Raw genomic sequence first — 139,213 nt, 5'->3', positions numbered from 1 at the left:
GTGAACCTGCCACGAGGAGCGGGAAACTCAACCAGCAACGGGAGGCGTTGGCTGAGCTCCGGGCTGCCCCCGTGTGGCCAAAGCTTAGAACTGAGCAGCGGAGTTTAAAGCTGGTGCTGGGAGGGAGCTGAACACGCGGGGCACGAAGGCTCCTGTGTGTAACGCTTGTTGGGTGGGCAGCTGAGTGTAGCTGATTGCCGGAGTTCAGGGCTGCACCCTGGGGTGCTGAGCAGGTGTCTGTGCTCAGGTTGGCCTCGCTATGATGGTTTCTGGGAAGTTTGGGGTCACCAGTCTCCCTAGAGAGAGAGGAGCCAGCCCAGAAAAGGAGGTTTTCAAAACTCTGGTACCAATTGGCAGTGGGACTGCCCCTGTGAAGAGCCGCTGCAGCCCCGCCAGGAGGCAGTCTCTCTTTATGCAGCCCCATTCCTCAGGACGGGGTTGTGCTCAAAGATCTGTGCCCGTGTTTTCACCTCCATGTGAAGCGCACAGTGCAAATAACCCTCAGCGCATCAGCTCAGTGCCAGGCTCAACTTCCACCCACTCAGGCAAGATGGTGCAGAGGAGGCCCCTGGGTGGCTGTGGGCCTGGGGAGGATGGCTTTTGATTTTCGGCCTGACCGCTCGTGCAGCAAGGCCAAAAGTCAGATGGCCGGCTCTCCCGTCCACCACGCTCATCAGGAGCCCTTAGTCGACAGGCTCGGAGAATGCGGGCATCGCCCCACTACCTCTCGCATGCAGCGGCGCTCTGCGCAGGCTAATTCCCCACAGCTGGCCTGACTCTCAGGCACCGGGCAAAAAAAGGCAAGGGCTCTGTGGCCTTAAGCAGAACACAGCCTGAAATGGGGAGGGGGGGCGAGGCGCTACCCAGAGCTGGGGAAGGGGGTCCGAGTCCCAGCCACGCTCCTCGGCACAAACACCAATGCTCCCTCCCTGGAGTGTGTCTGGGGTGAGAGTTAGCCCCAGAAACAAGCACCAAACTTCAGAAGACAACACAGGGATAGATCACTTGACGATTGCCTGCTCTGGCCATTGCCTCTGAAGCGCCTGGCATCGGTTACTGTCAGAAGACGTGATAGTGGCCTAGATGGACCATCGGTCTCACCCAGGAGGGCCGTTCCTATCTTCACCACTTTCCTCTAACCCAAGCAAAGCCAGGAGCAGGCCCAGCTCAGCAACTCTAGCAGACTCCCTGGCCCCTGGCCCAGCATACAGCAAAACGACCCTGCCTCCGCCAGGCTAGACAGCCACCGACTCCCTCTTCCAGACCAACGCAGCCCTTCCCCGCTTTGGCTGTCTCCAAGCTGTCTGCGTGCTCTGCTCTGCTCTGCTCCACGGCTGCCATGCTGCCTGAGATCAGGAGGCTGCGAGGTCTCACGGTCTCAGCTGAGCTGGTATCGCGTGCCACCCCGCCCATCTCCTCATTCCCTTCATGGACCCCTGGGATGTGAGTAATTCTGTATTTGAGTGGCTCTCCCTCCCGGCCAATGAGCTTGGCGTAGACTAGCAGGGAGGGAGGAGGAAAGGGATTGTGCTCCAGTGAGAGCTCAGAAAGAAAGGTGCAGGTCCCCCACTAGAGCCCAGCCCAGCAGAGCACAGCAGGCTGGAGAATGTGTGTCTGGGTCTGACTACTTCTCCCATGCTCTTCCATTTGAGCTAACTTCCCCCAGCTGTCTCCAGCCTCCCAGTCAGCGCAAGGGGGAGAAGGGCCGGGGAGGAAGAGCTTTGTGCTCCGCAAGGGCTGGCTTTTTGGGAGGCCAAGCGGGGAGAGGGATGGAGGCCACTGGAGGAGCTGAGCCGGCTGACTGACCATGGCTTTTAAAAGAAGGGCAAGAGAAGGTCCTGCGGCTGCCTTGCCGCTGGAGAATGCGGGCATTGATCCCGCTGCCTCTCGCATGCGAAGCGAGCGCTCTACCACTTGAGCTAATTCCCCTACCTTGGCCGATGGCGTCTTTTCCATCCATTCGATAACGGAGGCCACATCGTTCCCCACGCCAGCCGGTGACTCCTTCGAAAAGGATCAGGCAAGGGAGGGCTTCCCGTAGGCCGGCTAGCTCAGCTGGTTAGAGCATGGTGCTAATAACACCAAGGTCATGGGTTCAAGCCCCATGCTGGCCACTGCGGGAGGGAGAGGGTGGCTTCTGCTCTTTTGGCTGACTGCTAGGGGTGGCAGAGGCCAAAACCAGGTGGGCCGGGAGCGGGCAAGAGCCCTGCTGGGCACCGGGCAGGGCAGGCTCGGACACCTCCTTGGTCTCCCCTCCTGGGCTCCTCGCTCCACCTGCTGCCTGAAAGGAACTTGGGCCCGGGAGGAGGCAGGTGAGCCCGGCCAGCTGCCTTCCAGGCTCATAGGAGGCCAGGCTTGAGGCTGCCCAGCGGCAAAATCACAGGCCTGCCGGCTCGCCCCCATTGTCCACAGAGGTTGACCTGATGGCCGAATTCTTGCCGGCCGCCAGCTCCACCCAAATGGACCCGACGCCGGATCACGCTCCCCAGCCCAAGCCACAGAGGAAGGCTTAACACTCGGCACCCCAACCTAGGGGAGAGGCTTCACACTCCGCCGGCGCAGGGTGACCTTTGGGACTTCCCTGGACACCATCCTCCCACTGCCCACAGCCAGACCCCCCAAGCCCACACTGGAGCCCACCCCTCCGACAGGAAGGAGCAGGAGGACCACTCCGCCCAGGGGCACCACCACTCAAAGTCAGCTTCACTTGCTTTCTCTTCTACCCCTTTCCTCCCAAGTTATGCGTGCCTCACGGGAGCCGGCCCTGGGAAGACGCAGGCACGGCACTCTGACTGGCGCAAGCCAAACGCCCACACCGAGAGTTTAGCACGGGCTCTTGAGGTACTGGAGGAACCCCATGCAGACGCACTGATGGAGCTAAGCTTTATGGCCAAGGGCCCTACCTGTGCAGAAAGCCAACTTGCTTGTGAAAAAGACGCCTCTTTCGGCTCCCCTTCCAAACTTCCAAATGGGAAAACACACACACTGAAACACCCAAACGGTCCTAACGCTGGGGCCAGGCGAAAAAGAAAAGCAAGGAAAAGATTTCTAAATGGCCACCCTGCCAGAGTCGTACAGCTCCACAAGTGAAACCCGTGCGAGGGACATTACACAGAAAAGGGGAATGGAAAGCTGCCCAAATTGAGATGCTGTGGAAAGCTACAGCCCCATCGCTACTCCTACTCTGGACACTTCTTGCAACAGCTGATGAACGGCCAGGTGCTTTTCGCATCCAAGCCCACACCAGGGGAAGACCTTGAGAAGCTTCCCGTGGCTTGCCTGGTTCAGCTGGTCAGAGTGCGGCACTCGTGGAGGCCAGGGGCACCAACTTATATGGGCTCCTGGGGCTAAAGCCCCAGGAATATTCAGTCAGGGGCTCTGCTCCCCCAATATTTGGAGCTAGGTGTCTCCCCTGCTTGGAGCGCCCCCCCCGCCTCTCATTTCCCCCCCCTGCCACCGCCGCCGCCAGGGCTGGAGCTTCCCCCCACTCCCCGCCCTGGAGCTTCCCTGCCTGAACGTAAAGAGTGCGCAGCGCGCATCTCTCTCCCTTGCTGCTGCTGCTGCCGCCGCCTAAGGGCTACAGCATAACAGCAGTGCAAGCTGCTGGTGCTGTAGCACCTCAGGAGCGGGAGGGGAGTGGAGGGGGCCGTGCCGTGCTTGGCAGCCCTCCCCTCCCCTGCCCCTACCTGGAGGAGACGCGAGGGGACTTCCGGCCAGGAGACAGACATCACTCACCTTAGCAGCTGCTGGGGCTTCCGTGAGTGTTTGACCCTATGATTCCCCCCCTGCCCCCACCCCAGCCCCAGCCCCCACTCCTGCCCAGCGCTGGGGAAGGTGGGGCAGCCCCATCCCCTCCCACCGTCCCCCAGTGAGGCTGTGGTGAAGGGCAGCAGGCTGCAGCAGGGGTCAGGGAGGCAGGAAGCCACATGTGAAGGCAGTGCCCCTCCCCACCACAGGGGAGATGGGGGAGGGGGTTCATAGACCTACCTGAGCAGCTGGGGCTTGGGTGTATTTTGTGACAACTTGCTCTCCCTGTCCCCCCCCAGCCACCACCCTGCAGCCCCCCCCACTCCTGCCCCACGCTGGGGACGGGGAAGCCCCATCCCCTACCCACAGTGAGGCGCAGCAGGCTGCACAGGGGAGGCAGGAAGCCACATGGGAAGGCAATGCCCCCTCCCCCAGCACCCACCAACCCACCCGCCACAGGGGGGATGGGAGAGGGAGGCTTCCTAGACCTGAGCAGCTGGGGCTTGGGTGAATTTTATGACACCCTGCTCCCCCCGCCATAGCCACCACCCTGCAGACCCCACTTCTGCCCCATGCTGGGCAAGGGCAGCCCCATCCCCATCCACAGTGAAGTTATGGTGAGGGCAGCAACATGGAAGGCCACCTGTGATGGCAACCCCCACCCCCTAGTACCCATCAGAGAGGAGGTGAGTGAGCTTTCTGGACCTGAGAGGGGCCCGAGGAGCATGTGCAGTGACTGTGGTGCAGAGTGAGTGTGCTGTGGGGGCAGGGGAGAGGAGGGTCCCTCCTGGAGCTTGCTGCTGCCAGTGGTGGTGATGGGAGTCCTCTCTGGCCTAGCCCTGGGGCAGCCTGTCTGCACCCCAAGTTCCTCATCCTCAGCCCTGCCCCACCCCAAAGCCTGCACCCCCAGCACCGAGCATGCTCCTGCACTGTGAACCCCTCATCCCCAGCCCCACCCCAGAACCCTCACCTGAGGGGAAAAACGTGCAACTTAAATTTGGTCAGTTTGGAGTATCATTTTATTTAGCACAATATTTGATTATTTTACACCCTTCAAAGTATGTAACTGGTCGTATACAGGTGTTACGAAGTGGGAATGTGCTTAATGTTTTCTCTGAATACTGTGTGGGTGCCTCAGTTTCCCCTATGCATTTCTCAAGGCTCTAGATGGTGGGATAAGGGGGTGTGATTGTTGTAGAGCCCGAGAGGGACAGTGTGATGCCGTCTGCACAGAGAATGGCCGACACCCTGTCTCCAGGCAACAGATGGCCTGGGCCCTGCCCTGCAAAGGTGCCAGCTGAAGGTGTTGGTGAGCTCCCTCCAGCTCTGACGGTGCCCCTCACTCCCGACCCGCAGCCCCTGCCATCCCAGTCCTGACCTCCAGACTCACAGCTCTGCTGGTGCCCCTCACTCCTGACCTGCAGCCCCTCCTATCCCAGTCCTGACCTCCAGACTCACAGTTCTGCTGGTGCCTCTCACTCCCGACCCGCAGCCCCCTGTGCTCCCTCCAGCTCTGACGGTGCCCCTCACTCCCGACCCGCAGCCCCCTGTGCTCCCTCCAGCTCTGACGGTGCCCCTCACTCCTGACCCGCAGCCCCTGCCATTCCAGTCCTGACCTCCAGACTCACAGCTCTGCTGGTGCCCCTCACTCCTGACCTGCAGCCCCTGCTATCCCAGTCCTGACCTCCAGTGACGTTATGAGTGTAATATAATATTTCATTGAAAGGTGACAGGGCCAGAAAGAGTTAATTAACTCACTTCACCCACTGACCTGACCCATGGGTGAACCTTAAGGACTGATTAGGAAGATCTGTAAATGAATAGAGCTTTGAAATGCAAGTCTGCATTGTTAGAGGTAGAAGGGGAGATGTTTGCTCAGGGCTTGTGATGTCAGCAAACAAGTCTTGTCTATTGCTGTAGTTTTAATTCAAAGATCAAAAAAGGAATATTAACATTTATGATGATACTTGAGTGATATAGTATTATTGTCTCTGTGTCTCTTTGAAGGTTGTGCTAACCTGGATCCGAACTGTTTAATGGGTAAATTACCCTGTGCTAATTGCCAGGATGTTTGGGAGAAGAAGTTAAGCCTGTTGTTTTCTCAGGCTGAAAGGCTGCTGGAAATATATAAGAACCCTGGGACATGATCCTGCTTCATCTCAGATCTGCTTTGGGATTTAAGAGGGGGAAACCTTAAGCCATAAGGATTGAGATCCCGAGTCAATGACTGGAGTCACCCTGAATATGGACATTGGACTATCACCTCTGGACTATTTCTAAAAGGACTTTTGGCAACTACACGCTCATCTGTGCTATGCATCTGAACCTCAAGAATTGAATTCAAGTCTGTCTGTATATTGATCTTTTAACCAACACTCTCTCTCTCTCTTTTCTTTTTTAATAAATTTTAGCTCAGTTAATAAGAATTGGCTGTAGCGTGTATTTTGGGTAAGATCTAAGTTATAATTGAACCTGGGTATGTGGCTGATCCTTTGGGATTGGAAGAACCTTTTCTTTGATGTGATGAGATCAGATTTTCAGGAATCATCATCATATCTGACGTGTATGTCTGGACGGAGGCCTGAGGCTGGGCACTTCAAGGGAACTGCGTGGTTTGGATTCTGAGTAACCAGTGAGGTGCTACAGAAGCTGTTTTGTGCTGGTTGGTAAATCTAAGTATTAGAATAACCACCAGCGTTTGGGGTTTGTCTGCCCCGTTTTGTTTGGAGTTCACCCTGATTGAGTGACCTCAGCTGGCTCCCACGGGCAGCACCGTCACACTGCTCCTTTCTAGTCACACTTTCTACACATCTAACATTAGTGTATAATGTCATACAGATCTATCCCAACACCTGCCGGAGGTCCTCTGGTAACGCGGATTCGGCCGCATGCCTGTGGCAGGTCCGCCGGTCCTGTGCCTTCAGCGTACCACCACCGAATTGCGGCTGCAGCTGGGGCACTGGCAGAGCTCCCGCAGGCATGCCACCTAATCCGCATCACCAGGGGACCTCCTGCCACCCTCACAGCGACCGGCAGGCCGCCCCCCGCAGCTTGCTGCACTGGTGCCTGGAGCCGCCCCATCCCTGGCCCAGGGCAGAGGATAGTGAAGCTGAACATCCAGAGCTTCCAAGATGAAGGAGCAGGGGGGCGAGGCCTGGCGGTGTTGGCAGAACGGGAAAGCATCAGAGGGTTCTATGGCAACCAGGGGGATTGGTGGGAGTCGGTGAGGGAGGAGTTGGCGGCTTTGTTCTGGCAGTCGTGCAAACACCACAACATTAAAGAAACCAACAGTGCCAAGTCCTGCAGTGTCGCCTGTGGGATTTCCACAAGAGCATCCAGGCAGGGGAGCCAGTCAGCGTGTGACTGTACGATCGGATCAAGCGACAGCTGCCTGAGTTCCAGGAGATGAGGCTGCAGCTGGCTGATATGAGCGGGAGCATCGAGTGAAGGGAGGAGCAGCCTCCCCTGACATTTTTGCAGCCTGCAGGGAATGGAGACAAAGCAGGAGGATGCAGGGACTCAGGGCAGGACCCGCGGATCCAGCCGTGCAGGCCCACAGTCACTGGAGGAGGAGAGAGAGTCCCGCGAGAGGAAGCCGCTGGTGGGAAGCAATAAGTGCAGAGTGCAAACCAGCCAGCTGAGAGTCACAGGGGTCTAGAAAGCAAAACAGCAGCAGGTCCCATGGTGTAATGGGCAGCACTCAGGACTCTGAATCCTGGAATCTGAGTTCAAATCTCAGTGGGACCTCTGGCAGATACAGTGGTTTGCTGCAAAGCTTTGGAGCGCCATGTGCTTTGTTACTCTCTCCCTGGCTGAACTAGAGTGGATGCTTTTTCCTCCTCCTCCTGGGTCACTGGTGCCCATTGGAGATAGGGTCATTGGCGATGGGTCTCTGGTCCAGCTGGGCCGCTAGAGGGTGGGGTCCTAGAACTTAACCGTCTGGCTAGAGATTCCTGCGGGTTGACCTGATGTTGGGTTTCTTGCTGCTTCACCTGATGTCCACAACTTTGGTCCCTGTAGCTGCAGCTCTTCCTCTTGCCCACATGGCATTTAAAGGAAGCAGGGCCAGGGCCAGGCTTCCCAGGCTGGAGCCCAGCACCTCTCCTCCTCTGGGCACCTAGAGCAGAGGCGGCTGGTGCTGACAGCTCCAAGGGAAGGCTTAAAAGCCACAGAGCAACTGAGGTCAGGGCTAGAGGAGGGCAGGACCATGCCTATGTGTGACCTTCAGACAGGCACAAAGACACCCAGCCAGGCTGCTCCCTGCCATGCCAAACCCCCACTGAAGGTCACCAGCATGCAGGGCGGCTGCTGATGCTCTGTGGCCAACATCACAAGACGGTAGGAAAGCAGGGCCAGCCCCCATGGTGGGGCCTCTGACCGTTCGTACTCCAGGTGCTCACTTTGGCAGTGGGGCAGGAGATTTTACCCCAAGAGGCTTTTCCCCAGCTGGCGAGAAGCAGAGAAACACCCAGGCTCCATGTAGCAACCCCCCTCCAGCACAGGGACAGAGGGAAACTGCTCCACACGCTAGCCCAGGCAGCTGCCCATTTTCTCTGGCAAGTCAGGAAGGGCAAAGGCGAGACTGGAAGCACCTGGGGCTCATGCCCCAGCCTTTGTGACACCCAACCCCCAACTCCTTCCTGGGGCTCTAGCTGAAGCCGGAGCATTGGCCGGAGCGGCCAAGAAGAGGTTCCAGCCCTGAAGGGAGCAGGACGTTCAGCCCAAAGGTAAAACTGCACAAGCACAACCACGAAGGGACTCGAACCCTCAATCGCCTGATCCGAAGTCAGACGCCTTATCCATTAGGCCACATGGTCACACAGAAAAAGGCCCTCCAGGCACTTCTTTGGGAAAGGCCGACACTGACGCATCCGACGAAGTGGGGATTCACCCACGAAAGCTCATGCTGCAATACGTCTGTTAGTCTATAAGGTGCCACACGACTCTTTGCTGCTTTTGCAGACACTGTGTTTCTCAGGTCAGCTACTGAGGGGGGCCGAGACTCTCTGGGCACAAGAAGTCGAGTTCCCAGCGACACGTGAGACTTAATTCTCTGGAGCCAGGTGCAGGGCTTTGGCAGGGAGGCTCAGGCATGGGGGATTGGGGTGCAGCGGACGGACCGGCTGTCTAGGTGCGGAGATTTAGTCGCACTGAGGAGGAGGAGGCGGAGGAATCCTGCTGACAGGCAGTGTCCAGGGCTGGTGCAACCACTAGGCAAACTAGTCGGCCGCCCAGGGTGCCAAGTGGTTGGGGCACCATAAAGCGCACTCAGGGGAGGCGGGGGAGTGGAGGTGAGCTGGGGCAGGGCCTGGGGGTGGTGCGGGGGGAGGGCTGCCCGCAGCAAGTAATGGGGCGGGAGTGTGTGTGCAGGGGAACCGCTCCCTGTCCCAGCTCACCTCTGCCCCATCTTCTCCCCTGAGCACGCCGCCCCCGCTCTAATTCTCCTCCCCTCCCAGGCTTGCGGCACTAAACAGCTGATTGGCACCGCAAGCCTGGGAGGCGGGAGAAGTGGCGCGGCGCCGGCGTGCTCAGGGGAGAAGGCGGAATGGAGGTGAGCTGGGGTGGGGAGCTGCTGCAGGGGGGGCTGCCCGGCTCTTCCCCATGGCCCCCGCCCCTGCTCTGCCCCAGCCCCACCCCCCCTGCCCCTGCACTCACTGCATGGTAAGTGGAGTGACCCAGCCCCAGCCTGGTCCACTCCCCTGGCTCCCAGCCACGCCGCCGGCGAGTGCTGTGGGGCGGTTCCCCCCCTCCCCCAAGCTTGGGAACCAGGGGAGCAGAGCAGGCTGGGGCTCCAGGCCTCCGTGGGGGGAAGCAGAGGGGGGCTGGCCCCAGGCCATCATGGGACCAGGGGGGCTGGCTACTTCCTGCGGGAAGGGGAGTGACCCAGCCCCAGCCTGCTCTGCTCCCCTGGCTCCCAGGCTTGTGTTGGTGTGGGCTGGATTTGTGCGGGTGTTTGTGTATATTAGCAATTGTGTGTGTGTGGCTGGATTCATGCATGTGTTTGTGTATGTTTGCAATTGTGTGTGTGTGTGCATGCTCTGCTGCCCTCTGCCGGCGCGACAACCATTTCTTCGTATGTCACAGCCCCCATACCGTCGACCCCGGTGGTGATTTCCCCATGTTACAAGGGCTGGCTGGCCTGACCCTTCTCCCCTCGGCGGAGTGTGGCAGGGGCTGCAGCTCACCCCCTGTGGGGCAGGAGTGCCAAGGTGCAGGCACTGGGCTCCGATGCACCTGGAGAGCAGCTCAGGTGAGGCGGGGCAGGGCATGTGGTGTCCGTTCTGCGTTGCCTGGTGTTGGGCCATTGCACAATCCCCAGCCACGCCGCACAGCGCGCCCCGAGAGGGGGCAGGGGGCCAAGCAGATGATCCAGCATGAGGGGATCATTCTCATGGGTAGCTGTCCAGTGGCAGTGAGTTCCACAGGCCTTGGCACATGCTGTGTGGGGCAGGAGGTCCTTGTATTTGGAGCAGTGGGAGTGAACTGTGTGCTGTTGTGTCTCTGAGCACGATTGTGAATATTATGGTGTGTGTGTGGGGGGGTAATTGTGAGTGTGGCTTGAGGGGTGATTGTTGCTGTCTTTGGGGGTTGGGATAGCATGTCCCTCTGGGTGTGTTGTGTGTGAGTGTTCTTGGGATTGTGTGAGTCCCTTTGTGCATGTGTGTGTGTGTGTGTGTGTGTGTGTGTCACTTGCGGCAGAATATAAAATCCTGCAAAGCCATTTCCTACTAGTTAGCCCAGCAACACACTGATACAAACAGTGTCACAGACACACACACACACAGAGTAGGGCTCAGCCCCACCAGCAGGGGGCAGCAGGGACACACACGTCTCTCCTGGGCCAGTTTGGACAATTTCCCATCACGACCCGGCACAGTGCTGGTGCCCCCACACGGGGGTGGGCAGCGACCGGGCAGGGGGGGGCAGATGTGCTGGATTCAGAAGGAAGCACTTTGGGAAAATCAGTCACGGCCCTTAGCAGAGCTGAGACACAGACCCAGTGACCCCTGCACCACCCTGGGAGGGGAGTGGGGTCGAGTGGTCAGAGCAGGAGGGGGCTGGGCACCAGGACCCCTGGGTTCTATCCCTGGCCCAGGGAGTGCAGGGGGTCTAGAGCAGGGGGACTGGGAGCCAGGACTCCTGGGTTCCATAGGGGAGACTGTTTTTTCCTGGGCTCCCCTCCCTAGTGATCCCAGCCCAGCCCCCTAGAGGAGACTGAGCACAAGTGGGGGGAGTTGTTCTCCCACTTTGGACTTATGATTCAAACCCCTCCCCCAGGGGCTGTGACATCATGAAATCTGCTCCCCTCCCCCCAACACAGAGAAAACTGGTGGGATTCTGTCCACACACAGAGAATTCTCTCCGCCGGGCTCCTTCGGTTCCTCTCGCTGCTCCCCGTCCTGCCGCCAGACACTGCTCATCTGCATAGCCCCGCCCATGGACATGTGACACCTTCTGCCCTGCTGGTTTCAAGTGAGTGAGTTGCCCTCGGGGAGTGAGCAGGTCACAGCACGTCACAGCCCCAGCCATGGCCGGCTCCAGGCACCAGCTCAGCAAGCAGGTGCATGGGGTGGCCCAGGGGAAGGGGCGGCACGTCAGGCTCTTTGGCAGCGGGTCTCTTGGTCCCTCTCGGAGGGAAGGACCTGCCACCAAATTGCTGCCGAAGAAGAAAGTGGCGCGGTGGAGCTGCCGCCGATTGAGATCATGGATTTATTTTTCCCTGCCGCTTGGAGCAGCAAAAGCCCTGGAGCCGGCCATGGCCCCAGCACACGTCACAGCCCCAGCACACGTCATAGCACGTCACAGCCTGGTGCAGGGAGATATTGGGGAAGGGTTTGGGGGGAGAAGGGGGGAGGGAGAGACCCAGCCCCATAGACCCCTAGAGGCAGCAGGATATGGGGGGGCAGGAGAGGGGATGGCAGAGAAAAGGCCCATCTCCATAGACCCCCAGAGGCAGGAAATCAGGGGAGAAGGGGGGAGGGAGGGATCCAGCCCTATAGACCTGTAGGGGCAGGGAGATATTGGGGGCCGGCGGGGAGACGGGGGGTTGGCAGAGACCCAGCCCGGGGTGCAGGGGAAATGGGGTGGTTTGGAGGGAACTGGGGAGGAGAAGAGACACAGAGCAGGACACATGTTGGGACAGGGAAACTGACTCACTCCGAATACATGCAGAGCAGGGCAGGGCGGAGGCAGATCATGCTGGTCCCAGGGTAATTTCGGGGGGTTCTGATTCCCCACTCAGCCGGGGGGCTCCCCTCTGGGCTGAGGAGCCCTGGGGTGGGCTGGGTGCAGGGGCTGGGTGTGTGTGTCAGGCTGGGGGAGCTGCCTGGGCAGAGGGGCTGGAACTGGGGGGGCTGCAGCAGCCCCTGGCTTGACGTGGTTTCCATCACACCCAGGGGTTACAGTTGGTTGGGTGGCTCAGCCCCTCCCCCCCCCCCCACTATACAGATTGTTCTGGCACCACTGGCCTAGGGTCACCGTCTAGTGCTCAGGGCCTGCCTGGCTCTCCTAGAGCAGGGCGAGCGCCCAGCTCTCCTGGGGCAGGGCTGGCGAGAGCTCTGGACAGATACTAACAGCGCCGGGGAGCCTGGATGAATATTAGTTGGACAGAGAAGCCTGGAGCAGTTTTATCAGAGAGCAGAAATGAATCCCGCACACAGCACTGGAGCTGCACTGCTCAGCGCGTGGGCCTGGGTCTCCTGCACAGTCTCCCTGCACCCCCTCGTGGCATAACAAGTTCCCTGCAGAGAAGCAGAGGTGCGGGACCAAGGGCTGCGGCGGGGGCTGCAACACCCCCATGTCTCACTGTGAAAAGCTCCAGATGCTGTGGGAACAAAGCCAGCATTATTGTGCGATTCCAGAGAACCCCGGAGCTGTGCTGCCCCTGTGCAGTGTGAGCGGGAATTGCACGTTTTCACACTGCTTGAGAACACACCTGGGTACAGTTCACAGGTTTTCAGCACCCCTGACAGGCTGATTACAACACCTGCAGCCAATCAAGGCAGAGCTAATCAGGATAAAAAGGAGCTCATTCCAGTTTGTGGTGTGCGTGTGAGGAGCTGGGAGCAAGAGGTGCAAGGAGCTGACAGTGACAGTGACAGTGAGAGGGTGTAGCTGCTGGAGGACTAAGGAGTACAAGTATTATCAGACACCAGGAGGAAGGTCCTGTGGTGAGGATAAAGAAGGTGTTGGGAGGAGGCCATGGGGAAGTAGCCCAGGGAGGTGTAGCTGTCATGCACTGTTACAGGAGGCATTATAGACAGCTGCAATCCACAGGGCCCTGGGCTGGAACCCGGAGTAGAGGGTGGGCCCGGGTTCCCCCCAAACCTCCCAACTCCTGATCAGACACAGGAGTTGACCCAGACTGTGGGTTCCACCAGAGGGGAAGATCACTGAGGTGAGAAAATCTGCCAATAAGCGCAAGACCCACCAAGGTAGAGGAGGAACTTTGTCGCAGCCTCTAATTGCAGCATTTTAAAATGATCTGCATGTTGCTTGCAGGCTCCTAACACTTGCCACAGCAGCTCCTTTTAACTTCCATTCAACCACCTGTACTTATGCCGATAGGTTGACTTTAGGTCTTTAACTTTGATTGGTAGCTGAGAAGATGGTAAATTGGAGAGAAATCCGTTCTTCATTTGCTTGTTATTTCCTGACTTCTTTATTCATCGCCTTTTCCTTATTTCCCTACAGATTGACTAGATCTGGGTGCTAGCAGGGGGCCCTGACGGGCTCCTTATTTTCAGTTTTCTTTCGGAAGCATTGAACTTGCCAGGGCACAGTCAGAACCTGGATGCTCATGTAAATGTAACACTTCGTGCTCAGCTTTAGTTCTGTTTCTCAGCTCTTTTGGAAAATCGATCTTTAGTCTGACATGTAGCATCCTTGCATTAGGAGATGGCTAATTAATAAGACCATAAACCTTGGCAATCAAATGGAACCTGAAGTCCACAGAAGAGCCCGAAAGGCCCTTGGGGAGTGGAGTGCAAGTTGAGGAAGACTTCCCTGCACAGCTTCTCTCTCAATACTCGTTTTCCTGGATTGAGCGCAAAAGTCGGGAATCAGCTCAGAGTAGGGTTATACCATGTGTGTGCAGTGGTTAGACAAGGAACTGGACTGGTATGGAGCAAAACTATCTTATGTGTGCCTGATGACTGTACATTTGAGAAGGAGCAGAAAAGAGCAGTGGGGCTGTGGGATAGCGCTTGCATAGGCTTTCTTTGGCCTGTTTTGCTGTAAGAGTTAACAGTGAGAGATTGTTAGTCACATGTCAGTGGGTGGGTTTATGCAAATTAGGCATGTACAGGGACACCAGCAAGAGGAAGGAGGGTGAAAGACTTCTCTGTCTTTGAACAGAATTGTGTGTTAAGGGCTCTTGCTTTGAATTCTTCCAGTGGAGTCATTTCGGGGAAGTGATCATCACTTTGAATTACCTAGTTATCAAGTGTCGTGAATGGTGTTAGGTGCGTGTCTGGGAGCTCTTCGTGCTGAAGTAGAAAGCAGTGGGGGAAGAGTGGCTGCCTAGCATTCGAGACTTTCAGCATCGCTTCTCCGCTCCTTAGAGCTAAGATCAAAAGCGCAGTGTCTGTTCTTATCAGTTTAATATCTGATAGGTCCTTTATTTGAGGACTGTATGTTAAATTGATTTTTGAAACAAGGGGATGGAATAGGTGCTTGCTCTGTTCACCCCATGTATTGACCTGGTATTGCAGTGTCTCCAGGACCAGTGTTTCTCCTTCTGGGGAGAATTGTCTGGTTAGAAAAGCAGAAAAACTTTTACTCTAAAGATGCTAATTTGAGAAGATTTTTTTTAAAGGAGTTGAAAAATCAGGCCTCTTTAGCATTTTGGTTTCTTCATAACAACATATTGTTAAAATTTCTTATGAGTGTTTGCTGAGTCTACAGATGTGAGTTTTTTTGTTTTGCTGGAGGATTGTTTTGAAAGCTGGGATTCTTCTGTTTGCTATGAGTCTTTTCAACAACATGAGGGACGAATGCTTTCCGGACTGAGGGTCTGTTTGGGAGATGGTTGGTTGGGGGTGTGTGTGCGGTGGGGTGGGGACACAGATTGGCAATATTTGAGGTCACATGTATATCAATATCTGGATGAGTTACACAGACTTCTCTCCACCCAGCCTACGTTCCATGTATCTTGACTGAGCCTGCCGCCCACCATCCCAGAGCAGAAGCCTGAAGCCTGAGCCCCACCGCACGTGGGGAGGAGGGGAACTCCCGCTGGTTGTCGGCTCCTACAGTGTTTATGACTCCGGAAGGGGGTAGGGACCAGCCCCTGCAGGCAGCCCGGGGGAAGAGCCGCTGCTTTGCTGTCCCCGACTCCCCCTCAATTACAGCCCAGGAGGCTGTGGCCACAATAAAAGCCCCTGGTGGCCACACTTGAGAAATGCTGGAGCCTCACAGTAAACAAATCCCAGCAGGTTTGTCACACCCTGTCCCCCACCCTGGGGATTTCCTGCCCTCTCCCACCCAGACCAACCTCCCTGGAAGTTCCCACCCCCTGTGTATTTACTGCCCTTTCTCACCGCCAAGGGAACCCGCCAGCAACTCCCTGATAATCCCTCCCTCAACTGGCTCCACTGCAGCCATTTCCCTTCCCCGGCCCCTGGGAGGATGGAATGAGCTGGAGCAAAACATGGATGTTGCGCTGCAGCCTGTTAGGGCAAAAAGGGCAATTGGGGACATGTCAGAACAGGAAATAATTTCACAGCACAATTCCCCCCAGGCTCTTTCCCTGCAAACAGATATTCCAGCTTGTCCTGCATGTGACAGAAACATTCAAATCTAGGGCTGTCAATTAATCACAATTAATTTACGCAATTAGCTTTAATCATGATTTTTTAAATCTCAGTTTTAATCACACCGTTAAACAATAGAAAACCAATTTAAATTTATTATATTCTTGATGTTTTTCTACATTTTCAAATATATTGATTTCAATTACAACAGAATACAAAGTGTACAGTGCTCACTATATATAGTTTTATTACAAATATTTACACTGTAAAATATAAAGTACTGCAGTGCAATCTCTTTATCATTAAAGTGCAACTTGCATATGTAGATTTTGTTGTTGTTGTTGCAGAAGTGCACTCAAAGAAAACAATGTAAAACTTCAAGTCCAGTCAGTCCTACTTCTTGTTCAGCCAATCGCTAAGACAAACAGGTTTGTTTACATTTACTGGAGATAATGCTGCCCGTGTCTTGTATACGTCACCTAAAAGTGAGAACAGGCTCGCTCATGGCACTTTTGAAGCCAGCATTGCAAGGTATTAACATGCCAGATATGCTAACATCCCTATGCCTTCATACTTCAACCACCATTCCAGAGGACATGCTCCATGCTGATAACGCTCATTAAAAAATAATGCGTTAATTTGTCACTGAAGACCTTGATGAAGAACTGTATGTCCCCTGCTCCATGGTTTTAGCCACATTCTGCCATATATTTCATTTTATGGCAGTCTTGGGTGATGACCCAGCACATGTTCACTTTAAGAACACTTTCACTGCAAATTTGACAAAACACAAAGAAGGTATAACGTGAGATTTCTAGAGATAGATACAGCGCTCGAGCCAAGGTTTAAGAATCTGAAGCGCCTTCCAAAATCCAAGAGGGAGGAGGTGTGAAACATGTTGTCAGAAGTCCTCAAAGAGCAACACTCTGATGCAGACACTACAGAACCTGAACCACTAGACAGGAAAATCAATCTTCAGTTGGTGGCATCTGACTCAGATGAGGAATATGAATGTACTTTGGCTCGTTATTGAGCAGTACCTGTCATAAGAATGTCCCTGGCCTCTGATTGCTAGAAGCTGGGAGGGAAGAACAGGGGCTGGAGCTCTCCATGGCCGCCTGGTCTGGTCACTCCCTCTGAAGCCCATAGCCAGGGCCAGCCTTAGGGGTGGGTGCCACCAGGGAATTGCCCAGGGGTAGCGTCACCCCCGGACAGACCTGAATGAGTCCTTCCCCCAGCCCCCCCCCGCTGTGCCCACCCCCAAAGCCCTGCCCAGTCACTGCCCACCCCCGTGTGGGGGCACCAGCACTGTGCCGGGTCGTGATGGGAAATTGTCCAAGATGGACCAGGAGAGACGTGTGTGTCCCTGCTGCCCCTTGCTGGTGGGGCTGAGCCCCGCTCTGTGTGTGTGTGTGGGGAGGGGGGGTGAGACACTGTTTGTATCCAGTAGGAAATGGCTTTGCAGCAAGTGACACTGACATACACACACACAGACTCACAAAGGGACTCACACAATCCCAAGAACACTCACACACAACACACCCAGAGGGACATGCTAGCCCAACCCCAAAGAGAGAAACAATCACACCCCCAGCCGCACTCACAATCACCCCCCCACACCACAATATTCACAATCGTGCTCAGAGACACAACTGCACGCAGTTCACTCCCACTGCTCCCAACACAAGGACCTCCTGCCCCACACAGCCTGTGCCGAGGCCTGTGGAACTCACTGCCACTGGACAGCTACCCATGAGAATGATCCCCTCGTGTTGGATCATCTGCTTGGCCCCCCACTCCCTTTCAGGGCGCGCTGTGCGGCATGGCTGGGGATTGTGCAATGGCCCAGCACCAGGCAATGCAGAACGGACACCACATGCCCTGCCCTGCCCCACCTGAGCTGCTCTCCAGGTGCATTGGAGCCCAGCACCCCACACCTTGGCATTCCTGCCCTACAGGGGATGAGCTGCAGCCCCTGCCACACTTCACAGAGGGGAGAAGAGTCAGGCCAGCCAGCCATTGTAAGATGGGGAAATCACCACCGGGGTCGACGGTATGGGGGTTGTGACATACAGAGAAACGGTTGTCGCGCCGGCAGAAGGCAGCAGCGCATGCGTATGCACACACAATTGCAAACATACATGAACACACACCTTCACTGCACCTCACCCACAGCTGCTGGCCTGGGTCAATGAAAACCCAGAGTTCACTTCTCACCTCCCGGAGGAAAGCCCCTCTCTCCCTCCGCTGTCTGGCCACATTGCTGGCCCCTTGCCGTTCCCCCCTGTCATTGCTCTGCTGGCCACCCTCTCTGCTCTGGGACGTCTTGTGGTCCCACCAGGAGCGGAACAGGCTCCCTAAAAGCAGGGCCGCCCAGAGGATTCGGGGGCCTGCGGCAAAGCGGGGGAGCGGACATAAAAAAAGGCGCCTCCCGCTGCGGCGCTTGTACTCACTGGGCGGTGGCTGAGTCTTCAGTGGCGGCGGGTCCTTCACTCGCTCAGCGTCTTCGGCAGCACTGAAGGACCCACCACTGAAGTGTCGCCGAAGACCCGGATCACCGCCCGGTGAGTAAAAATTAAAAAGGTGCCTCTAGCCAGGGAAGGGATTCTTGGCCAGGGCTTGCGGGGCAAATTGCCCCACTTGCCCCCCACACTTGCCCTGCCTAAAAGTAGCGGCCACCAGAGCCCAAACAGTAGCCCCACCCCTTCCACTTGAGGCCACGCCCCTGCCCCACCCCTTATTCCCAAGGACCCAGTCTTACGCTGCTTCTTCGCCCGAGACCCCTTCCTCCCGCTCACTGCTCTCCACCCCTCCCCCCTCACTCCCCCTCACAGTCATTACAAAGTGGCAAGGCAGAGCCCTCCCATTTTTAAAAGTCCTGGGGTGTTGTTTCCCCCTGTCCAGGCACCCCTGGGGCCCTGCACTTCACACAGCTCTCCCTGATTTCAGCTGTTAGTGAGGGAGCCTCACTGATAGTGCAGACTGGGCAGTTTCTTGCATGAGAGACACTGTCCCAAAGCAGGACTAATGCTTAGAGCTGGTTATCAGTGATTTCAGCTCTGTTGGTCTGCAGCAAGGCTCTCCATTGAGTCTTAACCAGCTCTGTTATTACACAGGGAAGAACAAAAGGGTCAAATGGGGCCTGGAACCCTTAAGAAAAATCCACCCCACCGAGTACAACACTTGTTGCTACCTGCTCTCAACCCCACTGAGAATGTTTTGGGTCACCCGTCGCCTGTATCAACCTAGGGGTCTCAGAGAAGCTTAATTAACAGGTGCTCCAGTGGTGCAATTGGTTAGCGCACAGTACTTCTAGGGCAGTGCTGAGAGGAGCTATGCTGAGGTTGTGAGTTCAAGCCTCACCTGGAGCTCTGGTTTTCATTAGCCAAGTGGCATCACCCCCTCATTTGGCCTGTGGAATGTGGAATTCCAGCCCTGGGACATTGAGGAGGGGAGGAGGCAGAAATGCCCCCTTCACTTATTACCTCCTCTCCAGAGCACAGGTCAGAATCTACAATCCTTTCTCCCCCACAGCCCCTGTGCCAGGATCCCTCAAGCAGAGCCTGGAGTCCTGCCCATGGCGTCTGCACTATTGACACAGACTAAGTGACAGGGACAAAACACTCAAATCCCGCCTGGTGCGGGGAGCCAGGTTTGCTCGTCAAATTCTGTCGTTGGTACATTTCCAGGTCTGGGAATGTCCCACAACAGCATTTAATGGGAAGCTGCCTGCAGAACAGTTACACTGCACAGAGCTCCTGTGGAGGAGGGGTGGGAATTAGTAACATTTTGAGGATCGTTTGGGAAATGAGCCTTTGCTGACAAGGTTTGTCTCTGTTCATATTTCACCTTCAGGTGTTATGTTGAGGGATCTTTAGTGTATTTTTGGGAGGTTAATAACTGTTAGCTGCACCCACTGTCCTTGCCAGGGGCTCCTGCTGAACCCTGGGCAGCTGCACTGCAGTGCTGGGGTGACTGCAGGTGGAGAAGCTGCTGTGGAGCAATGTAGAGCAGGTGCAGGAAGGAGACGGGGTCACTATTCACATTCTGAACTGCACAATTTTCCAAATTTGGGAATAGATTAATAGAGTCATAGACTTAAGGTCAGAAGGGATCATTATGATCATCTAATCTGACCTCCTGCGCAACGCAGGCCACAGAATCTCACCCACCCACTCCTGTAACAAACCCCTAACCTATGTCTGAGTTATTGAAGTCCTCAAATCATGGCTTAAAGACCTCAAGGGGCAGGGAATCCTCCAGCAAGTGACCCGAGCCCCATGCTGCAGAGGAAGGCGAATGTCCGAGAACAATTCTAGGGGAAGGTGAATGCAGAGCAATGACACTGGAGATGCCCAGACCTCCAATGGGGGCAGCGTGGAAATTACTAATGGAAAGATCACTTGCAAAATTAGTCATCACTGACAAGCTTTGTCTCTGTTCCTATTTCACGCTGTGGTGTTAGTTAGAGGAATCAGGACAGATTTTTACTATATTAATTAAACACTTAATTTTATTTAACCAAGACAAAAACTTAGTGTCACTTATTTTTTCTCTGTCCTAGCAAGAATGAATTGAATTTCGTGACTTTCTGGAAAGTGCAGCGAGATTAAATGTGGGGAATTCAGTCTCTGTGTTTGTGAGCTGATGTTTTCCTCTCACAGGTCAGTGCCTGCATTGAAATACCAAAAGGGATCTAAGGGCTGGTGTACGTTGGGCACTTCACTGGCAGAGCGACGTCTCTCAGGGTATGAAACCCCCCGTCCACCCATATAGTTACAGTGACCTAAGCCCTGGTTAGATAGTGCTAAAGAAAAGGAAGAATTGTTCTGTCAATGCAGCTATTACAGGGATGAGAAAACCTCTCCACTGACTGTCTACTCCAGAGTGCTATAGCAGGTGCCACAGCAGCATTTTTAGTGTAGATAGAGTGAAACTAGATTTAGCTCCAGTTTGCACTGTGAATGCTCAGGCACTAAAACTAGAGTAATCATAATAACAGTGCAGTGCTTGCGTAGTTGGCAGGATTTGAACCTGCGCGGGGCAACCCCAATGGATTTCTAGTCCATCGCCTTAACCACTCGGCCACAACTACTTGATGTATAATTGTTTTACTACACGATAATTCAGTTCTCACTGAAATGTCTCTTCAAATTGTTTGCTCAGACCAGCTTCCCCAGCACATTCATGGCTGTGCATCAGTGTAAGTGTGTCCTTGGGTGAACAGCGAGAATTCCTGCCCATTTCCCTTCCGGCTGGAGCAGGATGAGAGTGTGTTTGTGTTAATGACATTGCTGTAGATTGTTGTTCATTCCCCACTCTGACAATTCAGACAGTCCCTTTCCTAGTCAAATCTCCAGCACATCGTTCCAATAGCAGGGGGCAGGATTTCTCTGGGGCACTGAAAGTTTTCAGGGGGCTGGTGCATGAACTGAGCCTTGCATTCCACCCTTGATGTTTCATGGACTAACAACAGCAGCAGAAAGAAAGAGCCGAGCCAATATCTCCCTGGCAGGGATGCAGGTGCCACGTCCCCTCTGTCTGACCATCGCATTGCAGGAGAGAAGATTTCACTGGAATCGAACGCCCTGGCTCAGACCAGAGACACAGGGAGGTTTTGCTGTTCATGGATCTGTGCAAAGGAAATTGTGTCTCTGTGTGAAATGGAGGCAGGAAATGAAACACCCAATGCCCTAAGGAATGTGGGTGAAGGACTCGGGCTGAGCAATGATTTAACAGGGATTTGTTTCAATTTATTGGCCTGATTATAACTATGGCTAAAAGCCCCCTGTACCAGGGGCTGCGGGACAGGACAGGCAGTTCTGCGCGGAGTGTTCAGAGCTGCCCCGTATCTGCCCTTTCTCTGCACCGCCCCTGCTCCCAGAATGCACCAGGCCCTGGACTGATCTCTTCCCCTGCCGGCCAAGCTGGTTTCGTTTGCTGTGATCCTGTTGGCTTGGCAGGGGGGAAGTGACAGTCCCACCCCAGAGCCAACACCCCCCTGTCACCCAGCCCCCTGACCCCCAGCAGTGCAGGTCAGCCAGGAGCTGGGCCCTGCCAGGCACTCAGGGCGTCTCCTGCAGCTGGGGCTCTCCCAGCGTGGTCTGTGGGAGCTCGCGCACTAACGGGGCAGCGGCAGCAGCCGCGTGGTGGGTTGGGCTGGTGACCCGGGTTCATCTCCTGGGGTCGGCTGGGTTCATGCTCAGGCGACTGGCCCCAGCCACCGGCCAAGCCCCACGACCACGCTGCTGCTGTTACCGCACTAGCCCCTCACGCCCCCATTCCCTCACTGAAGCCAGGAGAAGGTTTGCAGGACGAGGTGGGAAGGGTTTGACCCCAATATCCCAGAGCTGATTCCCCTCACAAAGGGGTGTGTGCACGTGGTGGGTGCCGTGTGCAATGCCCTGTGCCCATGAGGAGGGGACCGGGGCTCTGCCGGCAGGAAGATTTATCCTGCAGGAGCCCTGCCTCCCTCCCCCAGGGGTTCCCCTGGAGCAGAGAAGCTTTGAATCCTCACTGGAGACTAGAGACGCCCGAGCAGCACAAGCTGCCTGGCAGAGGTTCTGGATCAGGGCCTCACGGGCACATTGGGTTCATTCCCTCAGGGCTGCCCTGCCCAGTGCCAGGGCTGCTCTCACTCCTCCAGCATAGAGGGGGCTGCAGGCTCTTTGCCAAGCTGGGTCCCAGCTCAAGGCAGATTTAACACTAGCAGGGGGCTCAGGTATGTGCTGGTGCCACTCAGGGAGGGAATCTGGGCCAAAGCCTGATTAGAAATTGGGTAACACTGAAGTGGGACTAGAAAGACCCTTGATGGGACGTGGCGGGTAGGTAGCCCCCATTGTGTACCGTGCCCTCGCCGAGAAGTCTCTGGGAGTGTGGGTTCTTCCTGATGCGCCACCAACACGTCTCGTTGGTCCTGATGTCGGCTGCTCCTTTCTTGATACTGACAAGCTAGTTGTGGGCATTTCCCACTCACCCCATAGCTCTGGAATGCACAGACAGCAACACTGGTGTGGAAGAAACAAACTCCACTCTCAGGTTTCAAGATACTTAAGATCACTGACTTGCCAATGTAATTGTCAGGGGGTATAGCTCAGTGGTAGAGTGTTTGACTGCAGATCAAACGGGCCTTGGTTCAAATCCAAGTACCCCCTTAAAAGCCTGGTCCTTCAACAAAAAGTAATTGCATATCCATTTCCATTATGTTCAGGAGCTCCACTGACTAGGGATGAATGGAAACACTCAACATTTTCCTGTGCAAATGCATAAAAATCTAGCAAATATGTCCCCCAGCTGAAATCAGTTCCAATCCTCTAAGAGTCTAGTTTATGTTTTCATCAATGAAACAAAGGCACATGAAGACACATTTGCAGGTCCTTGGCCTCCACGGGCTACAATGTGCAGAAGGACAAGAACCACATCCACTTGGGAAGCATGGACTAGTCTGTATTACATTTGGTAAGTAAGTTGCCATTGGGACTGAAAATTCTACTGGAGGTGGACAGGAGCCTGTTGAAAAAATAAAATAACCAAGATTTACCAAACTCCCTGTTACACATTCAATCCTCTCTTTTTTCTATTTTATTAACCTGGGAGCAAGTTACCAGTGACCCAGGGCTGGGGTGGAAGAAGGTGCAAGTGCGGGGAGGAACCCAGGGCTGGGGCAGCAGGGTGTGTGTGGGTGGGGGAGCACTGGTAGGGGGGAAGGGGAGAGTCGAGAGCTGGGGCAGCACAGGGTGTGTGTGGGGGAGAGCCCAGGGCTGGGTTGGCAGGGGAGTGAAAGTGGTGGGAGGCCCAGAGCTGGGGAGGCAGTGGGTGCAGGTGTAGGGAGGGGAGAACCCAGAGCTTGGTCAGCAGGGGGATGGGAGGGCAGACAAATTTTTTTTTTTGCTTGGGGAGGCAAAAAACCTAGAGCCAGCCCTGCCTCCACATACCGTAAGGTAGGTAGGAGCGGATCATTATTATCCCTACTTGGAAGAGCGAGAAGCTCAGGCTGAGACAGGAGAATTGACTTGTCTTAGGTCACACGGCCAGCCAGTGGCAGAGCTGGGAATAGGACCCAAGACCCCTGATTTTCAAACTAACCATCGGATCTTGAATTGTAATGTAATAATGGGAGATATACCAATCTCCTAGAACTGGAAGGGACCTTGAAAGGTCATCTAGTCCAGCCCCCTGCCTTCACTAGCAGGACCAAGTACTGATTTTTGCCCCAGATCCCTAAATGGCCCCCTCAAGAATTGAACTCACAACCCTGGGTTTAGCAGGCCAGTGCTCAAACCACTGAGCTATCCCTCCCCCATTCAATTTCATCCATTGAATGACCTGAATAAAGTGCTCTCAGATGAGCTCCAGACCAACAGTGCACAGTAATTATTCAGCAAGTATTTGAGGAGAACTGCAATGTTAGAGAGAATCATGACCTGCTCAGAGACCATTAATGCAGAGAAGCAGCAAAATTCAAACATATGACTGGTTCTGACTTATTTCCTTGGTCTTAAAAGAGAACAACAAGGACCTGAGTCTCCTCCCTGTCAATAACCCCCTGCTGAGCCAATCAGGGTAGAGACTGAGGACGGGAAGCTGACGGTTCTCAGCAGGGAGCCTAAAGGATGGTTCAGGTCACTGGTGGGGATCACTGCCCAAGCACTATTTCAGCCCCACATTTTTGGGTGGAGCTCCCACAGTGGGAGCTGCCAAACACTCCCCCGCAACACATACACACACCCCGCTCTTGGTGTTGGGAGGGAAACAGGTGAAAGGACAAAAGAAGCAAGAGAAGAGAAAGGAGGAAGGGATGGAGGAAAGGTGAAACACAAAGGATAAACCCTAATGTCTCCAGTAATTCTAGGGGACAAAATCCCTGGTGCGGAATAAAATTCTGCCTCCTTAAGCTCGTGTTTTCCAGGCTTAGATTTCATCACCAGATGGATCAGACTGAACAGGTTTCAAACCTCAAGGAGGCTCTTAGCTTCTAAACAGGGACGGCTGGTCTCTAGTAAACTCCCTAAAAGGGAAGGAGAAAACTCGAAAGAGGTTCCTCCTGGCGCTCACGTCCGTGAACCCGAATACTCTCTCAGTCCTCAAAGAGAGACCTGGAGAAGGAGACTTGCTGAAGCAAAGCCACAGGGGTCTCTGAGGTTTCCCTGGCCCCTCGCTCCTGTCCTGCCTGGCTGATGTCAGCATCTCTCTGTGAGGTCACCACCTCCCCACCACCTTTGACCAATAGTCTGAGGTCCTGCAAAAGGCCTTTGTGATGTCACTGCCACACCCCTCCCTTGCTGTGCCAATGTCCTGCCCCTGGCCAGGCACTTTGGAGGTTTGAGCTACTCCCTGTGGATCACCCCACTCAAGGAGCGTTCGTTCTAGGCAGCAAGCCGGCTAGACAGTAAAACATCAGACGCTGCTCCCACTGCTACACTCAGTTTTTCAGAAATTAGTCGACTTTATGACCAGAAGAGACCATTAGAGCATCTAATCTGACCCCCTGCATATCACAGGCCTCCTGTATGACACAAGAGCTACTTTTGGGGCAAACACATTCCAGAAAGGCAGCTAGTCTCCATTAGATGACATCAGGAGATGGAGAATCCACCACTTTCCTTGGTAGCTTGTTCCTGTGGTGAATCATCCTCGCTGTTGAATATTTGTGCCTTAGTTGTAATATGAATTTGTCTCTTTTCACCTTCCAGCCATTGGGGCTTGTTAGGCCTTTCTCTGCTTTAATACCCAATCTTTTCTCTCCATTAAGGCCCTTCTACACCCCCCAGAGCCCAGAGCCCAGAGCCCACAGCCGGGCCCCAGACACCCCCACAGCCCCAGCCAGGGTCCTGCCAGATCTTCCCTGGCCCCCAGTCCCCAGAGCCCCTGGCCAGGGCCCCAGACACCCCCAGAGCCCCCCCAGCCCCTGGGAGAGCTGGCCACTGGCGTAGGGTAGTGAATTTGGGGCCCTTTGGGGGGGGGGCAGGGAACTACTCTGTGGTTGGGGGAGGGGGGGTCACCCTGGGGGCTGCTTGTGGCTCTCTAGGGAGAAAGGGGCGGGGTCCCCACGGGGGGGGCAGCGGTAAATCCGAGGGGGTCTCAGCCCCCCCCCCTTTCTCTCCCCGCTCCCGGGGGGGTCACCGGCTCCCCCCCGGCCTTGTCCGGGCTGCACCGACACTTCCCCCGCCCCTTTCCCAGCCCCCGGGACCCCCACCGCCTCGACACTGGGGCGGAGTCACCGCCGGCCCCGCCCCGGGCTCGCGCCGGGACCTGGAGGCTGCAGCTCCGCAGCGGGGCCGGGCCGGGCCGGGGGGGGGTTAATGAAGGTCTCTCCCGCCGCGATCTGCGCATGCCCAGAGCCCCAGCGGCACAAACCCTTCTCCGGCCCGGGAGAGGCTCCAACGGCCCCGCACGAGCCCGGCAGAACCGCAGCGATCCGCGCGCGTTCACCCTCTGGCTCCGCCTCCCTCGCTGACGTCACTTCCGCTCCAGGGAGAGTCTGGAACTACATCTCCCAGCCTGCCCCGGGGGCGCGTCCGCCCTCTCCAGCCCAGGTAAGGGAGGGGTCAGCAGCTGAAACTGCGCATGCTCCGTGCGAGCCCTGCTGCGGGCGGGAGAACAAAGCTGCTGCTGCTGCTGCCGCTTCCGTGTGAGCCGGTGTCCCTGTTTGCGCCTCTCGCCCCCCCCCCCCCGGCACAGAGTCTCTCCGGTTCTGCCCCGTTTCTCTCTCGGGGTCTCGCTCGGGCTGTAACATCCGGGGAGATTCGCCCCCCCCCCCATGATCCGCTCTCTCGGCTCCCCATGGCAAACGGTCTCTGAGGGGTCGATTCCCGCAGTGCGAAGCTGTGGCCACTATTAGCTAGTGACAGGCCATGGACCTTTCTTGCCCTTCCCATCTCCTGTTAAAGCAGCACCGCCCAGGGATCCCTCTGCCCGTGTGACTGGCCAGCAGGGGGCAGTGATAACTTTCTATCCACTTAGCAGACCCAGTGAGGTAACGGTTACTGGGGTAGGGGGTGGGGTGTCGGGGTGGGGGGAGTGCAGCTGGAGCTGAAGGGACATTGTGGGAGGGGGAGGCCTCTGGGTGACTGGGCAGGGGGTTCTGGAGGTTTGGGGGGGTGGGTTCTGATGTGCCCAGCCCTGAGGCTGTGGGTCCTGGAGGTGGGTATCGCTGGGGGTCTGTTGGCTGCAGAACAGCCGGGGTGGGCGTCTCTTGGGGAGGCGGGACAGGGGGTTAGAGGGAGCCTGATGCTGTGCCAGGGGCTCTGTGGGGGCTTCCCCTGCTGGCTCCTGGGATCGTTGCCATGCTCCGGGGACCGCGCGGGGGGGGGGGGGGATCCCTGGCACTAGATCAGGAGATGCCAGGCAAGCAGAGTGAGGGGTCCCACTGTAAAGCATCAGGGGGCCCCAGACAAATGGCATGGCAGATCCTGCTGGGCGGGGAGGGGTTGCTCCTAGGCAGACAGTGAGGACTGAGTTCCCAGTGGAGGGTTCCCTTGGGGCGGGGTGTCCCTGGCTGCTGGGGGCTCTTGGTGGGGGAAACTCTTTGGGATTCCCAGCCTGGCAGCCATGGTCTGGTGGGGATTCCCTGCCCGGTGGGGCTTTGAGGGGTATCTGGGGCCCCTGGCAAGGGACTCAGGGGGGCTGCATCCCAGATGGGACCCTGTTTGGGGTCTGGCTGGAGCCCCTGGCTGGGGGCTCTGGGAACTGCTGCTAACCATGATCCTTCTCTCTGATCAACTTGTGCCAGAGTCCTGGCTCCAGACACTGCCGGGCATTCCCTAGTCACATGCCCCATCACTGTGATAACTTTCTGTCCACTTATCAGACACTGTTAGTGTGAAATCACAGATCTTGCTTTTCTCCTCTTTTGAAAACTGCAGGAACTTCAGTTCCATTTGGAAAATTGGTGCCCCCAGTCCTTGTCCTAGATCTGGGGGGTGAGGGAGTTGGGAAGGGGGCTAGAAATGCCACACAATGGTCTCTTCCACAGCATTCTGGACTCATTCTTTCTGAATTCTGGTTTCATTGAGGGCAGGCCATTGTTAATCCAGCGTCACTGCATGGAAAGACAAGGAGTGACTCCGGATGGACAGTGGGGCAAATGAGATCAGCAATTCTCCCTGTGAGGAGGGGCTCTCATTAGCTGCCCTCCCCAGAGAGTTAAAGGAGGGAAGCTGCTCAAACGCTCTGTCCCTCTCTACTCAGGATATTGGGGATCAGCTTCCTGGGTCGGATGCTGCAGCCTCCATTGTGATCTGGGAGACCAGGCTTAGCAGCTGCTGCTCCCCCAGTGGGGGTTCTGTGCTGGGAAGTGACCTTAATTAAAGCTTCTCTGCCTGGCTCAGGGGATGACTTTCTGCAGCTGGTCCTAGCCCCCTAGAGTAGCCCTGTTAGTACTAAGTTCTAAGCCAAACATTCCAAGTAACTGAAGGAAACAAAGGGAAAATGCTGGGGTCTGGCCTTAAAATGAGACCACACAAATAGCGCCCCCCCCCCGGTCATTTCTCCTCCCATTAGCAATTGCAGGAGCAAATCCAGCCATGGGGGAGCAAACTACCCAGGAATGGGACTTTCCTACCAGACGGGCAGGGAGAGGGGACAGGGAAAAGGAGAGAGAAGGGGAAAGAGAGAGAAAGTGGCCATGGGAGCGAAGGAGTTGTGAGAGAGATTTCCAGATCTGTTATCTGCCCAGGCAGGTGTATTACTGCACCCTGGATACAGTCACTTTCCTGTGGAAAAGATGAGGATCAGACAGAGGAAAATCCAGTTCCTGACTCCATATCCCTCCTGCTGGTGTGTGGCTGCCATGGGGTCAGTGTCCGAGGGAATCCCCCACAGTGACTCCTTGGGTTCTGCTCTTTTCTAGCCTTGTGTTCAGAGACTTTGTTATGGGATGGGGGGAGGGAGAAGGGAGGTTAAAAATCTCTCTCTGGGCTTAGCCTGACAGGAGGGGCCAGGTCTACACTGTAATAAAGAGATTGAGCATTTCCCAGGATGGCAGAATCTAGGATGTCTGTCTGCCGGGAAAGGGCCTGGGGGAATCATGGTGTGAAATTAACTAAAGCCTGTTCTGTAACCCCACAACTGCCCTTCTCACCCTCCCAGGCTGCAGAATGACGTCCATGTTTCACTCCAGCTCATCCCATACTCCCATGGGACAGGGGAGAGAAATGGCTGCAGAGGAGCCTGTTCAGGTAGGGATTATCGGGGGGCGGCTGGTGGGTTCCTGGAGGAGGGAGAGGGACAGCAAATACACTGGAGATGGGAAGGTTTGCACAGTCTGGTTTGGAGGTTGGAGCGGGGCAGGAAATGCACAGGGTGGGAAAGGGAGGAGGACAGAGTGTGGCAAACCTGCTGGGAGTTGTTTAATAAGGAGCCTAGATTCTGGGAACAGACCCATAAGGTTCGGAGGTGGAAATGCCCTAATTGGTTAAACAGAAAATAACCCACCTACACGGAGCTAGGAAAACTGACCAGACTCCCAGTGCTGGAGCCTGACCCGACTAACCAGCGGCTGCTGTGAGATATGAAGGGGGCACCCACCAGTCAGGCTTAGGGGAGATTCCCCTCCCGTCATATTCAGCTCCTCACAATGGGGAGGGTGTTGGGCTTCCTACCAGGGAACTCTTCTTGGACCCGGCTAGGGGCTCCATCTCCTGTATCGGTCTGTGGCTAGTAGGTGTGTGATGGATCTGCTGGGAGAGATAAGGGGCTCTTTCTTCATCCCCCTCACCCTGGTGTTTCCTGGATGCTCTGAGCAGGGTGGGGGTTGGACTCTGTTGACTGCAGTCCACCCAGAGCTTCCCTTTGATGGGCTCCTCTGCCCCACAAATAGTGGGGCTGTGAGTGGGGCAGCAGGTACTGAGTGTTGGACTCTTGCTCTTTCAGAGGCCAGTGACTTATGAGGAGGTGGCTGTTATTTCACCAGGGAAGAGTGGGCTCTGCTGGACCCTGCTCAGAGAGCCCTCTGCAGAGACGTCATGCAGGAGACGTGACCTTGCTGGGTAAGGATTCCAATCTCCTTCCTCCTTGGTAGGGAAATTAAGAGATAAGGTTCATGCCAGCCCGCAATGCTACCTCTGCTCCGGCCTGTTTCAGCATCACCCCAATATGCCACAGAGGACCCTCCCTTCCCCCCCACTGCAGAACACTTTGGGAACAGAGCACAGGAGCAGTATTGCACAGTGTCAAATAGCCTGTGTTTGCTCAAGTGAAACTGGGGGTTAGGTCCGGCATAATGAACAGAAGGTTCCTACCCCTGCCCTTCTCTACAAACACTGAGCCTACTCCCCCCAAACCAGAATGTGCTTGGGGTGTGAGAGGCAGGCTGCTGGAGTCAGGGCTGCTGGTCCAGGGTTACTTCTCACACAGACACTCAGGGTATGGCTACACTTGCAGCTGTACAGCGCTGGGAGTTAAACCTGCCTTCGTACAGCTGAGTAGGGAAAGCGCTGCAGTCTGTCCACACGGACAGCTGACAGCACACTGGTGTGGCCACATTTGCAGCGGCATTGGGAGCGGTGCATTATGGGCAGCTATCCCAGCATTCAAGTGGCTGCAATGTGCTTTTCAAAAGGGGGGTGGGTGGAGTGTGAGAGGGAGCGTGGTGGGAGAGAGAGTGGGGTTTTGGACTGCTGAGAGTGTCAGCACCCTGCCTTGCAAGTTCCGACCCCCTCCCTCCTCCACCCCTCTCTCACTGAAAGCAAACAGCAGCTGTTTGTTTTTTTCTCACAGACCAGATAAGCAGCTTCCCTCCAACCCCCTTCCCTCCTCCCCCGCGCTGCCTCTCTCTTCAAGCAAACATTAGCTGTGGGCGTTCCAAAGAGCCCCTGCCTCCCTCGACTCATTCACAGCAAACAGGAGCTGTTTGGTTTTTTGACAAGCAGCTCCCGGAGCCCGGAGTTCACAACAAAACAAAGAGAGGCATCACAACAAAACAAGGAGAGGAACCTTCACTTAAAAGGATTATGGGGAGTTTCTGGAGGTCAATCACTGCGTAATAAGGTTACTCCCTGTTTACACTGGAGCGGCAGCGTCTCAGCCACTCCGCAGCAGCTGTTATTCCTCTCGGGGAGGCGGAGTACCTGCAGCGCTGTAGCCATGGAGATGCAGCGCTGCATGTGCCTTGCCAGTGTGGACGGGGAGTGAGTTACAGCGCTGTGGGCGGCTTTATTGCACTATAACTCGCAAGTGTAGCCAAGGCCTGAGTGCCCGTTCTCAAGAAACTGACCAAACGCTTCACTGAGGCTACTTAGGATGAAACACATTGAGATACAAGTGCATGGCCAATATTCATAACTTCAAATACAAAAATGATACACACATACAGGCAGCATAATCATAACCAGCAAACTACAACCTTTCCGTAGACACCCCACTGGGCCTCCCCTGTACAAGACCTGGTGCAGCCATAGGCCCCTGGTTGCAGCGGTGATCTATACGGTCACAGTTCATGTCAGTAACGTCACAGTGGGCACGTCCGAGGGGGCTGGTCTGGAAGCGGGAGGGGGCAGGAAAGCCACAAGGTGGAGGAAGGGAGGGGGACAGGGTGTGATAAATCTGCCGAGATTTGTTTACTGTGGTGCCTAGATCCCAGCACCAGCCCCCTATGGTTTGTGGGTGGGAATTCCCTAACTAGTCAAGCAGGAAACACCCCCCCCCCCCGTATGGGGCTAGGGAAACTTACCAGACTTCAGTACTGGAGCCTGAACCTACTAGCCAGAGGCAGCTGTGAGATCTAAAGGGGCACCCACCAGTGAGGCCAGGGGAGACACCCCATCCCCTCCCATCCGGCTGCTGGCAATGAGGAGGGTGTTGCCATTCACACCAGGGAGCTGTCCCTGGACCCTGCTGCGGGCTCCATCTCCTGTCCCAGCCTCTGGCTAGTAGGTGAGTGAGGAATGGGAAGACTCCTGCCCCCTCTCTCTGCTGGGAGGAGTGGGGGTGCTCTTTGTCTTCCCTCCCCTTGATGCTTCCTGGCTGCTGTCCTGTGATGGGGTATGGGTGGAACTATGCTGCCTGCCTGCCTCCCACAGCTTCCAAGTGATTGGCCCCTCCCCTATGAGCAGTGGGGTTGTCAGTAGGCAGCAGGTACTGAGTGAGGGGCTCTTGCTCTTTCAGGGGCCAATGGCCTTCGAGGAGGTGGCTGTGTATTTCACCGAAGAAGAGTTGGCTCTGCTGGACCCCGCTCAGAGAGCTGTCCACAGAGATGTCATGAAGGAGAACTATGAGAACATGACCTCGCTGGGTAAGGATTCCTGTCCCCTCGGTTATTAGAAGGAGAAGGAAGAGTTGAGGTTCACAAGACCCCACAATGCGACCTCTACTCTGCCCTGTTTCATTAACACTCCAACAGGCAAATGTGACATACTAGCACTTTGCCGCCGCCGCCCCCCCCCCCCCCCCGCCACACAACACTCAGGAACAGGATAACACAAAGCCCAACACCTTCTCTTTGCTAAGGCAAAACTTGGTTAGGTCCAGTGCAGGGAACAGAAGCTACCTGCGCTTGGCCTGCACTCAAACACTGAGTCTGCTGCTCACTATCCATCTCAGACTTTCCTAATGTCACCACCCCTTTACCCTCGCACTCAGGATTCCTTCACTTACCTCATTGAGTATTGGAGGCCATTAGCACATATGCCACCAGAATGCTGACAACCCTCGTGACAAGAACACACCCTTGTGCACCTTCATTGACACAACCTACAACACTAAGCACTGACATGAGGAATACCTGTTCCTTCGAGATTCACACGCACCTCTCTTCTTATCACAGTCCCAGCTCTGCCAAGTTGCTCCAACTGTTCCCTCCACTGTTCATGTAAAACTACAGCTGACGCAACACAAATAATGGCATGTTCTTAGTCTTCCTTCTATTGATCATTGATCAGTACATTTTAAGGCCAGGAGATACTATTAGGTCATCTAGTCTGACCTTCCATATAATACAAGCCATACACTTTCATCCAGTTACCATTGTAGTGAGCTGAATAGCTTGTGTTTTGATGAAAATATCTTCCAGAAAGGCATCCAGTGTTGAGTTGCAGACTTCAAGAGATGGAAGTGCCAAATTTCCCCGGTTAGTTGGTAAACCGTTGCTCCACCCTTACTGACCTATTCCCAGTGACATTTGCTAGCCCCAAGGTTAGGGAATAGGGGCAGAGCTAAGCTTCCTTTTGCAGGTGTGGTGGGTAGTTCTTCATTTACTGGTTCTCAGATGTTTAACTTTCACCACTCTCCACATACTGGAAGGGCAGAGGCAGCACTAGGCAACCTTAACTGTGCTTTAATGTAGTTTATAGAATCATAGGACTGGAAGGGACCTAGAGAGGTCACCTAGTCCAGTCCCCTACACTCATGGCAGGACTAAGTATTATCTAGACCAGAGGTGGCCAACCTGTGGCTCCGGAGCCACATGCGGCTCTTCAGAAGTTAACATGCGGCTCCTTGTACAGGCACCGACTCTGGGGCTGGAGCTACAGGTGCCAACTTTCCAATGTGCTGGGGGTGCTCACTGCTCAACCCCTGGCTCTGCTACAGGCCCTGCACCCACTCCACTCCTTCCTGCCCCCTCCCCTGAGCCTGCCATGCCCTTTCTCCTCCTCCTGCCCCCCAGAGCCTCCTGCATGCCACAAAACAGCTGATTGGGAGGTGTGGGGAGGGAGGGGGGGCACTGATCCGTTGGTGGGAGGTGCTGGGAGCTTGGGGGAGGAAGCTTATGGGGGTGCTGCTGATGTATTGCTGTGGCTCTTTGGCAATGTACATTGGTAAATTCTGGCTCTTTCTCAGGCTGGTTTAACTGCAATGAATTGACAGCCCTACTTCCTATCCATTCTGACTAACTCCTGGCAGTAGCTCCCTCCCTGCACTTCATTCTGCCTGAGTATTTGGGTGGCAACTGGCTGAAGAATTCATCTCTTCCTCTCTCCCCTTTGGGAAGAGTTTGGGAACTTCAGTCCCTGATTTTTTCATCTCCAGCTGTTCTTCCAGTTTGTTCTCCCCTTTTCCATTCCTGTTTGTGATGGTTTTTCTTTCTGTGTCCCAGCAGGTGCTGGGCTGGTGAGTGAGACCATGGAGCAGAATTCTCAGCAGGAAGATGATGAGGAAGTGGAACCACATGGCACACTATTGCAAAGATGCAAAGGGAGTGTGTCCAGGAGTTGTGATCAGGGAAAAGCCTGTGAGAGTCAGCACATTCCAGAGAGGTGGCAGGGAAACCAGGCAATGCAGAAGGTTGGTTATTCTGTTTATTATCGGAGAACTCAGACTTCTCAAGGAAACCACGGCCCAGCAGAGAATCCCCAGGGGAGAGAGAAATAACACGTGTGTTGAGTGTGGGGCCTGGTCTACCCTACGAGTTTATATCGAATTTAGCAGCGTTAAATCGCATTAACCCTGCACCCGTCCACACAACGAAGCCCTTTGTATCGATATAAAGGGCTCTTAATATCGATATCTGTACTCCTCCCCGACGAGGGGAGTAGCGCTGAAATCGGTATTGCCATTTCGAATTAGGGTTAGTGTGGCTGCAATTCGACAGTATTGGCCTCCGGGCGCTATCCTACAGTGCACCATTGTGACCGCTCTGGACAGCAATCTGAACTCGGATGCACTGGCCAGGTAGACAGGAAAAGCCCCACGAACTTTTGAATTTCATTTCCTGTTGCCCAGCATGGAGCGCCGATCAGCACAGGTGACCATGCAGTCCTGGAATCAAACAAGAGCTCCAGCATGGACCGTACGGGAGATACTGAAGCTGATCTCTGTATGGGGAGATGAATCTATTCTATCAGAACTCCGTTCCAAAAGACAAAATGCCAAAGCATTTGAAAAAATCTCCAAAGCTATGATAGACAGAGGCCACAATAGAGACTGAACACAGTGCTGCGTGAAACTTAAGGAACTGAGACGAGCGTAACGGAAAGACAAAGAATCAAATGGCCGCCCATGGAGGGAGGGGGGGGGACTGAGGATTCGAGCTATCCCACAGTTCCCGCACTCTCCAAAAACTATTTGCATTCTTGGCTGAGCTCCCGAAGCCTGAAGGGTCAAAAACTTTGTCATGCGTGGTTCAGGGTATATGTCGTCAGCCTCTCCCCTTCCGTGAAAGAAAAGAGAGGCAAATCGTTTCTCACCTTTTTTCAATGTCACCGGATGCTGCTGGCAGACGCGGTGCTGCAGCGCTACACAGCAGCATCCCCTTCCCTTCCCCGATGGCAGACAGTGCAATATGACTGTTATCCATCATCATCATCCTGTGAGTGCTCCTGGCTGGCCTCGCTGAGGTTGGCCGGGGGCGCCTGGGCAAAAATGGGAATGACTTCCGGTCATTCTGTTCTTTAAGCTTTGTCTAATGGAGATTCAGTCCTGCCTGGAATATCATAGCAGCTGGAGGCTGCCTTTTCCCCCCACACTTTTATCTCTGCTTTTATATCAGGATAGTGAACTCAAGCTAGCTAACTCCATGGCAAATCCTGGTGCATTCAAGATCCAGGTACATTTCACCTTCATGTACCTAGTTAAAGTCACTCCTGGTTCACCCTCCCTGGAGCTGATGGACATTCCTATTGGAGGACACCCACCTCCATGACATAGCACAAAGGAGGTGATGAAAAAGAGTGTGGGACTCATCCCAAGGAAAGGTGAGCTGCAAAAGTGAAAAGCAAACAACTCAGGTGAGGGAGTTGAGACATCACAGTGACAAATGGTGCCTCAAAGTTCAGTATGTGGGAATTAGCAAAAGGAAAACAAAATCTAGACAAGGTTTTTATGGTCTTTAACTCCCTTGCAGCTTCTCGGATGACAAATAAGGGCTGAGCTCTGACAGAACTGTTTCCCACACCCGGAGCATCCATAGGGTTTCTCCCTTGTGTGAATCCTCTGATGATTACTAAGGATTGAGAGCCGAGCAAAGGTTTTTCCGCATTCACAGCATTCATCGGGTCGCTCCCTGTGTTGATTCTCTGATGTCTAATAAGGTTTGAGAGCCTACTGAACTACAGCTAGGGGTGACCATGGGGTCTGAGCTGGGGCAGCAGCAGCAAGGGGGCAATGAGGGGAACTTGTCACTTGGGAAAAATGAAACTGCAAAATCTCTCTGTGCTGCAGCAAAAGCCTCTCGTTTATCCCTTAAACCCCCTGCATGTAACTCTCCACCCCTACCCTGGCGCTCAGAAACCCGCTCACTCCTGTGCACATTTTTAATTTTTCTTGGCTTTCTACAAACATTTTCCCCATCAAAATGAACAAAGACATTTAAAATGAGAAAACAAAACCAAAGAAACCCCCACCAGTCTCCCCACCGCACATGGCTTGGGTCTGAATTTTTTTTCTGAAATTTTAAGGCAATAAAACTGACTTCTATTGGCCAGATAACAAATGTCATTCTCCCATGCTGCACCTAAGCCTTGTCTACAGAGGTGCAAATCCGCTTCGGTGATGGAACTCCTCAGTTTCAGCGACATGATAAAACCACTTTGATGGGAGTCGTAAGGGTTTTTATGCAAAAGTTTTGTCACCAAAGTGCTAGTGTAGACACTGTGCTTTATTTTAGTGCTCTGGTTGGCCTCTGGGAGGCGTCTCTCAATGCCTGTCCTGACCCCTGTAGTCAGCAGTTTCAACTCCGCTGCCCTGCAGCCGGGTAAACACCTTCCGCCCCTCCCCCTTTAAAGGTCCAGGAATTTTTGAAATTCCCCTTCCTGTTTGCTCAGCATGGAGTAGTCTCATCCCATCTTCCCAGCTGACCATTGGGGCTCCACACAGCAAATGCTGTCCTGCTTGGAGCACTGCAGAACTGCTTGATCTGATCAGTATCAGTTGCTCTGACTCCCCCCTGCACCCAGCCACTGGCTCGCAGAACCACCCCAAATCCTCCAGCAGCCACCCTGGCAAGGCCTGGCCTAGCAGGCTGGGCAGTGGGTGTCCAGCTCCCCAGCTTCCTCCACCAGGGACCCACAGCCTCTGAGGTTGCAGGAGGCACCCTGGCCCTGGGGCGGACACGCCTGGAATTGCTAGGACCCTCTATGCCCAGCTGCTGGCCCATAGAGCCACCCCAAATCCTCTAACAGTCCCCCAGGTGAGGCCTGGCCTGGCCGGCCTGGATAGCAGGTGTGCAGCCTCCTCCATGGGGGGCCCACAACCCCCAAAACTGCAGGACTGGGGTTGACCTGGTGGCTGAATGGGGACTTAGAAAAATTTCTTGCGCGACAATCAGGGACTGGCCCCTCATGCCTAGCCGAGCCTGACAGGTGCCGTGTCCAGTGTGAGTGGTCATGAATTATTATAATCCTTACAAGATTCCCATGGAAGGTGGGGGGTATATAGTTTGAATAACAGATCGGTCAAGAGAAAGGAAAGTCTGCACATGAGGGACAGAACTTCATGCAACAGTGGTTTTATTTATTCTCTCCCATGCTAACAAAGGTATTAATAATATCTAGGGAATACAATAGAGCCCTTTGACTAAAAAGCCTGGCAGTTCTTCCTTGTTGGTTTTCTGGCATGCCCAGGCTGAAAGGACTTTCGCATTGATCTTCAGCCATTTCCCTCTTGCTCCTAGAGGAAACCATAGTATTTGACTTCATTGGCCCCAGTCAGTTCTTTAATCTGATTTGTCATTGTTTTAAAATGCCTCACATTCTCAGCAGTGTGTAAGTGAGGTTCTTCATAAATCACCCATTTCAATTCACGGGCTTCCCGCTTCAGTGTATCACAGTTTATGTCTTCGTATGCAGGTACCCTGGACTGCAGGACATTGTCCTAAAATGTGAGCTAACGATTCGTAAGAGGCAGAGCAGTGCCTGCAATTCACAGTTTGATTATGCTTGCCACGTCCTAGGTATTCTATGGTGGGATGCATCTTTGATCTGAGTTTGAGGGCTGTCAGAAATTGATGTTCTGAGAACCCACAATGAAATTTCAACCAAGCATTGCTGATTGAATCATCATAAAAGTGTTCAACTCCACTGCCTTAGCATGGTAGATTTTTCCACTGGGATAATTCTGCATCTCTCCTGTGTGTGTGTGTGTGTATAAAAAATGTATTATTAGGAGCCAGTTTCTCCCACTCGTTGAGAAGTTCCAAGACATGATGTGGTAGTCTGTAGTCAAAGACTGGGTGTGTTATCACAGTTATCTCTTCCTCATTCCTCACTGGCAGCCACCCAGAGATTTTGAAATTCTTCTTCTATATTGCTTGCCAATGCAATACACTGAATTATTTTATCTTCCAAATATGCAATTCTGTGTAACCACCTTGCCTGAATAGAAGGGACGAAACAAGCGAGTTTCATCACTCCCAGTCCACCATCTCTGGATCTGGCATAAATGAAGCTATTACAGGTGTCTGTTGGTAGATGGAGCTACTGATTCACAGCATTCCTAATGTTGTCATCCAGGGAAGATAGTAAGGTCTTTTTACAATTGGTGTACTCAGCTAGATAAATGATCCTCGGTACTGTAAATGTGTTTAGCATAATCCATTTTTGTGAAGGTCTTAGTGGGACTTTATTAATTATTCTTTCAAGCCAAGTGTCAAGCTTTTCTGATGATGCCGGTTTGGAAAACCCAATCCATGGGTGAACCTTAAGTACCAGGTATTTCTCAGACTCACCCGGTATGATCATATTCAGCCCATCCTTGTTGATTTTCCAGGCTTCACAGTTATTGACAGTAAATGAGTCATCAGTTGGGCTCAGGAAGAATCCGTAGCATTTCTTAGCTTTGTCAAAGTTAGAATCAAGACTCACAATTTGTCAGACCACTCTGTTTTTATTAGCGCAGCGCTCCGCCAATAACACTTAGATAATGTGAGTGGCCATGCAAGACCCAAACAGTCTTATTTATACAGATGATAAAAGAGCGGGAATCAAACAAAGGGACAAAGAAAGAAAAACAGCAAAATTCACCTGGGGCATAGCATGCATATCCTACTTCCTTACTAACTCCTACCGATCTAAGGCTAATGCTTCACCAATTGCCCTTAAACAGTGCAATTGTTCTATGTTAATGTCTGTATTCCTGACACCTGGACTCCAGCATTCCAGCGATTTTCCTTAAAGGTACAGACAGCATTTCTTTAATCCTATCTATTTTTGTAATATAATTAATTCTACTTTCACAGCTTGCACTTTGAGACCAGACCAGACAGCCTGCAGAAGGCTTCTAGTATTTCGATGTTTGCATTCATACCTTCTCAAGTGTCACTTAGCATGACTAGATCCTCTGCAAAGACAAGTGTTGTAATCTTTTGTGTCCCATATGGGAATCCCAGACCAGCCTTCTCTAATGCTGAGATTAGAGGATCTAGTGCGAAATTGAATAGCAGTGGTGACATAGGGTCTCCTTGTTGTATGCCAGTTTTTATTTCAATGGCTGGGCTGAACTCCTTCCCTACTTCCATGCGGGTATGGATGTTCTTATAGGAGTCACAAATTATGTCAACAATGTGCTGATCCAGGCCCCTTTCCGTAGTACTCACATAATATGGTCGTGGGATACTGAGACACGTTTTGTCTATGAACACAACTCCTAGTGGCTTTTTGTTCTTTTGGCTTGCTTTGTTATGGTATGGAGAATGTTGAGGTTCTCCGAGCAGCCTGGTGCAGCGATAAATCCTCTTTGATGTGCATTTAATGGGCATGCTTTTGTCAATCTGTTCATTAGTATTCTTGGGAAAAGCCGTAGCACTGTAGACCCATCCGATGGTAAGAGGCTTCCAATTTCCCAGATCTTTCAGCACCTCGGAGTCTTCTGTTTTCAGGATCAATAGGGAACGGCATTATTTTATACCATCAGGTATTAAACCTGTAATCAACTATGTGTTGAATAGTCCAACCAGCATGTGGCCTTCAAGGTCTAAGTCCCTCAAACTGACCTTGTCAGGTCCTGGAGCTGAGTTCCTGTTCATCTCTCATGTTCTTAATGATTTCTTTACACAAAATTAAGATGTTGAAAGCAGAGTTGTCGGCAGTAGCATGAGATCTGAACTGGCCTAGTCCTTCAAAGGGTGTTTGGGTCTCCCATTTGTCCTTGTATACCTGGAGGACTTCTGCAAGCAGGATCAAGGATGATAGAGGCGAGCTTGCATCTGTCATTTTCAAATAGATATGGGTATCTTTTGTAGGTTCCTTTTTGTGCTGCTCCCCTTCTTTTTCATCCAAGCCTTTTTCTTTCCTCTCTTTTTGTTTGTGGCCAGTTTGTTCCATCTATTCTTCGGCTCAGGTGCTTTTTGTTAGGAAGGAAGAGAGGATGTCAATGGAGGTGGATTCAACAAGGGATCTGAAATTGGAGTTTCCAGTCCCCCATGCGTTTATAACTTCCATATCAAACTTTATCTGACCTTGGAGTTTCTGGTCTGTGCCTTGGTTTATTAGGCTTTCATTTATTTTACGCATGTAGGTGTCCTTGAGCCCAGTGATAATATTGGGTTTGTCGGCCATAAAGCATGTTTTTGCTCCAGGTCTTGGGTCAGCTGTCCTCAGTTTGGTTTTTTTATGGAGGCCCAGGAATTGCCATTTTTCACTTATTTATTTATTTAGCAGTTTTGGTTTTAATGTGCTCTGCGATCACAATACTTATGCATCTTTTGCCCTAAAATGTTGTAAAAGTCAATGAGGAGTTGCTCTTCGTCAGCTGTCCAACAACTCTTGTGTTTTCTGCACTGTGAGTTCTGTTTAGGTTGACTGGCTTTGATACGCTCTTCATTTCGTATTGCCGGAGGAGTTACTTTCTTATGTTGAGAGACACCAATTTTGGTGTCAAATCGCTTGGCACATACTTCACAAGCCCAGTCACCTGCTGCTCTTCTGCTGTTCTCCCTTTACATTTAGCAATGTGAGACTGTGGACCTTTGGGTCACTTTTTTTACACAAGGAGCATTGGAATTCCACATCTTTCCCACCATGATTACGCTTAAGGTGGATGCTTGGAGCATTTGATTTGCCAACATGATCTCCACAGAAAGGACATGCTGGATTATCATTAGGCAGCTGTATTAGAATCTTTCCCTGTACTCCATTTACACCTGTTCCTTCTGTCACCTCAACAGTGGAAGTGTTGTGGTTGATATGATCATTGAGGTTATCTTTAATTCCGTTTGTCCCTGCTTTGGAGCCTTCAGCACCAACTTCCTCTTCATAAGCGGTGTTCGTAGAGAGGCCAAGATCTGACAGTCTGTTAGGTTTTAAAGTCTCCTTGGATGCTGTGTTTGACTTCTGTAGTGAGAATTGGGCGGATCCTCTGTGTCTTTCCTATTTTCCATGCCACAGTTTGGCACTTAGTAGCATTGTCCTTGGTATTATCTTGCCAGGTACCTGATGTGGGATCTACCTCCATTTATGGCCTTGATTCTGTGTGTGGCATATCACTGGGGTATCCACTTCCCCGGGCACACACTTGGGGTAGTGGCAAGCTATATTGTGGAATTGAGAGGATTTACCACCCTTTTTACAGACCACTCGAATGGCCTTACTTTTGTGTACCACGTTAATATGCTTAGCCTACTTTCCAAACGTAGCTAAAATCTGTGGAAAATGGGAAAACTAAAACAATCAATGGGATATTCTAAATAAAAAACTCTTTCCATGAACTACTATTTGGTAATGCATTTAAATCCTTAAAACCAGGCTGAAAATTGTCCACATCTAAAGTATTAAAAGCATCATTGGTAAAAACTATAGGTAAAAATGCTAAATCACTTTCAGCCTGGTCCTCACCTAGCGATTCAATTTCATCGACTCCCATTACGTCTTCGACAGGGAGGTCACCTCTCTCAAGCTTGTGATAAATCCACTCACTAAAAATATTTTGTCCATAGGTCCAGCGACCTGAATCACTCCCCTACTATATTTTACACTGCCAGCCGGGGCATCAAAGCCGGCAGTGGGGGGGTTTACCTGGTCAGCGCCAATCCGGTATGTAAATTACTTTTTTATCCATAACTAAAAGATATAACCCTTCAGAGGGGATGCTATCCCTTACTGGGGAGAATAACCCTTACCAGGGGATTCAACCTGTATCTGGAGGAGGCTACCCTTGCCAGGGGAAAATACCCTTACGAGGGAGCAGATTTTCTTGGGGCTGGGGATTTGTGCTCTGCAATCCGCCTGGCTAGCCAAGATGGTTAACGACTCTCACCACGAGGAGGTGGCAGTAGGACTTACCATCCAGAGGCTTTCCTCACTGAGGGGTCCCAGCCAGCATAATGCTAGCGCTAACGGGAGTGCGGAAGGGGCTCGGATCTTGGCAGAGATTGCCCCATCGGCCCCTTATCCACTTCTCCAGATTCTCAATCCACCACAACCCTCAGGTATTCATAAGTCTCCGGGCTCGACATCTGGGAGGGTCCAGAGACGCATGGATAGTCACGGAGAGAGTCATAGTCATAGTTACTCCCACCATTTACCTTCACTGATGAAGCCTTTGGCTATTTCTGTACAGGCGCGACTACCTGCCCTTTCCTGTTTACTATAAGCGGCCAGTCTGCATTCGCATCCACATCCAGTAGTTTAAAAAATCAACTAATAATTTAAAATAGAATTTAATCCATTTATTAAATATTTATTCTATGCATTTAAAACCATTCTATAAAAGGACCGATAGTAAATAGCAATGGAGATAAAGGTACTAAAACCTATAATCCAAAGTTTAAAACGTGGAAACAGAATAGCGAAAATTTAGTTTTAGTAAGATACACAGAATGGGAACTCCGGGATCTTTACCGGTCACTGAACAGAGCCATCATGTCGACTGTGGAATATAAAACAAGTCTAAGGATGACTCTCTTTGCAAACGGACGCCATCAGACTGAGCCACGAGGCGTGCTGCAGGATAGCCCCTCCCCACCAAAAAGCAATGCCGTGACCCGGATTCGAACCGAGGTTGCTGCGGCCACGGCGCAGAGTACTAACCACTATACGATCACGGCCAGGTGCTGGAGGTGCAGGCTAGCAGCCCAGCGGAAAATGCTCAGCTCTGCGCTCTCGGGGCGGCCACCTACCTCGCCGGCGGCCACAGGTCTTTCTCAAGTCTCCCCATTACAGTCACAGGTCAAATGCTGAGCAAAGGAAAAAAGAGAGGAAGCCAATCCCATGCCTCTCCCTTTTTCTGTCTTCCTCCACCCCTGGACCAAGTCCCTCCCCGTTTGTCTGGGCCATTGTCCTCATGGCCCTGGCCAGCCTATTTCCCTTTGCCGCTCTGAAACGTGCCCCCACGTGCAGGCCCCGGGGGAGGCTTTGGCTAGGGCGAGCGTGTCCTTGCGAGGTAACTGTCTCTCTGGAGGTGAAAGTCATCAGTGCGGGGTGCGAAGGGAAGTGGCCGTCGAAAGAGAATGCAAGGCATGTGACGGGCAGGCCAGGGATTTCTTTGTCCCCCCTTCAAAAGGGTTCACCCTCCCCATCGGGGAATCGAACCACGGTCTCCCGCGTGACAGGCGGGGATACTCACCACTATACTAACGAGGAAAGGGGCATAATGAGCGGCCCCAGCTCCCACAAACCAGCTATGGTCAGCGTACACCTACACCGTCGCATGGGCCCCAGCAGGCAACAACATCCCTGGCCCTCTTGTGCTTCCCAAAGGCTTTGGCCACAGCAACAGCCCTGGCCCTCCTCATCTGCTCTTGCCCAGCAGGATGCCTTTTCGGGCCTACACAGCTCCTCACACAACACCCGCCTGGGACCTTGCCCTCCCCTACCAGCTCAGCAGCACCTTTTTTCCTCTCAAAACCTCCTCTTGCCACCCTCCCCCTTCCACACTTCACACTCACCTCATCACAAACTCACCCACGGCCCCTTTGGCTTCTCAAGCGCCTCTGAAGGGACGCAGCTTCCCTGGCACGCAGATCCTTCCCTTCAACGCTCACTGGATGGACGATCGAAACACAGCCCTTTCCAGGAGGGAATGCGCTGCTTTTGGACCCTGGCGCCCAGCAAGAAGTCCTGGGACTCTTTTTCTGACCGATGGACCCCACTGACTTGCCTTTACCAAGCAGAAACTGAGGACCGGCTGATGGCTCTCTTTGCAAACGGACGCCATCAGACTGAGCCACAAGGCGTGCTGCAGGATAGCCCCTCCCCACCAAAAAGCAATGCGGTTACCCAGATTCGAACCGAGGTTGCTGCGGCCACGGCGCACAGTACTAACCACTATAAGATCACGGCCAGGCACTGGAGGTGCAGGCTAGCAACCCAGCGGAAAATACTCAGCTCTGCGCTCTTGGGGCGGCCACCTACCTCGCCGGCCACAGGTCTTTCTCAAGTCTCCCCATTACAGTCACAGGTCAAATGCTGAGCAAAGGAAAAAAGAGAGGAAGCCAATCCCATGCCTGTCCCTTTTTCTGTCTTCCTCCACCCCTGGACCAAGTGCCTCCCCGTTTGTCTGGGCCATTGTCCTCATGGCCCTGGCCAGCCTATTTCCCTTTGCCGCTCTGAAACGTGCCCCCACGTGCAGGTCCCGGGGGAGGCTTTGGCTAGGGCGAGCGTGTCCTTGCGAGGTAACTATCTCTCTGGAGGTGAAAGTCATCAGTGCGGGTGCGAAGGAAGTGGCCGTCGAAAGAGAATGCAAGGCATGTGGCGGGCAGGCCAGGGATTTCTTGGTCCCCCTTCAAAGGGGTCACCCTCCCGTCGGGAATCGACCCCGGTCTCCCGCATGACAGGCAGGGATACTCACCACTATACTAACGAGGAAAGGGGCATGATGAGCTGCCCCAGCTCCCACAGACCAGCTATGGTCAGCGTACACCTACACCGTCACATGGGCCCCAGCAGGCAACAACACCCCTGGCCCTCTTGTGCTTCCCAAAGGCTTTGGCCGCAGCAACAGCCCTGGCCCTCCTCACCTGCCCTTGCCCAGCAGGATGCCTTTTCGGGCCTACACAGCTCCTCACACAACACCCGCCTGGGACCTTGCCCTCCCCTACCAGCTCAGCAGCACCTTTTTTCCTCTCAAAACCTCCTCTTGCCACCCTCCCCCTTCCACACTTCACACTCACCTCATCACAAACTCACCCACGGCCCCTTTGGCTTCTCAAGCGCCTCTGGAGGGACGCAGCTTCCCAGGCACGCAGAGCCTTCCCTTCAACGCTCACTGGACGGACATTCGAAACACAGCCCTTTCCAGGAGGGAATGCGCTGCTTTTGGACCCTGGCGCCCAGCAAGAAGTCCTGGGACTCTTTTTCTGACCGATGGACCCCACTAACTTGCCTTTACCAAGCAGAAACTGAGGACCGGCTGATGGCTCTCTTTGCAAACGGACGCCATCAGACTGAGCCACGAGGCGTGCTGCAGGATAGCCCCTCCCCACCAAAAAGCAATGCCGTGACCCGGATTCGAACTGAGGTTGCTGCGGCCACGGCGCAGAGTACTAACCACTATACGATCACGGCCAGGTGCTGGGGGTGCAGGCTAGCAGCCCAACGGAAAATGCTCAGCTCTGCGCTCTCGGGGCGGCCACCTACCTCGCCGGCGGCCACAGGTCTTTCTCAAGTCTCCCCATTACAGTCACAGGTCAAATGCTGAGCAAAGGAAAAAAGAGAGGAAGCCAATCCCATGCCTGTCCCATTTTCTGTCTTCCTCCACCCCTGGACCAAGTCCCTCCCCGTTTGTCTTTGCCATTGTCCTCATGGCCCTGGCCAGCCTATTTCCCTTTGCCGCTCTGAAACGTGCCCCCACGTGCAGGCCCCGGGGGAGGCTTTGGCTAGGGCGAGCGTGTCCTTTCGAGGTAACTGTCTCTCTGGAGGTGAAAGTCATCAGTGCGGGGTGCGAAGGGAAGTGGCCGTCGAAAGAGAATGCAAGGCATGTGGCGCGCAGGCCAGGGATTTCTTTGTCCCCCCTTCAAAAGGGGTCACCCTCCCCGTCGTGGAATCAAACCCCGGTCTCCCGCATGACAGGCAGGGATACTCACCACTATACTAACGAGGAAAGGGGCATGATGAGTGACCCCAGCTCCCACAGACCAGCTATGGTCAGCGTACACCTACTCCGTCGCATGGGCCCCAGCAGGCAACAACACCCCTGGCCTTCTTGTGCTTCCCAAAGGCTTTGGCCGCAGGAACAGCCTGGCCCTCCTCACCTGCCCTTGCCCAGCAGGACGCCTTTTCGGGCCTACACAGCTCCTCACACAACACCCGCCTGGGACCTTGCCCTCCCCTACCAGCTCAGCAGCGCCTTTCTTCCTCTCAAAACCTCCTCTTGCCACCCTCCCCCTTCCACACTTCACACTCACCTCATCACAAACTCACCCACGGCCCCTTTGGCTTCTCAAGCGCCTCTGAAGGGACGCAGCTTCCCTGGCACGCCGATCCTTCCCTTCAACGCTCACTGGACGGACATTCGAAACACAGCCCTTTCCAGGAGGGAATGCGCGGCTTTTGGACCCTGGTGCCCAGCAAGAAGTCCTGGGACTCTTTTTCTGACCGATGGACCCCACTGACTTGCCTTTACCAAGCAGAAACTGAGGACCGGCTGATGGCTCTCTTTGCAAACGGACGCCATCAGACTGAGCCACGAGGCGTGCTGCAGGATAGCCCCTCCCCACCAAAAAGCAATGCCGTGACCCGGATTCGAACCGAGGTTGCTGCGGCCACGGCACAGAGTACTAACCACTATACGATCACGGCCAGGTGCTGGAGGTGCAGGCTAGCAGCCCAGCGGAAAATGCTCAGCTCTGCGCTCTCGGGGCGGCCACCTACCTCGCCGGCGGCCACAGGTCTTTCTCAAGTCTCCCCATTACAGTCACAGGTCAAATGCTGAGCAAAGGAAAAAAGAGAGGAAGCCAATCCCATGCCTGTCCCATTTTCTGTCTTCCTCCACCACTGGACCAAGTCCCTCCCCGTTTGTCTGGGCCATTGTCCTCATGGCCCTGGCCAGCCTATTTCCCTTTGCCGCTCTGAAACGTGCCCCCACGTGCAGGCCCCGGGGGAGGCTTTGGCTAGGGCGAGCGTGTCCTTGCGAGGTAACTGTCTCTCTGGAGGTGAAAGTCATCAGTGCGGGGTGCGAAGGGAAGTGGCCGTCGAAAGAGAATGCAAGGCATGTGGTGGGCAGGCCAGGGATTTCTTTGTCCCGCCTTCAAAAGGGGTCACCCTCCCCGTCGGGGAATCGAACCCTGGTCTCCCGCGTGACAGGCGGGGATATTCACCACTATACTAACGAGGAAAGGGGCACGATGAGCGGCCCCAGCTCCCACAGACCAGCTATGGTCAGCGTACACCTACTCCGTCGCATGGGCCCCAGCAGGCAACAACACCCCTGGCCTTCTTGTGCTTCCCAAAGGCTTTGGCCGCAGCAACAGCCCTGGCCCTCCTCACCTGCCCTTGCCCAGCAGGATGCCTTTTCAGGCCTACACAGCTCCTCACACAACACCCACCTGGGACCTTGCCCTCCCCTACCAGCTCAGCAGCGCCTTTCTTCCTCTCAAAACCTCCTCTTGCCACCCTCCCCCTTCCACACTTCACACTCACCTCATCACAAACTCACCCACGGCCCCTTTGGCTTCTCAAGCGCCTCTGAAGGGACGCAGCTTCCCTGGCACGCCGATCCTTCCCTTCAACGCTCACTGGACGGACATTCGAAACACAGCCCTTTCCAGGAGGGAATGCGCGGCTTTTGGACCCTGGTGCCCAGCAAGAAGTCCTGCGACTCTTTTTCTGACCGATGGACCCCACTGACTTGCCTTTACCAAGCAGAAACTGAGGACCGGCTGATGGCTCTCTTTGCAAACGGACGCCATCAGACTGAGCCACGAGGCGTGCTGCAGGATAGCCCCTCCCCACCAAAAAGCAATGCCGTGACCCGGATTCGAACCGAGGTTGCTGCGGCCACGGCGCAGAGTACTAACCACTATACGATCACGGCCAGGTGCTGGAGGTGCAGGCTAGCAGCCCAGCGGAAAATGCTCAGCTCTGCGCTCTCGGGGCGGCCACCTACCTCGCCGGCGGCCACAGGTCTTTCTCAAGTCTCCCCATTACAGTCACAGGTCAAATGCTGAGCAAAGGAAAAAAGAGAGGAAGCCAATCCCATGCCTGTCCCTTTTTCTGTCTTCCTCCACCCCTGGACCAAGTGCCTCCCCGTTTGTCTGGGCCATTGTCCTCATGGCCCTGGCCAGCCTATTTCCCTTTGCCGCTCTGAAACGTGCCCCCACGTGCAGGCCCCGGGGGAGGCTTTGGCTAGGGCGAGCGTGTCCTTGCGAGGTAACTGTCTCTCTGGAGGTGAAAGTCATCAGTGCGGGGTGCGAAGGGAAGTGGCCGTCGAAAGAGAATGCAAGGCATGTGGCGGGCAGGCCAGGGATTTCTTTGTCCCCCCTTCAAAGGTCATCCTCCCCGTCGGGGAATCGAACCCTGGTCTCCCGCGTGACAGGCGGGGATATTCACCACTATACTAACGAGGAAAGGGGCACGATGAGCGGCCCCAGCTCCCACAGACCAGCTATGGTCAGCGTACACCTACTCCGTCGCATGGGCCCCAGCAGGCAACAACACCCCTGGCCTTCTTGTGCTTCCCAAAGGCTTTGGCCGCAGCAACAGCCCTGGCCCTCCTCACCTGCCCTTGCCCAGCAGGACGCCTTTTCAGGCCTACACAGCTCCTCACACAACACCCGCCTGGGACCTTGCCCTCCCCTACCGCTCAGCAGCACTTTTTTTCCTCTCAAAACCTCCTCTTGCCACCCTCCCTCTTCCACACTTCACACTCACCTCATCACAAACTCACCCACGGCCCCTTTGGCTTCTCAAGCGCCTCTGAAGGGACGCAGCTTCCCAGGCACGCAGATCCTTCCCTTCAACGCTCACTGGACGGACATTCGAAACACAGCCCTTTCCAGGAGGGAATGCGCTGCCTTTGGACCCTGGCGCCCAGCAAGAAGTCCTGGTAATCTTTTTCTGACCGATGGACCCCACTGACTTGCCTTTACCAAGCAGAAACTGAGGACCGGCTGATGGCTCTCTTTGCAAACGGACGCCATCAGACTGAGCCACGAGGCGTGCTGCAGGATAGCCCCTCCCCACCAAAATGCAATGCCGTGACCCGGCTTCGAACCGAGGTTGCTGCGGCCACGGCGCAGAGTACTAACCACTATACGATCACGGCCAGGCGCTAGAGGTGCAGGCTAACAGCCCAGTGGAAAATGCTCAGCTCTGCGCTCTCGGGGCGGCCACCTACCTCGCCGGCGGCCACAGGTCTTTCTCAAGTCTCCCCATTACAGTCACAGGTCAAATGCTGAGCAAAGGAAAAAAGAGAGGAAGCCAATCCCATGCCTGTCCCTTTTTCTGTCTTCCTCCACCCCTGGACCAAGTGCCTCCCCGTTTGTCTGGGCCATTGTCCTCATGGCCCTGGCCAGCCTATTTCCCTTTGCCGCTCTGAAACGTGCCCCCACGTGCAGGCCCCGGGGGAGGCTTTGGCTAGGGCGAGCGTGTCCTTGCGAGGTAACTGTCTCTCTGGAGGTGAAAGTCATCAGTGCGGGGTGAGAAGGGAAGTGGCCGTCGAAAGAGAATTCAAGGCATGTGGCGGGCAGGCCAGGGATTTCTTTGTCCCGCCTTCAAAAGGGGTCATCCTCCCCGTCGGGGACTCGAACCCCGGTCTCCCGCACGACAGGCAGGGATACTCACCACTATACTAACGAGGAAAGGGGCGTGATGAGCGGCCCCAGCTCCCACAGACCAGCTATGGTCAGCGTACACCTACACCGTCGCATGGGCCCCAGCAGGCAACAACACCCCTGGCCCTCTTGTGCTTCCCAAAGGCTTTGGCCGCAGCAACAGCCCTGGCCCTCCTCACCTGCCCTTGCCCAGCAGGACGCGTTTTCGGGCCTACACAGCTCCTCACACAACACCCGCCTGGGACCTTGCCCTCCCCTACCAGCTCAGCAGCACCTTTTTTCCTCTCAAAACCTCCTCTTGCCACCCTCCCCCTTCCACACTTCACACTCACCTCATCACAAACTCACCCACGGCCCCTTTGGCTTCTCAAGCGCCTCTGGAGGGACGCAGCTTCCCAGGCACGCAGATCCTTCCCTTCAACGCTCACTGGACGGACATTCGAAACACAGCCCTTTCCAGGAGGGAATGCGCTGCTTTTGGACCCTGGCGCCCAGCAAGAAGTCCTGGGACTCTTTTTCTGACCGATGGACCCCACTGACTTGCCTTTACCAAGCAGAAACTGAGGACCGGCTGATGGCTCTCTTTGCAAACGGACGCCATCAGACTGAGCCACGAGGCGTGCTGCAGGATAGCCCCTCCCCACCAAAAAGCAATGCCGTGACCAGGATTCGAACCGAGGTTGCTGCGGCCACGGCGCAGAGTACTAACCACTATACGATCACAGCCAGGTGCTGGAGGTGCAGGCTAGCAGCCCAGCGGAAAATGCTCAGCTCTGCGCTCTCGGGGCGGCCACCTACCTCGCCGGCGGCCACAGGTCTTTCTCAAGTCTCCCCATTACAGTCACAGGTCAAATGCTGAGCAAAGGAAAAAAGAGAGGAAGCCAATCCCATGCCTGTCCCTTTTTCTGTCTTCCTCCACCCCTGGACCAAGTGCCTCCCCGTTTGTCTGGGCCATTGTCCTCATGGCCCTGGCCAGCCTATTTCCCTTTGCCGCTCTGAAACGTGCCCCCACGTGCAGGCCCCGGGGGAGGCTTTGGCTAGGGCGAGCGTGTCCTTGCGAGGTAACTGTCTCTCTGGAGGTGAAAGTCATCAGTGCGGGGTGCGAAGGGAAGTGGCCGTCGAAAGAGAATACAAGGCATGTGGCGGGCAGGCCAGGGATTTCTTTGTCCCCCCTTCAAAAGGGGTCACCCTCCCCGTCGGGGAATCGAACCCTGGTCTCCCGTGTGACAGGCGGGGATATTCACCACTATACTAACGAGGAAAGGGGCACGATGAGCGGCCCCAGCTCCCACACACCAGCTATGGTCAGCGTACACCTACTCCGTCGCATGGGCCCCAGCAGGCAACAACACCCCTGGCCTTCTTGTGCTTCCCAAAGGCTTTGGCCGCAGCAACAGCCCTGGCCCTCCTCACCTGCCCTTGCCCAGCAGGACGCCTTTTCAGGCCTACACAGCTCCTCACACAACACCCGCCTGGGACCTTGCCCTCCCCTACCAGCTCAGCAGCACTTTTTTTCCTCTCAAAACCTCCTCTTGCCACCCTCCCTCTTCCACACTTCACACTCACCTCATCACAAACTCACCCACGGCCCCTTTGGCTTCTCAAGCGCCTCTGAAGGGACGCAGCTTCCCAGGCACGCAGATCCTTCCCTTCAACGCTCACTGGACGGACATTCGAAACACAGCCCTTTCCAGGAGGGAATGCGCTGCTTTTGGACCCTGGCGCCCAGCAAGAAGTCCTGGTAATCTTTTTCTGACCGATGGACCCCACTGACTTGCCTTTACCAAGCAGAAACTGAGGACCGGCTGATGGCTCTCTTTGCAAACGGACGCCATCAGACTGAGCCACGAGGCGTGCTGCAGGATAGCCCCTCCCCACCAAAAAGCAATGCCGTGACCCGGATTCGAACCGAGGTTGCTGCGGCCACGGCGCAGAGTACTAACCACTATACGATCACGGCCAGGCGCTAGAGGTGCAAGCTAGCAGCCCAACGGAAAATGCTCAGCTCTGCGCTCTCGGGGCGGCCACCTACCTCGCCGGCGGCCACAGGTCTTTCTCAAGTCTCCCCATTACAGTCACAGGTCAAATGCTGAGCAAAGGAAAAAAGAGAGGAAGCCAATCCCATGCCTGTCCCTTTTTCTGTCTTCCTCCACCCCTGGACCAAGTGCCTCCCCGTTTGTCTGGGCCATTGTCCTCATGGCCCTGGCCAGCCTATTTCCCTTTGCCGCTCTGAAACGTGCCCCCACGTGCAGGCCCCGGGGGAGGCTTTGGCTAGGGCGAGCGTGTCCTTGCGAGGTAACTGTCTCTCTGGAGGTGAAAGTCATCAGTGCGGGGTGCGAAGGGAAGTGGCCGTCGAAAGAGAATGCAAGGCATGTGGCGGGCAGGCCAGGGGTTTCTTTGTCCCCCCTTCAAAAGGGGTCACCCTCCCCTTCGCGGAATCAAACCCCGGTCTCCCGCGTGACAGGCGGGGATACTCACCACTATACTAACGAGGAAAGGGGCATGATGAGCGGCCCCAGCTCCCACAGACCAGCTATGGTCAGCGTACACCTACACCGTCGCATGGGCCCCAGCAGGCAACACCACCCCTGGCCCTCTTGTGCTTCCCAAAGGCTTTGGCCGCAGCAACAGCCTGGCCCTCCTCACCTGCCCTTGCCCAGCAGGACGCCTTTTCGGGCCTACACAGCTCCTCACACAACACCCGCCTGGGACCTTGCCCTCCCCTACCAGCTCAGCAGCACCTTTTTTCCTCTCAAAACCTCCTCTTGCCACCCTCCCCCTTCCACACTTCACACTCACCTCATCACAAACTCACCCACGGCCCCTTTGGCTTCTCAAGCGCCTCTGGAGGGACGCAGCTTCCCAGGCACGCAGATCCTTCCCTTCAATGCTCACTGGACGGACATTTGAAACACAGCCCTTTCCAGGAGGGAATGCGCTGCTTTTGGACCCTGGCGCCCAGCAAGAAGTCCTGGGACTCTTTTTCTGACCGATGGACCCCACTGACTTGCCTTTACCAAGCAGAAACTGAGGACCGGCTGATGGCTCTCTTTGCAAACGGACGCCATCAGACTGAGCCACGAGGCGTGCTGCAGGATAGCCCCTCCCCACCAAAAAGCAATGCCGTGACCCGGATTCGAACCGAGGTTGCTGCGGCCACTGCGCAGAGTACTAACCACTATACGATCACGGCCAGGTGCTGGAGGTGCAGGCTAGCAGTCCAGCGGAAAATGCTCAGCTCTGCGCTCTCGGGGCGGCCACCTACCTCGCCGGCGGCCACAGGTCTTTCTCAAGTCTCCCCATTACAGTCACAGGTCAAATGCTGAGCAAAGGAAAAAAGAGAGGAAGCCAATCCCATGCCTGTCCCTTTTTCTGTCTTCCTCCACCCCTGGACCAAGTCCCTCCCCGTTTGTCTGGGCCATTGTCCTCATGGCCCTGGCCAGCCTATTTCCCTTTGCCGCTCTGAAACGTGCCCCCACGTGCAGGCCCCGGGGGAGGCTTTGGCTAGGGCGAGCGTGTCCTTGCGAGGTAACTGTCTCTCTGGAGGTGAAAGTCATCAGTGCGGGGTGCGAAGGGAAGTGGCCGTCGAAAGAGAATGCAAGGCATGTGGCGGGCAGGCCAGGGATTTCTTTGTCCCCCCTTCAAAAGGGTTCCCCCTCCCCGTCGGGGAATCGAACCCCGGTCTCCCGCGTGACAGGCAGGGATACTCACCACTATCCTAATGAGGAAAGGGGCATGATAAGCGGCCCCAGCTCCAACAGACCAGCTATGGTCAGCGTACACCTACACCGTCGCATGGGCCACAGCAGGCAACAACACCCCTGGCCCTCTTGTGCTTCCCAAAGGCTTTGGCCGCAGCAACAGCCTGGCCCTCCTCACCTGCCCTTGCCCAGCAGGACGCCTTTTTGGGCCTACACAGCTCCTCACACAACACCCGCCTGGGACCTTGCCCTCCCCTACCAGCTCAGCAGCACCTTTCTTCCTCTCAAAACCTCCTCTTGCCACCCTCCCCCTTCCACACTTCACACTCACCTCATCACAAACTAACCCACGGCCCCTTTGGCTTCTCAAGCGCCTCTGAAGGGACGCAGCTTCCCTGGCACGCAGATCCCTCCCTTCAACGCTCACTGGACGGACATTCGAAACACAGCCCTTTCCAGGAGGGAATGCGCTGCTTTTGGACCCTGGCGCCCAGCAAGAAGTCCTGGTACTCTTTTTCTGACCGATGGACCCCACTGACTTGCCTTTACCAAGCAGAAACTGAGGACCAGCTGATGGCTCTCTTTGCAAACGGACGCCATCAGACTGAGCCACGAGGCGTGCTGCAGGATAGCCCCTCCCCACCAAAAAGCAATGCCGTGACCCGGATTCGAACCGAGGTTGCTGCGGCCACGGCGCAGAGTAGTAACCACTATACGATCACGGCCAGGTGCTGGAGGTGCAGGCTAGCAGCCCAGCGGAAAATGCTCAGCTCTGCGCTCTCGGGGCGGCCACCTACCTCGCCGGCGGCCACAGGTCTTTCTCAAGTCTCCCCTTTACAGTCACAGGTCAAATGCTGATCAAAGGAAAAAAGACAGGAAGCCAATCCCATGCCTGTCCCTTTTTCTGTCTTCCTCCACCCCTGGACCAATTCCCTCCCCGTTTGTCTGGGCCATTGTCCTCATGGCCCTGGCCAGCCTATTTCCCTTTGCCGCTCTGAAACGTGCCCCCACGTGCAGGCCCCGGGGGAGGCTTTGGCTAGGGCGAGCGTGTCCTTGCGAGGTAACTGTCTCTCTGGAGGTGAAAGTCATCAGTGCGGGGTGCGAAGGGAAGTGGCCGTCGAAAGAGAATGCAAGGCATGTGGCGGGCAGGCCAGGGATTTCTTTGTCCGCCCTTCAAAAGGGGTCACCATCCCCGTCGGGGAATCGAATCCCGGTCTCCCGCGTGATAGGCGGGGATACTCACCACTATACTAACGAGGAAAGGGGCATGATGAGCGGCCCCAGCTCCCACAGACCAGCTATGGTCAGCGTACACCTACACCGTCGCATGGGCCCCAGCAGGCAACAACACCCCTGGCCCTCTTTTGCTTCCCAAAGGCTTTGGCCGCAGCAACAGCCTGGCCCTCCTCACCTGCCCTTGCCCAGCAGGACGCCTTTTCGGGCCTACACAGCTCCTCACACAACACCCGCCTGGGACCTTGCCCTCCCCTACCAGCTCAGCAGCACCTTTTTTCCTCTCAAAACCTCCTCTTGCCACCCTCCCCCTTCCACACTTCACACTCACCTCATCACAAACTCACCCACGGCCCCTTTGGCTTCTCAAGCGCCTCTGAAGGGACGCAGCTTCCCTGGCACGCAGATCCTTCCCTTCAACGCGCACTGGACGGACATTCGAAACACAGCCCTTTCCAGGAGGGAATGCGCTGCTTTTGGACCCTGGCGCCCAGCAAGAAGTCCTGGTACTCTTTTTCTGACCGATGGACCCCACTGACTTGCCTTTACCAAGCAGAAACTGAGGACCGGCTGATGGCTCTCTTTGCAAACGGACGCCATCAGACTGAGCCACGAGGCGTGCTGCAGGATAGCCCCTCCCCACCAAAAAGCAATGCCGTGACCCGGATTCGAACTGAGGTTGCTGCGGCCACGGCGCAGAGTACTAACCCCTATACGATCACGGCCAGGTGCTGGAGGTGCAGGCTAGCAGCCCAGCGGAAAATGCTCAGCTCTGCGCTCTCGGGGCGGCCACCTACCTCGCCGGCGGCCACAGGTCTTTCTCAAGTCTCCCCATTACAGTCACAGGTCAAATGCTGAGCAAAGGAAAAAGGAGAGGAAGCCAATCCCATGCCTGTCCCTTTTTCTGTCTTCCTCCACCCCTGGACCAAGTCCCTTCCCGTTTGTCTGGGCCATTGTCCTCATGGCCCTGGCCAGCCTATTTCCCTTTGCCGCTCTGAAACGTGCCCCCACGTGCAGGCCCCGGGGGAGGCTTTGGCTAGGGCGAGCGTGTCCTTGCGAGGTAACTGTCTCTCTGGAGGTGAAAGTCATCAGTGCGGGGTGCGAAGGGAAGTGGCCGTCGAAAGAGAATGCAAGGCATGTGGCGGGCAGGCCAGGGATTTCTTTGTCCCCCCTTCAAAAGGGGTCACCCTCCCCGTCGGGGAATCGAACCCCGGTCTCCCGCGTGACAGGCGGGGATACTCACCACTATACTAACGAGGAAAGGGGCATAATGAGCAGCCCCAGCTCCCACAAACCAGCTATGGTCAGCGTACACCTACTCCGTCGCATGGGCCCCAGCAGGCAACAACATCCCTGGCCCTCTTCTGCTTCCCAAAGGCTTTGTCCGCAGCAACAGCCCTGGCCCTCCTCACCTGCTCTTGCCCAGCAGGACGCCTTTCCAGGCCTACACAGCTCCTCACACAACACCCGCCTGGGACCTTGCCCTCCCCTACCAGCTCAGCAGCACCTCAGCAGCGGAGCTGCCAGGGCCTTGTGCGCTCAGAGCTCAGCGCCGCCCGCGAGAAGCGGCGCGAGGCCGCGCGGGGTGGGTCCCGCTGCCGGGCGGAGGGACCGAGACCGCAGCAGCGGCGCCGCCTCCCGCCTGGCGAGAAGCCGCAGCACCGGGGGGGGTCACAGGGCCCAAGGCGCTTCCGCGCGCGGCTGTTTCCTGCCGGTCGCGGGGTGACGGGTCCTGCCCGGGGCGGCCGCGGGGTCCCGATGGCAGCGGGGGGCTCTGGCGTCCGCCCGCCCGCGGCGGCTGGGAGCTGCGGGGCCACCTGCACAGGCCGGGGGCTGCGGCTTCTCCTCACCCCCCCCCCCCGGTGACTGGGAGCTCCGGGCTCTGCCTCCGGTGTCTGAGCGCCGGGGGCTCCTCTCCTGCCTGGGGCGGCCGGGAGCTCCCGAGGCTGCGGCGCTGCAGGGTCTGTGAGCAATGACGTGGGCTGCGGGGTCCTCCCGCCATCAGTACCTGTTGAGAAATCCTGGGTCCATCCGCAGCGGCTGGGAGCTCTGGGGTCCACTCGTAGGAGCTGCAGGGTCCATACGCAGTGGGGTGGGGCTGTGGGGGCTCCCCGGCCCCCCATGGCTGCTGGGAGCTCCTGGGTCTGCCTGTGAGAGCTGGGGGGAGATGAGGGGTTTGGGGTGGAGGAGGGGGCTCCAGGCTGCAGGGTGGGGCCGAGGGATTCAGAGTGCAGGCGGGGGCTGTGGGTTGCGGCGGGGGGTGGGGGCCCAGGACGGGGTGATGGCTCTGGGGTGGGGGCAGGGATGATGGGTTCCAGGTGTGGGAGGAAGCTCTGGGCTGGGGCAGGAGGTTGAAGTGCAGAGGGGTGAGGGCTCTGGGTGCAAGAGGGGCTCTGGGTTTGGGGGGGTTCAGGGCTGGGGCAGGGGGTTGGGGTGCAGACTTACCTCGGGCGGCTCCTGGTCAGCGGTGCAGCAGGGGGGACCTACTGCCCACTTCCAGGGCACAGCGCGGTGCCCTAGGACACGTAGAGACCAGCCTGCCTGAGCCCCGCAGCACCGCTGACCGGACTGTATAACCTGGTCACTCCACTGGGAGCTCCAGGGTCCCCCTGTCCCATGCGGTGGCTGGGAGCTCTGGGATCCACTCACAGCAGCTGGGAGCTCTGGGGGCATCCCGCTGCTCACAGTAGCTGGGAGCTGTGGGGTCCATCCGTGGTGGCATGGGCCTGTGGGAGCCCCTTCCGCCACTGGTGGCTGATAGCTGTGAGGCCCCCACTGGTCGACAGCTCCAGTCTTCCTGCCCCAGGGCTGAGGCGGAAAATGTCACTGAGATCTCTGAAAGTCACAAATTCTGGGACCCCCTTTATATAATCTTAGCCTTAATCGTTGTTGACTGTCTCTCTCAATCTAGTGATCTGCTCTAGTGCGGATGGGACAGGGAAGACAGACGCTCACCCCCCAGCACAGGTTTGGGCAGCAATGGCTCTTGGGCTATTTCCTGTGCATGCAGAGGATTTGTCCAGGCCGGTGGAGCAGCTCAGCCAGATGAGGAGCTGGAAGAAGGAGACCTGAGCAGCCTGAACATCCCACTTTTTCTCCACAGCCACTGCCTGTCAGCAGGATTCCTCCTCCTCCTCAGTGAGACCAAATCTAAGCACCTAGATAGCTGGTCTGTCCGCTGCACCCCAGTCCCTCATGCCTGAGCCTCCCTGCCAAAGTCCTGCACCTGGCTCAAGAGAATTGTCTCACATCTCGCTGGGAGCTCGACTTCTTGTGCCCAGAGAGTCTCGGCCCCATTCAGTAGAGGACCTGAGAAACACAGTGTCTGCCTTTTCCAAATAAGTGCTTGGAAAGGTTTTGTTCCTGTGACCACGTGGCCTAATGGATAAGGCATCTGACTTCGGATCAGGAGATCAAGGGTTCGAGTCCCTTCGTGGTTGTGCAATTTTACCTTTGTACTGAAAGTCCTGCTCCCTTCAGGGCTGGAACCTGGGTTTGGGGGGGTTCAGGGCTGGCGCACAGCAGCAAAAGCAGAACAGGCCTACGCTGCTGTGTGGGAGGAAACCAAGGCACATTGGTGGCTAAATGACAAGACACCTACACGTTAACAGATATTGCTGTCTGCACTCTGTTAGCAATACTACACCCCGACCTGTTTTCAGGCAGCTGGGGACCAGGCACCCCATACCTTGCTAGAACACCCATGTAGGACATCATACATTTAAAGGTACTGAAAGGGGGTGTGACCAGAGACAAGCAGGGATTTTAGGCGTCCCACCTCCACCATGGACAGTGTCCAAGCCTCTGGCAGTAAATTCAGGAGGAGGGTGTAACGTTGCACCCCCTCCCCCTCAGGCCCGCCCTTCGGCATTCCTGGGGAAAGACCAACGTGGCCAACTTGACTTTGGGCCAGTAGGTCAACCAAGAGGGCTGTCTCCTAGGCCTGGCTGCAGCTCAGCTGCAGGACTCCGAGTAAACCCAGCTCCTATCCCTCCCTGTAGGGCTTCAGGCAAGGCCAGCCTGCTGGATCCAGCATCCCCTCTGGTGCGCAAGTCACAACAGCCAGCAGGCAAAAGACCGGCTCTCGCATCATTTGAAAGAGCAAGACAAAGCCTTGAAACTCCAACTTTGAAGCAACAGGTCCCAGAGTCCCCCTGAGATCTGAGCTCAGCTCGCACTAGTCAGTGTTCTGACAGCTGAACTTTACGCCATGGGACCAGACGGTGTCACAGTCTCTAGACACCTGTGACTCTCAGCTGGCAGGTTTGCACTCTGCACTCACAGCTTCTCTGCAGCTGCTCCCGCTCTCATCTCCCCTCCTGCCCAGCCCTGACTATGAAGCCTGGCCCTGGCCCTCCTTCCTTCAAGCGCCAGGTGGGCAAGAGGAAAAGCACAGAGGCAAGTGCCAAACTTGTGGGACACGGAACGTGTGAAGGCTAACTTAAACTCTTAATTTCCTTAGGGTTTCCCTTCAATATATTTCTATGCTGGTGTGATTTCTGACCATTGCACGTCTATTGTATTTATTACAATAGCATGAGTGACATAGTCTAGGGCAGGAGTCGGCAACCTTTCAGAAGTGCTGTGCCGAATCTTCATTTATTCACTCTAATTTAAGGTTCCGCGTGCCAGTGATACATTTTAACATTTTTAGAAGGTCTCTTTCTATAAGTCTCTAATATATAACTAAACTACTGTTGTATGTAAAGTAAATAAGGTTTTTAAAATGTTTAAGAAGCTTAATTTAAAATTAAAGTAAAATGCAGAACCCCCCCAGACTGGTGGCCAGGACCTGGGCAGTGTGAGTGCCACTGAAAATCAGCTCACATGCCACCTTCGGCACGCGTGCCATAGATTGCCTACCTCTGGTCTAGGGGCTTGGCTACACTTGCAAGTTAGAGCTCATTAAAGCAGCCCCGGGTGCCCTAACTCCTGAGGTGTCCACACTGGCAAGGCACATGGAGCACCTGGGCTCTGCAGCTGGAGCTGTCCTGGTAATCCACCTCCATGAGAAGCATAAAGCTCGCTGAGCCCTGCTGAAATGCCCGGGTGTCAGGGTGGATGACGTGTTGCATCACTGCACTGTGATTGCCTTCAGGAAACATCCTATAATCCCATGAAGTCAAGTGCCCACTCTGGTCACTGTTTTGAAATCGGCTGCAGGCATGCGGATATCGCCTTTCAAAGCTCCGTTTCTGACAGCCAGCTGCTTATCTGCTCCGGGACAAAGCAACCATTAGTGTGGAATGCTGCTGCTGTGAGTGTGTATGGGGTGTGTGTGTGGGGGGGTGGGTTTGCTGCTGTCCGAACACACAAGACAGCATGCTGACACACTCTCAGCCCCTCAAACACACTGTCTCTCCCCCCACGTACACACAACACACTCCCTGTCACACTCCACCCCCGTCCTCCATTTGAAAAGCACGTTGCAGCCACTTGCACACTGGGATAGTTACCACAATGCACTGCTCTCTGTGGCATTGCCAGAGCTGCTAATGTGGCCACTCCAGTGCGCTTGCAGCTGTCAGTGTGAACACACGGCAGCGGTTTCCCTGCTGTGGTTTAACTCCCAGCGCTCTACCTCTGCAAGTGTAGCCAAGCCCTAAATTTGCCAGACCAACCGAACTCAGTAACTGCCCTCCACCACCATGTGCAGTGAGTAGGGGCACAGTGAAGCACACACCACGCTTGCTGGCTCCGCCTTGTGCATGCTGGGGTGGCCACCTCCCCGTTGATGAGACCTGGTCCCACCATCTCCGCGGAGCTCCAGTCTGCCCTGCTGCCATCCCTATCTGTGTTGTCTTCTCTAGCAGTTGACTGGAAGGTGAGCACTGGCCGCATGCCATGTAGCTGTGTTGTCTCCAAGGGCGAAAGCAGGAGGAATGGTGCCTTCATAGCCCACCCAATATTCCATAACCTAGTTAAAGAAAATATTTCTCAATGAACTCTCAGTAAAAGATCAGTAGCAGCCAGTGTCCGCATCAGTCTACGAGCATTGGTATTTTCTTGAAATTTGTCAGACCAACCTATCTAACACCTAACACACATTTGAAGTTCTTCTTTTCACACTGTTGCTCATTCTCAGGTTCTGCTTTGTCTCCAGACAGATCCATTCTCTTTCAGGACGGCCTTGCTCTTTCTGTCTGTTTCACTCACTGAGGTGTCGGAGTAAACACTCCCCTTCCTTCTATTCTCAGACAAACACTAGTATTAAGTGTTTGCTACTGATGGGTCTAGAAAGCATTTGTCAAGTGGAAGATGCTGTTTCTGGGGGATTGCTCTGAAGATCCAGTACTTTGGGTTCAAATGTCTCCCAGCTTCCTTGGGGAAAATAACACCAAGGCTTTGTTGCAATATACAAGAAGGAAGGAGTTTTTCCACCCCAGATGGGACTTGAACCCACAATCTCTAGCTTAGGAAGCCAATGCCTTATCCATTAGGCCACTGAAGAACAGTAAAAGGAGGGATGGAAATTCCCTCTCAGGATTGCACATTCCTCACATTCACTCAGAAGCCAAATACCCCATTTAATGGCCTTACAGAAACGTCTGCATCCCCCCGGCAGCGAGGCAACTGGGCAGGTCCCTGACAGAGCTGAGCACCACCTTTCTGCCAGCCATCGTTAGAGAAGAACCCCACCCTAGAGTCACCCCTGCTTCCTTCAGCACCTCCACGGCTGTGGCTCTGAGTGGCAGTAGGATGATTAGGGGGTGAATCCGGGGCTGGAAGGGGGGTGAGGTCGGCCTGTAAGGAGTAACCAGGTGGGGCAGACCCAGGGGGAGGCTGTGGGCTGCTGGTCAGTTGTTGGGATCCGAGCTCTAGATCAAAGCTGCACAGTGACCTGACACCCAGGGTTATAGGGCCGACATAGTGACCCCCTTACTGGCCTCGGTGACCCCAAACCCTTGTTACTAAGGGCATTGAGGAGTCTCTGTCCCTTAATAACTTCTGGGAGCTCCCCAGCAGGCTGCAGGCGTCAGCCACCTCCTGCCTCACAGGTTAGACTCTTGGCGCTGTGCCAGCCGCCCCCTCGCTTGCAAGCCCAGTGTAAGAAGCAGGAGGCCTGGTGCTGGCAGAAGAGGGTTTTGATTAATTGACCTCTGTGTTATGGGCACAGGACGCTTCCACCCAGTCGCACCGCTCGGGAGCAGGGGAGCAGCTAAGGGCGCCAGGTTCCTCCGGTGGGGGTGTGGAGCAGCCGTTCGTTTTCCTGTTCGCACTCCTCTGTGGTGTGAAAATCGGGGAGGGGAGGCAGAAGCCCCACTTCCCTCCCGAAATGACACCCAGTGGGGGACGCCAGGACAACAGGGTGGGGCGGCAAGTGGTGGCCAGACTCTCACTGCCAGGGTCTAGTCTAGCTCAGGGTCCAGCTCAACTTCCTCCCCGCCCCACTGGCCCCCAGTCCCCTTCCACCACCAGGTCAGCCCGGGCACTAGGGCAGGAACAGGGTGAGGCAGCAAGTCAAGCTGAGCAAGGCAGGCAAAAGTGGGTCTTATCTTCATGGGCCGCTCACAATGACGTCCTTTTTGTGTGCAACTGCTGCAAAAACATCCCGGGCAGAGAAGCAACAGGCCAAAAAACTACCACGCAGCTGCCAAAGTAGCTCAGTCAGGAGAGCGTTAGACTGAAGATCTAAAGGTCCCTGCTTCAATCCCAGGCTTTGGCAGGCCCTTTCATCCCTCTTTGTGCAGGGGTGGCTTGTTTTCTGGGAGCACAGTGGTCCCTGCACCCAAGGTGAGTCCCTGAGCTTGGGCTCTGCAGTAGGAAAAGATACTGTGGGCATCTGTCCCTAGTTGGCTGGCCTGACATTTAACAATGAGGGACAGGAGCTGTCTCTCCTAAGTGAGTTACTGGTGGACCCAATATGGCAGGAAGAGAGTGCTAGAGGGGGTGCTGGGCAGTGACAGGCAGGTATAGAGGATGAAAACTCTTCTGTGCAGCTGAGGGAGGGCAGTGCCAGGGAAGGGGCATGTGTGAAAGTGGCCCTGTGGAAGGGAGTTGGGGGCCCAGGAGGAGGCACTTGATGTTCAGTGTCTTGGAGCAGCTGGGCTTGGCCATGGTGGGTGTTCAGGAAATGCACATTAACAACTCTAGGGTAGCTTGATGGGCAGAGGGTGATTGGAGGAAGGGCCCATCTCTCTGGTCCTCCAGGCCAGGGAAGAATGATGGGGTTGGAGTCTTGTTCTTCACATTCACAGTGCAAGTACAGAAGGGGCTGGAGCTCCGACCAGGGAGGGCATTACTGGTGGCTTTGTGCCCCATGGCACTGGTTACTGCTATATTAGTGTGTATGGTCCCCAGTTAAGGCATGAAAGGAAAGTTCTATGAAGGAACTGGCTCCCTTCTTCTAGACCGCACGGTGTTTGGTGTCGGGGGGGATTTCAATTGTTGCACCGGCCTGAGGACTGCTGGTCCTGTTTTCCCGACCGTCAGAGGAAACTCTTCTATGATGAGCACTACCTGGCGCAGGTCTGTAGTGAGGTCAGCTTAGAGGACGTGTTTCTCCACAGTGGAACCAGGGGAGGGTGGGCAATAGCCTCCTATTCCTCTGACCCGAGCTCACACCAGCTGCAGAGGGGATACACCTTTCTGCGGGGACAGGCCAGGAGTCGCACTGACGGGATTTCCGTGAAGGAGAGCACGTCGACAGCCCAGTGCAGGGTGGTGCCAATGGACTGTTTGGATCACGCAGCTCTCACCGTGTGCTCAATGTGGGCAATTCCCTGACCCAGGGCAGAGGATATTGGAAGCTGAACATCCAGAGCTTGCAAGATAAAGGAGCAGGGGGGCAAAGCCTGGCGGTGTTGGCAGAACGGGAAAGCATCAGAGGGTCCTATGGTTACCAGGGGGATTGGTGGGAGTCGGTGAGGGAGGAGTTGGCGGCTTTGTTCCGGCGGCCGGGGAAACACCACAACATTAAAGAAACCAACAGTGCAAAGTCCTGCAGTGTCACCTGTGGGATTTCCACAAGAGCATCCAGGCAGGGGAGCCAGTCAGCATGTGACTGTGCGATCGGATCAAGCGACAGCTGCCCGAGTTCCAGGAGATGAGGCTGCAGCTGGCCGATATGAGCGGGAGCACCGAGTGAAGGGAGGAGCAGACTCCCCTGACATTTTTGCAGCCTGCAGGGAATGGAGACAAAGCAGGGGGATGCAGGGACTCAGGGCAGGACCCACGGATCTGGTAGTGCAGGCCCACAGTCACTGGAGGAGGAGAGAGAGTCCCGCGAGAGGAAGCTGATGGTGGGAAGCAATAAGTGCAGAGTGCAAACCAGCCAGCTGAGAGTCACAGGGGTCTAGAAAATGAAACAGCAGCAGGTCCCATGGTGTAATGGGCAGCACTCAGGACTCTGAATCCTGGAATCTGAGTTCAAATCTCAGTGGGACCTCATGGCGACATGATGCTTTACTACAAAGCACTGGAGCTCAATGTGTTTAGCTACCTTCTCTCAGGGTCAACTAGAGTGAGGTTTTTCCCTCCTGCTGGGTGACTGATCCCCACTGGAGATAGGTCTTTGGTCTGGCTGGTTCAATGGGTTGGCGGCTATAGGTTGGGGTCCTAGAACTTAACAGTCTGGCTAGAGATTCCTGTGGATTGATCATATGGTTGCTTCTTGCTGCTTCACCTGATGTCCACAACTTTGGTCCCTGCAGCTGCCACACTCTTCCTCTTGCCCACATGGCATTTAAAGGAAGGAGGACCAGGGCCAGGCTTCATAGTCAGGGCTAGGCAGGAGGGAGGAAGAGTCCCAGGCTGGAGCCCAACACACCTCTCCTCCTCTGGGCACCTGGGGTGTTGTTCCCCCCTGTTCAGGCACCCCTGGGGCCCTGCACTTCACACAGCTCTCCCTGATTTCAGCTGTTAGTGAGGGAGCCTCACTGCTAGCGCAGACTGGGCAGTTTGTTGCATGAGAGACACTGTCCCAAAGCAGGACTAATACTTAGAGCTGGTTATCAGTGATTTCAGCTCTGTTGGTCTGCAGCAAGACTCTCCATTGAGTCTTAACCAGCTCTGTTATTACACAGGGAAGAACAAAAGGGTCAAATGGGGCCTGGAACCCTTAAGAAGAATCCACCCCACCGAGTACCAACACTTGTCGCTACCTGCTCTCAGCCCCACTGAGAATGTTTTGGGGTCACTCCTTGCCTTTCTCAACCTAGGGAACTGGGAGAACACCAATTAACAGGTGCTCCAGTGGCACAATTGGTTAGCACATAGTACTTATAGGGCAGTGCTGAGAGGAGCTATGCTGAGCTTGTGAGTTCAAACCTTACCTGGAGCACTGGCTTTCATTAACCAAGTGGCATCACCCCCTCATTTGTCCCTGTGGAATGTAGAATTCCAGCCCTGGGGACACTGAGGCAGGGGAGGAGTCAGAAATGCCCCCTTCACTTATTATCTTCTCTCCAGAGCACAGGTCAGAATCTACAATCCTTTCTCCTCCCTCAGCCTTGTGCCAGGATCCCTCAAGCAGAGCCTGGAGTCCTGCCCCTGGCGTCTGTACTATTGACAAAGACTAAGTGGACAGGGACAAAACACTCAAATCCCGCCTGGTTTGCTCTTCAAATTCTGTCATTGGTACATTTCCAGGCCTGGGAATGTCCCACAACAGCATTGAATGGGAAGCTGCCTGCAGAACAGTGACACTGCACAGAGCTCCTGCGGAGGAGGGGTGGGAATAGTAACTATTTGAGGATCGTTTGGGAAATGAGCCTTTGCTGACAAGGTTTGTCTCTGTTCATATTTCACCTTCAGGGGTCATGTTGAGGGATCTTTAGTGTATTTTTGGGAGGTTAATAACTATCTCCTCAACTTTATTTACTCGACTTAAAAATTGGTGTCACTTGATTTTTGCATCTCCCTGTGAAAATACAACTGACGTGTGGCTTTCTACAGGGGCCATGATGTTATAGTTGAGGAATTCAGTCTCTGTACTTCTGGGGGGAGTGTTGCTTTTTTACAGCTGTCTCATGCCCAGGCACACCGGGCTGTTAGCTGCACCCACGGTCCTTGCCAGGGGCCCCTGCTGAACCCTGGGGGCTGCACTGCCGTGCTGGGGTGACTCTGCAGGTGGAGAAGCTGCTGTGGAGCAATGTAGAGCAGGTGCAGGAAGGAGACGGGGTCACTTTTCACATTCTGAACTGCACAATTTTCCAAATTTGGGACTAGATTCATAGACTTAAGGTCAGAAGGGACCATTATGATCATCTAGTCTGACCTCCTGCACAACGCAGGCCACAGAATCTCACCCACCCACTCCTGTAACAAACCCCTAACCTATGTCTGAGTTATTGAAGTCCTCAAATTGTGGCTTAAAGACCTCAAGGTGCAGGGAATCCTCCAGCAAGTGACCTGAACCCCACGCTGCAGAGGAAGGCGAATGTCCGAGAACAAGTCTAAGGGGAAGGTGAACGCAGAGCAATGACACTGGAGATGCCCAGACCTCCAGTGGGGGCAGCGTGGAAATTAATAATGGGAAGATCATTTGCAAAATTGGTCGTCACTGACAAGATTTGTCTCTGTTCCTATTTCACGCTGTGGTGCTAGTTAGAAGAATCAATACAGATTTTTTACTATATTGATTAAACACTTAATTTTATTTAACCAAGCCAAAAACTTAGTGTCACTTATTTTTTCTCTGTCCTAGCAAGAACTAAATGAATTTTGTGACTTTCTGGAAAGTGCAGCGAGATTAATTGTGGGGAATTCAGTCTCTGTGTTTGTGAGCTGATGTTTTCCTCTCACAGGTCAGTGCCTGCATTGAAATACCAAGAGGGATCTAAGGGCTGGTGTACGCTGGGCACTGAACTGGCAGAGCGACGTCTCTCAGGGTGTGACACCCCCCCAAACCCATCTAGTTAAGGTGACCTAAGCCCTGGTTAGATAGTGCTGAAGAAAAGGAAGAATTGTTCTGTCCATGTAGCTATTACAGGGATGGGAAAACTACTCCAGTCACTGTTTACTCCAAACTGCTATAGCGGTGCCACTGCAGTGTTTTAAGTGTAGACAGAGTGAAACTAGATCTGGCTCCAGTTTGCACTGTGGATGCTCAGGTACTAAGACTACAATAATAACAACAGTGCAGCACTTGCGTAGTTGGCAGCACTCGAACCTGCGCAGGGAGACCCCAATGGATTTCTAGTCTATCACCTTAACCCCTCCGCCACAACTACTTGAGCTATATTTATTTCACTACATGATGATTCTGTTCTCACTGAATTGTCACTTCAAATTGTTTGCCCAGACCAGCTTCCCCAGCACACTCATGGCTGCATTAGTGTAAGTGTGTCCTTGGCTGAACAGCGAGAATTCCTGCCCATTTCCCTTCCGGTTGGAGCAGGATGGGAGAGTGTTTGTGTGAATGACATTGCTGTAGATTGTTGTTCATTCCCATCTCTGACAATTCAGACAGTCCCTTTCCTAGTCAAATCTCCAGCACATCGTTCCAATAGCAGGGGGCAGGATTTCTCTGGGGCACTGAGGGCTGGTGCATGAATTCAGTCTTGCATTTCACCCTTGATGTTTCATGGACTAACAGCAGCAGCAGAAAGAAAGAGCCGAGCCAATATCTCCCTGGCAGGGATGCAGGTGCCACGTCCCCTCAGTCTGACCGTCTCCATTGCAGGATAGAAGGGTTCACTGGAATCGAATACCCTGGCTCAGACCAGAGACACAGGGAGGTTTTGCTGTTCATGGATCTGTGTAAAGGAAATTTTGTCTCTGTGTGAAACTGAGGTCGGAAATGAAACGTCCACATGGTGGCCCAATGCTCTAGGGAATGTGGGTGAAGGACTCAGGCTGAGAAATGATTTAACAGGGGTTTGTATTTATTGCCCCGATTAAAATCTATGGCTAAAGGCAGCCACTGTTGTTAGTACTTGTACCTGTGTAGGGACACCCCAGTGGGTGTCAAGTCCACTGCCTTCACCAGGGGCAGTCGATTATTTTATCAAGATACAAATTTCTTGGTCAAGGCCTAGACTCCAGAGAAAACAATACACTGCTGATAAGAAGAAGTACATCAAAAGATTTTGCAGCCACCATGGGCATAACTATGATGTGTCGTGTTTCACTCTTTATATCTGGTGCCACCTCCTTTCCCTTTAGCCTTGAAGTTGACCAAGGGCAAAGCTGAACATCTCCTCAGATACCAGGGAGCGTTTATGTCCATTCCTGCGAGCTACACAGGGGTTTGATGTTGCTGCTTTCAGTCCTCTGGCTCTGGCGGGATAAGGAACAATTCAGGCTGTCACTGAACTGAAGGAGGAAGATCAGTTTGTGACAGGGAGAGGGACGCCTCCTCTTAAAGGTGTTTGTCTGGCTGGCAGTCCTGGTTCCCAGGTCTTGCCCGTGGGGCTCCAGCAGTTTTGGGACCAGGTCACTCCCTTGGCCCCACCTGCTGCCCCCAGGCGCTTCCTCCCCACCCCCCGCCAGGGGCCCCGGCAGTGCAGCGGAGCTGAGCAGCATCTGCCTGCTCGCTCCAGTGGCTGCCGGCCCCTCCCCAGGGCAGGGCAGGGTGGGGCTGTGCCTCCGCGCGCTGCCCCCGCCCCGAGCCCCTGCAGCCAATGGGACACTGTGGGGGTGATGCCTGGGGGCAGCAGCACATGGAGGCCACCCAGCCTGCCCCACCTTGGAGCCCCAGGTAAGCGCCACACTCCTGACTCCCTCCCAGAGCCTGCACCACCACCCCCTCCACACACGCCTGCCCCCAAGTCCTTCCCACAGCCTGTGCCCTCTCCCTCCACACACCCTCTCCCGCCTGCCCCAATCTCCCTCCCAGAGCCTGCACCCCACCCCTCCTCCTGTTCCCCCTACCCCCTGCCCCAGCCCAGAGCCTGCACCCAGCACCCAAACTCCCAGAGCCATGACAAGGAATTTTTGTGCCCGAGGCAAGGGCCGGCTCCAGGCTCTTTGGCGGCAGGTCCCTGAGTCCCTGTCGGAGGGAAGGACCTGCCACTGAATTGCCACCGCCGCTTCATTCATCCTTCGCTGGCAATTTGGCAGCAGGTCCCTGAGTCCCTCTCGGAGAGAAGGACCCACTGCCGAATTGCTGCCGAAGAAGCAGCAGTGGTAGAGCTGCCGCTGAAGCGCCGCTGATCGTGGCAGAGCTGCGCCCCTCATCTTTGTGTGCCCGAGGCAAGTGCCTCACTCGCCTCGCCCTTGTTACAGCGCTGCAAACTCCATCCCAGAGCCTGCACCCCAGAACCCCTCCCCCACCCAAACTCCCTCCCAGAGACCAGCCGCTCACCCCTTCTGCACCCAAACTCCCCGCAGAGCCTGCACCCCTCCTGCACCCCAAGCCCCAGCCCCAGCCCAGGGCCTGTACCCTAGACCTCCTCCCCCCACCCAAACTCCCTCCCAGAGCCTTAGGCAGGTGAGGGGCAGAGTTTTGGGGGGCGGGTTCTGGGCAGTATGAGTGACATTATTGGCCCACTGGGAGGACTGGAGGACTGGCACTGGCCCTAAGGTAAATTGAGGTTGAGACCCTGCTTTAAGAGATTGGAGCAATGCTGGAGAGACTGACGGGAAGGGAGCTGGGGAGCTGTGTGTGCTCCAGGGAGAGTTGTTGTTGTGCTCTGGTGACACAGAGCGGGGGTGGGGAGTTTGTAAGCTGTGGTGTTTGTATAGAAGAGAGAAAGTTTACTAACCCCCAGGTTAAAAACTGGTCCTGCTCTGGGCTATACAGGACACTCCTTGTTGCGAGTATAGATCAGCGGTTGAATGTTTCCCTGCAAGGTAATGGGTTCCTAATGCCCTCCCTGGTCAGAGCTCCAGCACCTTCTGTACTCGCACCATGAATGTGAAGAACAAGACTCCAACCCCATCATTCTTCCCTGGCCCAGAGGACCAGCAAGATGGGCCCATCCACCAATCACCCTCTGCCCTTCATCCTATCCCAGTCCTGACCTCCAGTTTCACAGCTCTGCTGGTGCCCCTCACTCCCGACTCGCAGGCCCCTGGGCTTCCCCCAGCTCTGATGGTGCCCCTCACTCCCGACCCGCAGCCCCTGCCATCCCAGTCCTGACCTCCAGACTCACAGCTCTGCTGGTGCCCCTCACTCCCAACCCGCAGCCCCCTGGGCTTCCCCCAGCTCTACCGGTGCCCCTCACTCCCGACTCGCAGGCCCCTGGGCTCCCGCTGAGCTCTGCAGTCACTGCACTGCTGGTGCCCCTCACTCCTGACCTGCAGCCCCTGTTATCCCATTCTGGTTGATTATCTAGTGGAACAAGCTCTGCAAGGGACGTGGTTAATTCCCCATCACTGCCTGTGTAAATGAAGACCGCAGCTCTTCCTGCAAGACACCTGGTGTGTGGGTGTCCCTGTTCCCCCTTCAGAACCTCTGGTACATGGTGCTTCCCTCCTCCCAGTTCAAGATCCCCATCATGTGGGTGCTCCCATCCAGGATCTCCGGTGGGTGTCTCTGTCCCCCACCCCATGAACTAGCTCCCGTGTGTGGTTTCCCCTGCCTGCCCCCATCCGGGATCTGTGGGTGTCTCTGTTCCCCTTTTCAAGATCCGTGTTGCTTGGCTGCGTCCCTCCCCCCAAGTCAGAATCCCCAGCGTGTGGGTGCTCCCGTCACCCCTCCAGGCTCTGCGGGGGGTGTCTGTATAAAAAGAGACTGTGTCTCACTGTCTTGCCCAGGCTACGCTGCAGGGGCTATTCACAGGTGTGATCCCACTACTGATTGACACGGGAGTTTTGACCTGCTCCGTTTCTGACCTGGGCCGGTTCACCCCTCCTTAGGCAACCTGGGGACCCCAAGCTGCGGACACCTGATCGGCACAGCCCCCTGCAGCCCAGAGCTCCTGAGCTCAAGCGATCCGCCGGCCTCAGCCTCCCCAGGCGCTGGGATCACAGGCACCAGCCACGGGGCCTGGCTGGTTACAAGGTCTCCTGCTTCCAATTTCAGGCTCAGCCTGGGAGCTCTGCGCTCTGAGCGGGTGGAAGTGGAGCCTGGAACTGAGATGATGTGCTGAAGGTTATTTGCACTGTGCGCTTCACATGGAGGTGAAAACACGGGACACAGATCTTTGAGCACAACCCTCGTCCTGAGGAATGGGTGGGGGGGGGGCGGAGGCCTGCATAAAGAGAGACCGGCTGTCCCTGGCGGGGCTGCAGCGGCTCTTCACAGGGGCAGTCCCACTGCCAATTGGTACCAGAGTTTTGAAAACCTCCTTTCCTGAGCTGGCTCCCCTCTCCCTAGGGGGAACTGGGGACCCCAAACTTCCCAGAAACCATCATAGCGAGGCCAACCTGAGCACAGACACCTGCTCAGCACCCCGGGGTGCAGCCCTGAACTCCGGCAATCAGCTACGCTCAGCTGCCCACCCAACAAGTGTTACACGGAGGAGCCTTCGTGCCACGCGTGTTCAGGTCCCTCCCTGCGCCAGCTTTAAACTCCCCTGCTCAGTTCTAAGCTTTGGCCACACGGGGGCAGCCTGGAGCTCAGCCAACGCCTCCTGTTGCTGGCTGCGTTTCCCGCTCCTCGTGGCAGGTTCACACCCCGCAGGCAGATCTCTGAACCGGAGCCGAACCGTTCCCCAAATCCAGCGCTTTAGCAGCAGCTTTGCTAGGAAAGCGCTGACGTCCCCAAGTAAAGTAAGAGCCAGAGCGCTGTGTCCAGGATCTTCTATCGGGCCCCTCACCGTGGTGTCTGTCAGGCACAAGGAGGAGCCAGGGAAATGTTTTCATGGTGTTTAAGGGCAGAAGGGGCCATTAGCTCAGCTAGTCTGACCCCCGAATAACACAGAATTACACCATGACACGTATTGATCCCACAGACCTTAGATAGATCAAAGCGTTTCAGCTCAGGAAGGAGGCTAAACTGGGTGCCAGAGGCAGCGAACAAGGGGCCCCCAAGGCAATGGCAGGGAACTGACGAGGTGAAATATGCCCAGATGATCCCAGCAGGCGACCCACCCCCATGCTACAGAGGTGGGAGTCCCTGTTCCTCCTGCCCTTAAGAATCTCTGGTGGTAAGTGGGTCCCCCCAGTTCCCCAGATAAGAATCCTCCATGGGATTTCCCTGGCTTCACCTCCAAATAAGACCATTGTGTGGAGGGAATGGAAGGAAGGTTGTCTGGCAGATATGTAAAGGGGGACTGTGTCTCCCTGTCTGGCCCAGGCTCCTTGGAGGAAGTGATCTCAGTGTGTCTGGCTGTCTCCATTCCTCCCACCCATAAGAATCCCTGGTGTGTGGGTGCACCCTAGACCATTACGGATCTCTGGGGGTGGGTGTCTCTCTCCCCCTAGTCAGGATCTCTGGGACGTGCCTGTATAAAAGGAGACTTTGACTCACCCAGGCTGGGCTGCCATCATGGAACAGACCAGGTCCTTCTGTGGAGGGTTTGCGTTCCTCCAATGATGTGATCTCAGTGTGTGTGGGTGTCCCTGTCCCTTCAACCCTTAACAATCCCCGGTGTGTGGGTGCGCTGGGCCCCATTACAATCCCCTCTGTCTTACCCCCCATGAGGGATCCGGTGGATGTGGGGGTTCTCCACGCTACTGGGGGTGTCTGGTGCCCCTGTCCCTCCTGGTTAATGTGTGTGGGTGTCCCCCCCGCCCGTTAAGGATCTGTGTTGTGTGGATGCCCCCGTTCTTCTCATTAAGAATGGTGCAACGGAGCATATGGGTGTGTCCCCCACCCCATGAACTAGCTCCCGTGTGTGGTTCCCCTGCCCCCCATCCAGGCTCTGTGGTGTGTGGGTGTCGCTGTTCCCCTTTTCAAGATCCGTGTGCAGGGGGGGTCCCTCCCCCCAAGTCAGAATCCCCAGCATGTGGGTGCTCCCATCCCCCCTCCAGGCTCTGCGGGGGGGGGGGGTCTTAAAAGAGACCGTGTCTCACTGTCTTGCCCAGGCTACGCTGCAGGGGCTACTCACAGGCACAACCCCACTACTGATCAGCACAGGAGTTTTGACCTGCTCTGTTTCTGACCTGGGCCGGTTCACCCCTCCTTAGGCAACCTGGAGACCCTGAGCTTCCCAGGGATCACCCTATTGATGCCGAGCTTAGTGCGGACACTCAATCGGCACAACCCCCTGCAGCAGGGCCGGCTTTAGGCCAATTCCACCAATTCCCCCGAATCGGGCCCCGCGCCTAAGAGGGCCCCGCACCCAGTGAGAATCCCTTCCCTGGCTAGAGGTGCCTTTTTAATTTTTACTCACCTGGCGGCGCTCCGGGTCTTCGGCGGCACTTCGGCAGCGGGTCCTTCAGTGCCGCCGAAGACCTGGAGCGAGTGAAGGACCCACCGCCGAAGTGCCACCGAAGACTCGAAGCACCGCTAGGTGAGTACAAGCCCCATGTACATGTGGACAAGGGGGATCCGGTGGACATAGTGTACTTAGATTTCCAGAAAGCCTTTGACAAGGTCCCTCACCAAAGGCTCTTACGTAAATTAAGCTGTCATGGGATAAAAGGAAAGGTCCTTTCATGGATTGAGAACTGGTTAAAGGACAGGGAACAAAGGGTAGGAATTAATGGTAAATTCTCAGAATGGAGAGGGGTAACTAGTGGTGTTCCCCAAGGGTCAGTCCTAGGACCAATCCTATTCAATTTATTAATAAATGATCTGGAGAAAGGGGTAAACAGTGAGGTGGCAAAGTTTGCAGATGATACTAAACTACTCAAGATAGTTAAGACCAAAGCAGATTGTGAAGAACTTCAAAAAGATCTCACAAAACTAAGTGATTGGGCAACAAAATGGCAAATGAAATTTAATGTGGATAAATGTAAAGTAATGCACATTGGAAAAATAACCCCAACTATACATACAACATGATGGGGGCTAATTTAGCTACAACGAGTCAGGAAAAAGATCTTGGTGTCATCGTGGATAGTTCTCTGAAGATGTCCACGCAGTGTGCAGAGGCGGTCAAAAAAGCAAACAGGATGTTAGGAATCATTAAAAAGGGGATAGAGAATAAGACTGAGAATATATTATTGCCCTTATATAAATCCATGGTACGCCCACATCTCGAATACTGTATACAGATGTGGTCTCCTCACCTCAAAAAAGATATTCTAGCACTAGAAAAGGTTCAGAAAAGAGCAACTAAAATGATTAGGGGTTTAGAGAAGGTCCCATATGAGGAAAGATTAAAGAGGCTAGGACTCTTCAGTTTGGAAAAGAGAAGACTAAGGGGGGACATGATAGAGGTATATAAAATCATGAGTGATGTTGAGAAAGTGGATAAGGAAAAGTTATTTACTTATTCACATAATACAAGAACTAGGGGTCACCAAATGAAATTAATAGGCAGCAGGTTTAAAACAAATAAAAGGAAGTTCTTCTTCACGCAGCGCACAGTCAACTTGTGGAACTCCTTACCTGAGGAGGTTGTGAAGGCTAGGACTATAACAATGTTTAAAAGGGGACTGGATAAATTCATGGTGGCTAAGTCCATAAATGGCTATTAGCCAGGATGGGTAAGAATGGTGTCCCTAGCCTCTGTTCGTCAGAGAATGGAGATGGATGGCAGGAAAGAGATCATTGCCTGTTAGGTTCACTCCCTCAGGGGCACTTGGCATTGGCCACTATCGGTAGACAGATACTGGGCTAGATGGACCTTTGGTCTGACCCAGTATGGCCTTTCTTATGTTCTTAACGGCCGTTAGGAACCCATACCCCTTAATGGTGAGTACTTTTCAGGAGAGGGTGACGCTCTCAGGCCTCAAATGCCAGGTACAGTTACTCTGTCCTTGATCCAAAATCAACAGGAAAATACACTGGATTACTCCTGCCCCAATAACAAAGAGACTGGGGATATCGCAGCAGCTGAAATGACCGTTTGGACAAGCACTCCCATCATGCAATCCGGGATGGGCGTAACCATGCAAATGACATCAGCCCCAAAAGGCCTTGACAACACATCACCAACAGATGGCAGGGCAGACTTCATACTGACCCTGCTTCAACTAGATTGTGGCAAAGATTCCAAAACACCGAACGTTAAAACTCACCAAACGCGGGTCAATCCATCCTCATCGTCGTAACCGCTCGTTATATTCCACACCCGAACGTAGCCCTCATATGGACAACATACCCTCCTAACTCAGTATCTGTACGTTAACCTTTTACCCCCCCGTCAGGGCTATTGCAGATTATGTATTCCTTATGCCACCCGATCTTAAACTGAATTTTGCATCCCTTGGGTAAGCTGTACGTTGTTCCCTGAGCACCAGAAACTTCTATGCCGAAACTCTGTACTGTACACTTTTTTTTTCTTTGAACGTCATCTTAATAAAAAGTTGACTTTTGTTCGAGATCCCGGCTCCTGTTCCTTTGCAAGGCGTGTGCGTTTGCTCCGGGTTTTAGTCTGCTAATACAGCGGGGGGTCGATTGAGCCAGACGCGCTTGCCTGCTGCAGACACGGATCCAAGGCTGAACCTCGTCCCCCACAAGCTTGAAAGCTTAACTGAAAACTGTTTAAGAAGTGCTCCCGTCTCCGGCACTCAGCTACCCAGCTCCCAATGGGGTCCAAACCCCAAATAGATCCCTTTTACCCTGTAGAAGCTGTAAAATCCTGTGACCAGGGCAGCTGCCTAGCAGCCTGCGCATCTGCCTGCCAGCACGAGAGCGCGGAAGGCACTAATCCGGATAGTGGTGGCTAGGTGGCAGGGGGAGGGTGTGAAGAGCCAGCAGAGTGGCGCAGCGGGAGCGTGCTGGGCCCATAACCCAGAGGTCGATGGATCGAAACCATCCTCCGCTACGCGTGCGCTTGTTTCTTTTCCCTCTGGGCCTTCAAGCGAGCCGGTGACCAGCAGAGCACCAAGAGCCTAGGCCATGAGGCAAGAGGTGGCTGAGGCGAAGTGGCCTGCCAGGGAGTTCCCCGGCACCTCTGGCTGCCTGGGCTGAAGGCAAGAGGCAGACCTCGGCGTGGTGAGGGCCTCCTGTCCTGGAATGAGGCTGCAGTGCTTCCTGGTCCCCTTTTCCCACCACCCCGGCAGGCGGCTGCTGCAGGAGAACACGACGGAGGCTCTGGGGGCGCTAGGCAGCGCTGTGTGTGTGGCTGTCAGGGGAAAGAGCCGAGGCTCCAGACTCGACCTGCCATTGACTCGCGTGGCTCTGCGCGGCCGTCAGCTGGGGCGGGCCAGGCTGCGGACGTGACTCAGGCTTGGGCTGCATGGCCGTGCTTTCCTGACGAGGCATGAGGCAGGCCAAGAGCTTTGCACGGCGTACAGGGAAGTGGGAGGGAGGCGTCTTTGAGCCGGCGTGTCTCCTCCGCTTCTCCCTTGCCGCTTGGGCGGAGGCGGGAAGGGAGCGAAATGTTCCCGGCTGAAAGTTTTTGTGCTCGGCCTTGAGGATTAAGCTTGAGCCTCTGGCACGGCTGCTGGCAGATGGGTTTCTGAATGGCATCCAGCCCGCTCTTTGGACCACCAGCTGAAAGCACTGAGGCCAAGAGGCAGCAAAATGGGACCTTTGAGGCTCCCCCACAGGCCTCGGGGAAGCAAGGAAGCAGCACAGGCTTAGCGTCGTCCCTGGGTGGGCTCGAACCACCATCCTTTCGGTTAACAGCCGAACGCGCTGACCCATTGCGCCACAGAGACACGGCTGTATTGAGCACAAAAGCCGGGCATCAGCTCAGGGTGCCGTATAGCACATGCATGCAGTGGATAGACAAGCAACAGCAAGGAACTGGATTGGTATTGAGCAAAAGTTCTGTGGGAAGGAACCGAAAAGAGCAACGGGGCTGTGGTACAGCGCTCGCATACACTTTCTTTGGCCTGTTTTGCTGGAAGAGTTAGCAGAACGAGATTGTTAGTCACAGGACACTGGGTGCGTTTATGCAAATACTGGACTCTTGGACGGGGGCAGGGGGGGGGCACACAACTTCTGTGGTACATGCACCACCTCTGCAACTAACGTTTGCTACCTCAATCCCTAACAACACACCTTTTACCTCTCAGGACTAAAATACACCGTGAAAGAGATCTAACGGCATAAGCTTAGGGTGAGCAACTGCAGCACTCACAACAATTTGAAGAGATTCAAAACCCCCTCTGCCTCTGTCTTTCCACACCAGGGACAGCAGAAAGGACATCAGCAGCACCTGCAAGACACCAACAAACATCCATTTCTACCTCCCCCCACGAACTGCCGTTAGGAACCCATACCCCTTAATGGTGAGTACTTTTCAGGAGAGGGTGACGCTCTCAGGCCTCAAATGCCAGGTACAGTTACTCTGTCCTTGATCCAAAATCAACAGGAAAATACACTGGATTACTCCTGCCCCAATAACAAAGAGACTGGGGATATCGCAGCAGCTGAAATGACCGTTTGGACAAGCACTCCCATCATGCAATCCGGGGTGGGTGTAACCATGCAAATGACATCAGCCCCAAAAGGCCTTGACAACACATCACCAACAGATGGCAGGGCAGACTTCATACTGACCCTGCTTCAACTAGATTGTGGCAAAGATTCCAAAACACCGAACGTTAAAACTCACCAAACGCGGGTCAATCCATCCTCATCGTCGTAACCGCTCGTTATATTCCACACCCGAACGTAGCCCTCATATGGACAACATACCCTCCTAACTCAGTATCTGTACGTTAACCTTTTACCCCCCCGTCAGAGCTATTGCAGATTATGTATTCCTTATGCCACCCGATCTTAAACTGAATTTTGCATCCCTTGGGTAAGCTGTACGTTGTTCCCTGAGCACCAGAAACTTCTATGCCGAAACTCTGTACTGTGCACTTTTTTTTCTTTGAACGTCATCTTAATAAAAAGTTGACTTTTGTTCGCGATCCCGGCTCCTGTTCCTTTGCAAGGCGTGTGCGTTCGCTCCGCGTTTTAGTCTGCTAATACGGCGGGGGTCGATTGAGCCAGACGCGCTTGCCTGCTGCAGACACGGATCCAAGGCTGAACCTCGTCCCCCACAAGCTTGAAAGCTTAACTGAAAACTGTTTAAGAAGTGCTCCCGTCTCCGGCACTCAGCTACCCAGCTCCCAATGGGGTCCAAACCCCAAATAGATCCCTTTTACCCTGTAGAAGCTGTAAAATCCTGTGACCAGGGCAGCTGCCTAGCAGCCTGCGCATCTGCCTGCCAGCACGAGAGCGTGTAAGGCACTAATCCGGATAGTGGCGGCTAGATGGCAGGGGGAGGGTGTGAAGAGCCAGCAGAGTGGCGCAGCGGGAGCGTGCTGGGCCCATAACCCAGAGGTCGATGGATCGAAACCGTCCTCTGCTACGCCTGCGCTTGTTTCTTTTCCCTCTGGGCCTTCAAGCGACCGGTGACCAGCAGAGCACCAAGAGCCTAGGCCATGAGGCAAGAGGTGGCTGAGGCGAAGCGGCCTGCCAGGGAGTTCCCCGGCACCTCTGGCTGCCTGGGCTGAAGGCAAGAGGCAGACCTCGGCATGGTGAGGGCCTCCTGTCCTGGAATGAGGCTGCAGTGCTTCCTGGTCCCCTTTTCCCACCACCCCGGCAGGCGGCTGCTGCAGGAGAACACGAGGGAGGCTCTGGGGGCGCTAGGCAGCGCTGTGTGTGTGGCTGTCAGGGGAAAGAGCCGAGGCTCCCGACTCGACCTGCCTTTGACTCGCGTGGCTCTGCGCGCCGTCAGCTGGGGCGGGGCGGGCCAGGCTGCGGACGTGACTCAGGCTTCGGCCGCATGGCCGCACTTTCCTGACGAGGCATGAGGCAGGCCAAGAGCTTTGTACAGCGTACAGGGAAGTGGGAGGGAGGCGTCTTTGAGCCGGCATGTCTCCTCCACTTCTCCCTTGCCGCTTGGGCAGAGGCGGGAAGGGAGCGAAATGTTCCCGGCTGAAAGTTTTTGTGCTCGGCCTTGAGGATTAAGCCGGCACGGCTGCTGGCAGATGGGTTTCTGAATGGCATCCAGCCCGCTCTTTGGACCACCAGCTGAAAGCACTGAGGCCAAGAGGCAGCAAAATGGGACCTTTGAGGCTCCCCCACAGGCCTCGGGGAAGCAAGGAAGTAGCACGGGCTTAGCGTCATCCCTGGGTGGGCTCGAACCACCATCCTTTCAATTAACAGCCGAACACGCTGACCCATTGCGTCACAGAGACACGGCTGAATTGAGCACAAAAGCCGGGAATCAGCTCAGGGTACGGTATAGCACACGCGTGCAGTGGATAGACAAGCAACAGCAAGGAACTGGACTGGTATGGAGCGAAAGTTCTGTTGGAAGGAACCGAGAAGAGCACCGGGGCTGTGGTACAGCGCTCGCATACACTTTCTTTGGCCTGTTTTTCTGGAAGAGTTAGCAGAGCGAGATTGTTAGTCACTGGTCAGTGGGTGGGTTTATGCAAATCATGGACTCTGGGACCAGATCAGGGGAGGGAAAGGGGGAACGATTTTTGTGGCACACGCACCACCTCTGCAGTCAATGTTTGCTACCTCACTCCATAACACCACATAAAGAGCAGCCTTTTACCTCCCAGGGTCAAAATATACTGCGAAAGAGATGGCATGGCATAAAGTTAGTGAGAGTGATTTCAGCACTGCAGCACTAACCACAATTCTAAGAGATTCAAAAATGCCTCTGTCTTTACACACCAGGAACAGCACATGCAAAAACAAAACATACATCCATTTCTATTTCCCACAAGGTTTTTGCATTTGGAATCCAGACCCGTTAATGGTGGGTACTTTTCAGGCAAGGGTGAAGCTCTCAGGCCTCAAATGCCAGGTACAATTATTGTGTCCTTGATGCAAACTGGGCTAGATCAAAAGCCTACCTAGCTCTGAACCTTGTCTTCTGACAGCAGTCAATAACAGGTGCTCCAACAACCAGTGTACAAGGCACCACTGGGAGTTGATCCCAGGATCTTCTGTTTACAAAACAGATGCTTTAACCAGCTAAGCCATGGTGCCTGTACATGGTTAAAACACACTGTCTGCACACAACTGACTCCTTGCCATCGCCACCGGGGCCTGACAAGCTTTGGTTGTGTTTGGATTCTGCAAAGCAGAGGAGCAGGTGATGTTTTCCTTGCAAGCTGTGTGTGAGTGAATCTTTGGCCAGGTCTGCACTACAAAGTTGTTTCAGCAGAATTATATTGCTCAGGTGTGTGAAAAACACACAACACTCCCTTGGTCGGCAGCTTGTGGCTGGTGTATACACTGCAATGCCACGTCTGGCGACAAAACTGCCCTGTTTTGCTGACAAAATAAAACGACTTCGATGAGAGGTCTAGAGCTTTTTGCAGCAAACTTAAAGTGACAGAGTAAACACTGCTGTTCATTATATCACCATAACTCGCCTTCCCCAGTATCCCACAATGCCTGCCGTGAACTCGCCTGCCCTGCATTCCTGCTACAGAGCCATGGGCCCCTCCCCTTTCATAGCTCTGGGAAGTTCTGACAGCTGAGCCTGCTGCTCTGCTCCAGCAGCCAGGAGCAAATCACTGCTGTGGATGCTGCTCTCTCCCGCACAGCGAACACAGAGCAGGGTGGTGGGAACTTCCTTACATGGTGTGGGGGGGGGCACCGGCATCTGAACTGTGATACCTCCATGACACCCCTTCCCTCGAGGAGGCTCTTACTTTCTAAACAGGGATGGCTGTTTTCTCGTAAAATCACTAAAAGGGAAGGAGAAAACTCGGAAGAGGTTCCTCCTGGCACTCACGTGCCTGAACCCGAATACTCTCTCAGTCCTCAAAGAGAGACCTGGAGAAGGAGACTTGCTGAAGCAAAGCCACAGGGGTCTCTGAGGTTTCCCTGGCCCCTCACCCCTCTCCTGCCTGCCTGATGTCAGCATCTCTCTGTGAGGTCACCACCTCCCCACCACCTTTGACCAATAGTCTGAGGTCCTGCAAAAGGCCTTTGTGATGTCACTGCCACACCCCTCCCTTGCTGTGCTAATGTCCTGCCCCTGGCCAGGCACTTTGGAGGTTTGAGCTACTCCCTGTGGATCACCCCACTCAAGGAGCGTTCGTTCTAGGAAGCAAGCCGGCTAGACAGTAAAACATCAGACGCTGCTCCCAATGCTACACTCAGTTTTTCAGAAATTAGTCGACTTTATTGCCAGAAGAGACCATTAGAGCATCTAAGATGTTGGTTTGGTTTAATTTCAGTCACTTTGTATCAGTTTATCAATGTAATGAGAGAATCAATGTCCTGCAGGTCATTGAACACCCAGTGGAGGAAGAAAGGGGCCGGACTATACAATGAGCTGTTGAAGTTATCCTGGTATTACAATGTTTGCTTTATTTTTTTTAAAAAATTTCTTTACTTCCCTCTCCCTTTTAGACTCAGAGCCTTTAAGGTCAGAAGGGACCAGTGTGATCATCTAGTCCGACCTGCTGCACCTTGCAGGCCAAAAGACCCCACCCACCCACTCCTGTAATAGACCCGGGAGGGGAGGCAGCTCTGTGCACTGCCCCTACCCCAGGCAGCACATGGAGGCCCTCTGCTCCCCTCCCCCCATGGGTGTGCAGAGATGTGCCAGCAACACTAAGGTGGCTCCCTGCCCACTCTGCCTCCGTCCCTCCGTGCCACTCCCAGAAGTGGTTGGCATGTCCCAGCATCCCCTGGGGTGGGGGGAGTGTCTTCATTCATTGCCCCTGCCCCAAGTACCAACTCCGCAGCTCCCATTGGCCAGGAACTGCAGCCAATTGGAGCTCTGGGGGCGGCGCCTGCAGGCAGCGGCGCACGGAGATCCCCTGGCACGGCCCACCTAGGACCTGCTGTCGCAGGGTTGTGTGTACCAGGCACTTTGGGAGCTGCAGTGCCCGGGGTAAGCGCCACCCCTCCTGCACCCCAACCCCCTCCCCCAGTGCAGAGCCAGCATCCCGCACCCAAATTTCCTCCCATAGCTTTGCTTGTCTTCCTTTCACCCAGAACCATCCTTCTTCTCCTGGGCTGCAAGTAGCCATCCCTGGGAAGCCAAGAGGCAGGCACAAGATTCTGCCTCCCAGCAGCCAACCGCACCTCACCAGGCTTTGCAGAATGACTGGTGGTGCTCTACTAACCCCACTTAGCCGCACTGAGGCGCTTAGCTTCTGCTCTGCCTTCCTCAGCTCGACTTTCCTCTTTTGCCCCATTCCCGCCTCACTCCCTCCTTTGGCAAGTCACGCAGAGGAGGCAGCAGGAAGAGCCGGCTGTCATAGGCCAATCTCCAAGGGCAGAGGAGACCAAGCCACAAGGCTTCAAAAGGTGACTGGCCAAGAGCCTCTAGCTTTCCCCTGCTGATGCCAAGGCTTTCTCCTCAGCTCATTTCACCACCCTCTGCCATGCAGGGGTTGGGGTTATCGCAGATGTTACCCAAAACTGGGCCAGGTAGTAAGCGTAGGAAGGACTAATGACCAACCAGAGTTTGGCAGAAAGCAGCACATTTATTACACTGACAGCTAAGCTCAAAATAAGCGGGGGCAGGGGGGGTCACACTCGCACTCGCATACTCACGCTCCCAGGACTGGCATGGCACTGGAGATGTCAGGATTCTTCAAGGTAAGTGTCCCACAGCCAGGGCCGGCTGCAGACCCCAGCGCGCCAAGCAGGCGCGTGGGGCGGGATTGTCCTGGCAGGGCGGCATTGTCCTGGCAGGGCGGTCCACCGGAGCCCCGGGACGAGCGGACCTGCCGCAGGCATGACTGCGGAGGGTCCCCTCTTCCCACGGCTCCGCTTGAGCTCCCGCAGGCATGACTGCGGTGGGTGCGCTGGTCCCGCGGCTCGGACGGAGCTCCCGCAGGCATGCCTGCGGATGCTCCACCGGAGCCGCGGGACCACGGGACGGTCCGCAGGCACTTCTTCCCCAGCCGCGGGACTGAGGAAGGGCGGCGCGAGCGGTGCAGCGCGCCGCCCTGTTGGGGCGGCGGAATTTCTAGAGCCGCCCCTGCCCACAGCGCAGCTATGGATGGTGCAATGAAGGTAAGTCTTCCTGAGGCACAATGAAATACAACGCAGAGAACCACTGGCCAGGCGGTCCGGGCAAAGGGCATTCACTGGAGGTACAAGCTTGTGAGTGCTCTCCTGAGCACATGGCCCCTTCCCCTTTTAAGGGCCTGCACCTCATGGCCTGTGACAAGAGATGACTTGGCTGCATCTGGTTGGTCACACTCCACCTTGGGCAGTGTCCATGCTCTGGGTGTGTGAGCGCTGCCTAATTAGACTCACAGACACCTTGTCTACCTGGGAGCTCTTCTGCTCTTCAACCAGCCCATTCATCCCATGAGCATTCCAGGAGGGGGAAAGCCACTTCACAGGCATTCAGAGAGGGAGAGGAGACAAAAGTGAGAGCAGGGGAAGTATAACAGACCTTTTGAGCATAGAAATCACTGCTGCTCCTACAACAGCAGGGACAGGCCAGTAGGAGCTGGGAAAATTAAGGTAGCATGTTTCTGCACCAGGGACCTTTTGCGTGTTAGGCAAATGTGATAACCACTACACTACAGAAACTGTCACATGGCTCTGCTCCTCCCTTCATAAGAACATAAGAATGGCCATACTGGGTCAGACCAAAGGTCCATCCAATCCCGCATCCTATCTGCCAACAGTGGACAATGCCAGGTGCCCCAGAGGGACTGAACCTAACATGTAACGATCAAGTGATCTCTCTCCTGCCATCCACCTCCACCCTCTGACAAACAGAGGCTAGGGACACTATTCCTTACCCATCCTGGCTAATAGCCATTCATGGACTTAACCTCCATTAATTTATCTGTGAAAAGAACAAGGACTACTTGTGGTGCCTTAGAGACTAACAAATTATTTGAGCATAAGCTTTCGTGGGCTAAAACCCACTTCATCGGATGCATGCAGTGGAAAATACAGCAGGAAGATATAGATATAGATATACAGAGAACATGAAAAAATGGGTGTTGCCATAGACACTATAACAAGAGTGAGCAGTTAAGGTTAAGTGATATTCAGGATGGCCCATTTCCAACAGTTGACAGGAAGGTGTGAGTAACAGTAGGGGGACAAATAAACATGGGGAAATAGTTTGACTTTGTGTAATGACCCATCCACCCCCAGTCTTTATTCAAGCCTAATTTAATGGTGTCCACTTTGCAAATTAATTCCAATTCAGCAGTCTCTTGTGGGAGTCTGTTGTTGAAGGTTTTTTCTTGTAATATTGCAACTTTTAGGTCTGTAATCAAGTGACCAGGGAGGTTGAAGTGTTCTCTGACTGGTTTTTTAATGTTATAATTCTTGATGTCTGATTCGTGTCCATTTACTATTTTACGTAGAGACTGTCTGGTTTGGCCAATGTACCTGGCAGAGGGGCATTGCTGGCACATAATAGCATAAAGAGATAAGTCAGCACCTGAATAGCACTTTTTTGGGCCTGCTGCTTCTCTGTCTGGGAAGTTTTTGTCAGCCCTGGCACCCAAAGAGGACATCATTGCGAGTGCCCACGAAGGCAAGATGAATTTTTGCCTGCCTTGCTCAGCTTGACTTGCTTCCTCACCCCATTCCTGCCTTAGATCCTGAGTTACCTGGTGGCTGAAGATGGTCCATTGTCTCGAGCGGTGCCAGAGCCTGACACAGTGCCCCGGGCCGCCTTTGCTCTGTACATGCCGGCCATGCACATTTGCAAATACTTTAAAGCTCCTGTCAGTAAGTTCTGGGGACAGTTGCTCACCTTCAGAGGAAGCTCCCTAAAATTGGCCTGTCTCACCCAGTGGTACATTGACCTCTGTTCAGACTGAGCCGAAGGGGGGGCCTCGCTGCTGTGGCTGCCACTGCTGCGAGGGTGGCCACTGTTGCGGATGAAGCCATCCTGGAAGCACCTTCCACCTAGCCACCCACTGAAAATCCTGTAGGATGTAAGGTGGGAATAGAAGAACACAGGGGGAGGGGGGCTTCCTAATCTCCTCCCCCTTCTGCCACCATCGGCCATCCCATACCTGGTGCTGCACCCAGTGGGGTAAAAAAAAATACGGCCATATCGGAAGAGTTAGTGGGGTTCTTTGCGGTTGCACCACCATTCCCCTCGGGCCTGACCTGACCTCCAGCTCAGCCACCCACTGAAAATTGAAAAACAAAACAGTAGAGCCGTACGAGGCTTCAAAGCCCACCAGGCCCAACCCCTCTTCTAATACGACAGAAAAGCCGCACTTCTCCTGACTAGGTAGGGACGTCCTATGGCCCCACAAGAAGTGGAAGGCCATCGTGTTCGGTCTCAGCAGCACTCGTGGAGCAGGGGAAAACACATGGCTGAGGAAATTCCCCACAGCCAAAAGATAGGTCTTGAGCATCACAAATTTGTAGGTTAATGACAAGGTCCACTTACACCACTGGCTGAGCCACTCCTCACAGGCCAGCAACCATTTCTCCCAGTTCGTGTTCCCCACCTTGTCCCCACCCAAACGCTAGAAGGCCCAGCCATCAACCTGCCCACTCTTGCAGCTCTCCTCTTCCGCCCTGACTGATAGGGGGGAGTATTGAGCCTCCCTCCCTTAGGCCCTTCAGCATCCCTGGGGAACACCAACGCCGCCCAACTGACTTTGGGCCAGTAGGTCAACCAATAGGGCTGCCTCCTAGGCCAGGCTGCAGCCCAGCTTCAGGACTCACAGGAAATGGAGCTCGCATCCCTACCTACAGGACTCCAGGCATGGCCAGGCTTCTGGATCAAACATCCCCTCTTGTGCTCAAGTCACAACAGCTAGCGGGCAAAAGACAGACTTTCATGGCCTTTGAGAAAGCAAGATAGAGCCTTGGAAGACCCAGCAGGGTTTGTGGCACAGGAATTGTCCTCAGATCCTACCGAGACTTCAGCTCAGATTGCAGGATTCAAAGTCCCGAGTGCTGCCCTTACACCATGGGACCAATAGGGAACCCCCAGACCTCTGCTGAGCTCTGGTGTGGATGACCCTGTGGGGGCAGCCCTGCATTTGCTCACCAAGTTGTCATGCAGCAATTTGCTGCAGCTCCCAGAGGCCTTTCTTAATCCAGACTGAGAGGCCAGTGGGCATGTGAGGAAGTTGCCCCTTCAGTCCCAGGCAGTAAAGGCAGTACATGGCCCTTCCTAGTGAAACACCAAGTCCTGGGGAAAAAAAAAGTGCTGTCAGATAACATTCTGGAGAGATGCCTTCTTCCATTTTGAGGGGAATGGTTCCATCTTCACCTGACCAGGGACTTGAACCCTGGACCCTCAGATTAAAAGTCTGATGCTCTACCTACTGAGCTAGCCAGGCTTACACATAAAAAAAAGCAAATTTCGTGGAGAAGAGAAACTAGTCATGAAAATGAGGGCAGGAAACAATACAGAGAACCTGCTACTCTCGCTCTCTTAGCAGTCCTAGCCCCAGCCTGCTCCTCCATCCGGCGCCCTGAGGTCTTATTCTTTTTTTAGTTAACTATCAAATCCAGGAGAAAACACGGTTATACAAAGCAAAACGATATCACAAACAGAAATGTCATTGGAAATACAGAAATAAAAAAGGAAAATGCAATCCCCATCACTTTATTGTTTCTGGGCCATTCCTGTATTGAGAGCACCCGCGAAGGTCCCTGTCTGCTTATGAGAAACCTGGAGGAACTCATACCACAGCCTGAACATGAAACTCAACTGCTCCCAGGTGCCGCAGTAAAACCCTTTCCCTGCTGTGATGTTGCACTCCATAGGATTTTATGAAAAGGTGCTAATAAGTGTGAATATAATGTAACTGGAACATTCTTCATGCAAAAGGTCTCTTGTAAGGTATCATTACACAGCTTATAATCTACTGTGTGTGTTCATCCTATTTGTATGAACCGATCATTCCTGTATCTGAAACTAGAAATATGAACTATAACTCTGAGGTCCTGTTGTAATGATGCAAAGTGAGGGCCATTAATAGTGGTTTGGACTCTTGATGGCTCCCATTAACCAGGACAATTGACTGGAGATGGCTCTGTCCTGCACCATTTGTGAGTCAGGCCAGGAAGAATGAAAGCTTGGGGGTCTCACAGGACATGTGACCATGTCACCTGGTACAGGAATCCATCTTAAACCTGGGGCTTTTCCCCAGGAGAGAGACAAAGATTCCTGCCTTGTACCAAAGCTATATAAGGGGGTGGAACAGAAGAAAGGTGGCTGCAGTCATGAGAAACCCGCTAGCTACCACCTGAGCTGGAACAAGGACTGTACCAGGCAAAAAGATTTGGCCCAGACAAGAAATAAGTCTAGTCTGCAAAAGAAGCTTATTGGAAGATCTCTGAGGGTGAGATTTGATCTGTATTGAGTTTCATACTGTATTAGGCTTGGGCTTGCATGTTTTTGTTTTATTTTGCTCTGTGAAAAATACAAGGTCCATAGAGAAGGAAAAGAAAATGCCCTAGAAAAGTCTGTGTGTGTGTGTGAGATGGGTGGGAGGGTGTCTAGAAACCACTCTCCTCTAGTTTCTTTTCTCTCATTTCCTGTAGAAAATCTAAAGCAGGAACCATTGCTTCTCTGAGGCTTGAACTCAGGACCTTCAGATTATGAGACGGACACGCTGCCAACTGTGCTAAGAAGGTTCAGAAAAGCTTTAGGGTCAGTGTATATAGGACCCTTCTACAGCAGTGACTGGGGCAGGGAAGGAGCCAGGGGTTTGCTGGAAGAAGCAGGGAGCTCTGCTGCCCACAGACCTGTCCAGGCAGCTTTCTCAGCAGCAAAGAAATCAATTCACGCTGCCAGTGAACAATGTACTGGAACTAATGGCAGCACAGGTGGGATGTTTCAAAGCTGTGCACCTACCTCTTCATTTTAGAACTTACTCTCTTTTTTCTAGCATGGCACTTTCCATGGAAATTAGGCAAAGCAAACTACACAGGTAAGAGAAACAAGTTGGAGAAGGTACATGGGGAACAGAATCTAGTGCTCCACATAAGGCTTCAGTTTATAATCCCAACACCTTGCCCTGCTGTACTAACCAGTTGCACCACTGCAGATGCTTTTTAGATGCATTCGGGAAGCAGGTAGTTCCCAGTCTCTGTGGGTGACACCTTTGCCTGGTAATTGAAAGGCTGATGCATCAAACCTAACTCAAGATGCAGCTTTTCAGCCATGAGACTCCAGGACATTTTAACAGGAAGAAAATCTCCTCCTTTCTGGTTTAGCCCCATTTGACTCCTGCCCGTCTTCTCCCCTCATCCCCCAGTCTCTTTCCTTCCCCATTGGGGCTGTGCAGAGAGGAGCCCCAGTCAGTCTCTGTCACAGAGAGTCTGTATCCCATAAAGGGAGGGAGGGGGTCGCTCCAAAACACTGATAATGGGGAGGGGAGGGGTGTCTGTGATTAGGGGGAGAAAGGATGGAGAACTAACAGTGGGGTCCAGAGAGATTCCCCCAGATTGGGGAGATCCCCTGCTGCCCCCCATCAGCCAGCTGTGGGAAGAACAACTCAGGATTGCATGGGGAAGCCACCTTTAAAAACACAAGTGTAACATGCTAGTTACATTTTAATAAGACCAAAGCCTCCTCAATCCCAGGGTCACAATCACTGGAATGGCTTTGCATTGATATTTTACCAGCTGCAGACACAAAGCGAGTCAAATTACAGTTTCCGTTTGGAGTCAGTGCACACACAAGAATCCGGAGGCTTTTAATTCCTTAGGTTCTGCCGCCATTTCATTTTTGTCCTGTTCCAAGATTTATCCTTGTGCAAAGCAATGTTACGCCCTTGGGAGTGTCCCCCTCCCTGGTCCTGCCTGCTGACCATGGGCAATTTAAAAGGGCCTGGGGACCCCCGCCACCACCGCCAGCAGCACAAGGGGACTAAGGCACTTTCCTGCCCGCCCTTGCTCTGTGTGGCACGCCACTCCCGGAGACGGCTGGCACGTCCCTGCGGCCCTGGGGTGGGAGGGGTCTCTACGCACTGCTCCCTCCTCGAGTGCCAACTGTGGCAATGGGAGCTGCGAGGGTGGAGTCTGCGGGCAGCGATGCGCAGAGACACCCCCAGCCCTCCCGCTTAGGGGCTGCTGCCGTGGTGGGGTGGGGTGTGGGTTGCTTTTGGGAGATGCCCGAGGTAAATGCTGCACCCCTCACCCTCTCCTGCATCCCCAACCCCCTACCCAACCCAGACCCCACACCCAAACTCCTTCCAAGACCCTGCTCCCCACACACCCTCCTGCACCCCAACCCCCTGACTGAGCCCAGACCCTGCACCCAAATTCTCTCCCAGAGTCCAGCCCCTCTCCTTCCCACACCCAAACTCCCTCCCAGAGCCTTAGGCAAGTGTGTGTGGGATGTGGGGCAGGACTTGGTCCCATTCTGAGCACCACCAAAAATTATACAAACCTGCCGCCCCTGTCCAGCCCAACCTTCTGCTGATGCACCCCAGCCCCCACCCGTGCAGGGTTTGAAGCTTCCATTGCTTAAACTCCAGGACACTGAGGGATTTCAGCTCCCCTTTGCCCAGCGGGAACCTTCACCCCACTCCCAGCCAGGTTCTTGTCCATGGGATCACTGTAGGGGGGCTGGGTCCCGTTGGGTCTTTTCTCCCTCTGTGACGGGCCAGGGTGCAATAACTGGGGCATCTGAGCACCCAGGACCTTCTGTGGGGCTGCCATTCCCCTTCCCCTTCTGTGGTCATCTGTCATTGACTCCAGCCTTTTTTCTATCCGTCGTCAGCACCATCCCAAGCCAGCTGCACTCGCCTCAAAAAGACAGAGAGTCCTGTGGCATCTTACAGAGTAACAGACATATTGGAGCAGGAGCTTTCATGGGTGAATACCCACTTCATCAGACGCATGTGGCAGAAATTTGCAGGGGCAGGTATAAATATGCAGGCAAGAATCAGTCTAGAGATAACGAGGTTAGTTCAATCAGGGAGGATAAGGCCCTCTTCTAGCAGTTGAGGTGTGAGCATCAAGGGAGGAGAAATTGCTTTTGTACTTGGCTAGCCGAGAGTCAGGGCCAAGTATCCCTAGGCCACCCCGACAGGTGTTTGAAGAACAGGGGGAAAAAGGGCACCACAAACTTATGGTTTTTGGATGAGCCAAGAAAAGGGAGTAGCATTGTCCCCCTCGGGTAGCCCCTGTTCAATTCCAGGTCAGAAAGCAAAACTCTTCTGCAAGAATATCCAAAAAATATTGTGTTTCACTTCATTTCATAAGTACAGTTGTGTGGCAATTAAATGATGACCCTAAAGTTTCATAAAAGCAAAGAACATTAAACAAAATAGTGTGGGAAATACGGATGTATCTGAGGAAAGGGCTTGGAATGAAGGAAGACAAAACTTGATCGGTCGAGAGAACAGGCCCTGTTTCCCCCTGGTTTGGAGCTTCTCTCCCAACTACTGGAATAGAAAAGCTAAGCAAATGGGGTTCTATTGTTGCACAGGAGACTGAAGTGAGGTTATTTTCTCCAGATGGTCATGTCAGGAGTGGGATTTGAAACTACGTTTCTATGAAGAGACCAGAACACCCAAGAGATAGGGAAAAAAGAGTCTTAAAACTGGCACTTTAGACCAGTCCACCATCCTGCTGCTACAAAAAACATGACTTATCAACCCTAGTTTTCATTAATAATTGATGAACTCTTTAGGGAGGTCGAGACGGCACATCTCTTTCAACTCCTAGAGATCTTCTACAGCACAGCTGATTATTAGACACACTCACCCGGACCTAAAGTTACACGTTTCCTGGAGCTCCGAGTTCTGTGGTGTTGGAATCTCCCTGCTCGCATTTTAAGTGAACAAAAGATGGGTGCTGGCATTCTGAGACAGTAATGGTGAACCTCAAAATCCTGCCCTGGGGGCCAGACAGTTAAGCAACCAGCACCCACAACCTCTACCATGATAGCATCCTGTCTGGGAACAACTCACTTACCAACAGCTGGGGTGTGAAATCCTCATTTCTTTGTTGTTCTATCACTGTAGTCCCCACTTTCCTATTGCTTGTCTGTATAATCTCTGTCTGGTGCTGTGATTCTTTCTGTCTGTTGTATAATTAATTTGTTGAGTGTAAACCAATTAAGGTGGTGGGGTATAATTGGTTAGATAATCATTTTATAATATGTTAGGATTGGTAAATTACATTTCAGTAAAATGATTGGTTAAGGCATAGCTAAGCAGAACTCCAGTTTTACTATATAGTCTGCAGTCAATCAGGAAGTAAGGGGGGGAATGGGGGTAGAGGAATTAGAATTATGTTTTGCTAAGGGGGGGGATAGGAACAGCGAAGGGGAACAGGGACACAGGCAAGGCTCTGTGGTGTCAGAGCTTGGAAGGGGGACACTGAGGAAGGAAATTGGAATCATTGATTGCTGGAAGTTTACCCCAATAAACACTGAATTGTTTGCACCTTTGAGCTTCATGCATTGCTGCTCTCTGGTCACGCGAGAAGGACCAGGAAATGGGAGGGTGATGGGATAAACCCTCTAACAAGTACGTCTTTCAGGTGTGAAAACCCCAGAACCAGTATAATTAAGCTGACCTAAGCCATGGTTAGATAGTGCTAAATGAAAGGAAAGATTGTTCTGTGAATGTAGCTATTACAGGAATGGAAAACCCTCCCTCACTGTAGCAACTGTCTTCTCCACAGTGCTATAGCAGCATTTTAAGTGTAGGCAGCCTCAGAGCAAAACCAGATTTGGCTCTGTGGATGCTCAGGCACTAAGACAACAGTAATTACAATATACTAATACATCTGTAGCTGGCAGGATTTGAACCTGGTTGGAGAGACCCCAGTCAATTTCTAGTCCATTGCATTAACCGGGGGTAGTTGATTATTTTATCAAGAGCCAAATTTCTTGGTCAATCTCTAGACACCAGAGAAAATAATAAGTATATAGAAAGATTTTTCAGTCACTATGGGCATAACCATGACGATTGTTCTGTGTTTCACTCTATATATTTGGCACCACTGCCTTTCCCTTTAGTCTTGTAGTTTACCAAGGGTAAAACTAAATATCTCTTCAGATACCAGGGACTGTTTATGTTCATTCCTGCTAGCTACACAGGGCTTTGATGTATCTGCTTTCAATCCTCCAGCTCTGCTGGGACAAGTAACATTTCAGGCTGTCACTGAACTGAAGAGGGGAGATCATTTTTTGACAGGTTATGCCTCCTCTTAAAAGTTTTTGTCTGGCTGGCAGCCCTGGTTCCCAAGTCTCTCCTGAGGGAAGAAGGTTTCTGTGCAAAATACTAAAACTTTTAACAGAGAGGAGGGAAAGGCGATGGCCACATGATGGGGCCAGTATGTACCACAACATGGTTCTTTTATGTGGGATGACTCTCAACACAGACTGATCTCCACTCCCTTGGATTTGAAGAGATGTTTAGTTTTGCACTTGGGAACCTGTAAGGCTGAAGCAATTTTATGGATGGTGACACTACGATTGAAGAGTTATTTAATGTTGTAAAAATTGTTAAAAACACTGAGCTTAAACTGGAACTGCCTGTTATTAAAGGCTGGTTTCCCCACGTCAGTTCCATAAGCTCTGCTAGAAACACCCTGGATTCTCTCCTGCCTCGGTGGGAACTGCAGGGAATCGTCCCCTGCTGCCCTTGGCTCCAGACTGGTTTCTCTGGGGAGGGGTCGTGGAATTGATTTGTTTGCTGTTGGGAAGGGAGCCAGGCCAGTTCTCAGGGAACGAGAACTCCCAGCATCTTCCCAGCCCAGCCCAGGCTGCTGCCCTGTCCCAGCCTCTGTTCCCCTGGGGCCCCTGCGTGTTTGACTCTAGAGCAGGCCGGGAGCAGCAGCTGAGGCAGAGGACAGCCTGGGCCAGGCAGATGCTAGGAGCAGAGCACCAAAGGCCTCTACTGGCTCCCTCCTCAGCAGGAAACAATCAGTCCCCACTCGCACCCCGGGACAGCAGCCTGGAGCCAAGGGCAGTGCCCAGTGGGGGTTTCTCTTTTTCCTTTTCCTGGGGTGAGCAGGGACCTGGGGGTGTTTCTAGCAGAGCAGTTGGAACTGAATTGGGGAACCAGCTTTTAATAACAGGCAGCTCAAGTTCAGACTAATTTATTTACTATTTTCTTTATAATGTAAAATAATTCAAAAGTAAACGGGCAGGAGTGATTGGAACTCTTTTCTCCCGGGCATAGAAAGAAACGACTTTTTGGCTTTTCATGATACGGGAGTCAGGTTCATTCACTGTTCGGAAGCAACGTGCTCAGAAGCCTGTTGTGTTTCATTTCTTAGGTTCTGCTGCTGTCATGTAGCCATTTCCTTCCCCTCCTTTCTGTCCAAAACGCAGAGCCCAGTCCCTCCAGGGAGAGGACATCTTTCATCTTTCCTTCCTCAACAGCCCCCTTCCCTGGGGAGCCCTTTGCTTGGGAACAGCCGTTTCTGAGGATTAATTTCACACCATATTTGGTGTTGATATATAGATTTTACAGCCAGACTAGATCACTAGGTACCTCTGCTCTGACCTGATTCAGAACAGAGTCCAGAGAATTTTACCCAGTGACTCCTACAACCACCCCAAGATCTTCTGGCTGAACGAGGAGGGTTCATTCAGAAAGTCATCGTGTTTGGATGTAAAGGTGTGAAATGATGGGGAAATTGGCCCCTCTTTCAAGTTTAAATGTTGTAACTTCTACATCTAGACCGGGGTGGCCAACCTGAGCCTGAGAAGGAGCCAGAATTTCCCAATGTAACTGCCAAACGTGCACCTTTGTATGCAACTGCTGAGTCAGTTGTGAACCTTCCTATCACTGTCATTATCCCTTCAAAATGATGATGGTGATGGACACCTGGCTCGATATCCCAGTGTGCCCTGGACGTCTACAGGTTGCATTAGCCAATCCAACCATTCGGCACTTGCAGATGGGCACCTCTGTATTGTGCCTGAGTCTTGTACAGCTATGAAAGTTTGATAGATGCCAATATTTTCCCATCTTTTTAACCTGCACTAATACCAGGCCAGGCCAGGGCTGGGAAGAGAGAGAGAGCAGCAGGTTTCCCCAATTGTTTCCTGCTCACTGTTTCTTGACTAGCTTCACCTCTGCACCAACTTGCACTTTTCCTATGTGAGCCTGGCTAGCTCAGTTGGCAGAGCATCAGACTTTTAATCTGAGAGTCCAGGGTTCAAGTCCCTGGTCAGGTGATAAACTTCTCACTCAGTTTGTAAAAATCCGACTTTCTGGAGTTGTCTTTGGTGTTACTCTTTCTCTTTAGGATTTTCCTTTCCTAAGAAGGGCCTTTGTGTGGGGGGATTGAAGGAACAACTCCTTGACAGCCCCTCTGTCCTTGCAGCCTGGAGGAATAAAGGCCTCTGGGCATAGAGCATGTTCCTCCCCTGCACGCGCGCGCACACACAGAATATCCCTAAGGAATTAGAATCACCTGCTGCCTTCCCCTGTCCTGCTGGATCCCCAAACGAAGATGCTCTTCAGCCCAAACCCATGTCCCCTCTTTTCCCAGTGCCCCTCAATCCCAACCCACAGCCCCCTCCTATTCCCAGTGCCCCTCAATCCCAACCCACAGGCCCCTTCTCCTCACACTGCTCCTCAATCCCAACCCACGGCTCCCTCCTTCCCTCCAGCAGCAGGTGCTTCAGACCCCCTCAGGAAGATTTTCTTGCAAGGTTTCATGTACGAGTCTGCATGTGGATTTTACAGTATGTTGGAAATAGGTTGGGTTGCTTGCCGAAATGATCACTGGTGGCTGGTGTTGGATTCCCAGTCTCCATGTTATTGGGGCAGGAGAAACAAAGGGTTGTTATCCTTGATGTGTGAATCAAGGACTCAACCCTGGGTGTAAACTAAATGAGCTGCCCTCAGATTCTGGAAGCCATAATGAGCATTTGGTGCGATAGCTCAGACCTTTCCCTGTCCCAGAGGGAGGGGGTCACCTGCAAGGGGCTTGGACCACTGACCTATCAGCTCTTAACTCCCAAACTTTCAGTAACTCTATTATCAGTGCCAGTGAGTGTAATTTAAACCATAAGAAAAACCACACTGGGCTAGACCAAAGGTCCATCTAGCTCTGTATTTTATCTTCTGACAGTAGCTAATACCAGGTGCTCTAAAAGCATCTCAACAAGGCACCACTGGGAGTTGAACCCAGGATCTCCTGTTTACAAAACAGGTACTTTAACCAGCTAAACCATGGTGCCTGCCTGTGGCTAAAGTAAAGTGTCTGCTCACACCTGACTCCCTGCATCCCCACCTGGGCCCTACAATGCAGAGGAGCAGGTGAGGTTTTCCTTGCAAGCTGTGTGTGTGTGTGTGTGTGTGTGTGTGTGTGAATCTTTGGCCAGGTCTGCACTACAAAGTTATTTCAGCATCATTATATTGCTCAGGTGTGTGAAAAACACACAACGCTCCCTCGGTCAGCAGCTCGTGGCTGGTGCACACACTGCAATGCCACGTCTGGTGACAAAACTGCCCTGTTTTGGTGACAAAACAAAACCACTTCGATGAGAGGCCTAGAGCTTTGTGCAGCAAACTTAAAGTGACAGAGTGTCAGTGTAGACGCTGCTGTTCATTATATCACCATAACTGGCCTCCTCCAGTATCCCACAATGCCCTCTGTGAACTTGCTTGCCCTGCATTCCTGCTACAGAGCCATGGGCCCCTCCCCTTTCATCGCTCTGGGAAGTTCTGACAGCTGAGCCTGCTGCTCTGCTCCGGCAGCCAGGAGCAAATCACTGCCGTGGATGCTGCTCTCTCCCGCACTGCGAACACAGAGCAGGGTGGCGGGAACTTCCTTACATGGGGGAGCACCGGCATCCGAACTGTGACACCCCCAGGACACCCCTTCCCTCGAGGAGGCTCTTACCCTCTAAACAGGTTCGTCTGTTTTCTAGTAAAATCACTAAAAGGGAAGGAGAAAACTCAAAAGAGGTTCCTCTTGGCGCTCACGTCCGTGAACCCGAATACTCTCTCAGTCCTCAAAGAGAGACCTGGAGAAGGAGACTTGCTGAAGCAAAGCCACAGGGGTCTCTGAGGGTTCCCTGGCCCCTCGCCCCTGTCCTGCCTGGCTGATGTCAGCATCTCTCTGTGAGGTCACCACCTCCCCACCACCTTTGACCAATAGTCTGAGGTCCTGCAAAAGGCCTTTGTGATGTCACTGCCTGTCACAGACTCACAGATCTTGCCCACTCTTGGCCCCGTGCGGTCCGTGGGGGGTGCCCCTTTCAGTGTGACAGCCCTTCTCGGGGGTCCACTCTCTCTCGGGGTCAGGCCCCTCCACCTCCTGGAGCCGCACCTCTCTGAGCCTTAGCACGTCTGTCTCTCGCCGTGGGCCCCTCAGGGAGTCCACGCGCTCTGGACCCCCTGGGCCTCCTCACCCCCGAAGGGGTTGATGCCCCCTGTTCTCTAGACCGGAGTGACTCTCAGCCAGCATAAAACAGGAGGGTTTATTGAGAGTTGAACACAGCACAGGAAACTCTCAGGGCCTCAGGCCTGGCCTCTCACAGTAACAGCACATCCCAGTCCCCCTGCAGCCAGGTGGGCTCTGCCTGCTTCCCCTCGCCAGCCCAGAGCCCCCCTGCTTCCCAGCTGGGCCTCCGATATCCCGGGCCCCAAGCCCCACCTCTGTCCATTGTCTTTTCTCCAGGTAAACAGGGTTGCCTGGGCCTCCTCCCCTCTCTGCCCTCCTCTGGCTGGAACAGGCTGGTCACGGGGTCCTCTCCCCGCAGCCCATTGTCCTCTCACTGGCCAGAACCGCCTGTGACTCCTGAGCTGGGTCTCCAGGTCACCAGTCGCTGGGGTCTCCATCCTCCAGGCCATCAGCCGGGGTCCCAAGTCCCCCTCCGATCCTCTGTAACAACAAACTCCCTCTCCCCTCACCTCGTTAAACCAGTAACACCCGGGGACACTGAGTCCTGCTCCCTGTGCATGCGAACCACTGGAAAACACAGAAAATCCTAAGAAAATCCCCCACTTCGTCACAGAGCCCAGCACCTCTCCTCCTCTGGGCACCTAGAGCAGAGGCGGCTGGTGCTGACGGCTCCAAGGGAAGGCTTAAAAGCCACAGAACAACCGAGGTCAGGGCCAGAGGAGGGCAGGACCATGCCTATGTGTGGCCTTCAGACAGGCACTAAAACACCCAGCCAGGCTGCTCCCTGCCATGCCAAACCCCCACTGAAGGCCACCCGCAGACCAGCATGTGGGGAGGCTGCTGATGCTCTGTGGCCATTATCGAAGACGGTAGGAAAGCAGGGCCAGCCCCCCTGGTGGGGCCTCTGACCGTTCCCACTCTCCATGCTCACTTTGGCAGTGGGACAGGAGATTTTTCCCCAGCTGGCGAGAAGCAGAGAAACACCCAGGCTCCATGTAGCAACCCCCCTCCAGCACAGGGACAGGGGCACATTTGGAAGAGGGAAACTGCTCCACACGCTAGCCCGGGCAGCCGCCCATTTTCTTTGGCAAGTCAGGAAGGGCAAAGGCGAGACTGGAAGCACCTGGGGCTCATGCCCCAGCCTTTGTGACACCCAACCCCCAACTCCTTCCTGGGGCTCTAGCTGAAGCCAGAGCACTGGCCTGAGTGACCAAGAAGAGGTTCCAGCCCTGAAGGGAGCAGGACTTGCAGCACAAAGGTAAAACTGCACAAGTACAACCACAAAGGGACTCGAACCCTCAATCGCCTGATCTGAAGTCAGACGCCTTATCCGTTAGGCCACATGGTCACACAGAAAGCGGCCCTCCAGGCACTTCTTTGGAAAAGGCCGACACTGACGCATCCGACGAAGTGGGGATTCACCCACGACAGTTCATGCTCCAATACGTCTGTTAGTCTATAAGGTGCCACACGACTCTTTGCTGCTTTTGCAGACACTGTGTTTCTCAGGTCAGCTACTGAGGGGGGCCGAGACTCTCTAGGCACAAGAAGTCGAGTTCCCAGTGACACGTGAGACTTAATTCTCTGGAGCCAGGTGCAGGGCTTTGGCAGGGAGGCTCAGGCATGGGGGATTGGGGTGCAGCGGACGGACCGGCTGTCTGGGTGCGGAGATTTAGTCGTACTGAGGAGGAGGAGGAATCCTGCTGACAGGCAGTGGCCAGGGCCGCTGCAACCACTAGGCCAACTAGTCGGCCGCCCAGGGTGCCAAGTGGTTGGGGGCACCAAAATGCGCACTCAGGGGAAGCAGTGGAGTGGAGATGAGCAGGGGCAGGAGGATGGGGGAGGTGCGGGGAGGCTGCCCGCAGCAAGTAACGGGGGCGGGGTGGGTGTGCAGGTGAACCGCTCCCTGTCGCAGCTCACGTCTGCCCCATCTTCTCCCCTGAGCACGTCGCCCCCGCTCTAATTCTCCTCCCCTCCCAGGCTTGCTGCACTAAACAGCTGATTGGCACTGCAAGCCTGGGAGGCGGGAGAAGTGGAGAGGTGCCGGCGAGCTCAGGGGAGAAGGTGGAGCGGAGGTGAGCTGGGGTGGGGAGCTGCTGCGGGGGCTGCCCGGCTCTTCCCCATGGCCCCCGCCCCTGCACTCACTGCATGGTAAGTGGAGTGACCCAGCCCCAGCCTGGTCCACTCCCCTGGCTCCCAGCCTGCCGCTGGAGGGCCTTTTCTCATGTGACCACATGGCCTAATGTATAAGAAAATGGGCGTCTGCCTGGGCTAGTGTGTAGAGCAGTTTCCCTCTTCCAAATGTGCACCTGTCCCTGTGCTGGAGGGGTTTGCTACATAGCGCCTTGGGAGCCTGGGTGTTTCTCTGCTTCTCGCCAGCTGGGGAAAAGCCTCTTGGGGTAAAATCTCCTGCCCCACTGCCAAAGTCAGCACCTTGAGTGGGACCAGTCAGGGGCCCCACCAGGGGGACTGGCCCTGCTTTCCTACCATCTTCTCTTGTGATGCTGGCCGCAGAACGAATGCTGGTCTGTGGGTGGCCTTCAGTGGGTGTTTGGCATGGCAGGGAGCAGCCTGGCTGGGTGTTTTTGTGCCTGTCTGAAGGCCACACATAGGCATGGTTCTCCCCTCCTCTAGCCCTGACCTCAGTTGCTCTGTGGCTTTTAAGCCTTCCCTTGGAGCTATCAGCACCAGCCGCCTCTGCTCCAGGTGCCCAGAGGAGGAGAGGTGCTGGGCGCCAGCCTGGGAAGCCTGGCCCTGGCCCTGCTTCCTTTAAATGCCATGTGGGCAAGAGGAAGAGCTGCAGCTACAGGGACCAAAGTTGTGGACATCAGGTGAAGCAGCAAGAAACCCAACCATCAGGTCAACCCGCAGGAATCTCTAGCCAGACTGTTAAGTTCTAGGACCCCAACCTATAGCGGCCAGCTGGACCAGAGACCTATCTCCAGTGGGCAGCAGTGACCCAGGAGGAGGAGAAAAAAAAGATCACTCTAGTTCAGCCAGGGAGAGAGTAACAAAGCACCTTGAGCTCCAAGGCTTTGCAGCAAACCAACATATTTCCAGGAGGTCCCATGGAGATTTGAACTCAAATTGTAGGATTCATGGGACCTGCTACCCCTTTCTTTTCTAGACCCCTGTGACTCTCAGCTGGCTGGTTTGCACTCTGCACTTATTGCTTCCCACCAGCGGCTTCCTCTCGCAGGACTCTCTCTCCTCCTCCAGCGACTGTGGTCCTGCTCTACCGGATTTGTGGGTCCTGCCCTGAGTCCCTGCATCCCCCTGCTTTGTCTCCATTCCCTGCAGGCCGCAAATATGTCAGGGGAGGCCGCCCCTCCCTTCACTCGATGCTCCCGCTCATATCGGCCAGCTGCAGCCTCAGCTCCTGGAACTCGGGCAGCTGTCGCTTGATCCGATCGTACAGTCACACGCTGACTGGCTCCCCTGCCTGGATGCTCTTGTGGAAATCCCACAGGTGACACTGCAGGACTTGGCACTGTTGGTTTCTTTAATGTTGTGGTGTTTCCCCAGCCACTGGAACAAAGCCGCCAACTCCTCCCTCACCGACTCCCACCAATCCCCCTGGTAACCACAGAGCCCTCTGATGCTTTCCCGTTCTGCCAACACCGCCAGGCCTCACCCCCTGCTCCTTTATCTTGCAAGCTCTGGATGTTCAGCTTCAATATCCTCTGCCCTGGGTCAGGGACAGGGGTGGCTCCAGGCACCAGCGCAGCAAGCTGCGGGGGGTGGCCTGCCGATCGCAGTGAGGGTGGCAGTCAGGCTGCCTGCAGGAGGTCCCCTGGTAATGCGGATTAGGCGGCATGCCTGCGGGAGCTCCGCCAGTCCTGTGGCTTCAGCGGCAATTCGGTGGTGGTTACGCCGAAGGCACAGGACCGGCAGACTTCCCGCAGGCATGCCGCCGAATCCACCTTACCAGAGGACCTCCCGCAGGCATGCCGCCGAATCCACCTTACCAGAGGACCTCCCGCAGGCATGCCGCCGAATCCGCCTTACCAGCGGACCTCCGGCAAGTGTTGGGATAGATCTGTATTACATTATACACTAATGTTAGATGTGTAGACAGTGTGACTAGAAAGGAGCAGTGTGACGGTGCTGCCCGTGGGAGCCAGCTGAGGTCACTCAATCAGGGTGAATGCAAACAAAATGGGGCAGACAAACCCCAAATGCTGGTGGTTATTCCAATACTTAGATTTACCAACCAGCACAAAACAGCTTCTGTAGCACCTCACTGGTTACTCAGAAGTCCAAACAATGCAGTTCCCTTAAAGTGCCCAGCCTCAGGCCTCCGTCCAGACACACACGTCAGATATGATGATGATTCCTGAAAATCTGATCTCATCATATAAAAGAAAAGGTTCTTCCAATCCCAAAGGATCAGCCACATACCCAGGTCCAATTATAACTTAGATCTTACCCAAAATACACGCCACAGCCAATTGTTATTAACTCAGCTAGAATTTATTAAAAAAGAAAAGAGAGAGAGAGTGTTGGTTAAAAGATCAATATACAGACAGACTTGAATTCAATTCTTGAGGTTCAGATGCATAGCAGAGGTGAGCTTGTAGTTGCCAAAAGTCCTTTTAGAAATAGTCCAGAGGTTACAGTCCAATGTCCATATTCAGGGTGACCCCAGTCAGTGACTTGGGATCTCAGTCCTTATGGCTTAAGAGTTCCCTCTCTTGAAACCGAAAGCAGATCTGAGATGAAGCAGGATCATGTCCCAGGGTTCTTATATATTTCCAGCAGCCTTTCAGCCTGAGAAAACAACAGGCTTAACTCCTTCTCCCAAACATCCTGGCAATTAGCACAGGGTAATTTACCCATTAAACAGTTCAGATCCAGGTTAGCACAACCTTCAAAGAGACACAGAGACAATAATACTATTTCACTCAAGTATCATCATAAATGTTAATATTCCTTTTCTGATCTTTGAATTAAAACTACAGCAATAGCCAAGACTTGTTTGCTTACATCACAAGACCTGAGCAAACATCTCCCCTTCTACCTCTAACAATGCAGACTTGCATTTCAAAGCTCTATTCATTTACAGATCTTCCTAACCAGCCCTCAAGGTTCACCCATGGGTCAGGTCAGTGGGTGAGGTGAGTTAATTAACTCTTTCTGGCCCTGTCACCTTTCAATGAAATATTATATTATACTCATACCATCACAGGAGGTCAGGAATGGGATGGCAGGGGCTGCAGGTCGGGAGTGAGGGGCACTGGTAGAGCTGGGGGAAGCCCAGGGGGCTGCGGGTCGGGAGTGAGGGGCACCAGCAGAGCTGTGAGTCTGGAGGTCAGGGCTGGGATGTCAGGGATTGCAGGTCGCGAGTGAGGGGCACTGGTAGAGGTGGGGGAAGCCCAGGGGGCTGCGGGTCGGGAGTGAGGGGCACCAGCAGAGCTGTGAGTCTGGAGGTCAGGGCTGGGAAAGCAGGGGCTGCGGGTCGGGAGTGAGGGGCACCGTCAGAGCTGGAGGTAGCCCAGAGGGCTGCGGGTCGGGAGTGAGAGGCACCGGTAGAGCTGGGGGAAACTCAGGGGGCTGCGGGTCAGGAGTGAGGGGCACCAGCAGAGATGTGAGTCTGGAGGTCAGGACTGGGATGGCAGGGGCTGCGGGTCGGGAGTGAGGGGCACCCTCAGAGCTGGAGGGAGCGCAGGGGGCTGCAGGTCGGGAGTGAGGGGCACCAGCAGAGCTGTGAGTCTGGAGGTCAGGACTGGGATAGCAGGGGCTGCAGGTCGGGAGTGAGGGGCACCACTACAGCTGGGGGGAACCCAGGGGGCTGCAGGTTGGGAGTGAGGGGCACCAACAGAGCTGTGAGTCTGGAGGTTAGGGCTGGGATAGCAGGGGCTGCAGGTCGGCAGTGAGGGGCACCGGCAACACAGTGACTGGGGAACTCAGCAGGGAGTCCAGGGGGCTGCAGGTCGGGAGTGAGGGGCACCAGCAGAGCTGTGAATCTGGAGGTCAGGGCTGGGATGGCAGAGGCTGCGGGTCGGGAGTGAGGGGCACCGTCAGAGCTGGAGGGAGTGCAGGGGGCTGCGGGTCGGGAGTGAGGGGCACCAACAGAGCTGTGAGTCTGGAGGTCAGGACTGGGATGGCAGGGGCTGCGGGTCGGGAGTGAGGGGCACCAGCAGAGCTGTGGGTCTGGAGGTCAGGACTGGGATAGCAGGGGCTGCGGGTCGGGAGTGAGGGGCACCGTCAGAGCTGGAGGGAGCGCAGGGGGCTGCGGGTCGGGAGTGAGGGGCACCAACAGAGCTGTGAGTCTGGAGGTCAGGACTGGGATGGCAGGGGCTGCGGGTCGGGAGTGAGGGGCACCAGCAGAGCTGTGAGTCTGGAGGTCAGGACTGGGATGGCAGGGGCTGCGGGTCGGGAGTGAGGGGCACCAGCAGAGCTGTGGGTCTGGAGGTCAGGACTGGGATAGCAGGGGCTGCGGGTCGGGAGTGAGGGGCACCGTCAGAGCTGGAGGGAGCGCAGGGGGCTGCGGGTCGGGAGTGAGGGGCACCACCAGAGCTGTGAGTCTGGAGGTCAGGACTGGGATGGCAGGGGCTGCGGGTCGGGAGTGAGGGGCACCAGCAGAGCTGTGAGTCTGGAGGTCAGGACTGGGATGGCAGGGGCTGCGGGTCGGGAGTGAGGGGCACCAGCAGAGCTGTGAGTCTGGAGGTCAGGACTGGGATGGCAGGGGCTGCGGGTCAGGAGTGAGGGGCACCGTCAGAGCTGGAGGGAGCGCAGGGGGCTGCGGGTCGGGAGTGAGGGGCACCAGCAGAGCTGTGAGTCTGGAGGTCAGGACTGGGATAGCAGGGGCTGCGGGTCGGGAGTGAGGGGCACCAGCAGAACTGTGAGTCTGGAGGTCAGGACTGGGATGGCAGGGGCTGCGGGTCGGGAGTGAGGGGCACCGTCAGAGCTGGAGGGAGCGCAGGGGGCTGCGGGTCGGGAGTGAGGGGCACCAACAGAGCTGTGAGTCTGGAGGTCAGGACTGGGATGGCAGGGGCTGCGGGTCGGGAGTGAGGGGCACCAGCAGAGCTGTGAGTCTGGAGGTCAGGACTGGGATGGCAGGGGCTGCGGGTTGGGAGTGAGGGGCACCAGCAGAGCTGTGAGTCTGGAGGTCAGGACTGGGATGGCAGGGGCTGCGGGTCAGGAGTGAGGGGCACCGTCAGAGCTGGAGGGAGCGCAGGGGGCTGCGGGTCGGGAGTGAGGGGCACCAGCAGAGCTGTGAGTCTGGAGGTCAGGACTGGGATAGCAGGGGCTGCGGGTCGGGAGTGAGGGGCACCAGCAGAACTGTGAGTCTGGAGGTCAGGACTGGGATGGCAGGGGCTGCGGGTCGGGAGTGAGGGGCACCGTCAGAGCTGGAGGGAGCGCAGGGGGCTGCGGGTCGGGAGTGAGGGGCACCAACAGAGCTGTGAGTCTGGAGGTCAGGACTGGGATGGCAGGGTCGGGAGTGAGGGGTGTCACGGAGTCCCTGGGCGATGCTCTGGAACTGCTCCCCACAAAGCCAGGCAGGACTCTGGGGAGCCTCCTCTGCCTTGGAGCAGACTGTCTTCAGGGCAAAAAGCTCACACGGCTTCACCTCCTGGGTCTCTCCTTGGAGCATTCAGCATCCTCTGCCCCTCCGTGCGCTTCCCACAGCGAGTCCGCCCAGGTGGGGTCCTGGGGGGGCCAGAGGGTCCTGCCCCCCCACTTCGCAGTCAGATTTGACTCTCAGCCAGCCAGTAACACAGAGGTTTATTTAGATGACAGGAACACAGTCCAAAATAGGTCTTGCCAGTACAGACAACAGGACACCCTTTAGTTAGGTCCATCTGGGGCCCCAGGGAGGCCACAGGCTCATTGGGAGGCCCAAGCCCCATGGGGGCTCCCCTCCATTTCCCAGCCAGAAAACTGCCAACCCCTCTCCAGCTCCTCCTCTCTGGGATCTGTCTCCTTCCCAGGCCAGGAGGTCACCTGATCTCTTCGTTCTCCCACACCTTTAGCATCCCCCTGCAGAGGGGACGGGCCTGGCCATTAGTTGCCATGGAGACTTCGTCACATGACCCACTCTAGACGAAGTGAGGCAGAGTTTTGGCCAACGTCAGTTTGGAACAGCCCGACTGAGCCCGGCAGTTTTCTCAAAATATCTGCTGTTGTAAACCGCATGTAGTGTGGACGTGCGAACCCCAAAGGTATCAAACATGAAAGACACATAAGGCCAGTTACGGGGAGGTTTCCATGGCCAGGCCTGAGGGTTAAGCAGCTGGGCTCTAACAGCTGCCTCCTCAAAAGGAAAAGGGACCTCAGCACCCATAAAAATAACTGGTTGCAAAAATCAATCATCCTGCATCCATCACCACTTTAAATTCTGACCTCTCCTGCCCGATGTGTCTTTGTTTAGCAAACAAGTGAACTGGGGAACTCTGTGGCTGTTACCCTCTAACTCAGGAGGTTACACATCTTGACTCAAGCAATTTTCCTCTTCACAGAATATTTATTTTAAAGTTTATCAAAATAAATTCCATTTGAAATAGAAATATTTACAGTCTACACTGGGGCTCTATTTTCATACATGCTATTTCTCTCCCATGTTCCCCCACTCTAATTCCTTTGGAGTGAGGTTTTACTTTTCAAGATTAGCCACCATTTCCGATATAGGAGGAGGAGCGAGAGAACTAGAAGAAAACCTGAATTATATTGTAACACTGAAAGTTATCACATAATCAGCCTCTTACTTTACACTAATTAACTTCATGTTTAATTTCATTGTCGCTGGTAACAATTTATTCAAAGATTATAAAATATAAACCTATAGGGCAGTTTTCTCTTAATTCCCATTTCCACCCAGTGAGCTTTGTGTGAAGTCACATTCTGCAATAACCTAGGAGCCTTCCATTTCTGTGAGTTCATTTCACCCTGGGTCTTCTCCCAAAAGTGTGGGTAGAAGGGCTCTCATGCTAGTGGGTAGGCTGCATCATGAGAAAACCACCTGTGCTCTATTTCCACACTTTCTAATCTTTCAAAGTAGCAGGAGGTGGAGAAGTGATACAAATGCTTAAGACTTAATAGCAAAACTAAGAGACCAAACCACAGAGTCAGGACTCAGCATTCATGTATCCTGCGGTCTGAACTTGGAATCTGATACATTCCCTCATTGGCTACCATCATTTGCCCAGCATGGAAGTGCTTCTTGTCCAACAAGGCAGCCAGATTGGGACCCATAGGCATGGAATGGCTCTGAAGGAATCAGCTGTTTCTCTCTGTGCTTCATGAAACTTTGGATCCAAATGGTAAAAGACAGTTGTGCTGAATTTAATCATGGCGTCCTTTAGGAGTGACCAATGCCACTTAACTAGGGAGCAGCGTTCTAAAAATAGTTTACCTGGGCCACAGGTCACCATAGCTTCCATCTCTAGGGTGAAAATAAATATCTGCAGTTTCTCCCCGAGTTCTTGTCGAATCTTTGAACTTTCTTGGAGTAATTTTACACATCTCTGGTATAGAATTCTTCACCAACCACACAACGTATCAATAGTGATAGTGAGGTACAACTCCCCCAACTATGCCCTTTCATTTCTTTAATCTGGTGGCACAGATTTAAATTAGGGACTAAATTCAGGTGTGGCTTAGAATCCTTGTAAAACACCAAATGTCAGGTAGGTATGGAAAATAGGTCTCTTTCTGCAGCTATATCACATTCAACACGGATTTCATGAGCTGAACAGAAACATCACTTCCATTTTCCCCCCTCCCTACCTAGCTAGGAATTGCATTTCCCAAATAATAGGCAACACACACCTGATTAGGAAGGCGATATCTTCAGGAGTCACCTCCTGCAGGGCCCAGGCCACAACTGCTTTGGGGGCCAAATGCAGGGGTATCGTGCTTCGTTCCAAGCCATTTACTAGGGACTCATCTTCCCAGCCCTTTAGAAAAAATACTGACCTAACCAACTGAACAACAGGGGGATTGGGATGCTGATGGGAAATAAGGGAATCCCTCTGACTTACCCTATCTTCTTCTGTTCTTATAGCCAGTGAAATGACATTTCTCCCTATCCCTGCCCTGTTCCTGCTCTTCATTATAGTTCAATATATTTTAAGTGAGGAAAATGGTAGGAAAAATATCTGCTCTCCAGCAAAACCTGAAGCAACAGGGAATGAAACACTTTGTTCCGGGGAACTTGATGACTAACAATTGCTGTGAAATGGGGGAACAGTATAACCGTGCTGCTCAGGGTTTGTTTAGACTAGGAAAAGTGATGGAGTTTAGGTCAGGTCCAGGGGAAAGCTAATGCCAACAACTGCCCCTGGGCTGCACCTGCTCTACAACTATAACTGTCTTTTTACACCAAGATCACTAACTTGAGCAGCCAACGCCATGTGCAGCCCTAGTGGATGGAAGGCACAGGTAGCTTTTCCCTCAGTGTTGCTTGTTGGGAATCAAACCTCTCCCACACCTGGAGCTGATGAACATTCCTGGCTGGAGGGAGACACACTCCTACGAGTCAAAAGGAAAGGAGTTGATAGAAAAGATCATAGGACTGACCCCAAAGTGGTGTGAGCTGCAAAAGGCAGAAGCAGGTAACTCATCTAGGGGAGCTGAGAGAACACGGTAAAGATGGTGCAAAGATCACTATATTAGAATTAGCAAATGTGATTTTTTAAAAAACAAATCTTTGGCCAGCCCTAATCAAGGCATTTCTTACAGTTCTCTCTTGTGTGGATTTTCTGATGTCTAGTAAGGATTGAGCTCTGACTGAAACTTTTCCCGCACTCAGCGCATGTGTAGGGTTTCTCTCTTGTGTGGATTCTACGATGTTTGATCAGGTCAGAGCTCTGATAGAAGCTGTTCCCACACTCAGAGCATGTGTAAGGTCTCACTCCTGTGTGGATTTTCTGATGTGAGATGAGGGCTGAAGTATGAATGAAGCATTTCCCACACTCAGAGCATCCATAAGGTTTCTCACCTGTGTGGATTTCCCTATGTCTGATTAGATTTGAGCTCTGATTGAAACTTTTCCCACACTCAGCGCATGTGTAGGGTTTCTCTCCAGTGTGGGTTCTCCAATGTCTGATAAGGGTATAGCTCTGATTGAAGCTTTTCCCGCACTCAGAGCATGTGTAGGGTCTCTCTCCTCTGTGGATTATTTGATGTGTGAAAAGGTCTGAGCTCCCACTGAAGGTTTTCCCACACTCATGGCATGTGTAGCGTGTCTCTTCCAAGTTGATTCTCTCACTTGTAATAAGGTCTAAGTGGCTCCTCACGTTTTCCTCTGGCCTCTGCTGAGTCTCACAGGCTTTTGCTTTTTCTGGGAGTGCACAACTCCCGGAAACATTCCCTTTGGATCTTTCTGATAACGTCCCATGTGGTTCTACTTGCTCAGCATCTTCCTGCTGGGGTGTCTCCTCCTTATTCTCACTCACCATTCCATCACCTGATGGGAGAGAGAGAGAATCCAGACACAGGTCACTCCCTGTGCCAGAGAGAAAGGAAATATCAGAGACAGGAATCAAAAAAGAGATGAACAAACCAAGATATGTGCAGGAGACATCAAACCTATGAGGAACTGATTTTCCCCAAACCCTTCCCCAGAGGAGAGAGGAAAGGATCAGTTTTGGTCTGCATCTCACGAGAACACTCAGGGGAAATTGAGATCGGGGAGTGACCTGCTGCCAGTTGTCAGTCAGAATAGGAGGGAAGCCATGAGTGACATCTGCCTAATGATTCCACATCTGCAGGGAACAATCCTGAACTTGGAGAGTTCACAGGGTCTTTGTAGGGCATCCCAAATGTTTCCTGTGTTCACAGACAGTTTCTGAGTTGGTTTAACCAATCCCTCACCTGTGCAGGCAGCTCTCAGGAGCACTTCTTTCTCAGAGCCCTGGTGGTCTGGGACCCACGGCTCTTCCCCTCGTTCCAACTGTTGTACTTAAAGTACAGCACAGGATCTTTTCAGGGTGGACAAGGCAAAGTGCCACATTTCTTGGCAATACATGTATCGATTAACACTGTATCACATGCATGTGATATATATTACACTCATGCGCTCACACACACCCACAAGCACAATCCATCTTGTTGTTGTTACCAACTAGTTGCTCTCCTTAACTTCACTGGCCAGGTGAGTTAGATGGGGGAGGGGTGGAGCCGGGCTTCTGTTGATCCGGATCAATGTGCCCATGTGGGGGAAGGCTAGCTCAGTGGTTTGAGCACTGGCCTACTAAACCCAGGGTTATGATTCAGTCCTTGAGGGGACCGTTTGGGGATTGGTCCTGCTTTGAGCAGGGGGTTGGACTAGATGATCTCTTGAGGTCCCTTCCAACCCTATGATTCTATGTTGACAAGACCTGGGGTCCTCTACAAGAAACTTCACATTTATAGCAGCTTCCTTCTCATGCAAATCTGTACCAGATTCAAAGTCTGTGGCACCTCCTTCTGGGGGTTAACTTAATGCTGCCACATTTATTTTCAAAGAGGGTGTTTTCAATAGAAGGTGCTCGCTTCTAACTCCCAAGCCCATCAATATGTCTGATGTTCTTTAATGAGCCCACTTGACAAGTTTTATTGCTCTTGAGTCTGGCTTCCATCCCCCTCCAACTGTTGCAGCTGTCTGGAGGTGCTGCCTTCCATGCCTTGCTCATTCACACCTCATTCATTCAACGGGGCACTTGATTAAAGGGGAGGGGGAGGTCTTATTCTACTCCTAGCAAAAAGATATTTTTCTTCTACCTTAACTATCCTTACGAGCTATAACATTATACCAAGGCTCAATACAAAGTTTCTATATAAGGATTGGATACAAAGATCCCATATCAAAGGACTTGACACAAAGTTGCATGAAAACAGAGGTCACACATGGGGAGCCCCAATACAAGGTTATGTGAAGAGGCATAATACAAAGTCATATGAAAGTTATGCAAAGATGCTTAATGCAGAGATTTATCTACACAGCTGGAAGCTCACATCAGGTTTGGAAACTGGAAACCTTACTCCAGGAAAAGAAAACAAGGGAGGTCAGTGCAATTTGTGGGATACTTGTCACAAAGAATATCCCATGATTTTAACCCCAGCTCATTTTTAAGCAGTAACATCCCAAGATCAGCTTCCTTGGCTTAGAATGGCAGGAGAGTTATTATTATAAATCAGATTCATTACCTTAGTGCCTAAGGACTATCAGTGGGTCCCCATTGTGCTAGGCACAGTACAAATAAGAATAGCCCTGAAGAATTTACAATCTAAATAGACAAGACAGTCACAGAATGGGGGAAGGGGTAGAACCCACTGTTAGAATATATCAGAGGGGTAGCCTTGTTAGTCTGGATTTGTAAAAGCAGCAAAGAGTCCTGTGGCACCTTATAGACTAACAGACGTATTGGAGCATGAGCTTTCGTGGGTGAATACCCACTTGGTCATACACATGTGGCGGAAATGTGCAGGGGCAGGTATAAATATGCAGGCAAGAATCAGTCTAGAGATAACGAGGTTAGTTCAATCAGGGAGGATGGGGCCCTCTTCTAGCAGTTGAGGTGTGAACACCAAGGGAGGAGAAACTGCTTTTGTAGTTGGCTAGCCATTCACAGTCTTTGTTTAATCCTGAGCTGATGGTGTCAAATTTGCAGATGAACTGAAGCTCAGCAGTTTCTCTTTGGAGTCTGGTCCTGAAGTTTTTTTTGCTGCAGGATGCCTACTTTTAAATCTGCTATTGTGTGTCCAGGGAGGTTGAAGTGTTCTCCTATAGGTTTTTGTATATTGCCATTCCTAATATCTGACTTGTGTCCATTTATCCTTTTATGTAGGGACGGGCCAGTTTGGCCGATGTACATAACAGAAGGGCATTGCTGGCATATGATGGCGTATATTACATTGGTGGACATGCAGGTGAATGAACTGGTGATGGTGTGGCTGCTCTGGTTAGGTCCTGTGATGGTGTTGCTGGTGTAGATATGTGGGCAGAGTTGGCATCGAGGTTTGTTGCATGGATTGTTTCCTGAGTTAGAGTTACTATGGTGTGGTGTGTGGTGGCTAGTGACAATATGCTTAAGGTTGGCGGGTTGTCTATGGGTGAGGACTGGCCTGCCTCCCAAGGCCTGTGAAAGTGAGGGATCGCTGTCCAGGATGGGTTGTAGATCACTGATGATGTGTTGGAGAGGTTTTAGCTGAGGACTGTATGTGATGGCCAATGGAGTTCTGTTGGTTTCTTTGTTGGGCTTCTCTTGCAGTAGGAGGCTTCTGGGTACACGTCTGGCCCTGTTGATCTGTTTCCTTATTGCTGCTTCTTAGCACTAATCCTGCACGCACCCTCCCCATGTCCTGGCACCCCAGAATTATTTACTCCCCCCCTTCTCCTCCTCTCACATGGCTCTGTTCTTCCTTCACCCATGGGCTCCTGAATGGCAACATTATACACTCTCCTATTAAAAGAGGAGCTCCTATGACTGTCACACAAGCCAGGCATGAGTCATACACCTATTTACTCAATTTAGAATTCTACAGGAGGCATATTTTCCTCCTAAAATGAGGAAACGGCATGAAAGCTACAGTTATTAATGTAGTTATTAAGGGATCCTATAAGGATACATTAAATGCAATTTTAAAATGACTGACAGCACCAAAAAGGCACATGTCCAAAAATTATTCTAGTGGGTGGGAGATAAGGCAAAAATATGGGGGCAAGGAAACTTGTCAACACTTGTATGACAAATAAAGTTATTACTGCTCAGGTTCTTCAGAGACCCCACAGCTTCTAATAACTGAGGGGACAGGACTCCTTACCCAGCGAGATCACCGTCTCATAGTTCTCCTGCATGACGTCTCTGCAGAGGGCTCTCTGAGTGGGGTCCAGCAGAGCCCCCTCTTCCCTGGTGAAATACACAGCCACCTCCTCGAAGGTCACCGGCCCCTGAAAGAGCAAGAGTCCAACACTCAGTACCTGCTGCCCCACTCACAGCCCCACTATTCATGGGGGAGAGGAACCAATCAAATGGAAGCTCTGAGACAGAGACAGTCGGCGGAGTCCTATCCCCACACTGCTGAGAGCAGCCAGGGGGCATCACGGTAAAAGAACAAAGAGAGACCCCTTGTCTCTGCCAGCAGATCCATCACATGGTTACGAGCCAGAGGCTGATACAACCCCATGTAGGGAACCTAACACCCTCTCCACTGCCAGCAGCTGGATATGAGGGGCTGAGACATCTTCCCTACACCTTCCTACCTTTCCATGTCACACTAGCCTCTGGCTAGCAGGTTGAGGGTTCAGCACCAGAAGTCTGGTCAGTTTTCCCCGCCCTGCCCAGGGGGTTTGTGTCTCTATTTCCTGTTTTAAAATTAGGGAATTTTCTCCCCCAACATCCAAGCCTTTGTTCTGAGGATCAGGGCCAACGTTAAACAAGTCCCAGCAGGTTTGTCACACTCTGTCCCCCTCCCTTTCTTCACCCAGGGTATTCCCTGCCCCCTCCAGACGTAAGTCTCCTGAAGTTGCCACCTCTTCAGTATTTACAACCCCTCTCCCTCCAGTAAGAACCCACCAGCAGCCCCCCAATAACCCCTACCTGAGCTGGCTCCACTGCAGCCATTTCTCTCCCCTGTCCCACGGGAGGATGGGATGAACCGGAGCGAGACGTGGGCGTCATTCAGCAGCCTGGCAGGGCGAGAAGGGCAGTTGTGGGGGTTTCAGAACAGGCTTTAGTTCATTTCACATCACAATTCCCCCAGGCCCTTTCCCTGCAGACAGACATCCGAGACTCTGCCATGATGGGAAATGCTTGATCTCTTTATTACAGTGTAGACCTGACCCCTCCTGCCAGGGCTAAATCCACAGACATTTTTCAGCCTCCGCAGTAATAAAGTCTCTGAACAAAATGCTAGAAAGGAGCAGAACCAAAGGGGCTGGGCAGGCTCCATAGGGGACACTGGTTCCTCCTTCCCCACCGGTGCCCCAGCCATGCCCTGTGGCTGGCAGAGAGCGGCCACCCCATCTCCACCCCAGAGGGAACTGTGTCTCAGGGCTCCCCCAAACAGCACCCAAAAACCCCCATCCCCTTTGGGGAATGACTCAGGGCAACAATTTCCCACCCAAACAAGGACAAATTGCTGCAGATGAAATGGGGGGTGGGGGGAAGCCCCCCCCAAATATGAGGAGAATTTAAATTGACATTTGAGAATTATGGAGAAAATTGGGAAAAATAAGAGACTAGAGAGTCAATAATTTTAGGAAAAACGAGGGAATCTCCTTGGGTTTGATAGTCCTGTGTGGTGAGTGGAGAGAAAAGGGGGAGAACCAGAGAGACTTGTTACCAGCACTGGGGAGGGAAGTGGCACAGGCAGGAGAAGGATGCAGGTAACGCCCCCCCCCCCCCCGACTCATACACACTCTCCCCCTGGACTTTCCCGGCTGCCCAGAGACCGTTCAACCCCCACCTGCCCCACTGCCCTTCCCCCGCCTGCAGCTCCGGCTTCTCCCCTCCCGCCCCCGCCAGCCACACAACGGGGAACCCCCGGGCCCCAGGCTCTGTCCCCACCTGGATCCCAGCGGGGCCTGGGGCAGATCTCGGCTGCAGCGGAGAACTGCGGCTCCGCTCCGGCTCGGGCGGCTCCAGCGCTGCTGGCAGCACGTGGCCACCAGAGACTAGCTGCTGAGCCCGGGCTCCTGCGTCAAAATGTGCCAGAGCCCCGCCCCCAGGAGCTGCCCCGCCCCCAGGAGCTGCCCCGCCCCCGTCTGTGCCAGAGCCCCGCCCCCAGGAGCTGCCCAATGTCCCATCTCTGGGCTTTGTTCTCCTGCCTCCTTGTTCCCAGCACCCACCGCTCCCAGCTGCTCCCTTCCTGTGTCTGCAAACACCCCCCTGCCCCCGGGGCAGCTGCAGCGCTGGCTGGGGCTGTCTCCAGTGGCTGAAGTTGCCTCCATCTCTGCTTTACCTGGGGGGGGGGGAGAGACAAAGAGAGGAGATGGTCCCAGGGTGTGAAAGCAGAATTAGGGGGCAGGGAAAGAAGGACTGTTTGGAAAAGTGGGTTTTTTGCGAGGGGAGGGGAGGTCAGTCCTGTATTGGACCAACTGCCGGTGGGGGGAGAGCGAGAGAGAGAAGCGACACGCAAGCTGCGCTCTTTCCCCAGCAGCAGATGGGTCACGTGGTCTCTCTGCTGGCCTGGCTAACCCCGGACGGGACCCGGCTACCCCTACAGGGCAGGCAAGAGCGGCGGCCCGGGCGGGCAGGGGGAGGGGCCCGAGCGGAGGGGCGGAGCCGCGTGAGCAGGTATGCAGATCTGTGTGCGAGCAGAGCATTGTGGGAGCGGACGCAGGCTGCCAGGCAGGGCCCGACTTTGGCACCGGGAGCTCGGCGTGGGGAAGGGACGGTCTCCGGGGGCCACGTCGGGGCAGCTGTCGGCAGTGGGGGCCGGTGGGGGCGAGGCCGGCGGTGGGGCGCGGTCCGCCCGTGTGTTATAAGTGCGGGGCGAGCGAGGGCGGGCGGCGGCCGGGCAGCAGGAACTCATACTTACCTGGCAGGGGAGATACCATGATCATGAAGGTGGTTTTCCCAGGGTGAGGCTCATCCATTGCACTGCGGGTGTGCTGACCCCTGTGATTTCCCCAAATGCGGGAAACTTGACTGCATAATTTGTGGTAGTGGGGGACTGCGTTCGCGCTCTCCCCTGGTGATTGGTTTGAATGACAGACAACCGATAGTGGGCTGTTTAGGTTTAGTGCACTGCAAAGCAGATTTTCAGGAAAACAGCTGTTATTCTGGGTCTTTGGGAGTGCTCTTTTCCACAGGCCCTGTAGCTCGTCTCACTCAGATCTTTGGGGTTTGCTGAGCTGCAGCTCATCTTGATACACGGGAACAGCTTCAAATCATGGAATATCAGGGTTAGAAGGGACCTCAGGAGGTCATCTAGTCCAACCCAATCCCCAACTAAATCAACCCAGCCAGGGCTTTGTCAAGGCTGACCTTAAAAACCTCTCAGGAAGGAGATTCCACCACCTCCCTAGGGAACCCATTCCAGTGCTTCACCACCCTCCTAGTGAAAAAGGGTTTTCCTAAGATCCAACCTAAACCTTCCCCACCGCAACTTGGGACCATTGCTCCTCGTTCTGTCATCTGGTGCCCCTGAGAACAGTCTAGATCCATCCTCTTTGGAACCCCCTTTCAGGTAGTTGAAAGCAGCGATCAACTCCCGTCTCATTCTTCTCTTCTGCAGACTAAACAATCCCAGTTCCCTCAGCCTCTCCTCATAAATCATGTCTTCCAGCCCCCTAATCACTTTTGTTGCCCTCCCCCAGACTCTCTCCAATTTGTTTCTGTAGTGGGGGCGGGGGGTGAAAACTGGACGCGGTGCTCCAGATGTGGCCTCACCAGTGCTGACTAGAGGAATAATCACTTCCCTCCATCTGCTGGCAACGCTCCTACTAATCCAGCCCAATATGACCAGTTACCCATATTGAATGCAGACACAGCAATATTTGATACATTGGTTGCTGTCCATTCAGGAGGTTCTTTCCCACCTGTTCATAAATAATGAAGCTGCTCTAAGCGGAGGGGAGAGAGCTGTCCTGTCCGTGCAGTTAACCCATCTCCCCGAGAGGTGGTAGCTATGACAGTGGGGGGAAGCTATGTTGGTGGGTGTGCAAGCTGTGGTGTCTACATGTGTATATAAAGTTTAATCAAACCCCATTTTTTAAACCCCTGTGGTCTGGGAATAGAAAAGGAGCTCTCAGAGGCAGAGCCCGTCCTTCAAAATCCTTAAGGTCACTGACTTGCCTATGTAAATGTCATGGGGGTATAGCTCAGTGGTAGAGTGTTTGACTGCAGATCAAGTGGTCTTTGGTTCAAATCCAAGTACCCTCTCACAAACCTGTTCCTTCAGTAAAAATAATTCCATTTCCAGGAGCTCCACTAAATGGGGATCCCGGAAATGAATGGACACACTCAATGTTTTCCTGTGCAAATGCCTTAAAACCTAGCAAACATGTCCCCCAGCTGAAATCACTTCCAATCCTCTAAGTGTCTAGGTTTGTTTTCATCAATTGAACAAATTCACATGAAGACACATTTGCAGGTCCTTGGCCTCCATGGGCTACAATGTGCAGAAGAACAAGAACCACATCCACATGGGAGGAATGGACTAGTCTGTATTACATTTGGTAAGTAAGTTGCCATTGGGACTGAAAACTCTACTGGGGGTGGACAGGAGCCTGTTACAAAACTAAAATAACCAGGATTTACCAAACTCCCTGTTACACATTCAATCCTCTCTTTGTGCACACGGCATCAATTCGGGCTCTAATAAATGGCAGCCTTCCTTTAACACAGATCGTTGTACCTTGTGACTTTCAGATACATTTGAATGACAGCTGTTCAGAGGTCATGTGCTGCTAGTTCATGAGCAGCAGCAGAGTCTCTGTACATTTACCAACGGTAGAGCTGGGTGTGTCTGCATCCAAGTAACTGCAGAGTCAGTGTCGTCCCAGACAGTTAATTGCACAGTCTCACTTTCTGGTCTCATTGATCATTTGGGTAGATACAGCAACGGTTTGGTGGGTTTTGGTTTTTTTTCCCCTTCATTTTCTCCTAAGGAATGTGTGATCTTGAGCATGTTAGTTTAAGTTCCCTGTGGGTCAGGAAAATTCCATCTCCTTGAAATACCTGGGGAAGTGACCTGCTTGTATAACCTAGAATAAAGGAGCTTTTAAAGAAGAGACTGCTTTACAAATATGCTGGGATAAAAACAGTAAATTTCACAGCCAGACACCAGGCCAGGATCAATGGATGGGGCCAGGGTCAATTAATTTCAGAAGAAACAAACTCTTGGGAAGTAGCTGTAATTTGTCCCCAAACCTTTCCTTGTTCTCATATGCTATCAGGGATTCTCTTCCAGAGGGCAGAGTTAAGGTTATCTAGGCATGTATTCTCACTCTGTATTCCCTGTTTTTCCAGAGTTTGAGTTTTACTGATCTCGATGTTCTGGAAGGTAAGAGATGTTCACTGTCAAAGTTAACTCTGTGTTAACAAAGGTTTTGTTAGTGGCAAAAAATGTGACTAATCCCTCACTGCGGTAATTCCACTGACTTCAGTGTACTCTTTCCCCATTTCTAGTTCCAAAAAAATAAGCAAATTAAAACAACCTTGAGACCTAAAATGCTGTGAGAAAATGGAAATTTTAGTAGCTCAAATAATTCAGTTTCTTCTGTGTCTTGTGTGTGTGTAAATGGCACAACACATTAATTTATAAGCACATCTTTCTTAACTTCTTTAAATATTCTGTAGTACATTGACTAGATCAGGTGGGTTGTTCAATGCAGTGAGGTTTTCATGCATTGCCCAATACATATTTTTCATATTATGTAACTGAACAGAACTCATTGAACACAAAATTGTGTATTTCATGCTGTGAACTGTGTTGGTAGCTCAAATTAATAGGTTTATTTTCTCTCTCTCTGTGAGGCACAACAAAATAATTTAGTGATGCTGAAAACGTTCCCTTCTCCTCCAGAACTGCCTTGGAATCACCTTCCCTTTGTAGATTAATCTGCCCCTGTGTCTCTACAAGGAAAATATAGTTTCTATGAAAAAAACACAATTTTTTAATTAAAGGGGCTGAGACAGAATAGCCACATGATGGTGACACATCAGGAATGCAAAGCAACAGGTTTGTTGCCGGCTCAAAGGGCCCGAGGCAGAGCAACAGCAGGGTTCGTTGCCCGGTGACGTCGCACTAATTAACACACCAGGGTGGAGAAGCAAAACCACGTTTATTTGAGCTCAAAAAAAGGTGCCAGGGAGAAAAAGCATCTCAAATCCTGCACACCCACGCGCAGGCGGGGTCCCAGCATTTATACCCCCCTTGTTTGTGTAAGCCTTTTGTTTGGTTTTCCCCCTCACCCCTCCCTTCCCAACAGCAGTTACTTTAAACATTACATCTCAGCGTGTTAGAAAAGTTCCCATTTGCATATTTATCTACGGCCTTCACAGCACAGACACATGCAGATTTTCCTCCCCCCCTCCCCCTCCTCCCCGCCGCTTTTTGCTGTTTCAAACTGTCCTGCAGCTGCAAGCTGAGACAGCTGACAGTTACACATTTTGCTTGCTGTTTTGTTAGCATCTTAGGCTTTGGCTACACTTACACTTCAAAGCGCTGCCGTGGCAGCGCTGCCGTGGCAGCGCTTTGAAGCGCTAAGTGTAGTCAAAGCGCCAGCGCTGGGAGAGAGCTCTCCCAGCGCTGTCCGTACTCCACCTCCCTGTGGGGAATAACGTACAGCGCTGGGAGCCATGGTCCCAGCGCTGGGGCTTTGACCACACTGGCGCTTTGTAGCACCGCAATTTGCAGCGCTGGAGAGGGTGTGTTTTCACACCCTGCTGCAGCGCTGCAAATTTGCAAGTGTAGCCAAGCCTTTAGGCTGGTTAAAGTTCACAGCATGGAAGAACTTGGGTTCACTCAGGCCCAAATTCACAACTTTGGTTTACTTAGGCCGAGTGACACCAACAGGTTCCTGGTTTGCACATTGATGGTGACAAGGGATTGAACTCGACTCCCCTCTTTCTACAGACACATTTGTTTTATTCTCTGAGGTCAAACATAAGTTTAAATGTTGTACTTAGTCCTCTGCCTTGTAGCTTCAACAGCCGCCGATGCAAGATGAGTTACTGCAGAGCAAAGAAAGGTTGGTTCGGTCACTAGGTCTGTGTTTCTATTGCTCGTTTGCTCTCTCCCCTTCCCTGATAAGGAGCAACAGTAAGAGAGGAAGAGGTTAAACCATGTGCTAGGTGGTGGCTGGGTTTGGATGACAAATTTAAAACCATCTCAGCGCTCTCTAGTGTGACACTGACACCATCAGATTCTCACCTTTCACTCACACGTCATTAATAACAGTTTCCCTGAACTACTTTGCTGTGATTATTTCAATGGCTCCTACACCGATACCTGCTGCCCCTTCTGGCTGGTTAATTGCACTATTTGGAACCTGCTCCTAAAATTACACCCTTCCTGGGAGCAAGATTCAAAACTGCCCAAGGAAACCCCATTGGGTTCCAAGTGCAGCCCAGGCAGGGTGGCAAGGGGACAGCCCAGGGGTCTCAGAGCTTCTTCTTCCTCCTCACAGAGAGAAGGTTAAGGGGGGCCACGAGTTATGACTCCTGGGTTTTAGTCCTGGCTGTGGGAGGAAAGGGGTGTTTAGTGGATTAGAGTTGGGGGCTTAGGAATCAAAGAGGAAACATCTCCCTTTTCAGCTTCAATGCACATTGAACAAGAACATGGCTTCTCATCTCTTAGGTTTCAGAGGAGCAGCCATGTTAGTCTGTATCCTCAAAAAGAACAGGAGTACCTGTGGCACCTTAGAGACTAACAAATTTCTTAGGTTCTGTTGCCATCATGTGGCCATTTCATTTCACTTCTTATTGTTAAAAGGTTTGGGTACTTCAATGAGGCTAATCATCTAGTGGAACAAGCTCCGCAAGGGACGTGGTTAATTCCCCATCACTGCCCTGTGTAAATGAAGACCACAGCTCTTGCTGCAAGACACCTGGTGTGTGAGTGTCCCTGTTCCCCCTTCAGAATCTCTGGTACATGGTGCTTCCCTCCTCCCAGTTCAAGATCACCATGATGTGGGTGCTGCCATCCAGGATCTCTGGTGAGTGTCTCTGTCCCCCACCCCATGAACTAGCTCCCATGTGTGGTTTCCCCTGCCTGCCCCCATCCGGGAGCTGTGGGTGTCACTGTTCCCCTTTTCAAGATCTGTGTCGCAGGGGGGCGTCCCTCACCCCAAGTCAGAATCCCCAGCGTGTGGGTGCTCCCATCCCCCCCTCCAGGCTCTGCGGGGGTGTCTGTATAAAAAGAGACTGTGTCTCACTGTCTTGCCCAGGCTACGCTGCAGGGGCTATTCACAGGTGCAATCCCACTACTGATCAGCATGGGAGTTTTGACCTGCTCCATTTCCAACCTGGGTTGGTTCACCCCTCCTTAGGCAACCTGGGGACCCCAAGCTTCCCCGGGATCACCATATTGATGCTGAACTTAGTGCGGACACCCGATCGGCACAGCCCCCTGCAGCCTAGAACTCCTGAGCTCAAGCGATCCGCCAGCCTCAGCCTCCCCAGGAGCTGGGATCACAGGTACCAGCCACAGGGCCCGGCTTGTTCTGCAGCCTGGCAGCTGGAGCTTTAAACTCTGCTTGTGAGCGCTGTGCCTTGGCCAGACGGGGACAGCCTGGAACTGGGAAATGCTCCTGCTTCCCCTGCCCCCGTCTCATGTCGAGCTGCAGGCGCCGCTGTCCTCCCAGGTAAGATCCCGGATGTTTTGGTGCCCCAATCCTCCGCCCAGGTGTCCGGGTACCTCTACCCCCCATACAGAATCCTGGATGTGTGGGTGTCCGTCCCTCTGCAGAGGATCCCAGAGTGTGGATGCCCTTGTCCCCCGCTACAAGATCCTGAGTGTGTGGGTGCCACTCTCCCCCCCTAGAAGATCTCGGGTGCGTGGGTGGGTGCCCCTGTTCGCCCTTACAGCATCCCTGGTGCACGGGGGCCTCCCTCCGTCCCAACTCAGGGGCCCCAGGGTGTGAGCGCTCCCATCCCCTGATACAGGCTGGGGCAGGGGAGGGGTATAACTGGCTCTCCCTGTCCTGCCCATGCGGTGCTACAGCAGCTGTTCACAGGGGCAGCAACCCCACTGTCAACCTGCAGCTTTAACCTGCTCCAGGGGTGACCCATGAGGGTCGGGAGTGAGGGGCACCAGCAGAGCTGAGAGTCTGGAGGTCAGAACTGGGATAGCAGGGGCTGCGGGTCGGGAGTGAGGGGCACAGTCAGAGCTGGTTGACGCCTAAGGGGCTGCGGGTCGGGAGTGAGGGGCACCAGCAGCGCAGTAACTGGGGAGCTCAGCGAGGAATCGAGGGGGCTGCGGGTCGGGAGTGAGGGGCACCGTCAGAGCTGGAGGGAGTGCAGGGGGCTGCGGGTCAGGAGTGAGGGGCACCAGCAGAGCTGAGAGTCTGGAGGTCAGGACTGGGATAGCAGGGGCTGCGGGTCGGGAGTGAGGGGCACCGTCTGAGCTGGTTGACGCCTAAGGGTCTTCGGGTCGGGAGTGAGGGGCTCCAGCAGCGCAGTAACTGGGGAGATCAGCGAGGAATCGAGGGGGCTGCGGGTCGGGAGTGAGGGGCACCAGCAGAGCTGTGAGGCTGGAGGTCAGGACTGGGATAGTAGGGGCTGCGGGTCGGGAGTGAGGGGCACTGGCAGCGCAGTAACTGGGGAGCTCAGCGGGAAATCCAGGGGGCTGCGGGTCGGGAGTGAGGGGCACCAGCAGAGCTCTTGGTGTGGAGATCAGGATTGGGATAGGAGGGGCTGCGGGTCGGGAGTGAGGGGCAGCAGCAGAACTGTGAGTCTGGAGGTCAGGACTGGGATAGCAGGGGCTGCGGGTCAGGAGTGAGGGGCACCACTAGAGCTGGGGGGAACCCAGGGGGCTGCGGGTCGGGAGTGAGGGGCACCGGTAGAGCTGAAGGAAGCCCAGGGGTCTGTGGGTCAGGAGTGAGGGGCACCGGCAGAACAGAGAGTCGGGAGCTCAGAGGGAAGCCCAGTCGCTGCAAGTCGGGAGTGAGGGGCACCAGCAGAGCTGTGGATCTGGAGATCAGGATTGGGATAGGAGGGGCTGCGGGTCGGGAATGAGGGGCACCGGCAGAGCTGGAGGGAGACTAGGGGGCTGCGGGTCGGGAGTGAGGGGCACCAGCAGAGCTGTGAGGCTGGAGTTCAGGACTGGGATAGGAGGGGCTGCGGGTCGGGAGTGAGGGGCACCAGCAGAGCTGTGAGTCTGGAGCTCAGGTCTGGGATAGTAGGGGCTGCGGGTCGGGAGTGAGGGGCACCAGCAGAGCTGTGAGTCTGGAGGTCAGGTCTGGGATAGTAGGGGCTGCAGGTCGGGAGTGAGGGGCACCGGCAGCGCAGTAACTGGGTAGCTCAGCGGGGAATCCAGGGGGATGCGGGTCGGGAGTGAGGGGCACCAGCAGAGCTGTGGGTGTGGAGATCAGGACTGGGATAGCAGGGGCTGCGGGTCAGGAGTGAGGGGCACCACTAGAGCTGGGGGGAACCCAGGGGGCTGCGGGACGGGAGTGAGGGGCACCAGCAGAGCTGTGGGTGTGGAGATCAGGACTGGGATAGCAGGGGCTGCGGGTCAGGAGTGAGGGGCACCACTAGAGCTGGGGGGAACCCAGGGGGCTGCGGGACGGGAGTGAGGGGAACCGATAGAGCTGAAGGGAACCCAGGGGTCTGTGGGTCAGGAGTGAGGGGCATCAGCAGAGCTGTGAGTCTGGAGGTCAGGACTGGGATAGCAGGGGCTGCGGGTCGGGAGTGAGGGACACCGGCAGACCTGTGAGTCTGCAGGTCAGGACTGGGATAGCAGGGGCTGCGGGTCGTGAGTGAGGGGCACCGGCAGAGCTGTGAGTCTGCAGGTCAAGACTGGGATAGCAGGGGCTGCGGGTCGGGAGTGAGGGGCAACGGCAGAGCTGTGAGGCTGCAGGTCAGGGCTGGATTGCGGGGGCGGCGGGTCGGGAGTGAGGGGCACCGGCAGAGCTGTGAGGCTGCAGGTCAGGACTGGATAGCGGGGGCTGCGGGTCGGGAGTGAGGGGCACCGGCAGAGCTGTGAGGCTGCAGGTCAGGACTGGGAAAGCGGGGGCTGCATGTCGGGAGTGAGGGGCACCGTCAGAACTGGTGGACGCCTAAGGGCCTGCGGGTCGGGAGTGAGGGGCACCAGCAGAGCTGTGAGTCTGGAGGTCAGGACTGGGATAGGAGGGGCTGCGGGTCGGGAGTGAGGGGCACCGGCAAAGCTGTGGGTCTGGAGGTCAGGACTAGGATAGCAGGGGCTGCGGGTCGGGAGTGAGGGGCACCGTCAGTGCTGGGGGGATCCAAGGGGCTGCGGGTCGGGAGTGAGGGGCACCAGCAGAGCTGTGGGGCTGGAGGTCAGCACTGGGATAACATCCAGCCTAATGGTAAGCGATGCCCAGCTGAGCCCATGGCCAGTACGTCCTGCTCCACCCACGACCAGGCTGGGAGCCAGGACTCCTGGTTCTTCTCCCCAGCTGTGGCAGGGCAGTGCAGGCTAGTGGTTAGAGTGGGGGTTGGGAGCCAGGGTACCCGGGTCCCACCGCTGGCTCTGGGAAGGGAGTGGGGGCCAGTCTTGTGCACCCCCTGGCTTGAAGTGGTTTCCATCCTGTGCAGGGTTTACAGGTTTGTTCACTGGCTCTCAGCACCTCCCACTATACAAATTGTCCCAGTGCCGCTGGGTCTAGTGGTTAGAGCCGGGGAGGCCGGGAGCCAGGCAGGGGCGGTGGGTATAAGGGGCCCGGGGAGGCACCTGGCCTGTGCTCCACCCAGAGGCCCTGCTTCCACTCGTCCTCTCCCCCGCAAGGCCCCATCCTCACTCCGCCCTTTCCCAAGCTCCATCCGGCCACATCGGGCCGTGGGGGGAGAGGCCAGGGGTGCAAACGGCAGAGAGGCAGGTGGGGGGGGGCCTTGGGGTGGGGGCGAAGAGGCACAAGGGGCAGGGCCTCGGGGGAAGAGACGTGAGAGGTGGGCGGGGGTCAGGGGAGTGGAACAAAGGGGTCCTGAGGGGGGCCTGTGGGCGGGGCTGAAGGGGCGTGTGGGCGGGGCTGAAGGGGCGTGTGGGCGGGGTGGAGGGGGCGTGTGGGCGGGGCTTTGGCAGCAGGAGGCTGAGTGGCAGCAGGCCTTGGGGCAGGGCCACAGTCAGGGCCCGCCCAGCCTCCCAAGTGGAGGAGTCCCAAGCTGCCCATGGAGCCAGGACTCCTGGGTTCTATTCCTGGCTCTCCCACAGACTCCCAATCTGAGCTGGTGCAGCCCATCTCGCCCTCCCTGGTGCCTCAGTTTCCCCCGTGTGAGACGGGTCCCAGTGTGAACGGCTGCAGCGCCGTGGAGAATCTCGTCCCTTCTCCTGGCGGCTCCTTGGGAGCCCTGGGAAGCAGCCAACTGCTGCAGCCCCGGCCCCGTCTGGGCAGCCCGGGGTGGGGTGGGATCTGGGCAATGGGAAGAAGGAATCCCCCTTCCCACCCCACCCCGGGGACATGGGGAGGCTGGTGCTGCGGGGCAGGAGTCCTGCAGCCCTCGCAGGGGAGAAGGGGCAGGTTCCCGGCTTGGCTGCTGATGGGGGCGGGGTGGGGGGCACTGCTGGACTGGGGGCTTCCCCCTCCGGGGTGGAGATGGAGCACGGCCTGCTGGGAGCGGACGTCTCCTCTGGATGGGGGAGGGTGACACTGGCCAAATTGTGGGAGCCCCTGTCCCCCCCCCAGACAAGGGAGGGGCCTCTCAGCCTTGCCGGCTCGTCTCTCTTTCACCAGGATTGGCCCAGCACCTGGCCTGGCCCAGACCCCCCTTCCTCAGCGCCAGCAGCTGCCCATTGTGGGGAGTGGAGCGGCCGGGGGGTGGGGGCCTCTCAAGCCCCCCATGGGGAGCAGGGCCGGGGCACTGGGGGGCAGAGGCTGCGATGGGGGGAGGTGGGTTGGAGAGATGTCGGGGGGTGAAGCTGGGACTCGGGGGGGAATGGGGCAGGCTGCAGGGAGGAAGTGTGGGGGGGCCACCGGAGGGGAGCTGGGGGGCTGGGAAGCTGCGGGGGGGACACAGCTGGGGGGGGTCGTGGTGACACCGCAGGGGGGGCTGCTCAAGAGGCAGTGGGCTGGGGGGCCGGGCGGGAGCGCGGACAGGGGTGGGGTCAGGCTATTGCGGGTCTCCCTGAGAATGGCACCAGACTGCAGGGAACCCCACGGCCTGCAGCCCCCCTGCTGGGGGGTCTGGTCAGTGCAGCCCCCCCCCGATGCACCCTGCTGGGGGGTCCAGTCACTGCAGCCCCCCCCCCCCGATGCACCCTGCTGGGGGCTCTGGTCACTGCAGCCCCCCCCGATGCACCCTGCTGGGGGCTCTGGGCACTGCAGCCCCCGCTGCAACCTGCTGGGGCTCTGGTCACCCAGCACCCCCGATGCACACTGCTGGGGGCTCTGGTCACTGCAGCCCCCCCCGCTGCACCCTGCTGGGGGCTCTGGTCACTGCAGCCCCCAACCTCGCACTGGAACTGGGCGGGGGGGGGGAAGGTGTCTTCTTGCGCTCCCATTGGTCAGGGCTCTGCCTCCTCATCCTATTGGCTGTCTCGGGAGAGGCGGAGTTTCCGAGAGGGCGTCACGTGGCCTTTAAGCTTTCGCGAGGCGGCTCCTGAGCAGCCCAACCCCCCCCGAGCTCCCCCTCCCCCACTGCCGCCCCTCCCCCTCTCTGCCCCGCCCCCAAACACCCACCCGCGCTCCCCCTCCCCCACTGCCGCCCATCCCCCTCTCTGCCCCGCCCCCAACCCCCCCCCGAGCTCCCCCTCCCCCAGTGCCGCCCAGCCCCATCCCTGCCCCGCCCCCAACCCCCCCCGAGCTCCCCCTCCCCACTGCCGCCCCTCCCCCTCTCTGCCCCGCCCCAACCCCCGAGCTCCCCTCCCCAGTGCCGCCCATCCCCATCCCTGCCCCGCCCCAACCCCCCGAGCGCCTCCCCAGTGCCGCCCATCCCCTCTCTGCCCCGCCCCAACCCCTGAGCTCCCCACCCCAGTGCCGCCTCCCCTCTCTGCCCCGCCCCAACACCCCGCCGAACTCCCTCCCGGTGCCACCCATCCCCTCTCTGCCCTGCCCCAAACACCCCTGAGCTCCCCTCCCCAGTGCCGCCCATCCCCTCTCTGCCCCTGCCCCAAACACCCCCTGAGCTCCCCCTCCCCAGTGCCGCCCATCCCCGAGCTACCCCTCCCCAGTGCCGCCTCCCCTCTCTGACCCCGCCCCAACACCCCGAGCTCCCCTCCCCAGTGCGGCCCCCTCTGCCCCCGCCCCAAACACCCCCTGATCTCCCCTCCCCAGTGCCGCCCATCCCCTCTCTGCCCCGCCCCAACACCCCTGAGCTCCCCTCCCCAGTGCCGCCCATCCCCTCTTCTGCTCCCACCCCCAAACACCCCTGAGCTCCCCTCCCCAGTGCCGCCCATCCCCTCTCTGCCCCCACCCCCAACACCCCTGACCTCCCTTTCCCCTCTCTGCCCCCGTCCCCAAACACCCCCAGAGCTCCCTCCCCAGTGCCGCCCATCCCCTTTTCTGCCCCGCCCCATCATCCCCTGAGCTCCCCTCCCCAGTGCCACGCATCCCCTCTCTGCCCCGCCCCAACCCCTGAGCTCCCCTCCCCAGTGCTGCCCATCCCCTCTGCCCCCGCCCCAAACACCCCCGAGCTCCCCGATGCCGCCCATCCCCTCTTCTGCCCCTGCCCCAACACCCCCAAGCTCCCCTCCCCAGTGCCGCCCATCCCCTCTCTACCCCTCCCCAAACACCCCTGAGCTCCCAATCCCCAGTGCCGCCCATCCCCTTCTCTGCCCACGTGCCCAACCCCCGAGCTCCCTCCCGATGCCGCCCATCCCCTCTTCTGCCCCCACCCCAAACACCCCCGAGCTCCTCCTCCAGTGCCGCCCATCCCCTCTCTGCCCCTACCCCAAACACCCCTGAGCTCCTCCCCAGTGCCACCCATCCCCTCTCTGACCCCGCCCCAAACACCCCTAGCTCCTCCCCAGTGCCGCCCATCCCCGTCTCTGCCCCGTCCCTAACACCCCCAAGCTCCCCTCCCCAGTGCCGCCCATCCCCTCTTCTGCCCCACCCCAAACACCCCCTGAGCTCCCCTCCCCAGTGCCGCCCATCCCCTCTTCTTCCCCCAAACACCCCCTGAGCTCCTCCCCAGTGCCGCCCATCCCCTCTTCTGCCCCCGCCCCATCATCCCCTGAGCTCCTCCCCAGTGCCGCCCATCCCCTCTCTGCCCCGCCCCAACACCCTGAGCTCCTCCCCAGTGCCGCCCATCCCCTCTGCCCCGCCCCCAAACACCCCAGAACTCCCCGATGCCGCCCATCCCCTCTTCTGCCCCTGCCCCAACACCCCCGAGCTCCCCTTCCCAGTGCCGCCCATCCCCTCTTCTGCCCCCACCCCAAACACCCCCGAGCTCCCCTCCTCCAGTGCCGCCCATCCCCTCTCTGCCCCTACCCCAAACACCCCTGAGCTCCCAATCCCCAGTGCCGCCCATCCCCTCTTCTGCTCCCGCACTCAAACACCCCGAGCACCCTCCCCAGTGCCGCCCATCCCCTCTTCTGCCCCCACCCCAAACACCCCGAGCTCCCCTCCTCCAGTGCCGCCCATCCCCTCTGCCCCTACCCCAAACACCCCTGAGCTCCCCTCCCCAGTGCCACCCATCCCCTCTCTGACCCCGCCCCAAACACCCCGAGCTCCCCTCCCCAGTGCCGCCCATCCCCGTCTCTGCCCCGTCCCCTAACACCCCCAAGCTCCTCCCCAGTGCCGCCCATCCCCTCTTCTGCTCCCACCCCAAACACCCCCAAGCTCCCTCCCCAGTGCCGCCCATCCCCTCTCTGCCCCCACCCCCAACACCCCCGACCTCCCTTTCCCCTCTCTGCCCCGTCCCCAAACACCCCCGAGCTCCCCTCCCCAGTGCCGCCCATCCCCTCTTCTGCCCCGCCCCATCATCCCCGAGCTCCCCCTCCCCAGTGCCACGCATCCCCTCTCTACCCCGCCCCAACCCCTGAGCTCCTCCCCAGTGCTGCCCATCCCCTCTGCCCCCTGCCCCAAACACCCCCGAGCTCCCCGATGCCGCCCATCCCCTCTTCTGCCCCTGCCCCAACACCCCCAAGCTCCCCTCCCCAGTGCCGCCCATCCCCTCTCTACCCCTCCCCAAACACCCCCGAGCTCCCAATCCCCAGTGCCGCCCATCCCCTTCTCTGCCCACGTGCCCAACCCCCGAGCTCCTCCCGATGCCGCCCATCCCCTCTTCTGCCCCCGCCCCAACACCCCCAAGCTCCCGCTCCCCTAGTGCCGCCCATTCCCTCTCTGCCCCGCCCCAACACCCCAAGCTCCTCCCCAGTGCCGCCCATCCCCTCTTCTGCCCCGCCCCAAACACACCCCGACACTGTTCCTGGTTTTGGGAGGGGAACAGGAGAAAGGACAAAAGAAGCAAGAGACAAAGAGAAAGGAGCGAGGGATGGATGGAGGAAAAGGTGAAACAAAAAGAACAAACCCTAATGTCCCCAGTGATTTTAAGGGACAAAATCCCAGGTACGGAATAAAATTCTGCCTCCTTAAGGTCGTGTTTTCCATGCCTAAAATTCAACTGTCACCAGATGGATCAGACTGAACAGGTTTCAAACCTCGAGGAGGCTCTTACGTTCTAAACAGGGACGGCTGTTTTCTAGTAAAATCAGGAAAAGGGAAGGAGAAAACTCGAAAGAGGTTCCTCCTGGCGCTCACGTACGTGAACCCGAATACTCTCTCAGTCCTCAAAGAGAGACCTGGAGAAGGAGACTTGCTGAAGCAAAGCCACAGGGTCTCTGAGGTTTCCCTGGCCCCTCACCCCTGTCCTGCCTGGCTGATGTCAGCATCTCTCTGTGAGGTCACCACCTCCCCACCACCTTTGACCAATAGTCTGAGGTCCTGCAAAAGGCCTTTGTGATGTCACTGCCACACCCCTCCCTTGCTGGGCTAATGTCCTGCCCCTGGCCAGGCACTTTGGAGGTTTGAGCTACTCCCTGTGGATCACCCCACTCAAGGAGCGTTCGTTCTAGGAAGCAAGCCGGCTAGACAGGGAAACATCAGACGCTGCTCCCAGTGCTACAGTCAGTTTTTCAGAAATTAGTCGACTTTATGACCAGAAGAGACCATTAGAGCATCTAATCTGACCCCCCTGCATATCACAGGCCTCCTGTATGACACAAGAGCTACTTTTGGGGCAAACACATTCCAGAAAGGCAGCTAGTCTTCATTAAATGACATCAGGAGATGGAGAATCCACCACTTTCCTTGGTAGCTTGTTCCTGTGGTGAATCATCCTCGCTGTTGAATATTTGTGCCTTAGTTGTAATATGAATTTGTCTCTTTTCACCTTCCAGCCACTGGGTCTTGTTATGCCTTTCTCTGCTAGATTCAAGAGCCCTTTAATACCCAATCTATTCTCTCCATGAAGGCCCTTCAACACTTCAATGAAGTCACCTTTCAATCTTCTTTTGATAAGCGAAACAGGTTGAGCTCACTAGAAGGCATTTTTCTCCATCCCTCAGAACATTTATTGGCTCTTTGGTCATCAGACTCCTGAACTGTAGCTGGATGTGGCTCTTGTTCTTCTGCACAACATAGCTCCTGGAGAAGAGGGATCTTCAAATGTACATTCCTATGATACCTTTGTTTAATTGATGAAAACATAAACTAGACAGTTAGAGGATTGGAACTGATTTCAGCTGATGGACAGCTTTGCTAGGTTTTTGTGCATTTGGACAGTGAAATGTTGAGTGTTTACATTCATATCAAGCACCCCCGTATAGTGGAGCTCCTGAACATAATGAAGAATGGAAATGAAAATGTTTTCCTTTTTAAAAAAAAAAAGAAAGAAGGTTATAAGAGAACACTGGGGCTTGAATCAAGGATCACTTGATCTACCATCAAGCACTGTACCACTAAGCTATACCCCCATGACCATGGACTCATGATCTCCAAGACTTTGAAGGACAGACCCTGCTTCCTCGAGATCCTTTGCCATTCCCAGACCAGAAGTGGTTTTAAAAATGGGGTTTGATTAAACTTCTTAAATGTGGTGAACACCACAGCTTGCACACCCACCGATATAGCTTCTCCCACTGACATAGCTGCCACCTCTTGGGGAAGTGGATTAACTGCACCCACATGAAAACTCTCTCCCATCAGCATAGAGCAGTGGTTCTCAAGCTGCGGGTCAGGACCCCAAAGTGGGTCATAACCCTGTTTTAATGGGGTTGCCAGGGCTGGCATTAGTGCCTGGGGCTGAAGCCAAAAGTCTGAGCTCCACCACCCAGGGCTGAATGCCTCAAGCTCTGGTTTTGCCCTTCCCCAACTGGATAAGAGGGCACAGAGTGAAATGTTTGGGGACCACTGTTTTAGGGTGAAATTCTCAATCACTTCTATGAAGTCCAATGAAAGCGATTCCTCACCCACCTACCCCTCCATCAGGACCGACTAGGTATGTTCTGCTGCCCTTCACTCATGCAGGAAGGATAACAACATTTCATTCCACTCAATCCTAAAGTGATTTGTAACCCACCACCATTCAAAACTGGTCATTTTGGGAAAGTGTCCCCATCATGCTGCATAGCTAGGCAGAGTAGGTGTGTCTATGCAAACGTGGTCTGTTCCTGAAGTCTTTCACACAGCTCCTCACTAGATGTGAAGGGGGAGCTCATTCAGCCTCTGCTTCCGCCCAGGAACGACGCGCAGCGCCCGGAGTGCCTCCGTCCGCTGCCCCGCGTCGCCAACGCAGACAGTCTAGAGGCCGACTTCACGCCCAAAGAGGTGTCGGCGCAGCTCTCCAGAACCAAAAACACCGCGCCCGGAAAAGATGGCATCCCCTACGGCCTCCTCAAGAAGCGAGACCCTGGCTGCCTCGTGCTCTCCGGCATCTTTAACCTGTGTTGGCGCTTTGGCCTGTCGCCCACCTCCTGGAAGAAGGCCATGACCGTCCTGATCCACAAAAAGGGCGAGCGAGACGACCCCAGCAACTGGAGACCCATCTCCCTCTGCTCCACGATGTACAAACTGTACGCCAGCTGCCTGGCAGCCAGGATCACGGAGTGGGCGACGACCGGGGGAGCCATCAGCCCGGCCCAGAAGGGCTTCATGCCGTCGGAGGGGTGCTACGAGCACAACTTCCTGCTCCAGACCGTCCTCCAGTCGACCAGGAGGGAGCGGAAGCAGTGCACGGTAGCATGGCTCGACCTGGCCAACGCCTTCGGGTCCATCCCCCACCACCACATCTTCAGCACGCTACGGGAGTTCGGGATGCCGGAGACCTTCCTTCGCCTGATCCGGGAACTCTACGAGGGCTGCAGCACCACCATCCGCTCGGTGGAAGGAGAGACCGCCGAGATTCCTATCCGCAGCGGCGTGAAGCAGGGCTGCCCCCTCAGCCCCATCGTCTTCAACCTCGTCATGGAGCCGCTCCTGCGGGCGATCTCCGAGAGCACTGACGGCTTCGACCTACATGGCGAGAGAGTGAGCGTCTTGGCCTACGCGGACGACCTGGTCCTGATCGCGGACGACCCCGAGAGACTCCAGGGCATGCTCGACACCATCGGGAGAGCCGCAGACTGGACGGGACTCCGCTTCAACGCCAAGAAGTGCGCGTCCCTCCACGTTGACGGGAACAAAAGGGACTCGGTTCTGACGACGGAGTTCCTTATCCAGGGCGAGTCCGTTGTCCCCATGGCGGAGGGGCAGGCGTACCAGCACCTCGGCACGCCGACGGGCTTCCGCGTCCGGCAGACCCCCGAGGACACCATCCGGGAGATCCTGCAGGACGCTGCCAAGATCGAAGCATCCCTGCTGGCGCCGTGGCAGAAAATCAATGCCCTCAACACCTTCCTGATCCCCCGCATCGCCTTCGTCCTGAGAGGATCCACCGTGGCGAAGGTGCCCCTCAACAAGGCGGACAACAACATCCGGCAGCTGGTGAAGAAGTGGCTGTCCCTACCCCAGAACGCCAGCAACGAGCTCGTATACATCGCCCACCGGCACGGGGGCGCCAACGTCCCCCGCATGGGAGACCTGTGTGACATCGCGGTCATCACGCACGCCTTCCGCCTCCTGACGTGCCCGGACGCCACAGTTAAGAACATCGCGACGACCGCCCTGCGCGCCGCCACCGCGAGGCGAATCGGCAGACCTCCCTCCGACCAAGACGTGGCCGCCTTCCTGAACGGCTCCCTGGATGGAGAATTCGGCCCGTTCAGGGGCGACGTTGCCTCGCTGTGGACCCGCGCCCACAACGCCACCCGCCGACTGGGAAAGCGACTGGGCTGCCACTGGGTATGGAGCGAAGATCGGCGGGAGCTAGGAGTCCTGATACCGCAGATCGGGACGAGGACAACACCATCGTCAGCCCTGGAGCCAGAGGCGTGCTGGAGAGGTCGCTGAAGGCCGCCACCCGCGCGCTCTACGTGGACACCCTGAAGAAAAAGCCGGACCAGGGCAAGGCTTTTGAGGTCACCAGCAAGTGGGACTCCAGCAACCACTTCCTCCCCTCAGGCAGCTTCATCCGTTTCGCCGACTGGCGGTTCATACACCGCGCCCGGGTGAACTGCGTCCCCCTCAACGGAGCCATCCGCCACGGGAACCCAGACAAACGCTGCCAGAGGTGCGGGTACGCCATGGAGACCTTGCCCCACGTCCTGTGCAGCTGCAGACCCCACGGCAGAGCCTGGCAGCTGCGCCACAACACCGTCCAGGACCGCCTGGTGAAGGCCATCGCCCCGCACCTGGGAGAGATCGCTGTCAATCGCGCCATCCCCGGCACCGACAGCCCGCTGCGCCCGGACATCGTCATCATGGATGAGGACCGGAAAAAGATCATCCTCGTCGACGTGACGGTCCCGTTCGAGAATAGGACCACGGCCTTCCGCCAAGCCCGAGCCCGCAAACTCGAAAAGTACGCTCCCCTGGCTGACACCCTGCGAGCAAAGGGCTACGAGGTCTACACCGACGCTCTGATCGTTGGGGCCTTGGGCGCCTGGGACCCCCTTAATGAGCGCGTGCTGCGGACCTGTGGGGTGGGCCGTCGCTACGCGCGGCTCATGAGATGCCTAATGGTCTCGGATGCTATCCGGTGGTCCAGAGACATTTACACAGAGCACGTCACTGGCCACCGTCAATACCAAGAGTGAGCCGGCGTGGCTTCGCGCACCCACAAGGGGGAAGAGACCTGTAAACTTCCCCTGTTGGACTTTATCCCCTGAGCCCTGAACCAACCATACTGAACTCTGCCCTGTGAGGGTCATCCTACCATCATTACCCAGTCCGCTCATTTACTCATGCCCACGACTATCCATTACCTGTTTGTATGAGTGATGTGCCCTCACTGCTTGCTGGCTGTACCTTGAACTCTCCCACCGTATACCCCGCATTGGGGACATGACAGACTGTGTATATGTATATGCTGCCTAACACCGAAATGCTAACATCCCCCCACAACCTGTATGTTACCCCCAATGACACAATAACTGACGCTTCAAACACTTTGTATCGTTTATTTTAAATATTCTCTAATAAAATTTAAATCTGTTCTTATCAGTTTAATCTCTTCATTATGAGATACATACTAAGGGGACCTAATAATGTCCCATAAGACAGACCCTGCAGCTCCTGCACCCCAGCCCAGGGAGCCAACCCCTGTCCAGGAGCACTCTGCTGCCCTGCACAGGCTCCCGGCTATAGTAGCCCACAGGGTCCCAGGGACATGCCGAGCCAGGAAGCCTGGAGACCGAGGTGCTGCAGCAATCAGCTCCCGTATCCCAAGACCGACCGAGCGAGACCCCACCACACGGGGGAGCAGGCGTCATGCTCCCCAGTTACCAGTGCACCGCCCTGCTATCTGCCTGCCGCCAGACAAACTCCCGGATACTCAGCAACACCCACAGCCCGAGAAACCTCTCCCTGATGACCGGCAGCTGCAAGGAGCCGACCTGACTACCGAGCGCCACCCCCCACCGCTGGAGGAACCTATAGCCTCACCATCGCTAGCACCAGCTGGAGCCCGTTCCCGCCCGCCCCAACTACCGGAGGAGACGCCCACTGACCAACCGCTACTCCCCATGGGTAAGTGCCCCACTACACCCCAGCCCTGGCCCCCGGGGGGGGACCCCACCACAGCTCCGCTATCAGGAGCTACCTGCACTGCGCTGCTGCTGCAGGGGCTGCCTGAGGAGCCCCACCGCGTGCTCTGGCCACTGCCTGAGACGCGGAAGAGTCCCTGCCCCAAGCCCCACCATGTGTCCCAGCTGCTGCTGCCCGGGGATCCCAGCCCCACGCCCCGGCTGCCGCGCAGCCCGATCGCCGATCCCAATCTGCTGGGGGACTCCTGTCCCGTGCCCTGGCGGCTGCCTGATCAGCCCAGGGAGCCCCATGGCGTACCTCCGCTGCCGCTGCCCCGGGATCTCGGCCCCACGCCCCGGCTGCCGCCACCTGATCGGCCCAGGGAGCCCCTCGGCGTGCCTCCGCTGCCGCTGATCAGGGACTCCTGCTCGGCGCCCCGGCGGCTGCTGCCCGAGCCGCCCGGGGATCCCAGCTCCGCGCCCCGGCGGCCGCTGCCCGAGCCGCCCGGGGATCCCATCTCCACGCCCCGGCGGCCACTGCCCGAGCCGCCCGCGGACCCCAGCCCCGCGCCCCGGCTGCCGCCGCCTGGAGCCTCCTGCCCCGCGGCCCGATCGCCAATCCCCGGGGAACCCCTCGGCGTACCTCTGCCGCCGCTGCCCGGGGATCCCCGCCGCACGCCCCGGTGGCCGCCGCCTGGGCCGCCGGGAGATCCCGGTCCCGCGCCCCGGCCGCCCCCGCCTGGGCGGCCCAGGGAGCCCTGCGGCGTGCTCCCGCTGTTACTGGCTGAGCCGCCGGGGGACTCCCGGCCCGCGGCCCGTTTGCCGCTCCCGGGGTCCCGCGCGCGCTCGCGCCACTGCAGCTCGAGCTGCCCGGGGATTCCGGCCGCTCGCCCCTGCGGCCGGTGCCTGAGCCGCTGGGAGATCCCGGCCCCGCGCCCCGGATGCCGCCGCCTGAGCGCGCGGAGCCCCGCGGCGTGTCTCCGCCGCCGCTGCCCGGAGACTCCTGCCCCACGCCCCGGCGGCCGCTGCCCGAGCCGCAGGGGAATCCCGTCCCCATGCCCCGGATACCGCCGCCTGGGCGGCCCGAGGAGCCCCGCGGCATGCTGCCGCTGCTCGTGCCACCGGGGGACCCCTGTCCCGGCACCGAGCCCCAGCTGCCGCCGCTGCTTGGGCTGCCCAGGGACTCCTGTTCCGTGCCCCAGTGGCCGCTGCCCGAGCCGCTGGGGGACTGCCGCCCCTCGTCCCGGTTACCGCCGCCGCCCTGGCAGCCTGAGGTGACCGGCTACGTGCTCCAGCCGCTAACGGCTGAGCCGCCGGGGGATCCCTGCCCCACGCCCCAGCCACCTGCATAGCCTGGGGAGCCCCGCTATATGCTTTGGCCGGAGCAGCTGGGGGACCCCTGCCCCACGCCCCGTATACTGCTGCCCGAGGGGCTCTGCCGCACGTTCCTGCCGCCGCCCCTCTGGCCGGGGGATCCCTGCCCCCTGCCCTGGCTGCCGCTTCCCGAGCGGCCCAGAGAGCCTCGCGACGTGCCTGGGCAACTGCCGCCCGGCCCGTCGGGAGACTCCTGTCGGGAGCCCCAGGCGCCGCCACTCGCGGCGCCTGGGGAGCCCCTTGATGTTTTGCAGCAACCAGGAGTCTGCCCCCCCCCCGCGGACGCGCCGCTCCAGACCCCGCCAGACCGGGCCGCCGACCGCCGATCGCTGCAACAGCCAAGAGATGCCGCGCCGGTCCGCCGGTGCCCATCGACCACCCCCCCCGCAACCCAGGAGCCCCAGCCGCCGCGAGACGACTCCCCTGTTTTCCTGCGATGGCCGGACACGCCTCCTGCACTCCAGGAGCCCCAGCCACCGCGAGATGACTCCCCTGTCTTCCTACGGTGGCCGGACACACCTCCTGCACCCCAGCAATCCCTGCCGCCGAGGGGCAACCCCCTGCAGGACACCCACGCCTCCCAGGAACTCCAGCCACTGGGAGAAACCCCAAATACTCAAGGGACACAGCTACTGCTGGAGGATGCCCCCCCCCCACCAGCCGTGCGACGGAGGATGACCAAGAGGGCCCTAACGTTCCACAAAATGGCTGCTCCACCCCAGACACTGTCTACCTCCAATACCCCCTCACTACAGACGCGCTCATCTGCCCCATCTGCCCGCTGCCCCGACACTTCCCTCGCCTCGGAGGGCTCACCAGACACCTGAGGAGATGCCACGGCCGGTCCACCGCCTTCAGCTGTGCCCTCTGCAGCCTGCCCTTCGAGTGCCAGAAGAAATGCAAGACGCACCAGACGAGCTGCAAGAAGGCCCGCACAACAACAACCCCGGCCCCGGTCCCCCGCCACCCTGTGCCCCAGCCCACTGCTCCCGCGCCACAAAGAGCCAGAGCGACCCCGCCGCCCGCCGCCCGGGAACCCACTCCAGCCCCCGAGCTGGTGGACCAGGGCACTGCCGCCAAAACAACGACTACCACAGCGAGAAACACTGACCGAGCCCCTACCAACTGGAACCCCTTCACATCCACCCAAGTCGCCCGGAAGCTCTCTGAACTAAGGCGTCTCAGTGCCCCCGCCAACCAATGTGACCCCGCCCCAAGAAGGGTCAGCGCTCCACCACGCGTGGCCGCACGAGACCCTGCTGCTGGCGGCACCAATGCCGGCTCCCGGCACACCCTGCGGGCACCAGCCACGAGGGTCACCAACGCAACTCCCCAGCCTGCCCTGCGAACCTCACCCACCGGAGGAGCGGGGACCACTCCTCAGACCGCCCCACACACTGCTACCACTGGAGGCCCCGCCGCTACGACCAGACCACAGCACCAGACCCCCATCGCCAGACAGATCGGCACGGCCCCAAGAGACGCCAGGCCAATCCCGACCACCAGACGGTCGCACGCCCCCACAACAACCCCTCGGACGACGGCCGCACGCGGAAGCCCGGGCACCGCCCCTACTCGCACCGATCCGAACCAAGTCACACCGTCAACCAGCAATGCTACTACCCCACCGGCGTCTACACCTCAGGGGCCAACCGAGAGGTCCCCCGAGCCACAAACGAGGCCACCTATCAACCAAACTGCAGACACACTACCCACACAGGCCGAGGAACACGAGGACCGGCGGTCGATGAATAGGCCAGCCACACCCTGGCAGACCACCTGGATCGAGAAGCTCCAGGCAGCAGCCTCCTTTGAGGAATTCGATCTGCTCGTCAACAGGCTCACCCAGGAGCTGGCGGCAGAGACTGCCCCCAAGAGGACGCCTAACCAAGAGACCACCCGGCCTGCTTTCAGACGACCCGCCCCGAGTCGCGCCACCTCCTCCAGAGGAACTGGAAGAAGGAATGCCAGCCACCGCTACGACCCGGCAGCAGCTTCAAGGATCCAGAAGCTGTACAGATCAAACCGCCTCAAGGCCATAAGAGAGGTCCTCGATGGTCCCCCGTCATACTGCATGATCCCGCCCGAGCGCCTCTACCGCTACTTCCTCGGAGTATTCGGCGGCACGCCCAGGAACGACGCGCAGCGCCCGGAGTGCCTCCGTCCGCTGCCCCGCGTCGCCAATGCAGACGGTCTAGAGGCCGACTTCACGCCCAAAGAGGTGTCGGCGCGGCTCTCCAGAACCAAAAACACCGCGCCCGGAAAAGATGGCATCCCCTACGGCCTCCTCAAGAAGCGAGACCCCGGCTGCCTCGTGCTCTCCGGCATCTTTAACCTGTGTCGGCGCTTCGGCCGGTCGCCCACCTCCTGGAAGAAGGCCATGACCGTCCTGATCCACAAAAAGGGCGAGCGAGACGACCCCAGCAACTGGAGACCCATCTCCCTCTGCTCCACGATGTACAAACTGTACACCAGCTGCTTGGCAGCCAGGATCACGGAGTGGGCGACGACCGGGGGAGCCATCAGCCCGGCCCAGAAGGGCTTCATGCCGTCGGAGGGGTGCTACGAGCACAACTTCCTGCTCCAGACCGTCCTCCAGTCGACCAGGAGGGAGCGGAAGCAGTGCACGGTAGCGTGGCTCGACCTGGCCAACGCCTTCGGGTCCATCCCCCACCACCACATCTTCAGCACGCTACGGGAGTTCGGGATGCCGGAGACCTTCCTTCGCCTGATCCGGGAACTCTATGAGGGCTGCAGCACCACCATCCGCTCGGTTGAAGGAGAGACCGCCGAGATCCCAATCCGCAGTGGCGTGAAGCAGGGCTGCCCCCTCAGCCCCATCGTCTTCAACCTCGCCATGGAGCCGCTCCTGCGGGCGATCTCCGACGGCACTGACGGCTTCGACCTACATGGCGAGAGGGTGAGCATCTTGGCCTACGCGGACGACCTGGTCCTGATCGCGGACAACCCCGAGAGACTCCAGGGCATGCTCGACACCATCGGGAGAGCCGCAGACTGGACGGGACTCCGCTTCAACGCCAAGAAGTGCGCGTCCCTCCACGTTGACGGGAACAAGAGGGACTCGGTTCTGATGACGGAGTTCCTTATCCAGGGCGAGTCCGTTGTCCCCATGGCGGAGGGGCAGGCGTACCAGCACCTCGGCACGCCGACGGGCTTCCGCGTCCGGCAGACCCCCGAGGACAACATCCGGGAGATCCTGCAGGACGCCGCCAAGATCGACGCATCCCTGCTGGCGCCGTGGCAGAAAATCAATGCCCTCAACACCTTCCTGATCCCCGGCATCGCCTTCGTCCTGAGAGGATCCGCCGTAGCAAAGGTGCCCCTCAACAAGGCGGACAACAACATCCGGCAGCTGGTGAAGAAGTGGCTGTCCCTACCCCAGAACGCCAGCTCGTATACATCGCTCACCGTCACGGGGGCGCCAACGTCCCCCGCATGGGAGACCTCTGCGACATCGCGGTAATCACGCACGCCTTCCGCCTCCTGACATGCCCGGACGCCACGGTCAAGAACATCGCGACGACCGCCCTGCGCGCCGCCACCGCGAGGCGAATCGGCAGACCCCCCTCCGACCAAGATGTGGCCGCCTTCCTGAGCGGCTCCCTGGATGGAGAATTCGGCCCGTTCAGGGACGACGTCGCCTCGCTGTGGTCCCGCGCCCGCAACGCCACCCGCCGACTGGGAAAGCGACTGGGCTGCCGCTGGGTATGGAGTGAAGATCGGCGAGAGCCAGGAGTCCTGGTACCACGGATCGGGACGGAAGACAACACCATCGTCAGCCCTGGAGCCAGAGGCATGCTAGAGAAGACCCTGAAGGCCGCTGTCCACGCGCTCTACGTGGACACCCTGAAGAAAAAGCCGGACCAGGGCAAGGTTTTCGAGGTCACCAGCAAGTGGGACTCCAGCAACCACTTCCTCCCCTCAGGCAGCTTCATCCGTTTCGCCGACTGGCGGTTCATACACCGCGCCCGGCTGAACTGTGTCCCCCTCAACGGAGCCATCCGCCACGGGAACCCGGACAAACGCTGCCGGAGGTGCGGGTACGCCATGGAGACCTTGCCCCACGTCCTGTGCAGCTGCAGACCCCACGGCAGAGCCTGGCAGCTGCGCCACAATGCCGTCTAGGACCGCTTGGTGAAGGCCATCGCCCCGCACCTGGGAGAGATCGCTGTCAATCGCACCATCCCCGGCACCGACAGCACGCTGCGCCCGGACATCGTCGTCACGGATGAGGACCGGAAAAAGATCATCCTCGTCGACGTGATGATCCCGTTCGAGAATAGGACCACGGCCTTCCGCCAAGCCCGAGCCCGCAAACTCGAAAAGTACGCTCCCCTGGCCGACACCCTGCGAGCAAAGGGCTACGAGGTCTACACCGACGCTCTGATCGTTGGGGTCTTGGGTGCCTGGGACCCCCTTAACGAGCGTGTGCTGCGGACCTGTGGGGTGAGCCGTCGCTACGCGTGGCTCATGAGATGCCTAATGGTCTCGGACGCTATTCGGTGGTCCAGAGACATTTACACAGAGCACGTCACCGGCCACCGTCAATACCAAGAGTGAGCCGGCGTGACTTCGCGCACCCGCAAGGGGGAAGAGACCTGGAAACTTCCTCTGTTGGACTTTATCCCCTGAGCCCTGAACCAAACAAACTGAACTCTGCCCTGTGAGGGTCATCCTATCATCATTACCCAGTCCGCTCAGTTACTCACGCCCACGACTATCCATAACCTGTTTGTATGAGTGATGTGCCCTCACTGCTTGTTGGCTGTACCTTGAACTCTCCCACCGTATACCCTGCATTAGGGACATGACAGACTGTGTATATGTATATGCTGCCTAACACCAAAACGCTAACATCCCCCCACAACCTGTATGTTACCCCCAATGACACAATAACTGACGCTTCAAACACTTTGTATCGTTTATTTTAAATATTCTCTAATAAAATTTAAATCTGTTCTTATCAGTTTGCCTTCTGGCTGGGAAAGCATTATCTAAATTGTATCTGATATGTTCTTTATTTGAGGACTGTATATTAAATTGATTTTTGGAACAGGGAGTTGGAATAGGAGCTTGCTCCATCCGCTCCACGCATCAGCCTGGTATTGCAGTACTTCTGGGCACGGTGCACCTCCCCCAGGGAGAACATACTGGTTTAAATAAAACAGATCAAAATTCTTTGTGCTCTGTAAAGCTCTGTGCTTCTCGGCTTCTTGGAGCTAAGATCAAGTGTAGTTGAGCTCAGGTCGAGTGCGACAGACCTTAACTTTGCCATGTGAGGGTCATTCTATCCCCATTACCTGGCTTGCTTATTTATACCTGTGACTGTCTTTAACTGTTGTATGCATGATGTACCCTCACTGCTTGCTGACTGTATCTTGAACTCGCCCACAGTATACCCCACATTGGGAACATTGCACACTGTATAAGTTATGTGCTGTCCAATACCAAAGTACTAGCATCCCCCTATACTCTGTATGTCACCCCTGATGACCAATAACTGATGTTACAAACTCTCTGTATCATCTATTCTTAAACATTTTCTAATAAACATTTAAATCTATGCTGTCCAATACCAAAATGCTAATATCCCCCCACAACCTGTATGTTACCACCAATGACACGATAACTGACGCTTCAAACACTTTGTATCGTTCATTTTCAAATATTCTCTAATAAACTTTAAATCTGTTCTTATCAGTTGAATATCTGATATGTCCTTTATTTGAGGACTGTATATTAAACTGATTTTTGGAACAGGGAGTTGGAATAGGAGCTTGCTCTGTCCACCCCATGCATTGACCTGGTATTGCAGTACTTCTGGGCACGGTGCACCTCCCCCAGGGAGAACATACTGGTTTAAAAAAAACAGATCTAAATTCTTTGTGCTCTGTAAAGCTCTGTGCTTCTCGGCTCCTTGGAGCTAAGATCAAGTGTAGTTGAGCTCAGGTCGAGTGCGACAGACCTTAACTTTGCCATGTGCGTGGCTGAGTGCTCGCCCCGGCGAGGTAGAAAGCGGTGGGGGCAGGGGGTGTGCGCGTGCCGCAAAGACCGAGCATCACTTCTCGGCTCTTTGAGCTAAGCGCAGCTCATGAGA

The 139,213-nt window shown here is 55.2% G+C and overlaps 1 protein-coding gene, 24 non-coding genes and 1 pseudogene across 27 annotated transcripts; 13 read left to right on the top strand and 13 right to left on the bottom strand.

Moving 5' to 3' along the window:
* Nucleotides 1-1,856: 1,856 nt before the first annotated feature.
* TRNAA-CGC lies at nucleotides 1,857-1,929 on the bottom strand. Its single transcript has one exon. It is a non-coding gene; the product is annotated as a tRNA-Ala (tRNA).
* A 111-nt stretch (nucleotides 1,930-2,040) lies between these two features.
* On the top strand, nucleotides 2,041-2,114 carry TRNAI-AAU. Its single transcript has one exon. It is a non-coding gene; the product is annotated as a tRNA-Ile (tRNA).
* A 5,308-nt stretch (nucleotides 2,115-7,422) lies between these two features.
* On the top strand, nucleotides 7,423-7,494 carry TRNAQ-CUG. Its single transcript has one exon. It is a non-coding gene; the product is annotated as a tRNA-Gln (tRNA).
* A 997-nt stretch (nucleotides 7,495-8,491) lies between these two features.
* TRNAR-UCG lies at nucleotides 8,492-8,564 on the bottom strand. The gene has a single exon. It is a non-coding gene; the product is annotated as a tRNA-Arg (tRNA).
* A 5,725-nt stretch (nucleotides 8,565-14,289) lies between these two features.
* On the top strand, nucleotides 14,290-14,484 carry LOC120376382. The gene has a single exon (XR_005587264.1). It is a non-coding gene; the product is annotated as a U2 spliceosomal RNA (small nuclear RNA).
* A 4,293-nt stretch (nucleotides 14,485-18,777) lies between these two features.
* Nucleotides 18,778-18,871, top strand: TRNAR-UCU. The gene is made up of 2 exons: nucleotides 18,778-18,815; nucleotides 18,836-18,871. It is a non-coding gene; the product is annotated as a tRNA-Arg (tRNA).
* Nucleotides 18,872-20,513: 1,642 nt separating this feature from the next.
* TRNAS-AGA lies at nucleotides 20,514-20,595 on the bottom strand. Its single transcript has one exon. It is a non-coding gene; the product is annotated as a tRNA-Ser (tRNA).
* A 1,987-nt stretch (nucleotides 20,596-22,582) lies between these two features.
* Nucleotides 22,583-22,654, top strand: TRNAC-GCA. Its single transcript has one exon. It is a non-coding gene; the product is annotated as a tRNA-Cys (tRNA).
* Nucleotides 22,655-29,437: 6,783 nt separating this feature from the next.
* LOC120375451 (zinc finger protein 189-like) lies at nucleotides 29,438-56,976 on the top strand. 3 transcript variants are annotated; one of them, XM_039496094.1, is made up of 4 exons: nucleotides 29,438-29,488; nucleotides 31,605-31,731; nucleotides 33,532-33,719; nucleotides 56,920-56,976. In XM_039496094.1, exons 2-4 carry the CDS (start codon nucleotides 31,611-31,613, stop codon nucleotides 56,920-56,922), a joined length of 312 nt encoding a protein of 103 aa, XP_039352028.1. In that variant the 5' UTR covers nucleotides 29,438-29,488; nucleotides 31,605-31,610; the 3' UTR covers nucleotides 56,923-56,976. The 3 variants fall into 3 exon arrangements, with proteins under 3 accessions (XP_039352028.1, XP_039352027.1, XP_039352026.1); XM_039496093.1 differs by lacking the exon at nucleotides 56,920-56,976 and having other exon boundaries at nucleotides 33,535-33,899; XM_039496092.1 differs by lacking the exon at nucleotides 56,920-56,976 and having other exon boundaries at nucleotides 33,532-33,899.
* Nucleotides 42,875-42,946, bottom strand: TRNAD-GUC. The gene has a single exon. It is a non-coding gene; the product is annotated as a tRNA-Asp (tRNA).
* Nucleotides 46,566-46,637, bottom strand: TRNAD-GUC. Its single transcript has one exon. It is a non-coding gene; the product is annotated as a tRNA-Asp (tRNA).
* On the bottom strand, nucleotides 47,797-47,868 carry TRNAD-GUC. The gene has a single exon. It is a non-coding gene; the product is annotated as a tRNA-Asp (tRNA).
* On the bottom strand, nucleotides 49,030-49,101 carry TRNAD-GUC. Its single transcript has one exon. It is a non-coding gene; the product is annotated as a tRNA-Asp (tRNA).
* TRNAD-AUC lies at nucleotides 53,964-54,035 on the bottom strand. Its single transcript has one exon. It is a non-coding gene; the product is annotated as a tRNA-Asp (tRNA).
* TRNAD-GUC lies at nucleotides 55,197-55,268 on the bottom strand. Its single transcript has one exon. It is a non-coding gene; the product is annotated as a tRNA-Asp (tRNA).
* Nucleotides 56,977-57,375: 399 nt separating the features above from the next.
* Nucleotides 57,376-57,448, top strand: TRNAR-UCG. Its single transcript has one exon. It is a non-coding gene; the product is annotated as a tRNA-Arg (tRNA).
* Nucleotides 57,449-63,324: 5,876 nt separating this feature from the next.
* On the top strand, nucleotides 63,325-63,396 carry TRNAQ-CUG. The gene has a single exon. It is a non-coding gene; the product is annotated as a tRNA-Gln (tRNA).
* A 12,084-nt stretch (nucleotides 63,397-75,480) lies between these two features.
* On the bottom strand, nucleotides 75,481-75,554 carry TRNAN-GUU. The gene has a single exon. It is a non-coding gene; the product is annotated as a tRNA-Asn (tRNA).
* Nucleotides 75,555-78,769: 3,215 nt separating this feature from the next.
* TRNAT-UGU lies at nucleotides 78,770-78,843 on the bottom strand. Its single transcript has one exon. It is a non-coding gene; the product is annotated as a tRNA-Thr (tRNA).
* Nucleotides 78,844-85,039: 6,196 nt separating this feature from the next.
* On the bottom strand, nucleotides 85,040-85,112 carry TRNAK-UUU. The gene has a single exon. It is a non-coding gene; the product is annotated as a tRNA-Lys (tRNA).
* A 7,744-nt stretch (nucleotides 85,113-92,856) lies between these two features.
* TRNAK-UUU lies at nucleotides 92,857-92,929 on the top strand. Its single transcript has one exon. It is a non-coding gene; the product is annotated as a tRNA-Lys (tRNA).
* Nucleotides 92,930-93,866: 937 nt separating this feature from the next.
* TRNAT-UGU lies at nucleotides 93,867-93,940 on the bottom strand. Its single transcript has one exon. It is a non-coding gene; the product is annotated as a tRNA-Thr (tRNA).
* Nucleotides 93,941-112,567: 18,627 nt separating this feature from the next.
* On the top strand, nucleotides 112,568-112,731 carry LOC120376167. The gene has a single exon (XR_005587074.1). It is a non-coding gene; the product is annotated as a U1 spliceosomal RNA (small nuclear RNA).
* Nucleotides 112,732-113,849: 1,118 nt separating this feature from the next.
* On the top strand, nucleotides 113,850-113,921 carry TRNAC-GCA. The gene has a single exon. It is a non-coding gene; the product is annotated as a tRNA-Cys (tRNA).
* A 24,116-nt stretch (nucleotides 113,922-138,037) lies between these two features.
* Nucleotides 138,038-138,252, top strand: LOC120376472 (annotated as a pseudogene).
* Nucleotides 138,253-138,770: 518 nt separating this feature from the next.
* Nucleotides 138,771-138,956, top strand: LOC120376438. The gene has a single exon (XR_005587316.1). It is a non-coding gene; the product is annotated as a U2 spliceosomal RNA (small nuclear RNA).
* Nucleotides 138,957-139,213: the final 257 nt, after the last annotated feature.

This window comes from Mauremys reevesii, linkage group 12 (genome assembly GCF_016161935.1).
Source record: "Mauremys reevesii isolate NIE-2019 linkage group 12, ASM1616193v1, whole genome shotgun sequence".
Classification (NCBI taxonomy): Eukaryota; Metazoa; Chordata; order Testudines; family Geoemydidae; genus Mauremys; species Mauremys reevesii.
Note: the sequence above shows the minus strand (reverse complement) of the source record. Positions and strands in the feature narration are given on the sequence as shown.

Excerpts from the sequence above, each read along its gene's own strand:
- LOC120375451 (XM_039496092.1), top strand. The coding sequence starts at position 31,611 with ATGGCCTTCGAGGAGGTGGCTGTGTATTTCACCGAAGAAGAGTTGGCT. Across the intron at positions 31,732-33,531 it reads TGAGAACATGACCTCGCTGG|CAGGTGCTGGGCTGGTGAGT; the intron begins GTAAGGATTCCT and ends TCTGTGTCCCAG.